At 40.9% G+C, this 144,179-nt stretch overlaps 2 protein-coding genes across 5 annotated transcripts; both read right to left on the bottom strand.

The window, feature by feature from the left end:
- Positions 1–15,610: 15,610 nt before the first annotated feature.
- On the bottom strand, positions 15,611–16,711 carry GPR88 (G protein-coupled receptor 88). Its single transcript, XM_077825262.1, has one exon. The coding sequence runs from the start codon at positions 16,709–16,711 to the stop codon at positions 15,611–15,613; it is 1,101 nt and encodes a 366-aa protein (XP_077681388.1).
- Positions 16,712–25,919: 9,208 nt separating this feature from the next.
- CDC14A (cell division cycle 14A) lies at positions 25,920–143,514 on the bottom strand. 4 transcript variants are annotated; one of them, XM_077824630.1, is made up of 16 exons: positions 143,175–143,511; positions 142,522–142,612; positions 125,878–125,953; positions 110,746–110,838; positions 95,856–95,935; positions 78,826–78,892; positions 75,937–75,999; positions 70,337–70,424; positions 63,530–63,760; positions 60,365–60,503; positions 50,389–50,548; positions 44,186–44,301; positions 41,837–41,884; positions 40,164–40,292; positions 39,132–39,462; positions 25,920–27,987 (listed from the first exon to the last, which is right to left on the bottom strand). In XM_077824630.1, exons 1-16 carry the CDS (start codon positions 143,278–143,280, stop codon positions 27,958–27,960), a joined length of 1,848 nt encoding a protein of 615 aa, XP_077680756.1. In that variant the 5' UTR covers positions 143,281–143,511; the 3' UTR covers positions 25,920–27,957. The 4 variants fall into 4 exon arrangements, with proteins under 4 accessions (XP_077680756.1, XP_077680758.1, XP_077680757.1 ...); XM_077824632.1 differs by lacking the exon at positions 39,132–39,462 and having other exon boundaries at positions 143,175–143,514; XM_077824631.1 differs by lacking the exon at positions 110,746–110,838 and having other exon boundaries at positions 143,175–143,506.
- Positions 143,515–144,179: the final 665 nt, after the last annotated feature.

The following is a 144,179-nucleotide window of genomic DNA, read 5'->3' as shown; positions in this document are numbered from 1 at the left end:
ACTGGTTCTAATGCAACCTTGGAACACCTGCTGGTTAACTTTTTGCCATTCTGAAAACTGATCACTTCTTCCTACTCTTTGATTTCTCTCTCTTAGCCAGTTTCTGGAATAATTTAGCTATACTTTACAGTTTTTAAAGCAAAAGAAGATAATGTATAGCTAAGCACCCATACTTTCCCTGTTCACCTTTGATAAGACTGTCCCTATTTTTGCTGAAATCTATGAAAGGCCACAGGCTTCTGAGCCCAGAGAACATTAGCACTGCTTAGGACTTACTCCCACGAAGTATGTGATCTCCTTGTAGCACAGTGCCATCTAGCTTCTCTCTTTATGGCTGTTCAGCAAAATTGAACAGTTGAATGTCATAAGAAATATTTCCCTGTGGTCAGTCTTAAATGGATTATGGTCACACAGCAGGTCTGACATATTTGCCCACACATGAAGGGCAAGATGGTTTCTTTACATCATGAATAAACTACAGAAAGGGCTTAAGGACAAGGAAACTCCACAGTGATCCCATTTTGGAGTTCCTCCTTCATCATTCTATTCAGGGCGGAGATATGGAGACAAAGGTTTATTCCCCTGAGGAACAGGCCACAGGAGCTGTCCCCCACAATGTGAAGAAACTGGAGATCCACACAGCTCCTCTAGAACATTCTCAGGGAGACCCTGTGCCTTTGCTATGGTGCTGGCCCCCAGTGTTACCCAACCCCCACTGCTCGACAACATGGCTACACTGGAGCAGGACTACCAGGTATTCTTAGCCCCAGAAGCTCCTCTTTAAAAGTGCTCCCTGTCCCAAAGGGCCTCAATGAAGAGATTGTGCAAATCTTCCTACAAGGCAAGAAAGAGCATGAGGACCAGCATGAGCTAAAGGGACGAGACCTCTCATTGCAGTGACCCACTGGGTTTTTGTGGGACCTCTCTCTGCCCCTGGTAGTCTGGATACCTGTAAGATGGAAGCTAAACCAACTGTCACCACGAGAATCTATAATATCCCCCTGGAATAAGCCTGCCAAGATGGGAACCCTTTTTGTGCAAAGAGTTGCTACGTGTTCAGCAAGAGTCTGCAATACATTCAAAACTGCTGGTGGTGAACAGAAACTGTCTTTGCCTCTCCTTAGTCTTTACAACATATCCAGGGCCTGCCTATTCTCACATGCACAACAGCAAATCCAGCCTTCTTGATGAAGCCTGCTCTCCATTTCAAAGAATGATAGTACAACAGTAGATTGAATTCGCCACAAGTCTGGGCCTGCCTGACCCCCCCCAGCAGCTCCCTTGGGCCAAGAATAAACAATATCCATTTTACCCTCCTGACCATGCTCTCTTCATTCCTTCGGGTGTTCTTTCCGCTGTGGAGGGAAATTTCCTGCTGTGTCTCATCACAGAACAAGATCCATTCCCCACACAGTATTACCACCCTGTGAATGTAATTAGCCTCTCTGTGCTACTGTCCAGCCTGACTTTGGGCCTCAGCTGCTGACAGACTTAAGTTGGAACTGCCCGATTTCCCTTGGTTTTCTACTAGCCACTTAATGTCTTAAAGTAGAAGTGCAAAACTTTTGTGCGGGCGAGGAAGTGTTTAAAATCCCAGGTCAACTAAGAAACTGTGAGCCAGATTCCACCGTGGAACTACTTGAAGAGTAAGGTACAATTCAGTGAGAATAAGGGTGGCAGGATGCTGCCTTACACGCACAGATTTTAAAATAATGAGCCAGCTTGCGCATTTAGCCACTGGCCTGCAGGTGGATGACTCAAGGTGCTTCCATTTCTGTGCCTTGCTAGAAGGCCAGAGTGAGGAGGTGGGCTGCAGCCAGCCTCCTCCCTGTCCCTATGAAGCTTGCAGAGGGAATTGTCCCTATGCTGGGAATGCAGGGTGTGGGATAGATCGCTGAAAATTGCTTGCATTGTCCACACCGCTAAGCACTTGCCCTATCACTAAGGATCACCTGGCCCTCTGATTAAACAAAGATTTTTAATAGAAATATGTGCTGACTGCTCATCTAAGGCCTGTGTGAAATGAAGTCTCAGTGCCGATCCTAGTGGACAGGTGTCTATGTCACCGAACCATGATCACAACGGGAATTAATTGGCACTTAAATTGCTTTCTACGCTTATGTTTGAAATCAACTGTTGATGGTCAAAATATTATTAGCAACCATATTAGAATAATAAATAGCAACATTTTGAAGCATGGTAGAAACTGTTTGCAAAAATCTGTTAATACAGAGTAATGGTCAAATCAGGTGATAAGAGCAGGAAATAGAACTATGTCCCAGCATGGCTGCTATCACATTGGGACACCAAAATCTGAATGTGCTATTCTAATCTTATGGTAGTAATCTGAACTGTGTTGAAGTTTAAGGTCTCATAGTAAAATTAACTTCCTCACATTGCATATAGGCTACTAAATACAATAGCTGAATATATGCACTAACAAATAATCTAATTTATTATATGTGCACTAAGAGAGAAAATTGTTATTCTGAAAACCATAACTTTACTTTCACTACCTTTCTGTATTTAAACATATGCCCTCAATGTTGCATTCACAAAAGTTTTTGCATTTAATTTGCTTATAGTTTTTGTTTGTTTGCTGGTTGGTTGGTTGATTTGTGAGAAAACAATGAGAAAGATTGTTCTTCCGGGCTGGATGAATAAGGCTGCAACATATATATAATAAAGCAACAGATGATAGCAACAGTACCAGAAAAAAAAGACACATTTTAATGTCTTCATCTTGCTGTCCTTGAAGTCCATGGGAGTTCTGCTATTGCCCTCCACAGGAATAGGCTCGTGCCCTGAATTTATATCTTTTGAAAGATTCTGTGGCAAATGTCCTTCTTATAAATTGCTCTGTCAGGAGTCCATGGTCTAATACAAGCATAACTTACAGAACTTTTGTCTGAAATCTATTTCCTGGCACCTGTTCTGGATCATGGGAACAAAGGTCACTATCCTCTGCCACATCAGGAATCTCAATATCTACTAAAAGAACAAGGAGTACTTGTGGTACCTTAGAGACTAACACATTTATTTGGGCACAAGCTTTCATGGGCTAAACCCACTTCATCAGGTGCATGCAGTGGAAAATACAGTAGGAAGATATATATATACAGAGAACATGAAAAAATGGGGGTTGCCATACCAACTCTAACAAGAGTAATCAAATTAAGGTGAGCTATTATCAGCAGGAGAAAAAAAACTTTTGTAGTTATAATCAGGATGGCCCATTTCAAACAGTTGACAAGAAGGTGTGAGTAACAGTAGGGGAAAAATTAGCATGGGGAAATAGTTTTTAGTTTGTGTAATGACTCATCCACTCCCAGTCTTTATTCAAGCCTAATTTAATGGTGTCCAGTTTGCAAATTAATTCCAGTTCTGCAGTTTCTCGTTGGAGCCTGTTTCTGAAGTTTTTTTGTTGAAGAATTGCAACTTTTAGGTCTGAAATTGAGTGTCCAGGGAGGTTGAAGTGTTCTCCGACTGGTTTTTGAATGTTATAATTCTTGACATCTGATTTGTGTCCATTTATTCTTTTGCATAGAGACTGTTCGGTTTGGCCAATGTACATGACAGAGAGGCATTGCTGGCACATGATGGCATATATCACATTGGTAGATGTGCAGGTGAACGAGCCCCTGATGGTGTGGCTGATGTGATTAGGTCCTGTGATGTGATTAGGTCCTGTGATAGTGTCCCTTGAATAGATATGTGGACAGAGTTGGCAACGGGCTTTGTTGCAAGGATAGGTTCCTGGGTTAGTGTTTTCGTTGTGTGGTGTGTGGTTGCTGGAGAGTATCTGCTTCAAGTTGGGGGGCTGTCTGTAAGTGAGGACTGGCCTGTCTCCCAAGATCTGTGAAAGTGAGGGATCGTCCTTCAGAATAGGTTGTAGATCCTTGATGATGCGCTGGAGAGGTTTTAGTTGAGGGCTGAAAGTGACGGCTAGTGGCGTTCTGTTACTTTTTTTGTTGGGCCTGTCCTGTAGTAGGTGACTTCTGGGTATTCTTCTGGCTCTGTCAATCTGTTTCTTCACATCATCAGGTGGGTATTTTAGTTTTAAGAATGGTTGATAGAGATCTTGTAGGTGTTTGTCTGAGGGATTGGAACAAATGCGGTTGTATCTTAGAGCTTGGCTGTAAACAATGGATCGTATGATGTGGTCTGGATGAAAGCTGGAGGCATGTAGGTAAGTATAGCGGTCAGTAGGTTTCCAGTATAGGGTGGTGTTTATGTGACCATCATTTTTTAGCACTGTAGCGTCCAGGAAGTAGATTTCTTGTGTGGACTGGTCCAGGCTGAGGTTGATGGTGGGATGGAAATTGTTGAAATCATGGTGGAATTCCTCAAGGGCTTCTTTTCCATGGGTCCAGATGATGAAGATGTCATCAGTGTAGCGCAAGTAGAGTAGGGGCATTAGGGGACGAGAGCTAAGGAAGCGTTGTTCTAAGTCAGCCATAAAAATGTTGGCATAACGTGGGGCCATGCGGGTACCCATAGCAGTGCTGCTGACTTGAAGGTATATATTGTCCCCAAATGTGAAATAGTTGTGGGTGAGGACAAAGTCTCAAAGTATTCTATCTGCTCCCCAAGATCCATGGAAATTCTGGACACCCCATTATCTCAGGCATTGGCATTCTGACAGCAGGATTGTCTGGCTATGTAGACTCTCCCCTCAGGCCCTGCGCTACCAGCACTCCTAGCTATCTTTGAGACACCACTGACTTCCTAAGGAAATTACAATCCATTGGTGATCTTCCAGAAAACACCACCCTGGCCACTATGGATGTGGAAGCTGTCATAAATATAAAGGGAAGGGTAAACCCCTTTAAAATCCCTCCTGGCCAGAGGAAAAATCCTCTCACCTGTAAAGGGTTAAGAAGCTAAAGGTAACCTCGCTGGCACCTGACCAAAATGACCAATGAGGAGACAAGATACTTTCAAAAGCTGGGAGGAGGGAGAGAAACAAAGGGTCTGTGTCTGTTGGTATGCTGCTTTTGCCGGGGATAGACCAGGAATGGAGTCTTAGAACTTTTAGTAAGTAATCTAGCTAGGTATGCGTTAGATTATGATTTCTTTAAATGGCTGAGAAAAGAATTGTGCTGAATAGAATGACTATTTCTGTCTGTGTGTCTTTTTTTGTAACTTAAGGTTTTGCCTAGAGGGATTCTCTATGTTTTGAATCTAATTACCCTGTAAGGTATCTACCATCCTGATTTTACAGGGGTGATTCCTTTACGTCTATTTACTTCTATTTCTATTAAAAGTCTTCTTGTAAGAAAACTGAATACTTTTTCATTGTTCTCAGATCCAAGGGTTTGGGTCTGTGGTCACCTATGCAAATTGGTGAGGATTTTTACCAAACCTTTCCCAGGAAGTGGGGTGCAAGGGTTGGGAGGATTTTGGGGGGAAAGACGTGTCCAAACTACATTTCCCAGTAAACCCAGGTAGAGTTTGGTGGTGGCAGTGATTATTCCAAGGACAAAGGATAAAATTAATTTGTACCTTGGGGAAGTTTTAACCTAAGCTGGTAAAAGTAAGCTTAGGAGGTTTTCATGCAGGTCCCCACATCTGTACCCTAGAGTTCAGAGTGGGGGAGGAACCTTGACAGAAGCCCTCTACAATAACATTCCACACAAAAATGGACTACAAGCCGTCAGGAACAGTATCCCCGATAATGTATCAAGGGATACTGTATCACTATCCCCGATAATGTCATGGCAAACCTGGTGGCTGAACTTTGTGACTTTGTCCTCACTCACAGACTAACATGGCTACCACTCTGAAACCTGTCAATATCTGCGGTTACATCTGGGCAATTGTGCACAAAAGAGAAGGGCTTCATCCAGCTAATCTAGCACCAGAGCACATTATCTTGAGCATGCTCAGAAGTGAATTTTTTCAATTATTTTTTTTAATTCTTCAATTCCAAAATGCAGCAGAGGGCTGGAAGTCCTCAAAAAGGACTATTCACATATGCAGTCTGGAGAGTCTGTGTTCATTTCAGTTGTTCAGGGAGGAAAAGTAGTCTCAAAAGGCTGATATTTTTTCATTTTCTTTGTGCTTCCAGTAACTCAGAAACAGCTGAGACATATTTTTCATCAAACTTTCCAAAAATTATTCACCTCTTGCTGAGACAAAGTATAGAAAGTTTAGTGCATTTTGTTGTATGTTATGAGTACATGACAAAAGATGGTTACAATGAAAGTTCTGACATTACTATAAATATTCTTCTTTTGTATGGCCTGGGTAGATAGCAACAATTACTTTACTGTAACTCTGATGGTTGCTACCGGGCAGCAGGTATAAGGTAAGAAAATTAGAGTGTACAATAGCATATATGATGACACAAGAAACAAAAGATAATCATTTGTGCCTCTCTAGTCAGCTCACATGTATCCTGCAGTGTCGTGTTTTAGTGTCACTCTCCTGTTTCTATTAATAACACATCAGTTGTAATGTACTGCAAAGAGCCAAAAAAAGATCTTCTGCTGGAGAATCCTGCAGGGAAAGCTTTCATTTCCTCACCATATACTGTACTTATTTTACTGTTCAGACCATGTTCGTATTATATCAGCTTTGTTATCCTCAATGTATCGCAGGATCTATTACATTACCTGGCCTTAAAAATCAGTGCAAAACATCTGGGTGCTACAGATTGCTATCGACAGCCCTTTAGTCTTCTGCAAGAGTCAACGCAATGAAATAAGGCCCCATTAAGCAGTACTGAGCCTGTACCATTACATGTCAGTATTACTGCCTACTCCCTGTCAGATTTTACCAATCTCTGCTGTCTGGAGGAGTGCAATAACACAGACTGGAAAATACCAATTTACAGCTAGGGGAGGTGTCAGAGCAGAGGAAAGAGGGGGCTGTTTTGCTCCTGAGAGGAGTTAGCAGATGTACATTGCACTGCCTGGTATCATACACAGCACAGCCAAGTTCATAAACAGAAGCTGTTTACTAGCCATGGGAATATATAATAATTTTCTCCAGCTACTACTGGTTGATTATGAGAGTCCCTCCCACAGTATAAGGGGAGAAGCTTGTTCAAAGCATGGAGTCACCTCAAACATGCCCACTAAAGAATTAAAATATACAAACCTTGGGAGAGTCCCAGTGGAGCCTGACCAGTATTTCAGCTCCCGCAAGACCTTCCTCTTCGTACCACCCTTTTACTAGTTATGTATTATTCATATAGCACAAAACTGAAGGAGGCACTTTGCAGAAGCCAAGACACCTACATAAAAGGGCTTCTAATCTGACCAGATAAAGAGATCTGAGATGCAACAGAAATCAAAGTGGTTAACTGTGATGTCAACTCTTCTCTGAATGGAGAGTAAAGTTTATAGGATCATGGAAGAGGTGTTTTAAGGAAAGATGTGAAGGAAAGGGTAGAGACGTGCTGGGCAAGGAGAGGAAGGGGAGTTCCAGTAATAGGGAGCATCAGAGAAGACGGCACAGAGACAAGAGTGGGGAAGGAAGCAAAGGGGACACTTAGCTGTGTGACTGAGGTGGAGCACAAGAGGAGCATGGTGTGCACTGTCATCCTGCGGCTTAATGAATTCTGGCTGCCACCTGCCTTTAATAATATATTAATGAGAAGTAATGTTGGTAAATTTACAATTTTTTCCACTCTAAGAGTGGCATTCAGCCTCCACCTCATAATTACCTTCAGAAAAGATCAAGATTTTTATGGTTCTTGCCTCAGCCACGTTTGTATTTGTACCTCTGTAATACCGCAGACGTGCTCTCTAATGAGTGGGTCCTATGGCAGGGAGGTACCCTAGGTTTTTCAGAAGCCATGTGTGAGCAGACACCTTTCCAAAGCTACTCCACAAACATGGATCTGGGGTTTGGCTTCACTGACAAAATAGCAATAAAATAATAAAGATCAGACCTTTCTTCCAGCTTCGGCTGCTCTTAGAGTTCTTCCCTCAGGACCACTCAGCCAACACTCCAGATTCTCCCTCCCCTACAGAACCACTACCACCTTCTCTATATCCAGATGGGGTAATAAGTCACCTCCCGCACTGAGTCACCAGAACCCACTTAACCATTTCCTAAGATAATCAACACCTTCTAACAATGGGAAGAGTTTGAGGCAAACACTGCTTAATAGTTACACTGACTAATCATTAAACAAAGGGGTCTCAATACCTCCATTTGATAGGATTCAAAGGTTGTACTTTCCTGCTGTATCTGTTCACCCCTGTAATCTATGGATGGTGCTCCTTTGTACCATTAACATGCCTGTTTTGGTAACACATATCTAAACCTTTCACACTGACAGTAACACCATTCATGGTTCTTATCCTGTAGTATTTCGGCTGTAAGAGCTGTTCATATTTCTCATCCCATGCGAGGAGAATGGAATACTTTCTTTGTAGTGAAAAATAAGCTTGGATTTCTTCAGCTGCCCCTCTGAAAAGAACAGGAAAGACCTCAAGGCTGAGGATAATGGCTCATAAAGCTGCCAGACCAAAGAACTTTAAGGAATCCCAGGAACTCTGGTTTTATTTTTTGGCACTCTTTCAGCTGTACTTGAGTATCCAAGGGGTTTCTGTCATGAGGTGGTTAAAATAAGCCCAAGAAAAGAGTTTTGTTCTATCAGGTTCTCTGGCTTTGCCTGAGCTCCCCAGGTACAGATCATGCCCATCTCACAGCACGGGCCCTCTCCCTCAGCAACACAGTTCTAAAGGCTAATTGCCATATTTTTAGCAGTTTTTTCAAGGAGCTACAGGTTGTAAACATAGCGTGTTGCATGGGGTATGCAGTTATCTGCTCTGGAGGGGAAATTCTCTGTGCTGAAACTCAAGGGGCAAAGCCAGGAATCACTATTGGGTCAGTCTTGAGGCCCTTTTAATTTTTATTAAAAAGTGTGTGTCTAGTTCCATACCTTCTCATCCCATGCATGGCCTGAACACCTATCTGGGCATCTCCATCAGTAGTGCAATGCCTGGATAAGAGTCCTTCCCTGGGGCATGATGGAGCTGCCCTGCAGCCAAAATAGCAGCCTCCATGGCTCTGCTGTATTCCTTTGTCGGGAGCAGGTGAAAAAACGAATCTATGTACTATCATATCCTCCCACCCCACCCCTACATTGCTCCACTCCTCTGCCTACCACACCACTGTGCACTGACATTCAGGGAAGCCCACTGAGATGAACTGTGGACTAGACAAGGGGTACATAACCCCTCTTCCCCCACATTCCTGCCTACCCTTGCATAGCAGAACTGTACTTCCATTGCTAGGGGCTGTCCACATCCACAAAGCAGGACTTTAAAAACAGATTTTAAGGCTAGAAGGAAGCATTAGATCAACCAGTCTAACCTCTTGTATAACACAGGCTGTAAAATTTCACCTAGTTACCCCTATACTGAGCCTGGTGACTTATGTTCAACTAAAGAATGTCTTCCAGAAATGCCTCTAGTCCTGAGGTGAACACATCAAAAGATCACGAATCCCCCCTTTCCCTTGGTGGTCTGTTCCAATGGTTAATCACTCTGAAAAAATTGTGTATTATTTTTCATTTGAATTGGTCTGGCTTCAGCTTACAGCCATTGGTTTTTGTTATGCCTTCCTCCGTTAGTTTAAGGAGCCTTTTAGTACCCTGTATTTTCTCCCTGTGAAGGCACTGATACACAGTAATCAAGTCACCTCTCAGTTTTCTCTTTGGTGAGCTAAACAGATTGTGCTCTTTAAGTTTCCCACTGTAAGGAATTTTCTTCAGCTCTTGAATAATTTCTGTGGCTCTTTTCTGCACCTTTTCTATTTATCAACATCAAATGTGGACCACAGAACTGATGCGGTATTCTAGTACTGGTCTCATCAATGCTGCACACAGAGGTAAATTCACCTCTCTCACCCTGTTTATACATCCATGGATCAAGGATTTGTGCCTTAGTTTCTTATTTATCATGTGCATGTCAGTCTTCCACCATCCACTCAGTACAAACAGCCTCATCCAAGTCCCCTGAGCATACACAACAAATGCTTTTTTCTAAGCGTAGAAACTTGCAGTAAAGACTTTAACGATCTGGAAGAGAAATAAAGAGGTGGCGTGGGAGAGAGTGGTAAAATAACCAGAATGCATGGGAAAGAATGGAGTGAAAGAGCAAAAATAGAACAGTTTTTTACACATTAGAGAACAGTGAAGAGAAAAGCCTTTGGTTTCTGTCACTTGGAGACAGGACTTTTGACTTTAACCAAAGCTGCAATAATCTATTTGCACATTTTAGGATGAAAGGGATGTGGAAATTATATGTTGTCATTTTTATTTGCAATTTTTCCTTAACAAGATGCTGCACTTGAACTGCTTTATTTGAAATTAATCTGTATGGGAATGTTTTAAAAATAGCACCAGTTTGGCAGCTTGGGAGCAAAGATCACGTTGTTCTAGCAGCTACCTGAGTCAAGAGGTTAACTGGGGTCTCTTGCTAGCTCCTTATGAATGTTGATTTGTGGCACTTAGTCTCCAGGGGCTTGGGGATGGCTGGTCACATGTACATCCCCTTCAAGCTGATTCACAGAGCAGCCCTGGCTCTAGCCTCTGGCATCACACTCTCCCTTCACAATTATAGCCATCTCCAAAGAGCAGGGGCCCTTAGGGAGAGGGTGGATTCCTCAATGGCCAAACCAAAAATGGTGCTTCTGAATCAGTAGTAGGATTCTTTAGGCCATGCTCAAAACCAGCTTTTGGGTCATGATGTGTCACAGCAATGGAGAACATTGCCTGTTTATCTGCTGGGATTCCCACTGCATTGAATTACACATCTTGGAGGACTGGCTGGCTCAGGCATTTGGAATAGTAATCAGCTCTGAAAAGCCTTTCACGTGTAGGTTAGTATTTGAATGGGACAGAGGCAGGTCAGTAGTGAACAAAAGTCTAATGGCTGATCGGTGGAATCAATCAAGTTGTATACAGCATAGCAGAGATGCCAAGGAGTGAATGGGAGTCTGATCTACTTTCTCATCCCAGAGGTGATGACGCGAGTGCTAGAGCACACCAGTATACTAGCAGGGCTGGCCTTTGGTGTTTCTGCTGCCGAGAATGGAAAACATTTTCAGTGCTCCTCCCACCCTTGGCCAGCTAAGCAAAAATTCCAACACAGCTTAATGGCAGAGCGAGGTGATGCCCCTAGAAGTTGGCAACCAAAGAACTCACCTGCTCACTTGCCCCTAAGGCTGGCCCGGTACACTAAGTCAGTGTTGGGAGGCGCATAATGTCACTGGCCATGGGTTATTTATACTGTAGGAAGACAAAGCGCTTAGCTCTGGGTCAAGGAATACATGATCTTTCTGAGCAGTAATTTCACAAAGGGAAGAGAGATCTGAAATTAAGACAAATTATGTTATGGTAATTTCTTTGCACAGAACAAAATTGTCATCTAATGTTATTTTCTGGTCACCTGAATGTCTAAAGACGCATCCTCAAAGATTAGCAATCAAATGTAATTGCCTCAGAAGTTTCCAAAGGCTTTCCAACTGTTCTGTGGAATTTAATACATAGCACCTATATCTGAAAAAAATCCCAAGTGCAGCTCTTAGGAGATAGGAGTTCTGTACATGACAATTGTCATTTAAAATGTAAATTAAATAAGCTTGGGTTTCAAATATTGCCCTATGAAAACAAACAAGCATTTTAGATTTAATCAGCAGCATTATTCCAGAAGGGACTAAAGCCAGCTGCCTCCAATTTTTCTTGTGGTGGATGTTTGAGCCCAAACATGGTGCTGCTTTAAACACAAGACAGCTTTCTTCCCTTGTGAATACAGTACTTGGATTTGGTTGGCTGATTTGTTTATTCATTTAACATTTGCTCTTCTATTTGTGGGCCCAGTCCTGCAAGGTGCCGAGTGTCTTCAACTTCCATGGATTCAGTGGGAATTTAAGCTGCTCAGCTCTTGTGGGTTTGGGCTCTAGGATTGTTTTACTGTGGTGGGAATGAATCTAGCAGTGGTTAGACAGAGTGCTCAGCCCTGGGTGGCAGAGTACTTGGCAGTGCTCAAGAGGGACCACTGGAGAGAGATTCCTCCCAGCCCTCGCTAGCAAGAAGGATGGTGACACATTTGGCAGAGAGGGTGCAGCAGAGACACAGTGGATCTCCCGCTCCCCCAGAGAGGGTGCTGAAAAGATGGGAATAGTGGTGGTGAAGCACAGACATTCTATACTCATGTTACCTTGCTCTCCTCTTAGTCCCACTGAGTCTGTCAGGTGAGTACTCTGGCCTCTATAACAATGTTAATAGTCTCAGACAGATCTGTGGTTAGCATTTCATGTACAACAATCTGTGGTCTCCCATTTCACATGATTTTCACTCTTCCTTTTCACATAGAAGCCAAGTGACATATTTTGGGTGGGAGGAGAAGACCCAAGGATCTCCCTCCCTGTTCCCTCTTAGTCCTCCCCGGAAGGCTCAGTAGGCCCCATATCTACCAGTTTAGCCTTTCAGCTGAGCACAGGATACACGCCATGGGTCTTGCTGTAGCAGAGGGGCCATTCAAGCGTACTTCAAAGCAAACCATCTGAGCTGAGGGAAGCAAAGTTCACAGAGCTTTGTAAACTGCAAACTTTTCAGTTGCTGTAGCCACAGCAGATGAAGAGGAGGCTGTCTTATCATCCCTTCCCCAAGGTCTTACCATCTTGCTGCTCTTCCTCTCGCATAGCTGCATGACTCATGAGTTTTCACTCCTGGTCCCCACCACATTAAAATCGATGTAGTTGTACCTTTGTTAAGATCACACACACATACATAAGCTCCGTACTGTATTCTTAGCCTGCAAGATTTAGGCAATCAATGGAGACAACTTGCTAAACCAAACGGTACGTGGAGTTGTGGGAAGAAGTGCATTGTATTGCTCTGCAGCAACTCTGGCAGTCTGAATGAGCAGCACCGATGGACTTGGGAAGGGGCTACCATCAGCACTCATTGCAAGACAGCACCTGCGATGATAATGTTCACATTATAACCTAGCATCTCCACAGGACGGCATTACGACAACAGTCCTTGTGGGAAAAGGGAGCTTTTTAATTGCTTTTTTGAAAGGAGGTAAAATAGAGGATTCTACGTCCACTGTCAGAAGAAGTGTAGAGGCTGCAGTAGCGGCTACCAGAAAGCTCCATTGCCACTCTGTATCCTGAGTGGGAGGATTTAGTGCCCCCGCCCCCTAAAATACTAGAGAATCCATCCACTGTGTCTGTGGTCTCCAGCTTGGCCCAAACTGTAAAATCCCTTTGTAACACTACTGTGGTTTTGTATCCAATTGACTAAACTAACACGCCCTAATTATCGCACCTGCTGAACTCTTGGTGGTAGAATGGGGCTCCAGTCATCACTGTGGCAAGCTGGATTCAGCTATCAACTCCGCCCTTCGTATCACCACTCATGTGACCTGGACAACTCCAGTTTCCAACCTCCCTATCCTGGCTGTCACTGCTTCTCCAGGGATTAGGTTTGAAGGCAGGGCCCTGGACACATTACTGCACACAGGTAACTAGCAAGTCAGCTTACTTCACAATTTCATCTCAAAGCCACATCAGAAAGGCCAATTAAAGTCAAGGTGCTCCTTTCCTGAGTCTTTTGGACAGTACATCAGACACAACCTTCCTGGGTCATGGGAGGTTTAACTTACATCTTTACCGTTGGGGTTTCTTGAGCTCCCTGACCCGCCCCTGTGGGCATGGCACCCCAGAACAAACAGTGTGCCATCTGCTTATGGACTGCCCTCTTCATCGTCTTGGTGGTGGACAGATGACCTTAACATCTCTGGATGCTGCTGCTGTGATAGAGCAGCTACATCACTTACCCAACGTTTAATTCATTATTTGTGCTGTCATGAGCTATATGCCAGAACTACTAACACAAGAAAATAAATAGTTGGACAGATTATAATACTACAAACAGAGAGAGAACCTGTAGGATATTTTGATCAAAGAGAATTTCCCAAGGCAGAGATAGGTGTCAAAATTTGTTTTATTTAAAGAGCTGTCCAAAAAAATCCAAAGCAAATTATGTTAAAAAACAGACTTTTTTCCATTAATATAAGAGTTTCAGCATGTAATTTATTCCTCTCCATCCCTGATACCTCCAATGGGAAGTACAAGGAGGATGTTTCTTGGAGAGCATAGGAGAGAAGTGGGAGCTAACGGAAGCAGTTCTTGGATTCCTTAGATTGTGGGAGATAGTAACTAACTTCTGCATAAACATCTCCAGTGCATTGGGAATGGTGGGATTTGGATTGAGTGAGCATTATGGAGTGAGCATTGTGGTCACTTTAAAGAGATATTGTCAGGGTTCTTTACATTTTATAAGAAACAAGCATTTGCAAAGCGGATCCTCACTAGAGGTCTTTGGTAGAGGTGTTCGGATGGGTGTTTATTTCACTGGAACGTCTTGGTTTTTTTAAGAAAGGAATTACATGCCGAAGCATATTTACCAATTATCCCAATTTGGCCAGGATTGTCCTTGTTTCTAAAGCTAGTCCTGCAGGCTCTAACTTTTGCACCAGACAGGCAATTTAAAAAAAAATTGCAGCAATTAGATAATGCTGTGCAGGGAAGGCAGGCTGCAGCCTGTGACTGAGGGCTTATCTGCCTCTGTGCACTAAAGGCACCAGCAGAAAAGGCTGAGGCGGGGGTGAGAAGTCCCAGGCTACAGAGCAGGTGTGACGAACACCAACTCCCCATCTCCTAGTCCCCTAGCTGTGCTGACCAGAGACTTTCAGTCTCCCTGTTGCTGCAGTAAAAAAGAGGGGGCAGGGAGTAAAACTTGGGGGAGAGGGCAAATTTGGTGGCACAGAAGGAGAAAAAAAACTAATTCACAGAAGAAGAGGGATTAAAAAAAAGAGTAGAGAAATAGGATTTCAATAGGAAGGGAGAGAGGAACCTCAAAGGGGTGGGCAGGGAGAGAAAGATGGAGAAGCCCCACAGACCTTCAGGGAGAGGGAATGGGCATAACATCCTCCTTTTAAGTTGCAAGCAGAGGAGTGAACCTGCTGCCCTTCTCCAAACACATTTCAGGGACACCCACCCAAGCGGCTGTGCCGAGGGTTTGTGGGATGGAGGGTTATGGGGGCTGCCCCAGGTTTGCATCACTATCCCAACTTCTGGGTGCCTGTCTAGAACCCTGAGGCCCTCATTTAAATCTGCCTATGATGCACCAGCCTATGGTGAGGGGGTTTGAGCAGCCCCAGACCCTGTAGAAGAGTCTCCCTGGAAATATTTTTACAAGACTACATCTGCAACCCGAACACAGAAACATCCTGCTAAAGTAAAAGACTCAGAGAGTGAAGTGAAACCGACCATAAACAAGTCTAAGTGGCATTGTCCAAGCTGAGAGAAATGCAAAAGAAACTAACAGCATGACATAGGGGCTTTAGAGGTATAAAATGCTTTCATCTCATGTAAATCCCTGGTGATGTCGATTACACAGGGAAGGAAATTGGTTTGATATACATTTTAACCTGGCTGTGTCTGTAAGGCAGCGTTCAACGTCTTTCCCATAGGGAGTGGAGGATTCTGCTGTGCAGTCCTGTGAGTCATCTACACTCACACTCATCCCAAATGTGTCAAATGCCACCCCTGGAAGTGAATGCAATCCCCAAGCAGATCACTGGAGCACTAGGTTCCCCAGGCTCTCAACTTTGGTACCCTGCCGCAACTGTTCCTGGCAAGGCAGTGACACTGTGGGGAAGGCAGCAGCTGCTGCTGCCACAGTTACAGCTGGGGTCTCTCCTCTGGGCAGCACTGAGCGCACAGAGCGCCTGAATTCCTCATTCTTCCAGGTATAGAGCAATGGGTTGAATGCAGACAGGGAGCAGAAGAGCAGCCAGCTGGTCACCTGCAATGCCCGGGGTACGGACTGCAGGAAGAAGCTTAGCAGGCTCACCCAGACCACAGGCTGGGTGCCCAGAAGGAAGACACAGCACAGGAGCAGCACGGAGACGCTGCTGAGGCGCCGCTGAACCCGGCGGGCAGGCAGTGGGGCAGCAGGGAAGGGCAGCTGATGCAGGAGGTGGAAGTTGAGGACGCTGACCCGTTTGACGCTGACCCGCACCCGTCTCACGATGCCCAGGTAGCAATGGAGCAGCAGCATGGTCTGGCTGAGCACGGCCAGTGCTACCAGCAGGGCAGTGTAGTGTGAACTGTTGCTGGCACTGCTGATCTCCCGCTGAGATGACTGCTGTGACAGCCATTGTGTCCAGAGCCCAGGCAGCAGTAGCACCAAGAGCAGGGCAAGTGCCCAGGAAAGTCCGATCATCCACCCTGTGCGCCTCTGCTGGTAAAGTGCCAGGTAAGTGCTGGGTGCCTTGGTGATCAGCACATACCGGTTGAGGGCCACCAGCAGGTGGGAGAGCAGGGAGACAGTGAGGCCAAGGCCAAGGAGCCCATCCCGCAGCAGCCTGTATCCTGCTGAATGAGCAGAGGAGGAGCTAGGGGGCAACAGCCCCAGCACCGCTTCCTGCGGCATCCAGAGGGCACAGACACTCAGGTCAGCTACACAGCCGTTCACGATGAAGGCATTGCTGGTGGTCTGTAGCTTCTTGAAGGAGAAGACCAGGTAAATGACCGTCACATTGGATAAGGTCCCCACAAGGGCTAACAGTGAATAGATGAGAGACAAGGAGATTCTGGTCCCCGCGGATTCTTCACACAGTAGCAGCAGAGAGGAGCTTGGACTCCAGACAGAAGAGGACGAAAGGTTGGGCATCTTGTTGAATGCAGCTCAGCTTCAACTCCTCTGGGCAAATCCCATCCTTATCTGGTCAGGAGGCTGTGAAGCCGAGACACAGACCATGTAGCAGAGAGAAGCCAGAGCATTCAGCTAGGAGGATTCACAGCAGGTAGCAGGCAGCAGGCATGTTTCAGAGCATGCAAAATCCAAAGCAGGCAGCTAGCAAGGATGGTTCAGAGCAGGCAGCTAGCAACATCCAGAGCAGGCAGCTAGCAATGGGTGATCCAGGGCAGGTCCAGGGCAGCAGCTAGCAGGGGTGGCTCAGAGCATGCATCAAGCAAGGATGGTTCAGGGCAGGCAGTAGCAAGGATGCTCCAGCTGTGAAAATACCAAGAGAAGCAGCACTCTGCAATCAACAGCAAGAAGAGCAGCAGCAGCTGCTACGAAGCCTTGCAGCTTTTTTCTGCACTACAGTATGTACACCGTACATCACTCCTGGAAATTCAGCCCTTTCGCTCTTCATGAATTATTCAGCAGATTTCCTACTTGCAAAAACAGGAGAAACCCCCCCTCCAGCTTGCTCTGAAAATCCTGCGCTTACACCAACTGATTTCCCCCCTGCTTCAGCAGCTCCATGGTTCTAATACCACCTTATATTTACACAGCACCTTTCATCCTCAGTGAGCTTTACAGACGTGGATAGACTTCATTTGCCTGCCTCTGAAACACAGTCCATCTGGGGTAGAAACTCCCGCGCTAACTATTCACTTTAACGGATTTCTTCTGATTCACATTGTTAGGAAGGTTTCTGTGCATCTATAAACATTTTTTTAAAGCATAATTTTAGAGCAGGTTTCTAGTAGCAACTTGCTCTTTAAATGAATCCCCCCCACCTCATTTATTAGATAGGATGCCTTGTCAAAAGAAAAAACTTTTCATTTTAGGGAGTTAAGCCCCAAATGCATATAATTTTGGTCGGGGGAAGGAAATGTGACTGTGGAATACACGGAAATCTATTACACAGCCTCTGCTCTGGTTCTATCACGACTCTTCACTGTGAACAGTTTAGTGTTATAAACATGGATCCTGACCATGCAGCCCTTACTCCCACGAATAATCCTACTGAAAGCACATGACGAGGTTTCCAGAAGCAGGAACCTGATATAAACAAGTGCAAGTTCCATACTCGACATCACAAACTGGTGTTAATGCCACACAAACCCTTTCTATGGTCTATCTGAGGGTTATCGGGAGAGGCATGGGGATGAAAAAGGGATAGCCAGAGATTCAGTCTTTTCACCACAGTGGCACAAAGGGAATGAAGACTGGCTGTATCTCCGCAGCTGAGGTTATCCCGGGCATTGGGGATCCATATGCATGTAGAGACAACACAGCTGCTTTGTAATATGTCTTAAAGGGTGCAGAGTGTTGTGGGGAGCACCCTCCAGATTTGTGGTACCCAGCAACATCAGCGTGCCTGTGTTTCTGGAGTGCAGTACATTCGCTCATCAGCCAGTACGCGATATCCAAAAAGCCGTGACCTGTGAATCTAACCTATACCTTTACTTTCCTGTGAAAGCGAGTCAAAAGTAACTGGTATCATTCATGACCAAAATAGCCAATGCCTCATCGGGAAAGCCCATTCCTCTCCATCAAGCACACAATAGTCTAACTTCAATAAGACTACTCATGTTCTTAAAGTTAAGAACATACTTAAGTGCTTTGCTGGATCAGGACCTAAATGTAGTAGTAGTTTGCACTTGCTAGCTACTAGCCAGCTACCACCCAGTATCAAAACCCCTGTTCCCAAGCAACCTCTTAGAGAAGCTAGCCAAAGGCTACTATAAGCTGATCTAACTGAAGCTAATATCCTAGACATGGCACAATCTGGCTTCATGCCAAGATACGGGTCTTAAACCTCTTTAGTGACACTGATGAATGATCTGCTATAAATGGATGGAGAGCAGACATTCATCATCATATTCCTGGACCTTTCTGCAACGTTCAGCACTGTCAACCATGTGATACTGCTGTCCCACCTGAGAGAGGTGCCATGAGTCTAAGGAAATGTGCTAAAATGATTTGAATTCTCCCTGGAGAGAGGCACCCAATGAGTAATGACCAGAAACAGCACTTCCATTACTAGACATATACAAAACACTCTCTTACTTGTGGAGCTCCACAAGGATCAACTCCTTTGCCGTACCTATTCAATATCTGCATGCAACCACCATGTGAACTGGTCAGATGATATACTGCCAGCAACATGCAAATGACATTCAGCTCTACTTATCCTTTTGGGGTGATGGTGAACAATCAGCTTCACTTCAGCTTCCATTGTGATGCTAATAGCCAAAAGAACTAATGCAATCCTGGGGTGCATAAACTGGACAATCATGATTAGGAATAGAGAGGTTTTTTTACCTCTATATTTGGGACTGGTGTGACTGCTACTGGAATACTGTGTCCAGTTAAGGTGCCCAGAATTCAGGAAGGATGTTGATAAATTGAAGAGGGTTCAGAAAAGAGCCATGAAAATAATTAAAGGATTAGAAAACAGGCCTTATAGTGATAGACTCAAGGAGCTCAATCTATTTAGCTTAGGAAAGAGAAGATTAAGGGCTGACTTGATTACAGTCTATAAGTATTGAAATGAGGAACAAATATTTAACAATGGGGTCTTCAGTCTGGCAGGGAAAGGTGATCCAGTTGAAACTTCTCAAATTTATACTGGAAATAAGGTGTACATTTTTAATGGAGCGAGTAACTAACTATTGGAACATTTTACCAAGGGTCACAGTGAATTCTCCATCTCTGGCAATTTTTAAATCAAGGTTGGATGTTTTTCTAAAAGATCTGCTCTAGGAATTATTTTGCGGAAGTACTGTGGCCTGCGTTTTATAGGAAGTCAGATTAGATGATCACTTAGGTTCTTTCTGGCCTTGGAATCCGTGGATCCATCCGTATGACCAGACCACTGCCACCAAGATGGCCCTGTGCTTGGATGAGATCAACTCATGGACAAAGAAGAGCTGGTTGAAGCTCAACTGGAGCAAGTGGGCAGCAGAAAGCATTGTGATGAATTTGCAGCCACAGTACAATCTCCTTTGGTTGACCAGCAATTGGTCAATTCAGCCCCTAGTTTAGGAGTGCTCCTAGATTCCTCACAGATGCTAAGCTCTGACATCGCAACATCCACAATTAATACTTTCTACCATCTCCAGATGGCTAGGAGACTCCATCTTATTCTGGCAGATCGTGACCTGATCTCAGTTATTCACGCCTTCACCACCTCCTGTCTGGACAACAGCACTGAGACATATCTGGGCATGAAGCCTTCTGCCTTTAGGAAACTCTACCTGGTACAAAACATTGCAGCACATCTCACCAACACTGGATACTATGAACACATCAAATATTTTCTCCTCTGCTCCCTGAGCTGGCTTCCCATAGAATATCAAGTCAAGTTCAAGGCCACATTTCTTATTTTCAAAGTGCTCAACAGCCTAGGCCCAGGATATTTAAAAGAATCCCTAAAGCTCCAGGGCAAAGGCTGTAGGCAACATTTCATCTGTGCAGAAGACAGATCTTTATTAGAGGCTGGCCCAACACAATGGAACAAACTCCCATAGGAACCAAAGACCATTACAAACATCATCATCTTCCAGCCCAAGAGCAAAGAGCATTTTTCGGACTTGCCTTCTCCAATATAAACGCATTACAGCCCATACTTACTGTGATACAGTATGGCCAGAAGGCAGCATTAGAATGATATAGGAGAGATATGTAAGTCCCAGGATGAGGAGAAGCCTTATTCCCTGTAGAGGGAAGAAAGGTTTTTTATAGATTAATTAAAAGCCCCTGAAGCCAATTAGAGCACCTGAAGCCAGTCACCTGATAAAAACCCCCTGTTTCAATCAGCCAGGGGAAGGAGTTGGAGCAGAGTGCAGTTTGGAGGAGTTGAAGTAGAGGAGAGTTTGGAGAAGAGCCATGGCTGGCTAGAAGACCAAGACCCTAGGTAAAGAGACACCCAGCTTGTTCAGAGAGAGGGCAGGATGCCCCACAAGCTGAAGAGCAGGAGAGGGAAGTAGCCCAGGGGAAGGAAGCACTGGTTCAAGTGGTTTGCCACTATCCCTAGGGCCCCTGGGCTGGGACCTGGAGTAGAGGGCAGGCCCGGGTCCCTCCCTCTCCACTACCCTTCTCTGGGTTACTAGTGGGACAGTAGATACCCTAGTTTAGGGGCAGGAAACTGCACTCTGAAAAGAAGAGGAAGCGTGGGACCCATCATAATCGTGCCAACAATTTGCCACATTACACAACCCCCCTCCCACCAAAAAGCCCTATGAGAATAAAACATTTCACTGCACACACAATTCTCCCCCTGGTGAGAGGATAAGAGAACAAAGCACAAGTGGCAGATATTGGTCATGTTACTTAATGCTCTACTTGATGGTGTTCAGCTACTATGGTGCTCATTATAAAACCTTTTTGTAGAGTATAGAGCAGGAGCCTTCACAGAGAGCACCCTGGCAGCATCCTTCCCTAGAGCCAGGGATCTCCAGCTCTAGCGCCTCCACTAATCACAGCGATGGTATTATGGAAAAGAAAGGTGATCCTGGACTAAAGTAACCATTTAGGACTTCAAAAGTCAAAACTACCATCTTGAATTTCACACTGAAGCCCATAGATGGCTGCCACATCCTTGAGGGGCAGCTCCATCTTAGATTACTCTAATGTGACCAGTCTCAAGGTGACAAAGTATGGAGCAGCACAGCAAGGTCCACATCTGAAAAGCTGTCGCATGTGCTGCATGGAGTAAAGCTTGAAACACACACTTTTCATTATTGATGCCATCTAAATCACAAGCCCAATTTACAAATAATGGCTGCTCACCACCAGGTGGAGGGGCTGATACAACCTCCAGCCAGTTCTGGTTGCTTTCCCCAGTCTACTGTCGAAATCTTATTTTATGTCAATGTAAAATTAAAGAACACGTGTATTTTAAACACCAACAGTGCATAACTTAACTTCTCTATCATGTTAATACTATAGAATGTACATTTTCTTAACATTATAGTGTATTTCCAAATACTATGTCACATTGCTCAGTGGTGGGTGATTGTCTCTTATATTAGCAAGACCCAACTGTCATACATGTGGAGGGATGGGAAGCTTGGAGAACACAAACAGTTCAATTCACAGAAATATGTTGCAATGATTGCAACGCTCACAAAAGTCTGGATATTGATGTGTATGTATATACATGTACACGTTGGTTTATTGCACTGAGGAATAGCAGATCTTCTCTGACAGAGACACTCTCTTTTGTGGTTGATAATATGACAATTAAGTGTGTTCCAGGTCTGAGCTCAGCTTGCAAGTGCGAACTACTATGACATTTAGGCCCTGATCCAACAAAGCACTTGAGTATGTCCTTAACTTTAAGAACATGAGTAGTTCTACTGAAGTTATTGGGACTGCCCACTTGATTAAAATTTACTCCATCAGCACCTTACTCACTGCTTCTCTCTTATCTTTCCTTTCCACCCCACCTCTGATACAATCAAGGTGAAACCTTGTTTAAGCTTCCCACGATTTAGAGGTCATAAGTTATAATAATAAATTTTGCACATGAGGTTCATCCCCAGTCGTCATAGACAAGAGAGGATCTTAGCTCCAGTACTTTGTGATTGAAGGATATTTTGTAAATTGTAACAGGAAACATGTCCCCAGTGTGTGTACTTTAATATCCATATTTTAGAAAGTCCAAAGATATTGAGTTTCATAGCAAGCTATCAATTAAAGTGTTCCTGCCATTTGGACAACCAACATGTACTTGTACCTCTAACAGGACAGTGATGGAGTAATTGGCTGAGCTTGTGAGACCATACATTCAATTGGATGGCATTTCTCCATCCGTCTGTAATACAATAACTTTTGAACTCCGCAACTGCTCAATTCCAAAACTTCAGGGAATGTTCTAGACATCAATTGCCAGAACCCTATTGTGTTTGAGGAAACACAGAAAATCAAAAGGGGTAAAATGAGGAATGCATTCTTAGATACCAAGGCCAGAGGGAACCATTGTGATCATCTAGTCTGAACTTCTGTATAACACAGGCCATAGAACTTTACCTGAAAAAGTTCCTAGAGCAGATCTTTTACAAAACCACCCATTCTTTAAAAATTGCCAACAATGGAGAATCCACCACAACCCTTGGTAAATTGCTCCAGTGGTTAATTACTCTCATGGTTAAAAATTTACACCTTATTTCCAGTCTGAATTTGTCTAGCTTCAACATTGAATCATGTGATACCTTTCTATGCTACACTGAAGACTCCATTATCAAATACTTGTTCCCCATATAGACTGTAATCAATCACCCCTTAATCCTTCTGTATATTAAGCTAAATAGATTGAGTTCCTTAAGTCCATCACCATATGGTTTTGAGGTTCTGGTGGACACAGGCTACTATTGGGAAAAATACTGTTAGGAACGGAGGACACTACTCTGTATGCATGTATCATAAATATAAAGGGAAGGGTAAACCCCTTTGAAATCCCTCCTGGCCAGGGGAAAAATCCTCTCACCTGTAAAGGGTTAAGAAGCTAAAGGTAACTTCGCTGGCACCTGACCAAAATGACCAATGAGGAGACAAGATACTTTCAAAAGCTGGGAGGAGGGAGAGAAACAAAGGGTCTATGTGTCTGTCTATATTCTGTCTTGGCCGGGGATAGACCAGGAATGGAGTCTTAGAACTTTTAGTAAGTAATCTAGCTAGGTACGTGTTAGATTATGATTTCTTTAAATGGCTGAGAAAGGAACTGTGCTGAATAGAATAACTATTTCTGTCTATCTTTTTTGTAACTTAAGGTTTTGCCTAGAGGGGTTCTCTATGTTTTGAATCTAATTACCCTGTAAGGTATCTACCATCCTGATTTTACAGGGGGGATTTCTTTATTTCTATTTACTTCTATTTTTATTAAAAGTCTTCTTGTAAGAAAACTGAATGCTTTTTCATTGTCCTCAGATCCAAGGGTTTGGGTCTGTGGTCACCTATGCAAATTGGTGAGGTTTTTTATCCAACATTTCCCAGGAAAGGGGGGGTGCAAGTGTTGGGAGTATTGTTCATTGTTCTTAAGATCCAAGGGTCTGGGTCTGTAGTCACCTAGGCAAATTGGTGAGGCTTTTTACCAAACCTTGTCCAGGAACTGGGGTGCAAGGTTTTGGGAAGTATTTTGGGGGGAAAGACGCACCCAAACAGCTCTTCCCCAGTAACCAGTATTAGTTTGGTGGTGGTAGCGGCCAATCCAAGGACAAAGGGTGGAATATTTTGTACCTTGGGGAAGTTTTGACCTAAGCTGGTAAAGATAAGCTTAGGAGGTTTTTCATGCAGGTCCCCACATCTGTACCCTAGAGTTCAGAGTGGGGGAGGAACCTTGACAGCATGAAGGAACAGGACTAGTACCTTTAATAATTGTCCTTGTATGGAGGTCATTTGTTTAACCATATGACAAATTTCATTATAATACTGTTCTTTTTATAATCACTGTATTCTTACATTATTGACTGAACACAGCCTCAGGCACTCAAAGTGAAGAGGCAGAAGAGTTCCCAGAAGTCACCTACTACAGGACAGGCCTAACAAAGAAAATAACAGAACGCCACTAGCCGTCACCTTCAGCCCCCAACTAAAACCCCTCCAACGCATTATTAAGGATCTACAACCTATCCTGAAGGATGACCCAACACTCTCACAAATCTTGGGAGACAGGCCAGTCCTTGCCTACAGACAGGCCCCCAACCTGAAGCAAATACTCACCAACAACCACATACCACACAACAGAACCACTAACCCAGGAACCTATCCTTGCAACAAAGCCCGTTGCCAACTGTGCCCACATATATATTCGGGGGACACCATCAAAGGGCCTAACAACATCAGCCACACTATCAGAGGCTCGTTCACCTGCACATCCACCAATGTGATATATGCCATCATGTGCCAGCAATGCCCCTCTGCCATGTACATTGGTCAAACTGGACAATCTCTACGTAAAAGAATAAATGGACACAAATCAGCTGTCAAGAATTATAACATTCATAAACCAGTCGGAGAACACTTCAATCTCTCTGGTCACGCAATCACAGACATGAAGGTCGCTATCTTACAACAAAAAAACTTCAAATCCAGACTCCAGCGAGAAACTGCTGAATTGGAATTCATTTGCAAATTGGATACTATTAATTTAGGCTTAAATAGAGACTGGGAGTGGCTAAGTCATTATGCAAGGTAGCCTATTTCCCCTTGTTTTTTTCTACCCCCCTCCCCCGACGTTCTGGTTAAACTTGGATTTATGCTGGAAATGGCCCACCTTGATTATCATGCACATTGTAAGGAGAGTGGTCAGTTTGGATGAGCTATTGCCAGCAGGAGAGTGAGTTTGTGTGTGTGGAAAAGGGGCGGGGGGTGAGAAAACCTGGATTTGTGCTGGAAATGGCCCACCTTGATTATCATGCACATTGTAGGGAGAGTGGTCACTTTGGATGAGCTATTACCAGCAGGAGAGTGAGTTTGTGTGTGTGGAAAAGGGGCGGGGGGTGAGAAAACCTGGATTTGTGCTGGAAATGGCCCACCTTGATTATCATGCACATTGTAGGGAGAGTGGTCACTTTGGATGAGCTATTACCAGCAGGAGAGTGAGTTTGTGTGTATGGAAAAAGGGGGGGGGGTGAGAAAACCTGGATTTGTGCTGGAAATGGCCCAACTTAATTATCATACACATTGTAAGGAGAGTGATCACTTTAGATAAGCTATTACCAGCAGGAGAGTGGGGTGGGAGGAGGTATTGTTTCATGGTCTCTGTGTATATAATGTCTTCTGCAGTTTCCACAGTATGCATCCGATGAAGTGAGCTGTAGCTCACGAAAGCTTATGCTCAAATAAATTGAGTAGTCTCTAAGGTGCCACAAGTACTCCTTTTCTTTTTGTGAACTCTCTGGCTGTCACTTTTTCGAAAGAGAATGGCTTTCTGTACCCAGATCTTTTTGTGAAATTCAAATTCTCTCTTAAAAACGCATCATCTACAACAGTAGAATTATAGTCTTTTGAAAAAGCAGTTTAATATTATGTAGTTAAGAGTCAACTCTATTCTTGTACAATGACTGACAAAAGCCAGAGTAAAATCTGAGTAAGAGAGATGAAAGAACAAAGGAGGCAGCTGACTTATATAAGCATTGCTCTTTTTTATTGTTGATTAGAAGTGTCTACACTTCAAAATAGAACAAAATATGTATTTTGAGGCAAACTATTCATAACAAAATACAAACAATTTTATAGGAGGTAGAATTACCTTACAATTAACCTAACAATCATTCATATACAGTATATCATTATGTGTATATATATATGCACGCACAAACATATGCTACTTGGTGTGTGTATATGTTACATATACACAAGGCTATTGCATGTAAATTTTATTCAGTGATTTAAATAGCTGCATTCAACATGGTTTATGTAACTATACGGATTTTCATTATGACTGCTTCCCGTCAAAATGTGATCTAAACATGATTTTTTTCATAATAAAACATTAAATTATCGTAACTTCATTTGCTGCCCCTCTTCCCTCTCCCAGCACCTACTTGTATGTTTACTCAGGTTAGTCCACTCAATGTACTTTAGCAATGAGGACTCAACGTTTAGCCTAATATTTCCTCCTCATCTTTCTGTAACTAGTGAAAAGATTTGAGGCCGACAATTCTAGGTTTTATTGCTGCATTCCGAATTATACTGATCATTCATTGCAGAATCAAATTAGTGCATTTTTTTCAAAAGCACTTTTTTTTTGTACATATATGTATGTGATGATATCACCAAGACACTTTCTCCTATAAATATAGGAGAAATAGTTCTGTTATTGTCAAGTACTACAAACCTCATCTGCTAACACTGTTTGAAATGCTTTCAGTAAGTTTTATTCCTAATTAACTCTAAGTAGATCTACAAGTCCAAGGTTGTCTGTACCACTGGTGAAATTAGCTTGTGGTGTAACAATAATTAATAGCCTGATTGGATGTCTGGTTAGCTAACAATAGAGTACAGTCGAGAAAATGTCTATAAAAGATATTAATTCACTTGCAAACTGTAATGCAAATAATTTTTTCCTTCCATGTCCAAATCTGTGGCAACATTTTTTGCCATCCAACTTGCACACCTGGCCACCGTTATAAGCAGGTGTGCAACTCCACCCAATTCAGTGGAATTACGCTGCTTATGTCCGTTCTGAATTTGGCCTTTCTTTTCATGCACAGTTTAAATGCACAGCAGAAGGTTAATTCTGATTTATGTTAGACTTTAAAACTGCTACAACACAAATGTAACTATAGGGTAGATCAAATGGTACACACATTTAGCAATGCTGAAAGTAAAAAGCTAAGAGTAAAACATCCCTTTAAAATAAATTATCAGAAGGAAAATGTTAGTAATATAGCAGAATTAGCAGCTATATTATTTTTTTTTTCAAAAGGAGGACATATGATGATACGAATGTTGGGTTTTCCCTAATCCACAAGTAGTTATTTTAAGTTCCTTTTAGGATGACCATATGGAACATTAGCAGCTGACAGCTGAAAGGAAAACTTGATGATATACCAAGCTCTATCAGATGATACAACTAACTAGTTTTCCAACTAAGTTACTTAAAGCAGATTAGTTGCTAAAAACAAACTGAGCTTGAAGCGGTAACAATGGACCCATAAATAAAACCAAAAATGGTTTTGTTCATAAAATGTTTTCATACACTGTAGATAAACCTTAAAATATATTTAAAAATATATATTTTTGGTAGCAAAGAAGTGAAGGAATCTAAATCAAAATATATTCTAATTTTTACATAATTATATATATTTATAGTTTACCAAAATACTCTTTTTCTTAATACATACATACTGTAACACTGTATACACAAATGTAATTATAAATGTATTATTGAAATCCATTAGAAATACCCTCAAGTCAGAGTCAACTTTAAAATTTTCCAGCTGTATACAAAATTGTTGCAATTTTCATGAATTTAACTTCAGTGCATTTGCAGTAGTCATTAATCAGAAATCTCTGGCTGTTTAAAGTCTCTGCTGGGCGTCTTAGTTTAATGTTTTAATGTATCTAGGGATGAAGAGTTCTCCTCTCAGTGAGCAGTTTCTTTCCCTCAACATTGCTCCTCCATGAAGAAATGGGATTAAGAGTTGAACAGCTTTCATCGAAGCAGCAAGGCTTTAGTATTGAACATATTCAGACTGAAGGGACTGTGCAGAGGAGAAACAGAAACTGGTGTTAACATTCAGTTTAAGAGAAGTCACTTTAAACACACACAACTTGTACCTTCAAATCAAGAAACTGTATTTCTAGGAGAAAAAAATAGAATAAGCCATAAAGGAAAACAGGACTATTCCAAGGTCTCCTGTACATAGGCCAAAAAATGAATGTATTTTGGACTATAATATAGCAAATGCACCAAAAATGGGCAAGAGCTGTATAAAACAGATGCATCTTTTCTGTATGGAGATTTATATTTACTAGCTTTCCCTCGTCAGTTTATGCTGAAGTTTTAGGTAACAGCATTACTTTTAAATGTTTTTAGGTATCAAGATGTATTGTTTGTGAGTAACTGGGATAAAAAATTCTTTAAAGATATAACTGGCATTGTCCTTTTATATAATTCATTACATTTTAATTCATTTACTTCTAATTCAGAGAATTTAGACTTTTTTTTTGTTTTTAATGAAAACCTTATGAAATTCAAATCCAAAATACAGACAATACCCTTAAAACTGATCTCAGTAGAAAAAAATGTGATTATAGTTATAGTAATTTAATTGTTTTCATTCTCTCTCAAACAATGAGAATGAAAATGCTACTAAAATATACAATGCACTTTACAGATTTTGATTCAGATGACACAGGAAACATGTAAGGTATGGGTAATTACTGTGAAAGGAAGCAAGAAAGCAAAACATAATTAAATACAGTGGAACATTCTAGAGATACTTAGCAAAATGAAAAAAACAAAAGAGAGAAAGGACTGTGAATAGTTTTTGCAAGCAGTTAACATGGAGTAGCAGACAGAAAATTAGTACAGCTAAGAGGAAGGCATGATAACCTTTACTGGTTCATTTATCTGCATCTGGTTATCCACAATATTTTACAACTATTCAGTCTTGCAATTGGTAGTGTATCAGTTAAAAACTAATATGACTTTATATTAAAAAGGATTGTAAAATTCAGATTGACATGGTCTAACTGTATTTCTGTCTGTATTTCTTCCAATACAGATGTGATCTGTGTCAGTTGTGTTAGAGTAGTAGCTTTGTAATGAATGAAGATAGGTAAATGTTTACCAATTCTAATAAAATTGTATTGATGAATAAAAATTACTTTTACTTTGAAAGTTCATCACAGTTGCCTTAAAATATATTTGAAAAACAATTATAAACTATATCAAAATATACTTAAAAAGAGTAGCAATGCAATAGGATTACAGAGGACTGTTGGGAAAAGACCCCAGCTTTCCCTAGTGTGAACTCCAAGGAAGCTAGGAATCTGAGATTTATCCAAAGGCTGATTCAAGATGATTTTTTAAAAAATGATTAAAACACCATTAATTCACCCAGAAGCTAGATTACCATCCACAATAGAGCTAAGTGAAAAAGTAGTTTAAAAATCCCCCAAAAAATTAAGTTTAAAAAAAAAAATTTTCAGAAAGCCTATATATCTGTTCAAACACACATGCTTTTATGGAGTTCAATAATCAGAGATATAACTCCAAGGTATTTGGCACACCGTCAAAGTAGAGCTGACTAACAACTTCCATCACAAACTTGAAAGCTTAAAAATTAACTCTATATAATTGGGCGTTTCAGAATAATGGATGATTCTTTAGCTTTTGATAGGTGCACAATGACCAGACAGCAATTAGGAATGGGTCATTAGTTGACTCAAAGAACTAAGAACAGCACATCATTACTTAATAGTAAATTGTAACTCATGATTCTGGAATCACAATTTAAGTAACATTTTAATTCTGGGATTCAAGCTGCAATTCTTGATATCAGAAGATCTGTGCTTTATCACAACATGGAACATCAGGATGTGAAAGATAAAAATCCATAGCAACATATCAAAAAGAAGAACAAATAAGTATATAGCACATGTACAGAGAGATTAAAACACTGATCACTTGTTTTGGTTTGTCTTTTAAATGCTTGTCACAGATGGGTAGGAGTTTCTGTCTAGTGATGTACACTGCTGTTTTCAGCATCTCCACCTCCTCGTCATCTCGACTTAATAGCAATAAAAGATCCTCCTCCCACTGTTCTAAATCATTTTCTAAGTACAGTGAAGAACTAAACTGAATTTTAAAAATGATAATTTCCTCACATACATCATCATTTGGCCATGGTAAGAAGCTCTTCATTTCTTTGCAGATTAAATCTTGTGGCTATTATGCCCAATACATTTCCTATTAAAAGCTTGTTAAGCTACAATGGTAGCTATAATTACAACTAAATTGCTGAAAAGTGCAATGGCCTTGTTTAGTTTTATTTACTTGAAATTTTTATTTTTTTATTTGTACAAAAATAAAGCATTCTTTTTTCTCCGTGATTGCAATCACAGTTGTAGCAAATGGTTTTTTTTAAACCTTCTTTTCCGGGGGGGGGGGGGGGGCCTGAAAAATTGTTTACCTAATGTTTTGGATCCCATAATATAATCCTTGTTTTACTTCCTGTGGATTGTATTTATCTTTTTTCACTACTTCAGTTAACATTTTAGATCTGTGTACATGTGCACTTTAAGTATGACCTACCATATTGAATTCGAATACTAATGTTTTTTTTAAACTCCCTGAATCCACACTGGAGTTATCTGGCTTTGACAAAACTCAGACATGGTCTATTTTGAAGACAAGCAGAATTTAAAATGTGAAAATAAAGAATTAGTCATAAAAGTGTTTTTACTAATGAACATGATGAGGCAATAAAAGTAAACTGAGTAATAAAAATAAGTAAACTAAGTTAAAAGGGATAATTTTAAAAAGGATATCCATAAGATCTCACGGGAGCTTTCTTTTGGCATCCTGGTGTGGTCTGATACAATAGCCAACTTGATATTTTATGCCTAATCATCAGACTAGAGCTTGTCTACATATTGCCTATAGTGGCCTTCATGCACACTAGCAGGGGTGTAAATTCTAATGCACACCAGTGTGTTCTCCACTAACTGTGGATCCATGTGGATTCTGCTCGTGAGCTCTAAAAGTTCCCTAGTATGCATTAACAGAGTCCTGTTTCAAATGCTGCTAAATTAATGCACACTAGAGAACTTTTAGTGTGCACCAGCAGGGTCCACATGGGCAAGTTAATGCACGACATGCTGGTGCACATTAAAATTTACACCCCACTGGTGCATACTAAGGCACTGTGTGGACAAGCTGCTAATTACTCACAAAGGGCCTGATCCAGCAAAGCACCTAAAAGAATAACATTAAAGATGTAAATAGTCATACTGACTTTAATGGAATTACTGATGTGCTTCAAGTCAAGCTAGGGTTGTTGGAACAATCTGTATACTGGGGGTGCCGAGAGGCACTGAACCAAACATAGTTTTCTTGGTATTTTAAAGACAATTTGAAAAACATGGAAACAATATCCATATCCAGTATGTTGTAAATTTACAAGTAAAAGGATAATTATTTTAACTACTAGTGTGGCAAACTCACTCTGCAATTTGAAAATCAAAGATCTCATGGGAACTTTCTCATGGCATCCTGGTGTGGTTAATGTATCATATAGCAACATATGACAAATGGAAAAAAAGGAAATGGATAACCTCTCATTTATATAGATTGCTATGAAATGTAAAAAATTGATAAGGGATTCTGAAGACACCAGGGAAAAATCAATAGCTGTAAAGCTAAGAACAATAAGATGGAGGAGTGTGTTTCTTTTTTTAAGATATGAGGGGGAAAAATCCAAGCAAGGTATTATAACTAGTAAGTACCTTTAGTAGATGGAGGTAGTAAAACTTATTAAAGATGCAGAAAAAGGCAGAAGCGTTCAATATATATTTCTGTTCTGTATTTGGAAAGAAGCAAAATGGTGTACTGGTATCACAAGAGGATGATGAAGTACTTTCTAGTCCATCAGTAACCAAGGAGGATTTTAAATCACATCTAACAGGAATAAACATTTTAAAAATTAGCAGGCACGTAAGTACCTCCACAGGTCAAAAATACTGGGTACTAAAAGACACTTTAATTTAGTGGAGAAAAGCATAACAAAACACAGTGGCTGGAAGCTGTAGGCAGGCAGATTTCTAATTTGAATTTGGCACAGATTTTTAATAGTGAGGGTGATTAACCAGTGAAACAAACTACCAAAGGAAGCGGTGGATTCTCCATCTCTCAATATCTTCAAATCAAAATTGGATGCCTTTCTGGAACACATTCCTCAGTGAAACACAAGTTATTGAGCTCAATACAGGGGTTACAGGGATATGCAGGAGGTCAAATCAGACGATCATCTAATGCAGTATTTTTCAAAGTTTGGGTTGCCACCCAGTATTGGGTCTTGGCATGTAAGGCACTGGGTCGCCTTGCTCAGCACCCAGGGACCCTAGCAGCTTTGGTGAGCACTGCTGACCGGGACGTTAAAAGTCCCGGTCAGCAGTGCTGCCCAGCTAAGGCAGGTTAGTCCCTACCTGTTCAGACACCGCGCTGCGCCCCGGAAGTGGCCAGCGGTGGGTCTGGCTTCTAGGCGGGGGGCCATGGGGCTCCACGCGCTGCCCCTGCCTGAGCACTGGTTCTACCCTCCCATTGGCTGCTTTCCGGACAATGGGAGCTGGTGGGGTGCTACCTGCAGGCAAGAGCCGTGCAGAGCTGCTTGTGCGCCTCCACCTACGAGCTGGACCTGCTACTGGCAGCTTCCGGGGCGCAGCGTGGACAGAGGTGCCAGGATGGGAGGGAAGCCTGCCTCTGCACCCTGGCTGCACTGCTAACCGGGAGCTGCCGGAGGTAAGTCCGTGCCGCAACCCCCTACCCCAGCCCTGAGCCCCGCCCCCAAACCCGAAAACCCTTCCTGCACTCCAAACCCCTCATCCCTGGCCCCACCCCAGAGCCTGCACCCCCAGCCCAGAGCCCTGACCCCCTCCTGCACCCCAACCCTCTGCCCCACCCCCAAACCCCTCATCCCCGAGCCTGCAACCCCAGCCCTGACCCCCTCCTGCACTCCAACCCTTTGCCCCAGCCCTGAGCCCCTCCCACACCCCAAACCCCTCATCCCCAGCTCCACTGGGTCATGGGCATCAATTTTCTTCAACTGGGTCCCCAGAAAAGAAGTTTGAAAACCACTGATCTAATGATCCCTTCTGGCCTCTTTCTGTAACTGTGATTCAGATAACAATCCATCTGACGATGCATAAGCCAGAAGAGAATTCAGCTCTCTCCCTTGTGTTTGTGACAGTTATGCAGGGCTGACAGGAGTACAAATAGAAAAAACGTATTTTAGTCAGAAAAGTATGCCAATGTGACTTTGAATACAGGCAGCAAACATATCTGTTGTGACATTTTCACAATCACTTTTTTGACTATAACCATACTTAAAGCTATTAGGCCATTGCACTAAAATCAGACAAATTACTGCTATTTCACAGGTTAAAAAAAATCATAAGCAACTGATGTTTTGTTACAATGCAAAAGCTCTACGCATGTTTCTACCTATATTAGTTTAAGTATTTTCCTTCATTGCTTCAGATTTACAGGAACTATGAAAAAACTCCATTTACGGCCAACTAGACATTATTGAGAAGATTATAGCTTTTGCACTTAAAAAAGTACACATCATATTTGGCTGTGTACAATCTCTGTTCCTAACCAGTGAATGACAGAACATGAACTATTGGAAGATTACATCATTCTTGGTGAGAGGACATTACTGAGTCATATAGGTGTCTGATGGGGAGAGAAAAGATTGTTCTGTTTTAAAACACTCAATTACATATCCTAGACAACACGACCCCTTTTTCTCAAAGGCTCTCTGTCTTACCAAGCATCTTCCTAGACTACCTAAATAAATTCTATTTAGACCAGTGCTCAGTCATCTGGTTCTCATGATCACATGCAAATTAAAGTAAACATTTCTCCTCTCTCCCCTCTGATCTCTCATTACCTGCATGTGGAAAAACAGCATCTCCTCCTTTACCTAAGCCAGTGGTCCCCAAACTTTTTACCTCACACCCCCTCTCACCCCTGTCCGCCCCCTCCCATGGAGCTGGGAGCAGGGCCATGGCTCTGGGGGGAACATGGGCAAGGGTAAGGGGGCCGAGGTTAGGGCCATAGGTGGGGGTGGGAACGGACCCTTGGCTGGGGGCCGCGGCCTGCAGCTATGGAGTGGATCTGGGCGGCGCTCTCTCCCTGCCCTCTGTGGGGGCTGGGCCCCAGCTGCGCCCTGCGAACATTACTCCATGCCCTGCTAAGTAGGCATGCCTCACAGATTGAAGACCTCTGATTTAAGCCAAGGCAACTCTGCTCCATTATGGCAGTTCATCTTTCTCTTTTGGGTTCTCACACTCTCAGAAAATGAAAATCAGCTGACTGGCTGAGAGCACCTGCTACCATTTTTGGGTTAGTTATTCAATTACCTCTCCTTTCTCAGCTATTTATAGTCACCTGTGCCGAAATTTTTCTTCTGAGGTAAAAGTCTTCCTCTATTAAAGTCATTTTTGAACCCCAGTAATAAGACTAAAAGCTAGACATTAACAACAGGAATATGACACTAATCAAAATAGGTGAAGAAATTAAGTTATGGCTGGGGCTCCTTTCTTATTTGTGTCTAGGTAATGCATAAAATTCCAGAATAGTACTATGTATGATGTTACATAGCTGTATGTAAGATATGATGTGCTGCAAAACAGTTGGGTTAAATATGGAACAGCAGTTTAGCTTTTAATTTCCAATGGTCCTCTAATGCAGGTTTTTATTTTGTTTGTTAAAATGTTCACTCATGGACCAAACCATACTTGCACTTTTTGTGGAAGATAAGTTGCTGTGTAAGGCTGTAGGGACACAGTGTAATGCTAAAAGGGATGTTAACTGTTGCTTTTAGAATGTCACATTTTGCACTGAACTTTCTAAGTTTTGTAGTTTTGAGGATTCCTGGTTGGACTTCTTTACATGCATGTGTTATTCCTCTACTAGTTTATAGCACCACTTGGTTTTATGATTCTTGATGTTTTATCCATGATACTGTGAATAACCTCACAAGAAAATGAAAACAGAGTGACAAAGAAGTTGTTGAATATATGATTACTTATAAAACATCTCATGCCCACAGGCCTCTGTGGGTGTATGAACCCACGTGTTTGTTTATATAGAGTACACAAAAATTATAAAGAAAAATACACAGTAAAGTGGCCAAATAATAAGACCAATAATCCACCTTCAATACAAAAATACCACCATCTTATAATATATAAATGGAAAGGAAACAAAGCCACACTGATTCTTACTTGGAAGGATACAAGAGAAGTGCAAAACAAACAAACATCCAAGGCAGAGCATTTCAGGATTAGTGGACTCATGACAGGGCCTTCAAAGCCCTGCATCCTTCCTTCTCAACTACTTCAACCCTAACTGCAGGCTGTCCCTTAAGTATAGTACTATATTTGAAGTTTAAATATTAAGACCTTGATGATTACCATTCATTGGGTAACAGATCATAGAACTTCCACCTTGATTGAATTGGCCTCGCTAGCACTGACCCCCCACTTGGTAACGCAACTCCCATCTTTTCATGTTTTGTAATATATATACCACTTACTGTATTTTTCACTCCATGCATCTGATGAAGTGGGTTTTAGCCCACGAAAGCTTAAGCCCAAATAAATTTGTTAGTCTCTAAGATGCCACAAGGACTCCTTGTTATTTTTGCAGATCATAGAACAGTGCATCATCAACTTTCATGGTCAAGTTCCTTAAACGGTCATGCTGCCATGCTCTACAGACACTGCAATCAATGAGTAGTTTTCAAAGGAAACCTCCAACTAAGTGCATTACAGTAACTCAGCCTACAGGTCAAAGAGACTTGGATCACTGTGGTGTATCTATGGTCAGAAGACAGGCTGCCATTGCAGAATAGTTTGATAATGAAAAAAGCCACTTTTGACCACTACTAAAAATTGATCTTCCATGTTCAAATCCAGATAAAAGGACACCAGAATTCAAAGCAGATCAACCTGCCTATAGCATTCTTTCTAAATGGATAAGGCTATCACTAAATAAATGAAATCCTCTTGACATTTTCACCATTCCACCAGGAATACTTCAAACAGCTATTTTATATCAACTCCGCAATCTTGAGCCAAACGGAAAAGAGATAGAACTGCAGAGATGGGGACAAAAGTGACCCAGTGGGACTTCATATAGAAAAGATCCTTGTGGATGTTGAGTAATGACCAAATGAAACCTAACAGAATCACTCCTTTCAATTTTTTCAAATGGAAGCATGTATCTACCACAGTTGCTTGTACATTTTATTTACAACAATAACAATTGATGAATAAAAAAAATTAATGGACTGTAGCCCGTAACTAAGCTGCTAAAAATAAGAAAAATGGTCCCATCCAAATGTACTTCAGGGAAAAGCCAGAGTTACAGTCTTTTACACTGTACCTTGGGCTCTGTCAGATTGAAGAGTATTGCAAGCTCTCCACTGAAAATGTCAGCATTTCAGCTCCAAGATTTTCAAATCTAGCAGATGTTGATACTAGTGTGTGAGCTGATCGCAACAATTACAGCTGTGCATGGAAAGAGAGACATGCTAGGACCAAAATCACACAAGACTAAGATCAATATCAACACCTTGAAATACAGCTGGAAACAAACAGGAAGCCATTGGGGTCTTTGGCACACTGGCGAAATTGTTCAAAGCCAATCTGACTAAAATAAATCACTGCATTCTGCATCATCTGTAGCTTCCAAATGCCCTTCAGAGTTAAACCCACGTATAGCATGATGAATTTCTAAGATCATGAAGGAGTGTTATTGAGGCCAGGTCCACGAAGGGAAAACTGTCACAAACATTAAGGAACACTTCTAACCATCAAGATTATAAAGAAGAGGAAAAACATTCATATCATCCAAATGATGAGACTACTTAACGGTGAGAAGTTTACAGGAAACTGAGTCTTTAACACTTTAACTATTCTGATGATGAATATTGCTATTTTTAATAATATTTTAATTTGCTTCCAACGTACCTGCCTGAAATGCTCAAATGCAGTCAGTCAGTCAGTGGAGCCTTCTGTCGTATAAGCCCTGATTCTCTCTACCTGCACTCCTATCCTCTTCCCTGCACTTTCCTGTCTGTGAATTCAGCTGTATAACATATAGATATCTGGGAACATTCATCAAGGAGGATTAAAAAAAAAAAAGAACCAAGAACATTCATGGCTCTCCATGAAGTTCAAGATCCTTATTTTGCTGCATGGCTTATTCCATTGTTTTAAAATGTCCATGCCTGCAAGAATGAATCCGAGCAAGTGGTGCTGTGTTACTAGATTATCCTGTCCTAAAAGCTGTACTCTAGACAATTATCCTGGCTAGTCATTAGACACCCTACATTTATATTTAATCTGAGAACAAGATCTAGGTACAGCTTTCTTTAAGAGGATCCTGTGTAAGGAAGTTACATTCATGGATGCCATGGAATTCAAAATGTCCCTAGTAGAGCTGTCAATTAATTGCAGTTAACTCAAGCGATTAACTCAAAACAAATTAACTCTATTAAAAAATTAATCGCGATTAATCCCAGTTTTAATTGCACTGTTAAACAATAATAGAATACCAATTGAAATTTATTATAAATATTTTTGGATGTTTTTCTACATTTTCAAATATATTGATTTCAATTACAACACAGAATACAAGTGTACAGTGCTCACTTTATTATTTTTTATATTACAAATATTTGCACTGTAAAAAAGATAAAACAATTTCTTTAGTTTTCAATTCACCTCATACAAGTACTGTAGTGAAATCTCTATCATGGAAGTGCAATTTACAAATGTAGATTTTTTTTTTTGCTATATAACTGCACTTTAAAACAAAACAATGTAAAACTTTAGAGCCTACAAATCCACTCAGTCCTACTGCTTGTTCAGACTATACATTTTATTGAAGACTGATATACTTTAGCATTTAAAGTAATTCTTGATTTATTTTTAATGCATTCTACTTAGAAACAGCAATTTTTTTTTCCAAGGAGAAAGAACTGCAGAATATGATTGTAGTCATCACTGTTGTGTCTTGACCAAGTGGTTAAAATGGAAGTAATAATAGGAAACATTTTTGATATAAAAAGATGTGAACATCAAGTTTTAGAGAGACCAGGCCGTGATTCAGTAAGCCATCCCTACACATGCATGAAAGCACTTATGTGTTTAAGACACAGGCGTAAGATATTAAAATTGTACTTCTTTAATACTTAATATGACTTCACATACTGAATGATTTATTCTGGAAGTTTTCATAGGGTCTTAAAGGGACACTTTTCAACTTAAAAAAAATCACACTTCTGATTTCTCTCTTTTTTTGGTTTAAAACCTCCTATTTTTGCAAATTCCACAAATATTATAACTGAAAGATAAGAAATAATTTCTCTATTTTTTCCCTGTTTCTTTACTCTGTACATTTAACAATGTATAGTGAGTTCATTACTATATCAGTGTACCTCTGTGTGGGTTTTTTACACAGCAACAAGGGAGAAAAAGCGTTTACCTTTCCTCCCACTCTCACCCCCTCCCCCTCAAAAGGAAAACAGTGTTATAAAACCATGAAAAATAGAAGGTGGACTCTTGGGGCTGGCATACTGCCTTGAACTATCTAACTCAGTGTTTGAAAATGATGAGATTTCAACAGTGCCCATTTTAAAGAACTAAGTTGATTCATTTTACGCATATTTATTTTCAATTTAGGGTGGTATATACACAAAGCAGTTCCTCTAATTTTACTGTATAAAGACACCTATGATATCTAATGATCCAGGAAGATCCTATACTACATATAACTTTTAGTTTGAGAATTTCAATATAACACAAATGATTTGAAATGGAAAATCTAAATGAAAAAAACTCCAAGTCAGAAGCTGTAATCATGAAAGGTATTTTTATAAATTGTCTACTTTCATAACACCTTTCTCTGAGCCAAATTCTGGAGAAGCAAAAAGGAAGCAGTTGAAAGAACAATAGAAACAGACAAAGGTGCTATACGCATTCAGGAAATTTTAAAAGAGAAGGGATTAGATTGTTAAGAGTTTTCTTGTGACAGTTTTGGCTGAAGAAGCAAGGTAGATAAGCTTCTGTCATGTCCCTGAGAGAGCTTTTGTGGCTGTGAACTTACAGGAATTGAACGACTCAGGTATCGTGCTGGAGAAGCAGTTAACCCCATAAAGGAGGGCTGGTAGCTGCTGTTGTCGTCATCTGTCCCGGTGCTGTGAGAACTGGCAGGATTGTTGAGGTTGGTGCCATTATTGCTGCTTCTGTTGTACAGGTTGTTGTTCAGCTCATGGTAATTTCTGGTAGGCAGCTGCAAGCTGCCATTCAAATGACTGGAGATATGGTTTACAGAAAAACCTGTCCTAGAGGATGATGACATCATTTTGCTCTCTGTATCATCTGAAGCAGCATACAGGTTCCCTAGAGAATTGGCTAGCCTGGAGTTTACGGAAACGCTGAGTGGAAAACATGTGGGAAAAATACATGCAATGTATATACATGTGAAGATTTCACACACAAAACATTTAAAGACATTAGGGGAAAATGACAAGGACCATTCTGACACATATAAACAGTGGTAGCACACAGCTTCATTTTCTCTCTGAAATAATGAAAATCCAAGTTCTGTACAAATTGCACATCAAAAGTAGTAATATAAGACAAGATAATGCAAGACAAGATAAAGTAGCCAAAAAGCTATTTCATAAATATCCTGAGAGTAAAAAATAGGATGCCTTTAGTTCACTAAAGCACTTATTTGGGCTAACATAACATCTCATTTCATCTTAATGAATGAATATTCATTATGTCCAGACGTTATGTCAAAATTCATCAACCATCGTGAGTTTAATTTAACGTCCTACATTATTCAGAATAGCAGAAATATCTAAGCTGTTACCTAATGGTAACAAATGAAAAGTTCATAATAAGGGCATATGATCTTCCACTTAGCATTTTCTTGAGATGAACAGAATTTTATAGATATTAAAGTTTTGGGAGTGTTCCCACTAAATTTATATGCCATCTCAGACATAAGTGACAAACGTATAAAGCAAGCACAATGGCCTCTTTCATAATTTGTCACGTGACTTTAGAGAAAGTAACCTAACCCTCCCTTAAGCCACCCAAAAAGCCACAGAAGGACAAGAAAAAGTACCTTTTTAAATTAGATCCTAAGGATGTAGGGCTTCTGCTTATTCTCTTTGCAGAGGGTGAAACAGCTGCGGCCACCTTGGAGGACTTTGACGGAGACATGGACACTTGTGTACTACTTGAACTATTCAATCTGAAAAAGTACAAAGCTTTAATGGGGAGCGAGATTATATTACTCAAACGTGAACTTCAGAAATAATAAATTGTTTTAAACATCTGAGCCAAGATTTTCAGAAGTGGGTGCCAAAAGTTAGGTTTCTAAATCCATATTTAGGCACTAAGTAGGTGGCCAGATTTTTCAAAAGTGTAAGCACTCAGCAGCTCCCATTCACATCAGTTTTGAAAAATCCCAATTAAAAAAAATAAAATAAAAATCTTGGCTCTGATTTGCTCCTATTTATGCATTTTTGCTAATAAACCCTGGGTATGTTTAAAGAACCAGAATAAAGATAACTTTAGATATTAAAAGATCACATCAGTTTGTTATTCACAGCCACTGAGTTTTCCCTCAATGTATCAAGTCACTTACTTGGTTAAAGGCTCCGTGAGCATGCTAAAATTTTTAAGTTGCAACTGCCAATTTTAGATAGAACGTCTGCTGCTGATAAAGCTCATTTTTGTTCCTAAATTCTGCTCTTCATTCTTGTGTTTTAGGGGTTGGTCCTGTGAGATGCTGAGCATCCTCTCTTCTAAATGATGTCAAAAAGTACTCCGCACCTATTCTTTTCTAGGATTGGGCATTTAATAACTAAATAATATATGACTTAATAACAACAGAAATATGGTGCAGTAGGTTTCTCAGAAATATTTTTGGGCAAGTCCTAAAATCTAGTGACACTGTGATATCCTCTCACTCCCATAGCTGGCAGCTCAGTATGTTCAGCTCCTGGGGAGAGAAAGTGCTTTGTGTTCTTAAAAGGTTCCAACTGAAATAACATTGTAATAATGGTCTCGGGTGGGAGTTCCCCTAAGTCTGTGCCAAGGAGTCTCTGAGATAGACAAAAGTAAACAAGGGGAAATGGAGATCAGTGCTCTTAAAAATCATGTCTCTTAAAATCACATTGGGGACAACTGTAGCCAATATATTCTTTTGTTTACTAAATACTTTCCCCTAAATAGTACTCTTTATCTACCTTAGATACCAGGTGACAGGCACAATGGAAATAACCAACTGCTGGAAATAATGATTCAAATTTATCTTTTTATATGTAGTACCATTTCTAATATGGTTCTTAATATTAACACCACTTTTCATGCTAAATTGTATTATCTTTAATGTGGCACAAGGTTTGCAGAAATGTTTAATTCTGACCCAAGTCACAAGTGAAGTAGTGTCCTTCTAGTCTCTAAAGGACATTTTTCAGCTTCATAAAGTTACTATACATTTTACAGAACTGGCAGACTTTAATTAGGAAAGGCCCAGTTATAAGATTAAAAAAGTTTTATTCCACCATTACTAGAAGACTAGCTGTTCTAATTAACCAATTGTTGTCTGTCCCTTGAATGGCTGCTTAAAATAGATTTTAATATCATTAGCAGAAGTCAAACAAATTGCTATTAATCAAATTGATAAGACAAAGCACTAAAAGGTTAAGAGCAGAATAGCAGATATTTTTAAAAAATGAAATGTAAATGCACTAAACATTTTCTCACAAGTTTAACTAAGTAAATAGATACCTGAAAGGTTGTGATATTGATCTGGTGTGCAATTTCATATCTTCCAGCCTAAAGTAATTAAAGCAGCTTGTCACACAAAAAATTATGAAAGTATCGTTTCAATCTTTTAGTAAATATAAGAACAAAGACCCTGACTTGGGCAATGTTTTATTTATGTGCCGCATACATAAAGTAGAAAATGCTTCATATAAATTGTGAGATGCATCATACAAATATATAATTTTTTAAATTGTACTCCTGTAACATTGTTTTTCAACTACAACCATCACACCTACAATCAGCTGCCATCTCCTGTCATACAGTAGCAGCTTCATACGTGCATATGAAAATCCTGTTATAAAAAGCCAACTATCTAGGTATTTATGTGGTCCTCCTCCTCATAGTATATGAACTGAAGGATAGAAATAAAACTTCTATTCCTTCTTCACCTTTAAAGGTAGCTTGAAAATAGGTTAGAAGACTAAGTCTCTGGTCAGCTTACTGTGGAAAAGTTACCTGAAAAATGAAGTTTGCATTTACTTCTGAATGTGGGGAGTACTATTCATGATGTCTTCAGCTTTAAAAGCCTTCTATTTGAATGGCACAATATATTTAAATACAGGACTTCAGCATCACATTTTTTGCATAGACAATGTTTTACAATTATATCTAAAAAATAAATTTTTGAGCAGAAGGGGGAAAATATAAAAGGAAATCAGAAGTATGAAAAAGGAACCCAAATATTAAATATTCTTTTCATGTGCAGTTACTAAGCAATAGCAAAGCATTTTGACTTGAACTGCTGTAATTAAGATTACATATGAAATGGCATTTCGTTTAACTGTTATCCTTAAAAACTTTCATATAGTTATTGCTTTACAAGATGGAACTTGAAACTCATGAGAAATACAGATAAATAATTTAAAATTGGAACCAAATATATTGTTAATTATTTTCATAGGAATGTAAACTTTTATATGGTGAATAAGTATACATTTATAACATGACAACAATTGATATTTTAGATTTTGAGTTGCATTTTTCAAATTTTTATTTGGTGCCTGATGATACAAGGTTATTTTAGTAAATAGCAGCAAAGAAAAAAAATTCAGACATGGAAAGGAATAGAACAATATATATGTCCATATTATATTCAGTTCTGTCTTAGAATACTTCTAGCATAACTAATTAAGGCTCAGACATAATAAAAATCTCTTTACCGCTGCAGTGGCAGAGAGAATAATTCTCTCCTTTGGAATGCAAGTTTTATTTTAAATTAAATATCCTTGTTTGATAATACTACCCTCTCTAAAGTTTCTCCAGTTCTGCATCTCTCTTAGCTTTTAGGACTCCCACCATTTTTATCTGCTTTAACTGTCCACATATCAGGAAGCAACTCTACACACTTGCTGAGGGACAATATGTGGCACTTAGTATGGTGCTTCCCACAACTCCTTAGGCGTCGCTGTTGAGAAATACAAAACATCTTTCCAAGGGTGAAAGGGTACTACTTCCCAGTTCGTAACAGGAGACAGGAAACTGAAATCCATTTTCTATGTGTCTGCAAAGGGAACTTCCATTAGACTACTCCCCTTTAGCTAAAATGAGTTCCCCCTTCTTGAAATGTGGGCACTGGCCTTTTACTTGGCTAATTACAATGCTGTATGCACATATTAAATTGCATCAGTAAGTTGTTACAGTTATGAAAGCTTTTACACCACAAAGCAGTATCTGGCTACCACAAATGCAGTCCAGACAAACGGCAACAATATCAATGGCTAACATTAACCAATCTTGAAGGCTGGTTTTGTTTGATATTAGCACATGCTGCCTCTTCAGATTTTGAAGGGTGGTGTGAACAAACTTGACGAAGATCTAAGTCTGAAGAACCTTTGAAGAAGAGAGCTTAAGATTGTGCAAACTATTTCTGGTGGAAAGCAGTGAACTTTAAACTAACAACAAACCTGTATAAATTTAATGTTTATAGCAGGTAGAAAGTGATGTGGTAGTAGGTGGACTAAGCACAGGACTAGGAGCTAGAAATTTGAGTTCTAATTATTAGTATTTGTTTGTTGTTTTGTGTATTACCATAGCACCTAGGGTCCCCTAATACCAGCTCTAAGACTAACCACTTCTGTAGTCTTAGGCGAGTCATTTAACCTCTCAGTTCCTGATTCCCCATTTCAGCGCCTACCTAACTCATTGAAAAGTTGGCAGTATTAATGTTTGTAAAGAGATCTAAAAATGAAAAGATCTACATACCATAATTTGTAAGTGTCAGAATTATAAAACAAACACACGAGCATATGCTTGCCATAAAGAATTAGTACACACTGAATTTAATAATACAAAAAGTGGGAAGAGGATTACCTAAGAGCTCCAGTTGTAGCAGATCGCGGCTGTCTCTGACTTTTTAAGGCACGAAGTTTGTCGCCCTGTGTCATGCCGTTCTTAGATTCCAACTCTGCATTGTCTTCAAAGTCATTCTAAAACAAAGGAAGATGCACTCTAATAAAAATACAAAATCCTTAGAACAATGATCTAATTTCAGTGCCTCAAAGATTACTTCTGCTTTGCAGAGACCACAATTTAAGGGTCAGATAGTGCAATTATAAACCAACTAGGGAAATACTACCTAGACTGAGCTACTGTAAGGTGGGTGCATAACTGGTTGGAAAATCATTCTTAGAGAGTAATTATCAGTGGTTCAGAGTCAAGCTGCAAGGGCCCATCGAGTGGGGTGCTGCAGTTATCAGTTCTGGATCCAAGTTCTCTTCAATATCTTCATAAATGATTTAGATAATGGCACGGAGAGTACATTTATAAAGTTTGTAGATGATACCAAGATGGGAAGGGTTGCAAGTGCTTTGGAGGATAGGATTAAAATTAAAAATTATCTGGACAAACTGGAGAAACGGTGTGAAATAAACAGGATGAAATTCAATAAGGACAAATGCAAAGTACTCCACTTAGTAAGGAACAATCAGTTGCACACAATACAAATGGGAAACAACTGCCTAGGAAGGAGTACTGCAAAAAGGGATCTGGGGGTCCGAGTGGATCACAAGTTAAATATGAGTCAACAGTGTAACATCATTACAAAAAAAGCAATCACTCTGGGATGTATTAGCATGAGTGTTATAAGCAAGACAAGAAGTAATTCTTCCGCTCTACTCCGTGCTGGTTAGACCTCAACTGGAGTATTGTGTCCAGTTCTGGGTGACACGTTTCAAGAAAGATGTGGATAAACTGGAGAAAATCCAGAGAAGAGCAATACAAATGATTAAAGGTCTAGAAAACATGACCTATAAGGGAAGATTGAAAAAATTGGGTTTGTTTAGTCTGGAGAAGAGAAGACTGGAAGGGGACATGGTAACAGTTTTCAAGTACATAAAAGGTTATTACAAGGAGGAGAGAGAAAAATTGTTCTCCTTGGGATAGGACAAGAAGCAATGGGCTTAAATTGCAGCAAAGGTGGTTTACGTTGGACATTAGGAAAAACTTCCTGTCAGAGTGGTTAAGCACTGGAATAAATTCACTTAATATAGGCACACCGCTACTGACTTCAATGGGGCAGTATGTAAGCATGCAGCCACATGGATGCATTTATAGGATCTAGTCTTAATTATGTACCGAGTCGGAGACAAGTGACATAAAACACTGGAAATAAAATAGGAAATATTTTGTAACCGATATTTCAGTTGTTATGGAACCCAGGAATCCTAATTCAGACCTCTACTGTCAGGCTAACAAAAGCTTCTTCTTATTCTTACTTATTCTCCTTATTCTTACACTTTGACTTAGATCAAGAGCAGAGCCTTCAGATTAACACCAAGTAAAAGAAATGGATAAATTCTTGTGCTGTGGATTGTGAGGCAAGCGTCTGAAAAGATTAATTTCTCTAGCAAGGAAGTGAGGAAAAAGAAACTTTCAAGATCTTTAGGGCAGTGGTTCCCAAACTTGTTCTGCCGCTTGTGCAGGGAAAGCCCCTGGCGGGCCGGGCTGGTTAGTTTACCTGCCACGTCCACAGGTTTGGCTGATCCCACGGTTCGCTGCTCCAGGCCAATGGGAGCTGCTGGAAGCAGCAGCCAGTACGTCCCTCGGCCCGCACCGCTTCCAGCAGCTCCCATTGGCCTGGAGCAGTGAACTGCGGCCACTGGGAGTCGCAACGGCCGAACCTACGGACACAGCAGGTAAACAAACCAGCCCAGCCCGCCAGGGGCTTTCCCTGCACAAGCGGAGGAACAAGTTTGGGAACGACTGCTTTCGAACAATGCAGTTTTGGAAGAATTCTGCTCTGCTATTGAAAACCAATATCAAGGAAAACACAAGAATAAAAAAGGGAATAGTATTCTAATTTAGGAATGTATCCCCACTGTTTATCAGCAGGATTAAAAAAGCCTTTTGAACTCCGAGCACTTTAAAACATTCATCGCCTCAGAAAAATTCAACTAAGACACGTGTTTCTCAAAAGTCTGCTACAGGTCATTAAGACAAAATGAATATTCAAGTGAATGCCAAAACATGTTATACTACAAAATAGAGCACATTTCTGAAATATCTTAGTATTGGGTCATTTACCAATAAAAAAAGTGTTAAGAAAGCACTTAACAGCTTTAAATGTACAATAGTGAACTTCATAGCATTATATATATATAAAGAATCAAAGGACTTCAGTGGGAGCAGGATCAGATCCATACTGAGGAATCTAAGAAGCTACAGATTATCTTCCACTGAACTTTGAATTTAATAAAAAAAAGTAGTACAAGTTAGGGTATTTCAGACGCAAGATCCTCTATACAGCTTGGGTTATGTATTTCCCACAAAATAAAAAGTATGATACCAAAAAACTTTTGGTAAATAGCATAATAGGAAAAGCAAGAGAAGTAAAGATTCAAGTGCCTTAACCTACAATTTTAATCGGAAAAAAATATAGAAATTACACACTATAATAATTGGGAGACATTAAACTAAACAAGAGAAGAAAAAGTGTGGATGGTTCCAAGTTCCCAGAGAGTTTGCTCTTTTCTAAAGTTGTGGCAGATATAATCAATAATTATTATTTTCATAAGAACTTGGTAACAAACAGCATGTGAACAGCTTCACCACAGATTAATGCCACCTCTCACTGTTCTCCGATACAAGCTCTGAATACAGCTGTCATGAAGAATACCAGACCTACCATGGGATCTTGCATTTAAATTGGACTGACTACATTACGCTGAATGGCTACTTAGACACAGTTTATATTTTTAACTGTCCTTAGCCAGATAAGATTAAAATTGCTTCAAAAGCCATGCATTTAACATTGCAAGAATTCTTAGAAATATTTATGGGTGGAGAAAATCTAAATTACCCGATTTTAAACTTCAGTAATTTAACTCCTTAAAAATACAGTAAAAAAGCAACTTAATTATGTACTGTCATAACCAAGTTTTTATAGAAAGCCTAAACCAATTTACATTACAGAAAGAACAAACAGCATCCTAAAAATACATTCTCTTTATTGTTTAAAAATAACTTTTACAACTCAAAAATATTCAAATAGATTTTTTTTCAAATTTAATACAGAAGTTAAAACAATTCCTTCCACCCAAAACACCACCTACATAACTTGATTAATCAAAATTAAAAATCTCAAAAAAAAAAAAAGGTTGAAAATGGAACACTGTAAAACAGAAATCTGGCTAAGCAAAGCACGAATCGATACTCCTTTTATAATTATTTCAATAAAGAAATATTTTCAGAAAGGAAATACTGAAGAACGTTAACTATTCCGTGAATAACGCAGGTGATAGGGTTAATGCTTTGGTGTCTAAGATCCCAATCCACCTGATTTCTAACCGAGTCTGGGCTCTAAGCCTGTCCCACAAGCTCCAGCTGCCATAGATGACTGGGGTCATTCATTGGTTACTACCTGCAAGGACTGGGAAGAAAAAACGGAGGTATTTGTTTCTGCCCACTTGCTGGCTGGTAGGCATTTTTGCTTGGTTTTAACACCACCCCCTCCCATCTTATATGACATGGTATACCTCTTATGATGCTGAGGGCTATGCTGATCATCAAATATTATTTGAGGTCTGGAAGGGATGTTTCCCACATAGCAAAAATTGGCAAATGGCTATGGAGACCATTTCATCTTCCATCCAACACCCCAGAGTCTGGTTTACATTACACTTGTTGCAATTCCGGTGGATTCTAGTATGGTGACGGGGTTAAAAAAAGGACCCGATGCAAGGTCCCAGTAACCCAATAGGCTACTTGGGTACAGGCCTCAAGCATCACATTGCACAAGGTGGTATGCCTCCATGTCTCATGCAGACTGGGGCTCCCCATCTCTCATCTTTCCGACCTCCAGTATGTATGAGGGAAATGGGCTGGGATTCTGGCTTCATGCCAGGGTCTCTGGGCAGGCCTGAAGGTATAAAGGGGGCACTGCCATAATCTCCATCTTCAGGTTTGTAAAACCCAGAGTCACTGGTGCCCAGTTCAATTTCACCCTGGAACAGCTCAGTTGGGTATTTTGAGGAGTGCTTTCTCATTGATTAATAAAGCTGTGGCCTCTGCATGTAACCATACTCTGGCACGTGTCTCATTGCTTTCATGTCTGCATCAATTAAGCTGAGCTAGTAAAGAAACTGGCAAAGATTTTTTCTGAAAAAACTTGTGAACAATATCTGTTAAAAGTGAATGTCTACAACAACTGCGAACAAAATCTGAGACAATCCTAAGCCATTTCCATTTCTAGGTTTGTATTCTTTAACCAGATGAAGTCACAACCATCAGAAACAAAGTGCTGGAGGTCAACAAAGACGAAAAATTGTGATGGGGACAGTATTTTAACAATTTTTTCATTTTAATGATATGATTATTTCTTAGCATATGAACTCTGTAACAAGACTCCAATACACAAATAGTCAGAGAGTTTAAAATATACACTTGCCAAGATGGTTGATCAAAGGCCTTTGTGAACAAGTAGGTCCTGAAACGACTCCCAAAAGGACAGCAAGCACTGGCCCTTGGGAACTAATAGAGGGAATTAATTCCTCCAGCAAAAAAAGCCCTCAATTAAGAATGGTCTGACAACTACATGCTCAGTTCCAGTTAGCAGACTACAACATCAACCCAGTTGATCCTAAAAGCCGCAGCAGAAAACAAGAAATGCACTCTCCCAGAAAACTAGACAGTTAAGATCTTCACAGATCCTAAGCAATGAACTATATGACAACTGGACACAAATAGTTGCCAGAATAGAATACAGAATATACCACTGTTGTATACTCAGAGTGACCCATTCTCAAAAGACAAAAAGGAGTTCAGGAGAGCTGACAGTTTCTGAAAGAGACAATATTAAAGGTGTAACAGCAAACTATCCCGATACAAAGGAAAGACAGGAAGGTCAGGAGCAATGTAATGACCTGAAAAATTAAGAAGGAATCCTACAAAAAGTGGAAATGGATAAATTGCTAAGGAGTACAAAAGAATTGCACAAGCACGTAGGGACAAAATCAGAAAGCCTGAGGCAAAAAATGCTTTAAACCTAGTAAGGGACATAAAAGGCAAGGAAAAGAGGCTCTATAAATACACTAGGAGCAAGAGAAATATGAGGGAAAGTGTAGGTCTTCTGCTTAGCTGGAAGGAGAGCTAATAACTGATGACATCCAGAAGACTGAGATGTTTAATGCCTATTTTGCTATACTAAGGACAGCTGACCAAAGAGGAAATGTCTCCGCACCTCTGTGTACTTTTTGTGATTCTCATCACAGAGGAGATTCACTTACACTCCTTGCTAAGTACTTGAAAATTAGCCAGTGTAGATGAGAACTGCAGCTACCCAAGAGATTGGGGGAAGGCAATGAAGTGCTACCTTGCAGCAAAAAGCACTATTGGGACAGCCTAGGTGATAGGATAAATCCAGAATTATACTGAAACTGGAACTGGTTTCAGTAGAACTGACTGGAAAACCAGGATGACTGAATCAATGGAGTTGCCAAAGAGTCACACAAGGCATGCCATCTTCCATTTCAGTGGGTAGTGGCCAGGATTTGGTTTTTTGTTTAGCTGCTTTTCTTTCCTCAAAATACTAAATATCAGGTGGCTGCCATATTCTTTCAGCCAACATAATTTACCAATAATAGCTATTCTCATCCTGTCCGATCAAGATGCTAATCTTGAATTTACATTTTGAAATAGATAACAGATAAGCTTTAAGTTTCACTTTTGTGTTGTTTATCATAAATATTCATGTTGCCCAAACATTTTTTTCTTAGAATTTACATTCATTTTGAATTCTATTTTTTCCATCTCTGATTGCTGTTTTATCATTTTGGTTGTTTTCTGCTCTTCTTTTTCATTATTATTAGTATACACCGAGACATTCTTCATTCTTTTTATTTTTCCTGTCTTCATTTAATATGTATAAATTTAAAAAGATCTATTTTCTTCTTGTATTCACATGTGATTTTTATAACAGGCACTATATTATGGAAAGAAGCACTAAAATTGGGTACAGTTCATTATTAAAAGTTATGAGCTCTCCCCGCTGGTGTATGGTTCTTCCAGTGAATGCTTACCTCCCGACATGGATCCAAGTTTTGTACTTTACTAAAACTCCCACTGACTGAAAGGTCATCCAAGCTAGAAAGAATTTTATTCACAGTTCCATCATCAGCTGATCGTTGTTTTTGTTTGGATCGGCAGAAGTCTCCTTGGATCCACAATACCGCTTGCTTCCTGTTTAATATTAAACCAAAACCAATTAGTATCAACCACAAATTTTTATGCAGACAAAACTGGAGAGAGAAACATGCCAAACCATCAACTGAGAATATTTTGTCTTTTATATCGCCTCATAAATACATTGTATAATAAATGTATACATCTCTTCTTCAGTGGTAAATTTAAAAAAAAGTCGTAGATCAGATATGAATCCCTGTATGGTTTTGTGCATCAGATATATATTTTCCAGCTGTCCCTTGCTCTAAAATACTTTAGGATTTTGTTTAAAAGAAGCTTATATGAATCAGAAAAACAAACATACTGCAGAACTCAGTCATTTTGGAACAACGTGTTAAAGCCCCCCACACAATGCATGACAACGGGGTGTTGTATGTTGTATTACTGGCATGAGTTTGGGAGGTGTGGATTAATCATAAGTAGCAAAGCCACGGCTGAGTTATGCAGGAGATTGGGGGAAGTATAGAAGTACGGTAAAGAGAACCAAGACAAGAATATCAGCTGCAGGAATGGAAGGAATGGGCAGATGATTTTTAGGTGCATGGGAGAGGGGGGGAAAAAAAAAAAAAGAGTAGTATTTATCCACTGTGCCACCCATTTATGGGATGGGTGAGCTTGCAAACTGGAGATAGATTAAACTGGAAGTTCTTTAGGACAAAAACTGTTTTTGCTGTGTGTATGCACAAATGCTGTCACAGACACTACTGTGTTTCATATTAGTAGTAATAATGAAGAGTAGAGAGGAATGAAAGAATTTTTAGTAACACGTTTCTGTTAGGAACATCTCTCCTCATTCATAACAAATGGGTAATGCCTCTTGCCTGTGGAATTTGCAGGTAGTCCAACAAGGTGCAAAGACTAAGCCCGATGGTTCAACTCAGGCTACCAGAAGAGTTTTTCCAAAGCTATAGAAACACTCCAGCATCTGAATATTAGCATTAAGACAACAAGTTGAAATTATATTAACAGGCAATTACATTTTTAAGTCTCCCTTTAGAGAAAATATTCACTTTGTTACAAATTGTGTTTTAGTCATTTACCAGACTTCCAAGGTGGTTGAATGAAGATGGAATCTATTATCAAAGAAAATGATCAGGTAAGAAATTTCTCATACTGCTGTATAGGTTCTTTCCTCATTCAGAAGAAATGGGAAGTAGTGAACAATGATTCACAGAAGTATGAAGGGCAGGTGGGGAGTAGATAAGCAGAGTGTTATTCATTATAGTAGAATAAGCAAAAATTAAACTGTGCCTCCCAATATAAAGCAAAAGCTCTGTAATTTAAGGAACTATTTGGGAACACAGTAGCAACTTCCTACCAAAGGATGCCTTCTGCAGAGGAATGGAAACTTTTGACTTTCTTCCTCAGGTAAGACACTTCTTCCCATAAGAATGCTTGAGAGGTATCTTTACAACTCCAGGAATGCCTATTTGTGCCAAAGAAGTGCTGAGGACTGGAACAAAGTCATAGGAGAACTACTTCCCAGGAATTGTGGTAAGAGGAACCTATGTTGGGCAGAAAGGTTTCTGGAGCTATAAGAATAATCTTTTCTTTATGACAAAAAGAGTGTGGGTTCTTGTGATGGCAACTAGAAAAACCACCCACAGGCTTGTCTAATCTGTTCTTGTTTAATCTCAACATCAGTTGGAGAGGGTAATATACCTGAATAAAGAATGCAGGTAGGGTTGTTACCTACTTTTCTCTGGTGAGACCTACTATCTTGGGGAAACTCCAGTGTCTCTGCTGTGGTAAACTTTGTGATTATTAAATCTGTGTAACAAACATCTACAGGCTGGTTCCAGTTGTTCTGGGCAGTGTAAAAATATAACAGAGACCATCCCTGCCCCAAAGAAATGGTTTGTTCTCATACCAGAAACTGAATTGGACAAGACCAATGCCTATTCCTAATTGAGTTCTGTCTTGAGCCCAAAATGTATCAATGAGGTTAATGGAGAACTCCTGAACTACACTTTTCCTTCAACACCAGGCTGTTAACTGTGAGTGGTCCAGGTCTGGACAAAGAAGACATCCTTGCTTTAAGAGGTCTGGTCTTTTGTTGCTTTTTTGGCTATCTAGCAAGTCGTGATCTAGGAGGATGAAACTTCATCTCTATGTTTAAAGACAGCAGATTCTTCTCTGCCTTGGGCATTATTTCCATTACCTCAGAAAAGGTCTGACCTCTGGTTATTCATCGATTTCGGAACGGGTTCAGGCTTCAGGGTGCAAGCTAATCTCTAACCTACAGGAGGGTAGACAAAACTTCCCCTTTAGGAAATTTATCCCATAAAACCCACTACAGGGTTTGATGCACCTTCTTCTGAAGCTGCTGCTACTCTGGCTACTGTGAAACAGAACACTGGACTCAATGGACCACAGTGGTCAATCTTGTATGGGTATTCTTATATTTTTTGCTCAGACATGCAATTGATAGAGCTGAAGTAAAAGGATGCGGTAGCCTGAGATTTTGGAAATTTGTACAGCAGAGAGTCAGAGCTAGAGAGAGCTGGATGCTTTTTTCTAAGTGAGGGATCATAACCCCAGGACCATCTAATCTTCCACGTACACTCCTCACTTTGTGTGGCTTGCTTCCACAATGAGCACGCAAAGATGCAGAGTGAAAACTGGGTTGGCTTTCAGCATATTGTCTGTATTTACCTGCCTAAAAGGGGACATTCAGATATGTACCATGAATGATGCTTATTTTTGTACTGCATACAACAAGTGGGTCCATGCTCTCAGAAAGACTTTTTGGAGGAACATTCTGTGAAGTCCTGCTCAGGGAATGATATCAATGCATAGTGCCAACAATCCTAGCTGCTAGAGATAACTGGTAAGGATGACCACTGTCAGGAAGTGACTGATGCAATGAAGTTGTAGATTTTTGCAAATCTTTACAATGGTGGTAAAATTATTCCTTGTAGCTATTGATTTTGGAGCCACCGTTCTTGCCATACATGACTTCAAAACTCAGAAAAAAAAAATACCAAAAAAGAATAGTCTGCATGCTGTTACAAAAGATCTGACCAAAATGTGAACTTGAAAACTTTCACACTGAAAGCAAGGATCTTACCCTGAAACAAACAAACCACTTCCTTGCCACCAAAGAGATGTTCCTTACTAAGTATAGGGAATATTTTTGGTCTGAATGCCTACAATTTAGGTTTTGAAATTTCTATGCAGTCTTCCTCACCCTTACGGTTATGGGATTTTTTGGATGGAAATCCTCTTTCTGAGGGTGTGACATCTTTTCATGGGTGAGGCTACTGCTCTGTCAATGTTAGGCTCCTAAAACTTACGCAATTTCTATTTTTTTGTAATATAACATTTTGGCTAAAACCAAATGTTAAACTAAAAGCCCCCATTTGGACATTACGATGTCCTCAAAAGATGGTACATGTGGAAAACCCTCTACAGAATTATGATTGAAGGGGAAAATAGATATTTTATTATAATTAATATTGATGAACTCCTTGCGAGCTAGTGGTTTCCTGTCCTGTGATAGTAATGCAGGGGTTTTTTTTGGGACAAATAGCTTGATTGTGAGAATAATCTGTTAGAAAGACCAAGGAGCCTGAAAGGACACCTGTTTGCTTCCCCAGGGTGGCCAGCGGATATCTGAGTACTTCAGAAGAAACCTAGTACCAGTCAAGGCTTTACTCAGAAAATCAGGAGCCAGTTTGAACATGGGAAGGGATTTCTCTCTTACGTCCCTGTAATTCTAGGATGATGTAGCTGCATATGGAATGTACTTCTGCTGTAAGTACAGACTACCTAAAGTGCTCCTTCTATTCTAATGTGGAGCCAGCTCATGAAAATGGGGAGGGACAGAGAGAGACATCTTGCTACTCTTCAGATTCTGATTCCCTTTCCCTGTCAAAGTGAGGGTCTGCAGGCAGTAAACAAGAAACAGGCAAAATTTTTATTACACTGTCTGAAATCTGAGACCCTTTCCTTGAGAGAGCCAGGGTTCATGGGCTAAAAGCTAGAAAGGCACAATATCTATTATGTTGCAGCCTGAGGTAGGGCTTCACAGGAGTAACAGGCTTCTCTGCATGTCTACATATACTGCAGGGTGAAGATGGGACCAATACCAAGCACAGTGAAGGAACTTTACAGAGAACTGAAAAGTCCCAGCAAACACTACATCTGGGTGTAAAGGCAAAGAAGAATGGGTTTAAACCCTGATATTTATTCCACTTGCTCATTAACAAAATGAAATGCCGCCTTACAAAGACTACGCTTGCTTTTCTATTTTTGGATCTGAAGCCTCTGGGGTTTGAAAGATTTATTCCTGGAGCAGGCTGGGAGGGTTCTCCTCTCCTTGGAAACCCTCATACTCCTCAATGAGCCTTCCCACAGCAGAGCTGTGGTTTGGGGGTGGTAGAAGGAGGGAGAGAGGAGAGGACATGCCAATCTGATTCAAAGCACCATGCCCAGCTCATCCTGTGAGGCTCCTGAAAAATCACCTTATAAATATAGCATCTTAGACTTGGCTCAATGAGTGCAGGATTTCTTTGCTACTGTGATGGGGGCAGAGGGAGCTTGCTAAGAGGTGCCGCTGCACTGAAGGAACCAGAGGGGTAGAGCATCAATGCTCCAGTGATCCTTCAGCTCAGCAGAGAGAGTGGGAGGAGCTAGAAGCTGAAATGACGTTGCTACTGCATGAAAATGAATAAAAAATAAAGTTATGAAACAAAACTGAACTGCCAACTTGTTATGCTGCCAGAGATAGAATTTTGGTGGCCTGAGTTGAACAGTGGGGCTTAGTTGCTGGAACTTCCAGCAACAACACTGAATTGCTTCTAAACTGTGCAGGTCAGAGGGATTACCTGTTAGTGATGAATGAGGACAGAAGCTGTGCAGCAGAAATTTACTTTATCTTTTTCTTTACAAGATCTGGAAATCTATTATAAAGTGTGGTTGTAAGTGGAAGGACTGTTCTGCTAGCTAGGAAGGAAAATCATGCTTCAAACAGTTCAGCATCTGTTATCTTCCCAGGTCTTTATAAATAATAAAATGCAAAACAAAAACAAAAAAGCAACCCGTCTCACCACCCATCAGGGTCTTGTCTTAGCCCTTGTTTCTAGGGCTTCAAAGTCCTTACAGCCCTTCTTCATAGCCTTCCCCAGCCAGCTCCTGCTCCCTGCAGGTGTCCCCTGCCCCAAGCCTTCTGCCTGGCAGTTGCAGAGAGCCCCTTTCCAGTTCCTTTCCAGCCCCAGGTCTCTGCTTACAGGGCCCAAGGATGGTAACAAGCTTATTGGGATGCAAGCATGTGGCTTGTTACAGTGATAGCCTGTACTCTCTTAACATACTCTCAAAGTATGTTACATGTAAAGCAGAGGTTGGAATACACTGTTTTTAGTGCTGTCCATTAACTCTAAATTTTGAAAGCAAACTTACATAGCCTAATAAAAGTGGCAGTACAGATCATTTGAAAGTTCACTCCTCTCACCAGTACAGTACACTGTGGCACAAAGTATGGTAAACAGTTTTCACAAAATTACTATCAAGTTGATTTTCTTGACACTTTGCTGCTCAGAAAAGCAGTAGGAAACTGAAGCAATGCATTTCCTCCTACCTACTCCATTTTCCTCAGTGAAACTAAACAGCTTTTTATTTTACACATGAAAACCATTGCCTAAATCCCAAAGATGAGTGACCATCACAAAAGCACATGCAGAAGTGAACTGGAAACCTTTCATTCGTCATAAAACATATATTCCTTTGTATAAGCTTAAGAGATGAATATAGTGTAGCAATAAAGTCAGTGATAAAGACAGGCCTATATCAATATAATTTCAAATAATATGCTTTTACATGATTGTTGCAGAAGAGAAAGAAAGTCTGGCTGACTGGTTTAGGATGATGAATTTGTACCTTCTGATAGATACACTGAATACACGCTTTATTACCACACATAGCAAATATTTGCATGTTTGCCAGCATGTGTGAACTAATTACCTGAGGTGCTCTCTCTCTTTTGGCTCCAAATATTCATAAAAGTGGGAGCATAAACACATAAATCTCACTATGAATAAATCTTTTAGCTCCAAATTTAGTTTTTTACATTTTTTAAAAAGAACAATAATCTATTTTTCGAATCTTCTCTATTAGCCTTCTTTTCCCATCAGAAGTATAAGATAATATCGCTTCTGTTAGAGGGGAAAAAAGTGTGACACTATAGCAATAAACCAAAAAGAGATTGGATTATGTGCATGCATTGCCTCAGAGAAAAGCTCCCACTGGGAGGTCAGATAATCAGTAAATATAGCAGGATTAGATAGTTGAAAAAGTGTTCCTACACAGAGTGAGGAAAGTCAATATCCAGTATACTTAAGAACGATCTGAGATTACACAGCTGCTGATGTCAGCCAAGTTAACTCGGAAGAACATGATGGGAATTTTTAAAACGAAAACAGCCAATATAGGAGATGGAGCGGTAGAGGAATCCTGCCATTGCTTCAACAACAAGTAAAAACTGAAATCATGTTGCTCATGAAGTTTAAGATCATTTATAAGAGGGCTTTGTGTATTTTATATATAATTATACATATAATTGTGCTTCTAGCTCTCATGTTTGGGAAGATAACTTTTCAGATGAGAACAATGTGCAAATCAATGCAGAATTGTTTTCTCGGGCTGCTTACAGCCCAAAGCAGCAACTCTAAGACAAGCATGAGTTGCTCCATTTATCTATATGTGTTGTTCACTCTGAATACTAATGATATTTTAAATAGCAAATCTGTTACCTATTTTACTGCTTCACATTTTAACACAAGCACAACCCCAAACCACCTTCCATGTTTTCTCAGGTGCTAAAAGCCTTAACTGTCCCCAGGTAATAAAACCTTGAGCTCTGTTCTAACAACTTCTAAAATTAAGTTTTGTGTTGCCAATACAAAAATCTACAGCACAAAAACCTGAAAAATGTAGAGAAAGGTTAAAAAATGTATAACTCCATTTTAAAATTTCCCTGCATTTTACAGTAAAATCTGCAATTTCCCACATTGGAGTGCTGCAGAACAAGAGTTATGTCACAGCATGTAAGTCCAATTGAGTGAATACTAACGCTCTGAGTAATAGGCTAATTTGAGACTGTTGTATTTACATTTGTTGAAATAAATGTTACTTTAGCACAATCTGTGACACACATGCAAAGCCCCCTTCCTATTCCAGGGAGAGGGCCCCTCCCCAGAGGGAGCTGCTGAATACAGGCTAGGCTGTTGCTCCCTTTGGGGTGGAGGGAGTAAGGGGAGAACCTTCGGCCCTAACTAAATCAGGGCATGAGTGAGATGTACAGAGTGGAGGAGGGCAGAGCGAGTGGCTGGTGCTGGGAACCCAGCAGGCTAGGAGGTAGTGAATCCAGAGCTTTCACTAATCTTTCCAGACAACCCTCTGTCTTACTGCCAAGAGAAAGCTAACAGTCGGGGGCATCAGACTAGACTGGCACCTCCACAGGACTCATTGACTACGTGTGTTTTTTTTAAACAGAAAAGGTTTTATAAATCAGACACTAAATATATAGATTTGTGACCCAAATCTAGCCATTGGTACCAAACTTAAGGTAAAGATAATAAAGTAACATATTTCTTTTTCTCGGGCCAAAATCTCAATCTGCCACAGCTCTAGGCTTTATTTGAACCTGAATACATCAAAGATGCTTTCGGCATTGCTAAGCAACACTACAGTCAAGCATTTATTTTAAATAAAGATGACCACCACTTTGGCCATCACTGTTCTACTGTCCTTTAGAAGCTTCTGAAACAAGACGTGTATGTGCTTTAAGTTTTCATATTTTCATTTTATAATCAATCTTGATGAAGTTAATTATTTCTCAAACACCACATTTACACTACTCCAGAACAATGTATTTCTCAAACAATACTATTATTCTACAACAATAGATATTAAAGGTATGAATCCTCAATTCAAATTTTGGCACAGGTTTCTCTTGTGCGACCTTGGACTAGTCATTTTTTAATCTCTATGCATAGGCACTGACTCCGGGGTGCTCTGGGGCTGGAGCGTCCACAGAAAATAATAAATCTCCTCCTCCCCCTCCAGTGTCTCCCGCCAATCAGTTCCTCTCCCTCACACCCCAGCACCTCCTGCCTACCCCCATCAGCTGTTTGGCGGTGGCGTGTGCGGGAGGGGGTTGGCCTGGCCGATGCATACCCCAGACGCCGGGGAGCGGAAGGGGCGGAGGTCCAGGTGCAGATGGGGCGGGACCAGCCAGTCCCTTCCGGCCGCTGGGATGCTGCTCTGCAGCATGGTGGGCTGACGTTGGTGGCTGTCTGAGAGAACCTGCTCAGCCTGGCTGGAAAGACTGCTTCTGCTCCCTGCTCGGGCATCAGGAACTGGGGGTGAACGAGCCAGAGTCCCCCACCCCCTGGCATGTTTCCAGCTCGCTCAGCCATGGTCCCCAGCAGCTGAGCCCAGGCAGGGAGTGGAAGCCACCTCCCCAGCCAGGCTCTCCCAGACAGCTGCTAGGCTGCAGAGCAGCGACTGGGAGGGGCCGGCATTAGAAGCAGCTCCCTCCCACTCCCCGCCTGAGCTCCCTCCCACCAGGAATGTGCTGGGGGGGGGGGCAGGTGCAGAGGGAGGACAGAGCACCCCCTCCCACCATGCAGGTAACATGGGTTGGGGAGAGCACGGTGGCCCCAGGCTGGGTGCAGGGGAGGCCGGAGGGGGAGAAGAGAAATGACATGTTCCTGGTCATGGGACCCCCATTTAGATCGTGCCTCCCGCCCCCCGGTATGGGGAGGCACCAGTTATTTATGGCCACCCTCAGGAGAGGGGGTGGAACGGGGGTGAAAAGAGGCAGGGCAGGGCCTTGAGGGAAAGGGCAGGGCCTGCGATGGAGCAAGACTGTTGTGTATTTCTTAGTTTTTCTTAAGGACACTACATCCTCTGTTAGGTTTTTCCCATAATGATGCATATTTACAGTGGTCATCTTAAAATGTATTTTGTGTTGGATAGGAAGTTAAGCTTGGGGCAGGAGGGGAGGTAATGGGCAGAAGAGTCTATGCTCACCAAACCTCACTCCCCTTCAGAACCTGGAAAGGAACCGAAGATTCCCGAGTTGTATGTACCATGCCTCTGCTGTCAACAAATATCTGTGAAATCCAATGGCAAAGTGTCCTATTCCCACCTCCAATGCTAGCTTACATAGAGGGTGACAACCTACTACTGTTATCAGTTACTTCATTAGTTCAAGTGGCAGAGGGCTGTGAGGTCTATCTAAAGATTCCAGTCCTGCTGATGACCCACGTAGGGGTCAATATAAATGCCACATTACGGCATTTGTTTTTTCAGTTTGCTTTTTTAAAAAGCCGAAGATATTACACTCACAGTCATTAAAAACATTCAGAGTCCAAAGTCAAGCACTCAAAAAATCAGGAAATGCCAGAATTATGGATGCTTGTGCATATGCATTAAGATACCATCTTTAAATATATTATCACATACTTTTCCCCCCACATTCATCCTCCTTGGATAATCACAGGCTTAGCCTCCAACACTGACACCCCTTTCAACTCCCAGACCCCTTCCCCCATGCCCCCAAAATAATCAAACCCAAAATCCAGGAGAGTTTTAACTCCAATAAAGGAAGAGTGCCAGAGATTCCATAGAGATGTCACAATTGCTACTGATTTTATGTGGAAGATAGTCAAACGCTAAGGTGATGATGGGCGGCAACACAAAACACTATGACATTAGATAGATAAGATTTGGTAGATACTACAAATTGGTAAAAATAGAGATGGTTAGAAGCAGTAGACTACCTACAGTAATAAAAGATGCTATACTCACTCTTCCAAAAAGTGCTGCTGGGGTCCTATAATAGAGCCTGGCCGACATATTCTAATCCAAGCAATGACTTCAGCATGCGTGAACCTATAGTGTTTCATTATGTAACAGGCTAGCAATGTTCCTGTTCTCCCAAGACCAGCTACAAGAGACAAAAGAATCAAAATAAATATTCATATACAAATACACACGTACAACACTTAAGTATTTTGAAATCAAAGTGTTCCCCCCATACCACATCTCTATATTGCAATTTCATCCATGCCTCTGATGTTGGATTTATGATTTTTGCTTAATTTCTTATTCAATTTGCTACGTTTTAGAAATAAAGCTGGCCAGATACCTAAACAAGTATCAAATTGCTGGAAGTTTGTTTTAGTAGAAGTGTTTAAGAAAACATGGAAGAAAGGTGGATTTCATTGTAATTTGCATCATTTCACCACTAAAAACCCTTTAGATTGAAAATTTATTTCAATAAAGTATTTTTAAAGGAAGTTTTTAATTTTTATAACGGATTATAAAATACAAAAATGTATCTAATATCCTATAATAAATGTTAAAAAAGCAAAATGTGTTTCCTGATAAAGTAGAAAGAAAATTTTAAGACTGACCACTTTACAAGCTAGGGCTCAAATCCTGCAGACACTTAAGCATGGGTGTGAAAAGATATCCACATTTAAATGTTGGCAGGATTGGGATCCAAATTAACTTTCTGGAATCACTATATCGTGTTATTAAATGAACACTCATTCAATTTTTTTAATTTTTTTTTTTGCAGGTTGGCAAAACTAAAAAAATAAATACTAGTTAGTGTTTCGATAATTGTTTTAATCTAAACCGATAAAGCAATGATCAAGTTGTTCTGCATAAGGGAAATTAAGAAACAGAAGCTAAGGGACATGTCTAAGTTAACAGCAAGTTAGCAACAGAATAGGGATTTGCCCAATTCCAGTGCTGTGCTCTATCCACTAGACCACACTGTCTCCCCAATAAAATATTTAGAGTTTACAGTATGGTTAATTACCTGCAATGTCCATTAGCTGCTTAACTATGGTTTCTGCACTAACAGTAACTGTTGAGATGAAAACCTTTTTACATTTCTGTCTAATATTTTTTTTTCCATTTAATATAGAACCACCACCACTCTACATTTAATCAAGGAATACTAATCTTGCTGTCTGACTTCTCAGAATGCTAAAATAATTTAAGAAATGGGATGAATGGGGTCACAAGAACAAATAATGAGCCGATTCTATTTAGTACCGCACTAGCTCTGTAGAATGATTTGAAGTGAAAGACAATAGTGTTACATTAAAGACAGACATGCAGTTTGTGTTGGGAAGGCAGTTTATACATAGATTTCTCAAACTGTAACAACTCACATATTTGTCTGAAAAAGAAAACACTCTCTGATCTACAAAAATATTTTTTATTACATCACATTTGTTACTGAAGGTTTCAGCAGAAAAGCTATGTGAAAAAACTAAGGCTGTGGAAACACCTGCAATAGCAAACTTTCAGATTAAATTATTTTAATAACAGCTCCAGTAACAAGTGATTTCTAACCTGGAAGCTGTAAAAACATCCTTGGAAAAACAAGAGAGCAATACAACTACTATGCAGTATATTAAGTACGAATGAACATTGAATTTGTATCTTATAAATTTAGTAGAGCTCAAGGAAGGAACAAAGGCCAAGTAGCTTATCTTCAGACAGTATGTTATTGAACTAAATGACAACTAGTTCAACAATATAAACGTACGACACTGAATTCAGAGCATTTAGAGTCATATACTTGTAACACAACTGTTAAGCATATCATGTCCCTCTAGTAATTAATCCACATAAATTATAACAATCTACTATTATCATCAATAATTTAAGTTACGACTTTAGTTCAAGCCATACAGCTCTGTGTTATCGTTGTCAAAATGTCTGCTGACAACTTCTAAGCTATGCTCAAATAAATTGGTTAGTCTCTAAGGTGCCACAAGTACTCCTTTTCTTTTTGCGAATACAGACTAACACGGCTGTTACTCTGAAACCTGGTAGGGGATTGTTACACACCTGAACTTAGTTTTTTCTAAACATTTTGTAGGAAAATTTAGTGCTCATAGAAATGACCACTCTGGGTCGCTTTGGATGAGCTATTACCAGCAGGAGAGTGAGTTTGTGTGTGTATGGGGGTGAGGGGGGGTGAGAAAACCTGTATTTGTGCTGGAAATGGCCCAGCTTGCTTATCATACACATTTTAAAGAGAGTGGTCACTTTGGATGGGCTATTACCAGCAGGAGAGTGAGTTTGTGTGTGTATGGGGGTGGGGGAGGGGGAGGGTGAGAAAACCTGTATTTGTGCTGGAAATGGCCCAACTTGATTATCATACACATTTTAAAGAGAGTGGTCACTTTGGATGGGCTATTACCAGCAGGAGAGTGAGTTTGTGTGTGTATGGGGGTGGGGGGTGGGTGAGAAAACCTGTATTTGTGCTGGAAATGGCCCAACTTGATTTTCATACACATTGTGAGGAGAGTGGTCACTTTGGATAAGCTATTACCAGCAGGAGAGTGAGTTTGTGTGTGTGTGTGGGGGGGGGGAGGGGGGGGGGGCGCGGCAGAGGGAGAGAAAACCTGGATTTGTGCTGGAAATGGCCCAACTTGATGATCACTTTAGATAAGCTATTACCAGCAGGAGAGTGGGGTGGGAGGAGGTATTGTTTCATGGTCTCTGTGTATATAATGTCTTCTGCAGTTTCCACAGTATGCATCTGATGAAGTGAGCTGTAGCTCACGAAAGCTCATGCTCAAATAAATTGGTTAGTCTCTAAGGTGCCACAAGTACTCCTTTTCTTTTTGAAGAAGACTGTGTGCCTCTTAACATCTACTAGCCCACTTTCTATAAACGCTAAAGAGAGATCTTCAGCAAAATAAACAAAACAAAAACAAACAGCAGCATCATTATATGGAATAAAAAAAGAAACCCTGAATAGCAAATAATGTAATGTATAGTTCTCATGCTGGAGTAGAAGAATTTACTGTGAACTCTTTGTAGAATGAAAATAACCTGCACAGGATCAAAACTCTTAAGCAAAATTATTTTCAGAACTGGCAAATGCTTTTTCTTATTTTGAACTAAAAACTCCTGAGTACACTGTGTTAGGTTTTTACATACCTTTACAGTGTACAGCTATAGCACCTTCAGCATTCTCGCAGATGTTCAAGAACCGTCGCACTATATGGTCACTTGGTGTGCTTCCATCTATGAAGAACAGGTCATAATGCTCAAAGCCAGCATCTGTAAACCGTTTTGCTTCATAGATTTTTTTGTTTAGTCTTATGATTGATGTGACATTATGCTTCCTGAAATAAGGAAAGTAGGCTTCAGGTGCATGAAGAGGATAACCTAAAAGAAACAAAAAAAGATTAGACATTAGTAAATCACTGAAACCTACCTGAAACACACACAAATCCAAACCTCCATTAAAAAAACAAAACAAATGAACACATTTTTGAATGAAAAACTTTTTACTAATGCTGTAAACAATCACATTTGACATTTTAATAAAAGGTAAATATATCTATGAGAAAAAATATGCTAAGATGTGTTAAAGATTAACAAAAAGCTTTAGCCTGAGGTTTATAAAGCTATTATTCTTACAAATAAAAGTATCAGAAGACATTAAAGCATAATGTCTCTTAGGTACTTTACAATGTCCTGTGTGTTATAAGTTAAGTTTACAATTAATACATTAGACACCCACTCACACTCTAAAGCTATTCTTATAATGAAGGACTGTCTGCTTTAAAGTGGGGCATGTATATGAATGTAGGATTCCATAATGGTGCAGATGTGTATTTGTTATGGAGCCACAGGCCAAGAGCCTTAGAACAAGTGGACACCTTCTGCAACTAAGAAGCTACAGTACAATATGTAAAGAATATGCTGGCAATGCTACTACTATTCTAGTGCATTAGGTTTATCACAAGAAGCATTAATTTTAAATTGGTATTCTGTTTCTTTTTTATTTTTAACCTTTATTTCTGTGGGTAGTAGACCTAGCCAAACTGAACTTCCCATTGTTTATTGTTGGTTAAGAGAGGGTAACTCATGTGGAGAAAATAGCAGCTTTTGTTAAGAAAAGGCCAGATCTTTTTTTCTTGATTTGGGTTATTAACCTGAATTTCTTCCTAGCAATAAGTTTGGCTGTGCCAAGTGGAGATAGGATTAGTCAGAATTTCTCCTATGAAAAATTTTATTCATGACTATATGGGCATATAGAGGAATGGAGAAAATAAACTTATACAAACATTTAAAACTAAATACTCCTAGCAACTAAGTGAAATCCTGGTCCCATTGGAGTCAAAGCCAAAACTCCCATTGACTTCAGAAGGGACAAGATTTCACCATTTATGTAATAAGTCTCCACTGCCTTACGGCTAATTTTATAGCAGTAACTTACCTTAATATTAATGTTAGGATTGTTAAGAAACAGTTAATTAAGTTTAAATTCTGCAAATAAAAACGTATATGTTACAGGAAGCTTTTTCTTTGAACCTGAAAGCTGGAGTCTCCATTCTGAAGTGAGTTTTGCACAAGAAGTTGAAGAGGACCCCAAGAAAAAAAAAATGGATCAGAAGCCAGGATTAGACAGGGCCATGGTTATTGCTCCAAGAGAAAGGTGATCCCCTACACAAACTAGAAGCTTGTCTTTTCACGTTGTCTTCAGAGAGCCTCCTTCAAGCCTGAGAAGGCCCTGTCTGAGAACCTTTTGAGTTCATAGGTCAGAAGTGGTATTGGCTCAGCTTGAGAAGAAATTTTTCAGGTTTCCTCCAGAGGAAGGTGGGCCTGGGCCAGCAAAATTTCACTGTCTTGAGAAGACAACACCTCTGGGGCAAACCCTCTGGCGCTAGAAAATAAGAGTTCACCAGGCCATTCATGCAGATACTGTGAATGCTATAGCAATATGTAAAGCAACAGAAGATGATTAAAACCACTTTTATGGGAATGTTCGATTTTCCACAGCCCATAAAATCTTCTGCCGGACCAACCTCATCAGTTGGGATTAGAATCTATTTTCATCAGATCAGGTCCTATTAAGATTAAGAAAGGATGAATCAATCTTTGGAACAGAAAAGAATCTGGTGCCCTTATCCAATTAGACTTGGTATGTCAGAGAGATCTTATTAATGGACCACCTGAATCAACAATCTTCTCAAGAGATTCTAGAATGAGGAAAACTGAACTGCTTTTCCCAAAGCTCATTTTGAGAGGGTCCTGGAGAGACTGGGCTATTGGTTGGCTATCTGAAAGGCAAATGTCTCAAATCAAGCATTCCTCCACATCTTCATTAGCGAATAAGCAACTCAGGTCATCTTCATTAAAATGTGCAGAGTGGGAGGAAAGTTTCCCTCCATCAGCTGAGGTCTGAGAAAAATGTTATGCCAAGGGGTATCTTTAAAAGAAGAGACAGGTTTGCTGTTTTATGTTTGCTTATTTTAGAAAAGTGTTAATTGCCCTAGGACTGCAAACCCAGAAAAGGAGAAGAAAAACAAAAAAAGAAAAGAGTCCTGTCCTTTGTGCTTAAGAGTGTGGCTTTGGCAGTCAGGTGGGAGATGAGCTGATCCTCCTCAAATTCAAACAAGCAATTTAAAGTTGAAGAAATTTAAAGGTGCCGACTATCTGCAGCTTGAGGATTGGAGGGGCTCTGATCAGTGAGGAGGGAAGCCATAGATGACACAGAGGATGAACAGTGTGGGGAGCAAAGCAGACAAAGGTCATTGATGGTAGGATACTCCATGGAACACAGTGGGCATCAAAACTTAGTCACTGTGGCTAAGGATGGATCTTACATAGCCATATTTTGGAGGGATCTCACACAGCCCACATTTATTCCCCTGCTGCCATTTATCCCATCCAGTGGAGTTAAACCAGTTGTAGCACTGGTGGGAAGGCTGTTGATAGGCTGAATGGAAGTACTGTGACTTGGTAGTGGGTTCTATTCACTATGAACCTTAGAATCTTCTGCTGATCTGGACAGGTCACTGTATGAAAGTAAGCCCCCTTTAAGTTGAGGGCAGCATACCAGTCCCCTTGTTCTAGGGAAGGAATAATAGAAGTTAGGGTAGCCATGTGGAACTTTATTTTCTTCAGGTATTTATTTAACTCTCTTAGATCTAAAATAAACCTGAAACCATCTTTTGCTTTGGGAATAAGGAAATAGCAAGAACAAAAACCCTTCTCCCTGAGAAACAGAGGAACTTCCTCTATGGCTACTGCTAGGAGAGATTGAACCTCCTGCTGAAGAATGGTCTTGTGAGAGTGTCCCTGAAGAGCATGGAGGAAGTGGTATAGAGGATTGGGAAAACATATGGGAAGGAACAGATGGGCCTGTATGAACTAGTATATTGCCCTTGACAAACTGTCAAAAATGTGTTTTTAGAATGGACAGCTGGATAAGAGGAATCTGCTGCCGCAAGGAGGAGTGAGGAGGTGATTGTTTCCAATAATTTCTGCCCCTGTTTCTCAGCAGGTCTTGCGGCGGAGGCAAAAAGCTTCCTCTTTGTCGCTGGTGTGTAGATTCCAAGCGACTTCAGAGCTGCCCTGGAACCTTTTAGACTACGTCACCTATTGTCCATCTTTTCTGAAAAGGATCTCTAAAAGGGCAGATCTTGAATGGTCTGTTATACTTCATGAGAAGACCAGAAGACTGCAGCCATATGCATATGCAGTTCGATTCACAGATATGGCAGACACCATGAATCGAACTGCTGAGTCCGCTGAATCCCAGTGATCCTGGCCATCAGCTTGCCCTCCCACCATCACTCCTGCCTGGAATCTTCCATCAGCCTGTCTTTAAACTTCATGATGTTTTCCCAGAGGGTAGTCATGACAACTCAGAGGGGTGACAACCTCAGGAGGGGTGCAACTGTAAGTTGCACCCCTCCTGTTGAATAAAATTTATGGCCAAACAAGTCTAGTCTCTTCAATGCCTTCCCCTTTGGTGTGAACACTTGATGCCCCTAATCCTTCCTGCTCGTTTGCCTACTGCCACCACCAAAGACCCTGGGGCTGGGTGAGAGTAGTGGTGTTCAAAACCCTTAAAAGGGACATCTCTGCCTGTTTCACTGTAGGAAAAAGGGAAGGAAAGGAAGAAGGGGTCTACCAATTGCTTCATTAATTGGGAGTGCAACTCAGGAGGCTGCCATCAAAGCTAATTTATCCACTAGTTTGTGGCATTTCTTGCGGACCTCTTCCCCTGAATGTCTAATACCAAAGCTACCCTTTTAAACAGTTCTTGGTGAACCCTGCAATCCTCCAGTGGTGGTGAATCACTCACCATCTCTATAACCTCATTTGGTGATAAGGAAGATGATGCACCAGGATGCTGATGCAACGTCTGGTCGGTCTTCTATGGTGGAAAAGCTGTCTGAGCAATTTCCAGATGCTTGGTACCACATGTCAAGAGAACATTCCCCGAGGTGCTGACTACCCCTCAGAAATCAACTCAGGTGGGTGAAGGGAGGTCCTAGTAGGGGGAGGGACACCTGATGGTGTCCAGAAAGGCCTATAACATGGTGGTGTCTGGGCCCATACTAGCATAAGCCACTGTCTCTGAGGTGTGCCACTGCTGGAATTGCTGCAAGACCCATGAACTCCAAAGCTCTGATGGAGGGTATGCATCCTGTTTTGCATGGGACACAAAAAGACCCCACTTCCGAGTCTGAAGAAAATGACTCGGAGTCCTTTGATAACAGTGAAGCAGAACCCATGTGGATAGGAGATAGATAAGCTGAGCTAGAGAATGGCAGTACTGGGGATATTAATGGTTGTTTGCCCCTGGATTGTACTGCCTCTTAGGTCATCAGCCTGGCACCCGACTTACAGGATTTAAACCACAGAGTGCGAGGCATGACTCTGGTACCAGCACTGAGATTCAAATCTGGCCCAAAAAGGACCTAAAACTGAAGCCTATCACCAGCACTAACTATACTCTATACCTAACTGACTGCTAAGAGAACAAATAGATTATATACAAAAAATGAGGGAAAAGCTTGTGACAGCAAGACCAGAAGTGCTCCAACAACCATCACTGTGGTAAGAAGAAACTGAAGGGCGGTTGGCTGCAACTCCATATTCTTATACCTGCATGCAATGTGTGCGATGGTGGAGAGCGCTTGTGCCATCCCAATGGATATTGATGAGGGATAAAGTTCCCCAACAACTGCACATGAGGTGTGTACATACCTACAGTAGAACAGACATGTGCAATCACTCGAAGAACTCACCCACTTTGCAATGAGAATGCAGGTTAAATCACTCAAGCAATTACAGTCCTTCATTGCCTTGCCACAATGCCCTCTGTATGCCCAGAAGACAGACAAGTTCTCCTACAACTCACTGGGAAAGAGTTAAAGAACAGCTCAGCTTACTCCAACACAAAGAATCATGAGATATGTGCCCAAAAGTCCTGGTTTTGGCTGCAGCACCAGCAAGGACACAGTAAATTGTGGATGGCTTTGCAACTCTAAAGTATTCAGACTTCATATGATGGTCCAACCTTTTCAGTACTGTGGGCTGCATTTGTAGCTGTGTAGCACCTCCGCAGGCAATGTACATTAACAAAATAGTGTCCTCCATGAGGCGTGACCTTGCACGCACCATATGTGTGAGGTCATGCTGTGCGGAAGTTGCCAATTTTGTAGAGAAAAATGGTGCAGGGCTGGACGCTTTTCGGGGCCAGACACAATCGTCCTGAGGGATGCATCCTGCCCACTGGCTGCCAGTTGGACCACCCCTCATCCCTTCACTCCAGTAGTTAGTTGAATACATGCTTTAAAGGAGCAACTTACAAATCACATCTGTTAAAGTGTTTTGCCTACTGCAGGTAATGCTTGTAACTGAAAAGTAAAAAAAAAAAAAAAGAAAAAGAAAAAGAAAAAAAAATGTTTTTTCTCAGTTCATGTACTCAATATATTTGACAGTTCTTTGCGGTTTCCGTTTCCCTGTATAGCTAGTCAGTTTCCATTTTAATTTGTATGCGTATTTATATTAAATACAGCAGCTGGAAAGAGACCATTAAAAATTAGAAAGTGTGACTTTAAAACCACAAAGACTGGCAGGGAATCTGTGGGGTAAGGTGTAGCAAAACAACTACCTGTAACCAATTTTTTTCTAGGTTTCAGATAACAGGTAACAGCAGCCGTGTTAGACTGTATTCGCAAAAAGAAAAGAAGGAGTACTTGTGGCACCTTAGAGACTAACACATTTACTTGAGCATAAGCTTTCGTGAGCTACAGCTCACTTCATCGGATGCAATTTTTGCAATTTTTTTTAAAAACTAACTTGATTTCTAGTTGACTCTTCCCCTTTAAGCAGCATGAATACAAATCCGTTCCCCTCTCAATCAGGTTTCACTTCCTTGCTCTCTCTAAATGTTATAAAACCTACTAGTTTCTCCATCATCTACAGAATTTTCAATAGACAACACCTGAATTTCCAACGTAATAACAAGCATTTTTAAACCCTTCAGGGCTTTTTTATACAATATAAAGAATCTGGACTTGCACCCTTTTTTCTTCATTTCCCCCCCTTTGTCGTTCACCTTTAATTCTGCATAGAAGTGAGTTCAGTTGTCAGTTTCAGGAAGAAAAGTAGGGAGCCACCTCAAATTTCGGAGTCACTTACTGAGTGAATTCCACAGATCTCTTCTGATTGTCACTGAATGAAATTCAGTCTTATGATGTGAAAACTCGATACAAAATTCTATCCAAACTGACCAAAAAACCCAAAAACCCATCAACCTACCAATCCACCAACTAGAATTAATGTAACTTTTTTTTTAAAAACATACCCTAACCCTTAACTACTGTCTTAACAAATATGCCAGGGATTGGAAATAAAGACTAATCATATTAAGGAATAGCAGGGTTATAAAAAATAATACAGTGTTTTGATGTATGATTGACAAGAAAAACATACCATTTTCAATTTTGGTTTTTGGATGAGGTCCACTAAATGCTAAAAATTTTCCTGGAACAATCCAGTTGAAGTCACCATTTTCTACCCGCTAGTGAACATTTTAGGAGAGAAGAAAGGGAAAAACGTTTTAAAATTCACACACAACTGTTAAAAATCTATTTCTGAATAATACTTTTTTAAAAAATAACTGTATCCTCTCTATAGAAATCATATGAGCAAAGCATTTCAGATGTAACTATTTGGCTCAGAAAATGGGAGAAACCAGCCATGTATGAAGCTACTTGCCAGAAATGTACACGATAGTAAAGGTAATCTTAGAAAAGCCTGCTTTGGAGAGATCTTCAAATAGGCAAACCTTTCTACACCTGACCTAAGACATTTCTGCTTAAAGGCTCAGGCTTTCCAATGCAGCTCTACTTATGAAATACAATAGATGCTGGCAAACACCAATTTTATTTTATGCATTATCAAAGGCTATGGAAATCTGCCACATCATTAACAATGGCAAAAAAGGAATTAATAGTAAACAAATTAAGACAAAATTAGCTCTCAAAATAATAATTTCCTTTTGAAAGTTGTAATCCATGTACTGGCATAGCTCTGGTGGGTTAGCAAACAAACCCAACTATAAATCAATAAGAGGGTATTCAAGTTTGAAAGAGGGTTTTCTTTAAAAGAAACTAAAAGAGTGCATGTTCCTCTAACATGAGAAACAAAAGTGTTTTGTTTATTTTTAAACTCAGGCTTCACAACTAATCTGTAAACCTGGAATTCTTCCCTTGCTCACTCAGCCGGCCACATCTGAAAGCATCTCTGAGATACATAACCCAAGGCTTCTCTAATCTCTAAGGTTTCTTAAAAAAATTACAGATGGGTTCATTCCCAGTTTGACAGTGTAGTTGCTCTACACATGACATTTTTTGCAATGACACACTGTTTTCATGTTGCATGAAGATTTTTGTATAATTTATGAGTAGATGATATATTCAGTAGACCAGCTCGCCACCCCACATAAAATCTTGCCAAGTAAAAAGTTCTGATTCTGTCCATCACTATAGGTAATTTGTAAACTATTTGCCTGGCTACCCCATTACAATTGACTCCATGGTCCTCCCACAAGTAAAACTCATGCTGAAGTAAATAGGAGCATAAGGACTGGTGGCCTGACTCCTTACTTGGCAAACAGCAGAAACAAACAAATTTATACCAATGGCTGTAACCTCAGTAGACTGAGCAGAGTTTTATATAAGAACATTTTTTTACTTGATCACTCGATGTTGTCAGCTGTATTCATGAATACTGAATTCTTTGTACTTAAAAAGGGACATCATCCACACCTCAATTTTTAACCTACCTGAAGAAATATACAGCTGACAGATAACTGGAGATAGCTGATAAGAACTTAAGATACCATTATAAATTCAGTATTTTCTGTCTAGTTCAATGAAAAGGGAACAATCTATAAGCCTGGACCTGTGTAGGACAATGAAGGAGAATTGGTTTCTACATCCATTATTCTTGCATATCTGTCCATTTAAAATTACTCTTAAAACAACTCCCACGTCTACACTACAAGTCATCACTTTTGTGATGGTGCCAAAAAAATACAGAAGTGTTTACATTTAGCTTCACATACTGGGAGCATCTGGACTGAATAAATACACACAGCAGGTTAGTTTGTGTGCATGCTCAGAGTTTAAACTGGAGAAGTGCAAGTATAAAGGTAAGTGGCATTTGGTTATGAGAAAGTTGGGGAGAACTGGATAAAGGAGAACACAGACACTTTTTAAATGGGCAAACCTGAAAGAATGCAAGAAGAGGAAATTGAAGAGGCTCCCAGATTCTCATTTCTTTAAGTAGGTCAAAATTAATCCAAGGCAGCAGTGTTCCTTTAAACAACATATTCCACATTCTCATTCTTCAAAAGTGAATAATCTCAAATGTAAACATTTAACAAATAATGGAACACTTTGTACACAGATCACTAGTTTATACTATTATGTACACACCCTACTAGAGAAACTTGAACAGGCACGTACATATTCCAAAGAATCTTCTTTTTTCAATCAACTATCTTTTGTTTTTAGAACAAGCATTTTACTATAGTATACAAAGAGTAAACAGAATAAAGATTACTTGTTCAACATAAAATATAGTAACTATAACAAAAAACGCTAAGCAATGCAACAAAGACTGCTGTTGTGGAGAACAAAATTGGTTTACCAGTCTATACACAATAGCACACTACTGAACTTAGAAAAACCTCTTTCAAAGATTTTTAAAATTGTGGGAACAGCTAGACGGTAGGAGATATGGGAGAACTCAATTTGGTGAATGCTGAATGTTCAATACTGAGTTCAAGGTTTGGCTGTCATTTCACTCCCTTCAAACTAAATTCTCAACTAACTTCTCAGTGGCCATTCTTCTTGCCCATTTCCTACTGCCTCTTGTACTTCAGAGGATCTTAACTCATATCCTAGAATCACAGGACTGGAAGGGACTTCGAGAGGTCATCTAGTCCAGTCCCCTAGCAGGACTAAGTATTATCTAGACCAGAGGTGGGCAAACTATGGCCCGCGGGACCGTCCTGCCTGGCCCCTGAGCTCCCGGCCAGGGAGGCTAGCCCTGGCCACTCCCCCACTGTCCCCCCTCCCCTGCAGCCACGCCGGCCCACCTCCCAGGCTTTCCAAGAAGCCTGTCCTGCCACTCTGAGTAGCACGGTAAGGGGGCGGGGAGAGGTGGTCAGGAGGCGGTTGGATGGAGCAGAGGTTCGGGGGGGGTGGTGGTCAGGAGACAGGGAGCGGGGGGGGGATTGGAAAGGGAGTGGGGTCTTGGGGGGGGGGTCACTTAGGGATGGGGGTCCCGGAAGGGGGTGGTCAGGGGACAAGGAGTGCGGGGGGTTTGGATGGGTTGGGGCTCCCGGGGGGCCTGTCAGGGGGCGGGGGTGTGGACAGGGGTCAGGGGCAGTCAGGAGACAGGGGGGGTTGGATAGGGGGTGGGGTCCTGGCGGGTGGTTAGTAGTGGGAGGTCCCAGGAGGGGGTGGTCAGGAGACAAGGAGCAGGGCGGGGGTTAAATGGGTCGGGGGTTCTGAGGGTGGCAGTCAGGGGGCAGGAAGTGGGAGGGGGCGGAGGCCAGGCTGTTTGCAGAGGCACAGCCTTCCCTACCCCACCCTCCATACTGTGCGCAACCCCGATGTGGCCCTCGGGCCAAAACATTTGCCCATCCCTGATCTAGACCATCCCTGACAGGTGTTTGTCTAACCTGCTGTTAAAAATCAAGGATAGAGATTCCACAACTTCCTTAGGCAATTTATTCCAGTGCTTAACCACCTTGACAGTTAGGAAGTTTTTCCTAATGTCCAACCTAAACCTCCCTTGCTACAATTTAAGCCCATTGCTTCTTGTCCTATCCTCAGAGGTTAAGAAGAACAATTCTCCTCCCTCCTTCTTGTAACAACCTTTTATGTACTTTAAAACTCTTATGTCCCCCCTCAGTCTTCTCTTTTCCAGACTAAACAAATCCAAGTTTTTCAATCTTCCCTCATAGGTCATGTTTCTAGATCTTTAATCATTTTTGTTGTTCTCCTCTGGTCTTTCTCCAGTTTATCCACATCTTTCCTGAAATGTGGTGCCCCAAACTGGACAAAACACTCAAGTTGAAGCCTAATCAGCGCAGAGTAGAGCAGAAGAATTACTTCTTGTGTCTTGCTTGCAACACTCCTGTTAATACATCCCAGAATGATGTTCGCTTTTTTGCAACAGTGTTACACTGTTGACTCACATTTAGCTTGTGATCCACTATGACCCCCAGATCCCTTTCCGCAGTACTCCTTCCTACGCAGTCATTTCCCATTTTGTACGTGTGCAACTGATTTCCGAAATGGAGTACTCTGCATTTGTCCTTATTGAATTTCATCCTGTTTACTTCAGACCATTTCTCCAGTTTGTCCAGATCATTTTGAATTATAATCTTATCCTCCAAAGCATTTGCAACCCCTCCCAGCTTATTATTGTCCGCAAACTTTATAAGTGTACTCTCTATGCCATTATCTAAATAACTGATGAAGATATTGAACAGAACCGGATCCAGAGCTGATCCCTGCGGGACCCCACTCATTATGCCCTTCCAGCATGACTGTGAACCACCGATAACTACTCTCTGGGAATTGTTTTCCACCCACCTTATAGTAGTTCTATCTAGGTTGCATTTCCCTAGTTTATGAGAAGGTCATGCGAGACAGTATCAAAAGCTTTACTAAAGTCAAGATATACCACGTCTACCACTTACCCTTAACCACAAGGCTTATTACTCTGTCAAAGAAAGCTATCAGGTTGGTTTGACATGATTTGTTCTTGACATATCCATGCTGAATGTTACTTATCACCTTATTATCTTCTAGATATTTTCAAATAGATTGCTTTATTATTTGCTGCATTATCTTTCCGGGTACAGAAGTTAAGCTAAGCTGACTGGTCTGTAATTCCCCAGGTTGTCCTTATTTCACTTTTTATAGATAATTTTCAAAGATAATTGCTAATGACTCAGATATCTCTTCAGTCAGCTCCTTGAGTATTATAGGATGCATTTCATCAGGCCCTGGTGACTTGAAGACATCTAACTTGTATTTGTAATTTTTAACTGTTCTTTCCCTATTTTAGCTTCTGATCCTACCTCATTTTCACTGGCATTCACTATGTTAGACATCCAACCACTACCAACCTTCTTGGTGAAAACCAAAACAAAAAAGTCATGAAGCACCTCTGCCATTTCCCCATTTTCTGATATTGTCGTCCCCCCCGCATTGAGTAACAGGCCTACCCTGTCTTTGGTCTTCCTCTTGCTTCTAATGTAGTTGTAAATTATGTCTCTAGCTAGTTTGACCTCATTTTGTGCCATGGCCTTTCTAATTTTCTCCCTACATACTTGTGTTATTTGTTATATTCATCCTTTGTAATTTGACATAGTTTCCATATTTTGTAGGACTCTTTTTTGAGTTTAGATCATTGAAGCTCTCCTGGTTAAGCCAGGGTGGTCTCCTGCCATACTTCCGATCTGTCTTATGCAGTGGGATAGTTTGCTCTTGCGTCATTAATAATGTCTCTGAAAAACTGCCAGCTGTCATCTTATCTCAAATAAATCGAACAGATTTTTAATGGAGTCACAAAGACCTGTTTAAGTTAAGCACGTTTACACATCTTTAGACTTATTTTATTTAAGCATGCTCAACTACACTTAAAAAGGGACACCAATGCCTCTGTGCTAGCTACATGAATGATTTTTGAAAATACAGAAGTTTTCTAGAAATACATACAGTGGTACATCAAAGCATTGGATACATTTTTTAATAAGCAATCTCCAGAAGATATTTTGGTATGTATTCAATTTAATATTGAATACACCACTGGTACATATACCACAGTTTTAACTTACGTTGGTCAGCATATCATGATAGACATACAAAAATAAAATCCAAGGTCCAACACTACAATGGATTGCTATTTATGCACATTCTAATTCATAGCATATGCCACTGCACATGCAAGTCTAACATACTTTGAGCAAAGCTAGAATTAAGAATTAAATATTAAGATATACAAACCTCATAGTGTTCATACTCATCCACATCAAATGTCTTAAAATCAAAGAATCCATGCTGAAAAGCCTAAAAAATAATAATAATAAAAAAATTTCTTACATAGGAGATTGATCATAATAATGTATTGTCAAGTCTTCGTATTTTGTAGCATATTTGAGAATCAACAAAATAAAACTGAGTTTAAAATTTTTAAAAATCCAAAAGTTTACACTAAGAACATTGAAGCTTGCACATTTGAGCAAATCAGAAAAAACTTGGAACTTTAAGTAACATTAAGGTACCACCTGCCATCTTAAGTCTACCCCCTTACACATATAATTATGGAACAGTTTTTTTTTTTTTTTTTTAACTTTTTACTAAGACAAAGTTACAATAAAATATTAACACACTACATCATACATTACTTATTCAGGATTAGGTTAATATTCAAAGAAGCTGACTATATATTCTGGTTTGCTGTTTGGGGAGTCCTCCTCCCTCGAGGTAGCCTTTAATTACATTAATGGCCACTACTTTTCCCAATAATAAAATTGACTATTTCTAACTACTTACTTATTACTTTATATAGTGTATTGTGTAAGCTGCACAATGAATGAGAACAGGTTTCCCTCACCCACCACTTTTTGGGAATAAATGACTTATGGAGTCTGTCTGACATACAGAGTAGAAAAATGTAGTACAAGGTTATAGAAAAATTTGTATTATATTGTATTTGAGAAATACTATACGAGTACATAATTAAAGATTATAATGTTTATGCAAATGGCATACAAAGGGTTATGGTAGCGTGTGCAACCTGTATTTTGGCATTCCCTAACTCTGATTGTTAAGTATGCAACTATAATGTTTTCCAAGTTTTTTTTTTTTGTTTTTTTTTTTTGTGGCATATATAGTTCCTGAAGCACTGTGGGATTCTTCCAACTTTGCACTAACTGTTTTTTCCCCCTGGTTGATAATACTTAAGCCTATAATGTCTTGTGAATGAAGAAGACATGGCATTGATTGTCTGTGGGGAATAAATGGTGTATAGTTCTGCAGCATGTTAGTATAAGTATTTATACCAATGAACCAGATATATCCATCATGTTCTGAAAAATATAGGTTATAGAAAGTGTACTTTGGGATTAAGAAATGTTTAAACTAGTTTATGCACTAGGTGAAAAATCCATTCTGGAATTCTACTATACAGAGTGTAATCTTTTAAAGGCAGAACAAAATAGTTTCTTCCAAATTAATAAAGCAGGTCAAGAATTTTGCTTTAGACTAAAAGAGGAGATTTCAGCTTGAAATACTTTTGGCTTTGCAGGTCAATTGGTTAGAAATTCAGTGCTGATCTCTATAATGGAACAAAGAAAAAACGTGATCTCTATATCCTTGCTGATAAACACACATTCATTTCACATGCACTACTATAATTTCCTACAACATCTGGTTTTAGTCATCTCCCAGAGCTCTCAGTAAGATTTCCCAGTGTTAGTGCCCTGTTAACTGGCTGGACTTCTCCAACCAATGTGAAGAGTTGAAAAAATATTCAGCTAAAGTTGCCTTTTGGTTTATTTTGAAGAAACAAATTTGCTTCCATACCCTTGCAGAACAATTAAGATTGCACATTTCTATTGGTGACCAATACAAAATCAAAGATAAATCCTGCTCTCCTCCCTGAAGCAAGTATGCCACTGAAGTCAGCAATGAGACAGAGGAGCAGAATTTGGTCCTATCTTGTGGTATAAGGTGACTAATTAAAGTCGCATAATATCTGTTGTGTATCTTAAAATCCTACCTATCAGAGTCGTGACTAGATGAGAATCTCAGTTTGCATTTAATAATAACAAAACTCTCTAACCCTCAGGGTTGTGAAGAAAAGCTTAAAACATGATCCAAGTGTACCTTACCAGTCCAAAAATCAGAAGGTAAATAACCCCCCCAAATATATATATATTATATTTATATTTGTAATAATCTAATTTTTAGGACAATCTCCTGATTTTAGGGGGCCTGACTCATGTTTTTTTAATTTTTGGTACTGGCAATCCTGTCATGTGTTTTCTAGAAAATACTTATTTCTTCAGTCCCATGCATCATCAATGTACACTGAATCCCTAATACAAATATTACAAAGAACACTTACCTATACATTTGACTTTTTTTAAAAACTAGTTTCCTTGATAAATTTGACACAAAAATTATAAAGTGAAAATCCAATTTGAAAACCATAAATTGAAAAAGAAAAATACTCAGGACTAGCCAAATTGCTGCATAAAGTGAATGGTACAACAAAAACTAAGCAAGTTATTAAAATTGCATTACCATTTTTCTTTTTCAAGAGTTTTGGAAAGGCTGGAAAGCAATATCAAATCATAAAAGTCACTATGCCAAGAATTTTATTTAGTACAGGTCATAAATAGAATACTGGATTAAACATTGTTAATTTTCTCACCATCGTTCACAAATACTGTGTTAAAGATAGTAATTTTGAAATGCCAGTTAGATTAAATAATTTAAATTAAATCTTAGTCTATTTTCTCAATAAGTAAGGAAACTGACCTAAATTATTCCTTTGTACCAATTTTTAATTTGAGCCAACAAATTGTTACAGAAACATTTCTACACAGATGAGGTTTGGTGTACATACAAGTTCCTACACATCAGCTGATCTTCAGAAGTCTGTAAAACTCAGGTGGTGGCCAACTAGAAAATTAGTAGTTTAATACTTTCTCCTACTCTCAGCATTTAAAGGAAGTCCCCACTCTTTCAAGTTTTGTGGCAGGGCATGACTCTTTCCCAGGAAATTAAAAAAAGACAAAACAAAAAAAACCCCACCCACCAGATTTCTAGGTAATTTTTTTTTTAAAAAGAATTATTGCATTTTACAGTAAGGAGAAGTGATATTACCTTTTTTATTCCCTGCAAGCAATCCAGGATTGTGAGATTGTATGTGCAGTTCCCAAATGAGGCATCCCTAAAAATTTAATACAAATCAACTTTAACATGTACCGGACAAAAGTCTGTCAAGAAAAGGCATAATCACAGCGGCATTATTACATTAATTTATTTCATAGTTATTCAATTCTCATGTGAAAGCTCAATCTAGTTGGCAGAAAATATCACTTACAAATATGAATATGCCAAATATCTTTTCCCCACACTCATTAACTCAATTTCTAGTAACTAATGTTTAAATTATCTTTAAAAAAATAAATCAAAATTATTTCATCTCAGCAGTAATACATTTTCAGGAAGCACACAGTACTGCTTTGTGATAGATTAATTCTCTTTGTTACACATGCAGCATTGCTTAGCAACCTCTTCAAAAAAAAGTCTTTACCACAGCATGTGCAAGAACAGTAGCAGTCTTGGCAAGAGACAACAACAAACAAGCAAAAATTAGAAGCAAGTCTTAATTTCTGTTTTTAATCAACCCAGATACCCTAAGGAAGAGGGATGAAGATGACCACCAATTGGCATTTTTTCTGAAAACTATTTCACTTAAATGTGTCACTACACATATGATTAACAATTATCCTAACACACAAAGTAACTGAAAATTACACTGACATCCTTAACAACTTTACCAGTATGGCAAAAATGTAGCTCCCCTTAGTGACATGAAATTATATTAAACATCAAGCCAGATATTTAAAAAAAATAACCCCCCAAAACCACAAATACAAAAAGAGTATCATTCAAAAGTTACACTGAACACACTCGTAAAAACTGCCAAGCAGAAGTGAAAACATGATTTTTTTAAACTGTTCAACAGTTTCATGGAACATACACTTCATAAATGGTTTACTATATTAATACTTTGAGACAACTTACTTTTCCATAATGAACTCATAAACAGGAAGAAATAAAAGGCTTTTCAAAATGATGCCGTAGTCTACCAAACATTTTTTTCCACAGACATACTGCCAAAACATTAATACAACATGTTCTAACTTGGGAATTTTCACACTATTCATCCTGTAGAACTGAGAGACCATTATAAAAGTGTAGACATATAGTACATGATTTTTGCATTATGAGCACATAAGTGCATACCTAATTTGCATATGCAATGGTCAATTTGATGATGTATTGATTTTTATCTTAATTGACAGTAATACATGAAGGCAGGAGTAAGGAGGGAATTTGGTCCACTGCTTATTTTACTAAATTAATGTTTCTGTCTAGCTGTTATCTGCAATTTTGTAATGCTGCTGGACTTCGAGCACTTGGGGCAACCAGCTGTCAGAAAAAAAAAAAAAATAGGAACTACAAATAACCTCACTACATTCAGAGCTAAACCCATCTCTTTCCCACAGTAGTATCCTCATTGTCCAGCCACAGTAAAGAAAGACAGGAGGCACTGCATGTGGTTTAACTCGGTGGCAACTTTATTCCCTTAAAATATCTATTGTACAGTGCAGGTCATCATCACTTCCTTAATCATTTCCACATAATCCTCAATCAAGTCCAGCTACTGCATTGCTGGGACCCTCATAAGGGGGCTAGAAAAAGAGGGGGGCTGGCTCCTCTTTGTACTAGACTTAGGACCCCCTGAACTCCACTTCCCCATCTCCCTTAGGGATGTTTTCCTTTAAATCCTTTTCCAATCTATTTTATCCAATTACCATGTGCCTTCCATAATGACACTACACTCTAAACCCCCTTCCCCTACCCCAAACCTGAAGTGGGGAAAGTGAAAAACTCACCCCTTGGCCAATCTGGCAGTGGGGGGAATTTTTTTCCTTCAGTCTCTGAGGAAAAAGGGGTGACTAGTATAATGCCCACGGTGGGTCACGAATGAACCCGTTTTTTTTTTTTCAGATTTCATGGGTGGGCGCTGTGGGTGCTGCCAGCCTGATCCAAGTAAAAGACAGCTTCTCTGAGATTGCCCAAAGTATAAATGACCCGACTTCCAGTCAGCTGGAAGGACAGTGGATCTTCCCCACCCCACAATGACCACCTGGGTCAGCCGTTTCCTGCTCCTTCTGGGTAAACTTTCTCCCTTCCTCCCCTACTGGTACCAGTTGCACAGGGTGCCCTTGAAGGGGTAACAACCCCTTTTCTTCCAACCTGCCAAACAAGGATCCCACTGCATACAGCTTTGGTAAGCACATTCTCCTAGGCTTATTCTCAAAAGGGACTATAAAGGAAGTAACCATTTGCCTCAGCCATACTTGCACCAGGTCAATATAATTGATCGATATAAAAATGTCTCAAAACAGAACATCCATAGTTAGGTAAGATGAAAAATTTAGAAGAGACACTCTGATACTTCAGGAGAGCATTAACTTCCTGACGTTAGATGATCTGCCCTATAGACAGGTTGTTCCCTAACTGTTCACTGAAGAGGTCTTTTGCACCCTTTTCTGACTCATAGAATCATAGGGCTGGAAGGAACCTTGAGAGGTCATCTAGTCCAGTCCCCTGCACTCATGGGAGGACTAAGCATTATCTGGACAGAGCAAGACAGGTACCCAGAAGTCACCTACTACAGGACAGGCCCAATAAGAAAAACAACAGAACATCACTGGCCATCACATACAGCCCCCAGCTAAAACCTCGCCAGTGCATCAACCACCATCTACAACCTATCCTGGAAAACAATCCCCCACTCTCACAGGCCTTGGGAGGCAGGCCAGTCCTCATTTACAGACAGCCCCCCAACCTGAAGCAAATACTCACCAGCATCTATACACCACATCACAGAAACACTAACCCAGGGTACAGATGTGGGGACCTGCATGAAAGACCCCCTAAGCTTATTCTTACCAGCTTAGGTTAAAAACTTCCTCAACGTACAAACTTTGCCTTGTCCTTGAACCATATGCTGCCACCACCAAGTGTTTTAAACAAAGAACAGGGAAAGAGCCCACTTGGAGATGTCTTCCCCCAAAATATCCCCCCACCCCCCGCCAAGCCCTACATCCCCTTTTCTGGAGAAGGCTTGATAAGAATCTTCACCAGTTTGTATAGGTGAACACAGACCCAAACCCTTGGATCTTAAGAACAATGAAAAATCAATCAGGTTCTTAAAAGAAGAATTTTAATTAAAGAAAAGGTAAAAGAATCACCTCTGTAAAATCAGGATGGTAAATACCTTACAGGGTAAACAGGTTCAGAACATAGAGAATCCCTTTAGGCAAAACCGTAAGTTACAAAAAGACACAAAAAAACCAGGAATACATTCCATCCAGCACAGCTTATTTTACCAGCCATTAAACAAAAGGAAATCTAACGCATTTCTAGCTAGATTATTTACTAACTTTACAGGAGTTGTAAGGCTGCATTCCTGATCTGTTCCCGGCAAAAGCATTACACAGACAGCCTAACCCTTTGTTCCCCCCCACCCCCAGATTTGAAAGTATCTGGTCGTCTCATTGGTCATTTTGGGTCAGGTGCCAGCTAGGTTACCTCAGCTTCTTAACCCTTTACAGGTGAAAGGGTTTTGCCTCTGGCCAGGAGGAATTTTATAGCACTGTATACAGAAAGGCGGTTACCCTTCCCTTTATATTTATGACAGCCCCTCTGCCATGTACATTGGCCAAAATGGACAGCCTCTATGTAAAAGGATAAATGGACACAAATGTGAAATCAGGAATGGTAACATACAAAAACCAGTAGGAGAACACTTCAATCTCCCTGGACATTCTACAACAGATTTAAAAGTAGCCATACTTCAACTAAAGAAACTTCAGAAACAGACTTCAAAGAGAAACTGCTGAGCTACAATTCATTTGCAAACTTAACACCATCAATTTGGGCTTGAATGGGGACTGGGAGTGGCTGGCTCACTACAAAAGCAATTTTCCCTCTCTTGGTATTCATAGAATCATAGAATATCAGGGTTGGAAGGGACCTCAGGAGGTCATCTAGTCCAACCCCCTGCTCAAAGCAGGACCAATTAAATCATCCCAGCCAGGGCTTTGTCAAGCCTGACCTTAAAAACTTCTAAGGAAGGAGATTCTACCACTATTGACACCTCCTCATTAATTATTGGGAGTGGACAACATCCACCCTGACTAAATTGGCTTTCAACATTGGTTCTCCACTTGTAAGGTAAATACCAATATATATTCATTCCTGTATCTGTAATTTTCACTCCCTGCATCTGAAGAAGTGGGTTTTTTACCTATGAAAGCTTATGCCCAAATAAATCTGTTAGTCTTTAAGGTGCCTACTGGACTCCTCGTTGCTTTTGTGGATACAGACTAACATGGCTACCCCTCTGATATTTGCATTTGTCCTTATTGAATTTCATCCTATTTACTTCAGACCATTTCTCCAGTTTGTCCACATCATTTTGAATTATAATACTATCCTCCAAAGCACTTGTTACCCCTCCCAGCTTGGTATCTATCGCCTGTACATTTTATAAGTGTACTCCTTATGGCATTATCTAAATCACTGATGAAGATATTGAACAGAACTGATCCGTGTGAGCCCCCACTCGTTATGCCCTTCTAGTATAGGGTGACCAGAGGGCAAGTGTGAAAAATCGGGACGGGGAGGGACGTCATAGGTGCCTATATATAAAAAAAAAGCCCACAAAATCGGGACTGTCCCTATAAAATCAGGACATCTGGTCACCCTATTCCAGCATGACTGTGAACCACTGGTAACTACTCTCTGGGAACAGTTTTCCAACCAGTTATGCACCCACCTTATAGTAGCGCCATCTAGGTTGCATTTCTCTAGTTTGTGTACTCGTCTCTGCTTGAGACAGAATAACTGACTAGAAAGACCTCTGGTCTGTCTTATCTGGTAAGGCAATTCCTTTGGTCCTAATTAAGCTGGACTGTCAGAAAATACAGAACAAAAACATTTAAAGCAAGCCTTGACTGCACATTGCAATACAGCTTCCCTTTTTAGCTGGCTACTATTTTCTATGTACACATTTTCATATGTTTTAAGAGAAGACTATGTAGTCTCACCAGAAGAAAATATATTTAGTTGCAATTATAATGGCATGTGTTGTATTTGGGGAAAAGTTTATTGAAGAGAAGTAAAAATGAGAGACTGCTTTGTGATGCATTACAAATGAGTTAAAACATAAAAAGTAACTTCATATTTATCACTAGATTATAAAAAGCATGTTTATTTGAAATAAGTTTTAGCACGGAAAAAACTGAATTTGAATAATTTCATTGTTACATTAAAATATTTAACTATAACAAATTCATTTAAAAACTTTAAACTTTTCTCAATAAAAATCAAAATATCCTCTTGATAAGCTTCAAAATACATAGAAAATAATGAACTTTATTACGGAAAAGGAGACGCAATTTTGATGGGGCTAAAATGCATAAAAAAGGAGTTCAGAGAAGATAAACACAGGTGTATTTTAGTATTAGGTCTGTTGAGAGACAGAATGAATAGGAACATACATATGGATATATCAAGAAAAAAAATCCCTGAACAGAACAACAGTAACAGAAAATGTATTATACATGGAGAAGGTAATTAAGTGGCAAAGCTAGGAGAAAAGGACATGAAGTGTTTCTGTAAAGTGTTTACAGAAATATGTAATGAGTGGTGGTGATTAGACTCATTTTGTATGAGTTATTATACTACAAATTGTGCACAAGACTTATTTTTTTACTTTTATTCCAAAACATTCCATTGCAAATAGCATATAATTCTGGCTATATTAGTATGTACGCAATAACCAACTATTCCTCCAGCTGATAAGCCCTCAGATACTGTGGCAGAGGCACTGAATTAAGAATCCATTTTGTATCAAGGAAGTGTCATGACAGCTGATTTAGCTAACTGCAGAAATCCAAATAATTTGCCTGTTACATTTTAATGCCTAGATGAACACAAAATTTTGCTTTATCTCATTACTTATGTCAGTTCACATAAAAGTCAACAGCTTTTGTATATTTGTAGATGAAATGCGTGTAGTAATGAAATGTGGCAACTGTGCAAGTTACTTTTCTTCATTTCATTTTACAAAACCTATTATCCTATCACCATAAGGTACAACATATTTTCAAACAATAGTTGCATGAGGGTAGATTTTCATTAACTACAACTAGAGCACCACACTCAATCTAAAGATTCAATTCCTAAAGTCATAGAAAGTGTTCACTGGAATAAAATGTTTAATTACTCACAGCATTTCTTTACCCTGACAATGAAATGGTAAGAGAACAGGAGAAAGCTAGGATCAAAGATCAAAAAGGAGAGAGCAAAACTAATAGCCATCATGCATCTCATACCTGTGACAGGGAAAGAACACCAAGCAATCCCATCAGAAAACAGGAATTGGAATGTTTCCTGTTTTTCATACACATGATAAGGGGAGATATAAATTATCTGCTTTCTTAACAACTCAGACAAGCAGAGGCAGATGTGAAAAGTATCAACTCTGGAGAGCTACCTGCTCTTTGGGTAGATTAAAAAAAACAAACAAAACAAAACAGGAAGCTACCACCCTATTAACTAAATAACCACACATCGTCAATTATTCCTATTAATTGCTATTAGAAGATGCATTTTAATATAAATAATGAGGAGTATAGCTTTGCACAGGGATAACTGCTGTGTCTGTTTCAATTTTTATAGAAATAAAAGAAACTGTCCATTTGGAACTTGGAAAACTTATTTTAAACCTATTTAAACATAATACAATTTATTTAGACAAATTGACAAATGAAAGGAATGGCCTGATGGTCTAAATCACAAGGATGAAACTAACCAGCTTCCCTGGAACATGAATTTCAGATCCCAACAGGGTCAGCCCATCCCTCTCCTTTTGAGACAACTTACGTAAGCTCAGTACCAAGCAACTCTGTGGGGATCTTCCAGATGTAATCTTAAAGACAGAGATCATGAATGCTCTCACGGACTTTAAAGATTCTGAGGCAGTTTTCATGAAAAATGAAACTGGACAGTGCAACTTGAATACTGTATTTCTATCTAAAAATGTTCTATTGTTACAAGTAACAAGATGACTAATGGAAAGATTACAGGAAAAGATATTTTCTCTATTGTTTCAGTTCGTTTACCTTGTATAATTTGACCTCATTTCTGTGTATCCGTATTGCTATACGGGTCAGAAACCTGGACCTTCTTACAGGCAAATTTGGAGTGACTTGAGGCATTCCATATGCACTGTCAGCACCAAATCCTGAGCATAAAGTCATTTGACTTTGTGTGAAGTTTCATAATCTCACAAAGATTGCAGTCACTCGTATTCAAAAGCAGCACTGTATACTCTTTGGTCATATTGCCTAGAAGAACAAAAACACCTCTGCACACAGTGCTCTGAAGTGCTCCATTGTTACATGAAGTGCATGCCCTGTGACCCTAGCTGGCATCGCCTAGGGGACCACACCACAGATTTATGGATGCACATGACTGAGCCAGATCTGGGAACTTTACTGCATGACACCTGGTGCAGTGCCCTCAAGTCTGGTCACTCTGGCTGGTGCAGTGGTCCTTAGTAGACTGTGCATGTTTGTTGATTTCTGTGTAGTCCGTTTTACTGTTTTGTTGATGTCCCATTTCACTTCCTGTCTCATGCACTAACATAATACAATTGCTGGTACATAATGATTGGGGGGAGCTAACTTGTATGCTTTTCCCCTGGTTCTGCAAGAAGGCATTCACCAGTAACAATAGCAGAAGAGATGAAAACTAAACAGAGAGGAAGGCATATGTATAGAAAGCATATAGAGAAAGAGCAGGCAGGCAAGTGGACAAATGAGAAGGATAAGAGTATATCTCAAGTAGGTGCAGTAGAATTACTCCTGGGCCCATTCCAAATGTCAGCAAGAAAGTAGAAAAACGTGTGTTTAAATAGCATGCCCTGAAACGTCTTTAAAAAAAATTCTTTAAAAATATTTTAAAGATGTTTGGTCACAATTTAATTATTCAAAAATAAGTCAATTTAAAAAAAATGCAAGCTTTCAAGCATCTGTTATTTCTCTTGGGTTTTTTTAGGCCCTGATCTTGCAAACACTTGGTTTCATGCTTATCATAAAACTAAACACACACAAACGTTTTCAGACTTAAGGCCTTATTTTTATTCTGGTGGACCCAGTAAAGATTGGGACTAGTTGTTAGTACAATGTACAGCTGGTGCTACCAGCCCTGCTTATTATTAAGGTTGCTTGACATGTCCCATTATAAGACCCTGTTTTCAGTTGCTTATAACTTTGCCAAACTTTAACTGTTTGGTGAGAAACTTTCCTTGCTAGGAGTCTGCATTAGACTAATTTTTTTTTTTAAACTTAAGTCAAAGTGGGTCAGCCATTTTTTGAGAACAAGGCTGTTGTTTTTCAGTATTAAAAATATATATATATGTTGGGAGCGTCTTCTTTGGAAATCTCTACCTCTCCCTGTGGTTTGGAACAAAGACTTGAGATTTGGAAAAGGTGACCTTTGTATCAGGGATGTGCCTTTTGCTGTGCCATTGAGAATCTGTCCAAATTTGGTCAAGTTATAAGCCTTTGAAAAATTGCTGTTCACACATGCTCAGTAGACTTATTTCACTTTTAGCAGCTAAAATGTTAGAAGATTCTGCCCTAAGTAAGCATGCTCAAGCCTCTCACTACTTCTAGTGCTGAGCAGACTGCACATGCACTATTCTCAGAGTAACTGAGCATGTTGTACCTCAGACCTACAGGGCTAAGCTGGTCTTTCCATTTAATGGCTGTTCCAGGGCAAAGTGAGGTGGAACACTGGAACTGAGAACTGGGAGCTGCTCTCTCGGGTGCTGTGTCCTTCCCCCATCCTTGCTGGCACCCAGGCCACTGGCCATGAAAACTGACAATACTGGTTTTATTGACTGACTAAAAAAAAAAAAAAAAAGATAGTGGGGGAAAATGAGATTTTGTTCTAATAATTAGACTGAGTGGAATTTAAGTTGTACATGTGGCTTCCTTTTTGTTGCCCTGACACTTGATTACAGAGAATTGTAGGGGTCTGCTATAATATTATGGGTCTTTTCACTTTGCATGACTCTTGTCTTCCTTGGTATAGTAGATCATACTTAGTTTCGAGACCGGTTTTACTGGCACTTTGTTGCTGTGAAAGGGATACATAGTGGTGCTGTGGCTTGGTTAATAGTAAATCTCAGAGACTGTTATTCTAAATCTCTTAGGCTTGCCAGAACTTGCTGGCTTGTTGTACAAAGGGAAAAAGTGATCAATCATTTTGAAAGAGATAAGAATTTCAAATACTAGGAAACTTCAGTCCATGAAGGTTTTTGAGTTTATGAAGCTAATTTTAGTGGTAGAGCACATATTTTCCCTAAAAGAGCCTGAAAAATTCCTGTTTTCTGCACAACAGAAAAAATTCCACGTTTTGTAAAATGTATTCCTTTGAGAGGTCAGGTTGATTGGGCCTTTCATTCCTAGGCATCCCAAAGAACTTCACATATAATACACAGAGCATCACTGAAATGCAGTCAGACCTGGGGTGCAGGGTAGACCCCAATAGTGCTAGGTAGTGGAAACAAGAGAAGAAATTCAGGAATCTGGGGAGAAAACAGTTCTTTAAACTATATACTCTTAAAAAGTAAGCCTTCTGCCTACCACAATGATGCCCCAATCATTCAAGTTTATGCATATGCTTAGCTGTAAACAAGTGAGCATGCATAACCATTTGCAGGCGTAGAGCCTCAGTGTTTGAAATGTACAGCAGCTGTTTGAATTCCTGTTCTTCTTGTATTTCCTATAGTCCAATTCATTAAATTCTGTGTTAGGAATGAAGAGATATTGTTGTAACTGGATATTAGATCAATAAAATAATGAAATGGTAACAGACAGATATTTACTACTTAATTCTATGAATTTATACTATATTCTGTATTTCTGTTGCTTGTCAAGTAATTTATTGCTGGTAGCCGGAGAGAACTCTTCCAATCTCAAGTGGCCAACTCGCTGCATTATTGTGTATACTGACTTTTTTTTTTTTTAAAAAAAAAGTCATTACTAATTGCTATTTGATGCAGATCTGTAGTAACAGGTTTTGAAATATGAAAAATAATATATATGTGACAAACTATTAATGGAATCTGCATGGGACTTGCAAACCTAGTAATATGAACATCAGACCTCACAGATATTTATTCAGTAGGCTTTGCTCTCGTAGCACATTCAACTGAATACAAGTCATCTTTCCTTAAAAAAAACCCCATGGACTTTTCAAAAGCAGTTAGGTAGGAAACAATATGAAAGAGTTTAGTTTTGCTTTTTGCATTTCAATTTTCCTCAGTGTTTAAGAAAAATCAAAAGCTTTTCAGATGCAATTACTGTAATACGAACATATTTGGCTTTTTTCTTGAATACAAACACATGCACATTTCCATTTAAATAATTTTGCAAAAATGATTTCCATGCTGTTGCAAAGAAAATCTTAAACGTCAAAGTTACAGTAGGAAAAAGGATGTCTGAATGACACAATGGTGTTCCTTTGGGGCAGGGGGACAGTAAGAGTCTAGGCACCTTCAGAAATTAGAGGATTTGGATATGATGAAAATGAGTCAGCCAAGAATAAAACATGTATCTCAAATGCAGCAGTAACGACTATAAGCCTCTCTGAGCTACTGCTTTGTCTGCAAGTTTGCAACTATAGAAGTGTTTTTATATATCTGGTAAAGGGTACAGTGATACTTTTCCACAATATTTTGCTGAAGCAGTCTTTAAATGAAATGACTGCTGAAGTTCTAAGCTGAATAAGGCCTTTTCAGGTCATTGAGCTAAATGAAACTAAATCAGTTTCTGAGTAAACATATTTAGTGTCCCCTAAAGGAATCTGTCTATCCTGCAACCTCCAAACTATTTAAAAAGGAATATAGTCTTCTATACACAAAAGACATTTAAAAGGTCATATTGTCAGCTTCCCCTAACTAAAGAAACTATCTGCAGACACGAATCAACAGTGATTCCTTAGATCATTACACTGAGAAATTCTGAATATGAAGTCAGTCACTTATACCAGTAAGCAGTACAGTATTTGCTGGGTTTTTTTTTTCCGGTTCCGATGCTGCCTGATTGATTACTTCAGGTTCCACCTGGTGTCTGAGTTGGCTGGTAAGTCCATAACTCTGATGTTCATATCTTTGAAGTTCTACTGTATCTCTTTCTGCACATACCAAAGGCAGTTCAGTTTGATCCATGAGACTAAATGTGAATGGGAAAAACATGAGCCAAAAATAATTAAAAAAAATTAAAAAATCAAAAAAAAAATCAAAGACTGACAAGTTGGTGGCAACCTTTCTGAGACGGACTTCTTTCCCAGCCCACCCCACCTGAGAGAAGTGTTCTCGCTATCTGTAGGATGGCCTCTTCAGGATCTATCTTTTTATGTATATATATTGCCCATCCCATTATATATATATATGCAATATATATTCAGACCCCGTCTCTCCCACTCTATTGATAGTCTGATCTTAGTGTCCATTCCCTGCCTTCTCCCACTCCCCAGGCTCTCAATCCATCCCCATCTCCAGCTGCCAGTCCATTTGCCATGACCCCAACTCGCAGTTTGAATTTCCCTCCCCTCCCTCTTAGCCTCTAATTAGCCCCTTTCCTCTCCCTCCACAACCCTTAGGCAGGTCTCTCGTCTCTTCTGCATCTGACCCAGCACTGCCAGTCCACACAGCTCAAGGCAGCAACTGAAGTGAAAATCCTGCTCCGCAAGGTGGAATCTTCAGGGAAATAAGCTGTGAAGTTCTAGCAAGTCTCTAGAGAGAATGTGCCTGCAATTTTTCAAAGGCTTATAACTTTGCCAAATATGGGTGGCTTTTCACAGTAACAACAGAAAGCACTTGTGGCACCTTAGAGACTAACAAATTTAGTCTCTAAGGTGCCACAAGTACTCCTTTTCTTTTTGCGAATACAGAACAACATGGCTGCTACTCTGAAAACAGAAAGCACGTCCCTGATATAAAGCTCTAATACCTCCATGCTCTGTAGCAAGGAGTTGAGCTTCTAAAAGAAAAGATCACCAGAACTTTTTAACATGGGCAAAGCAATGTGCTTTCCCCAAAGCCCTTTTATTGGAAACACCTCAATCATGTTGGAAGCTGACACTCAGCATGGAAAATGTTAGCCCACATGGTTAAACTTCAAAGTTATAAGTAACTGAAAACAGGGTCTTATGTTTACCCCACACTTCACACTTTATAATAGGAAGTGCTACCAGCCCTGCCTATAGCACACATTAGGCACCCCACATTTGAAATAATGTGTACAGCAATTATATCTGACCTACTAAGGAGGTCATCATATAGATACCCAGAGGCATCTTGAATGGTGTGAACTAGAGAAGCTGTTTGTCCCTTAAGGGAAACTATAAAGTTACTACAGTTTCCATTCTCGATCATATCTCTTGTCCACTTGGACATCTGGGACGTAGTAAGCATAGGGTATAAGAAAGAATGAATTAAAAAGATGATTCCACAGCCCTAAATGTAGTAATACTTGTATTTTAGGATCACTGCTTGGAGAAACTTCATGCCAAAGATATTTCAGCAGAGGAATGCAATTCAAGTCTGTAGTGCTTTATCATATTGTCAGTTGATGACCAGGTGGCAGATGCACAGATTTTCTCTGGGGGTAACTGACAGTCTGCCTGCGCAGAAGGTCACTAATGTATTGAGTTACCTCTGATCCCTTCTGAAATCAGTTTATGTATAACTGGATATACTTCAATGATAGCTGATTAATTTGATTTACCTAGGTATGCTAGCTGTGGATGCTTTCAGGACCAGCGGGAAGGAATGAATATAGAGAGATGTTTTCTTGAATTGTTTGTTTCTACAACAGTATTTTTTACTGACTCTCTCAAAGCTGCCATGTGCCATGCATTTTCCTTTGGTGCTGAAGTTTTGGAGAAGAAAGAATGATTTCTTGTGAGTTTACTCTTGGTTACAAATGACTTTGTGATCAAAGACCTACTTTGTCCTCATGGATAGTATTCTAAGGCTTCAGAGTAACAGCCGTGTTAGTCTGTATTCGCAAAAAGAAAAGGAGTACTTGTGGCACCTTAGAGACTAACCAATTTATTTGAGCATGAGCTTTCACGAAAGCTCATGTTCAAATAAATTGGTTAGTCTCTAAGGTGCCACAAGTACTCCTTTTCCTTTTATTCTAAGGCTTGTGTCTTCTAAAAGCAGAGATTTTTGAGAATTAAATGCCATTAGTTCAAATGGATGGGTTACAAGAGCTCGTAGCATTGTGGACAGACCTCAACAGGAAAATATGCCTTTTGGTTTGGATAGGATGAGCTACCCCAAGGAATATTGATCAACTAGAGACTGAAGTTTGGAAGAGATGTAGAAGAGCAGGAGGTTTTATGAAAATAACTATGCCACACATTAGCTCCCAGACCCAATTGTCTGAAGTTGATTGGAACCAGATACATTTTAGAAGTGGGATAACCTTCTCCCCAACAGCCATTTCTGGACATAGACAGACACTACTGAACTCATTCTGATTATCTGGACTGGAAAAAAGTGTTGGTCCCATTCCTGGATGTGGACTTCCCCTTAGTATTCTGAGTCAAGGTCTTACCCATTGGATAAGAGTAGTATTTTTTTCTGTAGTTAGGAATGAAATGAACTTCTATCTTTAGAACAGGGTCTTATCGTTTCTCATATTTTCCTGAGTGAGCACTTTCATTTGTATCTCAGCCACTACCTTATTAGATTTCTCATGGAGCAGAATTCTGTGAACCTGAAATCACAGAAGATTAGCTTTGGATAATTATCTGCTGTCCAGGGTTTAAGAAAGAGTTAGCTTCTGATCCACTAAATTGCTACCATGGTTCTTACTGCCAGCCTCACAGAATCCATCTGTTACAAACATTACTAAAAATCCCTAGCTTCTGTAAGTTAAATTCATCATGGGTCTTGAGGATCATCAGTTTTTAGGATGTTTCTGTCTGCAGAGTTTTTGGTCTGAATGGATGGGTCACAAGGGTTTGTTTTTGAAGAGGTTACCATATCTCTGCCACTACTGCATAAACTTGGGGACTATGATGACAGTCTAGATTCCAGGATGCTCTAGAATTTCAGTACCTCACAATTAAACCTCTTTCCTTTGTCAGGGGTTTTCCACTACTCCCTAATGGACTTCTTCAAAAGGAGGAATGCAAGAGAATTGCAACTTATTTCGTAGTTTTGCGAAGGAGATATTATCCTTAGATTTAGCTTGCTCATTCTCTCTCTCAGGTTGGATATCAGTGGTTTCCACCACCTTCCTCCATATGGATTCAAACCAAATCCATATACCACACACACACAACCAGAGAATTTTTTTTTAAAATAAGAAATTTGATATTTAATTTAAAAATCAGACTTCTAAAATAGTTTACTTTTTAAAAATAAACAAATTTATAATAAAATTTGAAATCAGAACAACTTATGTTAAGGCATAAACTATTGAAATAATTTTCTGCTGCTCAAGTTTAAAAGAAAATTCAACCACTGAATTGATGGAAATCACTGGCTAAGACTTGACTTCAGACGCTGCTGAAGTGCTGAACCATCTTTTCACAGAATCAGCCTCTCCTGCAGGTGAAAAGCAAATATTTTCTTTGTTTCTGTTTAATCAACTAGTTCATTCATTTGCTGAGAAGCGAAATGGGAACTGAAAAAGCAGAAAAGCTTGTTTTCCTCTACTAAACTATGAATAAAAACAAGGTGTGAGAAGATAAGGTTTACTAGTTCTAAAAACTTGAAGGACAAGGTAACCAGAAACAATCAGGTCAATTTCACTAACTACAGATATTTCCTTTGTTTAATGAATCAGTTAGCTTTAAATCCAAAACTTGCATATTTAGTTTTATTTAACTAATAAAAAACATTTTAACATTGTTTGTGCATTTTAACTGAATTCCCATTTACATCCAAATGCAGCTTAAACAAATCACATGTAAAAAAATCTTGTACATAAATATGTCATTTCAGACCAATGTAAAAATTAAGTATCTGAATAAATGTAAGTTAAGGTATATAATTGCTTAAATAAATGAATATCAATATAGAGTATCTTCCTGGTTAGCAAAAAGAAATACCAAGTTTAGTGTAAAGGCTATATTCAGTAGTTGTAAGTCAAGATATTTTAACAGTTATACCAGTCAATGAAAATGAACCTTTCTTTAGGAAAGTGACTAAAAAGTCAAGGTTTCCTGCTTGCTTACTTAAATCACAACACAAATCAGTCATTTAAAGTCACTTTGATTAAAAAGCAAAATCAATCCACTCTCATACAAACATGCCAGGGGGAAGAAATGTTCCTGCTTCACCATTGCAGGGTTTTCAAAATCCTGAAGCAGATAGTGCCCCTTCCTTGATGGTGGTATTAGAACTTATGGAAAGAGGACAATCTGGTGCAATTCTTGGCTTTTTTTCACCCTTCGTTTTTAGTATTTATTTTGTCTTATGTGGAGTGGGAGAGGTCATCATTTCAGTAGGACCCTCCCCTTTTCTTGTTGGGTGCTCCATTTTGCTCCAGCATCTCTTCATCATCCAATCCCTAAGAGAGCATAGGATCTTTCTCTCAGTAAAGAGACTCAAAGAATACTTGATTCCTTGCCAAGTGACTCAATTACCCACTTAAGAATCTGGGATGATCCTTGAGCTTTTCCTTTTCCAGGTGGAATGGAATGGGGATTCAGAAATAATTTTTAAATACTTCTCTCTCATTGATATCCTTGATAGATGAAGGAGGTCTGGTTTTCTTAGTCGTAAGAACCAAGAAGGATTGAACCACTCTCAAGTTGTTTCTAAGAAAGGTTTGACTCATGTGGGGCGGGTAGGCTGCAGCCTTAACAAATCCATGCTCTGAATCCCTAGCAAAATAAGAGTCCATGGACTGGGAGTGATCGTGACAGAGCTCCCTTCTATGTCTCCTGAACTTTGGCTTGCTCTGTGTCTTCTCCATGATGGAGGAAAGGAAAGGAAAAGGAGAGAATGAGCTCAGTGGGTCACACCATTTAAGAAACAAAGCTCCCCAAATTTCTGTCTCCTAAAGGAGAAGAAAGAGGATTTTTATTTGTCACTCCCTCAAAATAAACCATAAAGGCAGAAGAGCTGAATGCTGCCTTTTTTGTACTAAGAATGTATTTTTGTAGAGAATGTATTGCAAGGACAGGAATGTGACCACACCGTAAAGCCCTAGAAACGGTATCTGCATCAAGAGACGAGAGGCACAACCCAACTCACAGACGAGGAGGGAAAGACCAGGAGCCAGAAAAATGCACTAGTTGAAATACAGTTACTAAGACTAACTAGTTCAACTGCTTTTTCAAAAACTCACGCTACTGTCCACACATTTTACACTTTCGATCCTGTGGATATTATGACCAAGCACTGGCATTTCAATTTAAAAGGTGTGTTTCTTTATTAAGGACACCCAGTGCCTTTTTATTATTTTATGAACAGTGGCAGCTTAGCAGGATTTTTATGCCAGCAGCTCAGCAAACTTTGTATATTTTTGGTAGATGTCTAAACACAAGGTGTGAACAAAACAGCTCTCTACTCATAAAGCTTTGATCACTTGTATAAAATTAACTTAATTCATAAGTCTACCTATACAGGCCCCACTGAAAGAAACTGATTGAGATGGCTTCTGTTACTTGTAAAATTCAGTGTATGACATGGAAAATTACCAGCAAGTTATTACTTTTCTAATGAATTAATTTTGAACTACAGTGTTGTCAGCCTTAATTAGTGGGTGATCAGCAGTGATTTTCTCAGATGGAAATGTGTCTTAAACACTGCTCTCAATCCACATGGATTTATTATTCTATCCGGGAGCAAATGTTTTCTCCAAAAGTCAAAGAAGAATTTCTTGGGAAGTAATCATTTTATAACCATAAAATTTTTACATCACACATTCACGATTTTGAAAATGCTTCAGAAAAATCAAGTCCTAAAGTAAAAATTTCAGCAAGTAATATTTAATTTGCAAACGTACCTAAATGGAAGATATGGTGGATTAGATCCAGATAAAAGTGCTCTGTATGCGTCTTCTGGTGTTTTCTTTAAGTAAATTACCTGGAAAAAATGCAACCAGTCATTAGAAAACAGCCACTGGACTAAACCGCAAAGTAGTCATGAAAAAAATAAATCAAATTGTACGATGTATTTCTTCTGACATAATATAGTCATCTGTATTTGTCATCTTAATTTGCACGTAATTTATTCCTTCCCTCATTATTATGTAGACCTAATAGGGTGTATCTACACAGAAATTATCTTCAACAGAAGTTACAAGTAAACAGAAATATTGTTTATAGATTATTGCAATCTAGAGGCACACAAAGGAAGACAATACAAAACAAACTAAAAATCAATGAGTAAACTATTCCTATGATTTAACCTCCGATTAGGACAATATCCATGAACAGATCTCCATTCAGTGATTGGCCCATTTCTTTCCAATGCCTTCACCAGCATAGGTTATTGAACAGGATGCTCCCAACTCCACCAGTGCCTCACAGAAGCTCTCTCAGATACTGTGACATTCTTCAAAAATGCAGTAGATGTTGCTTGTGATCTGGTGAATGCACTTGCACCCTGTGAGGGCTGAGAACCCGCAGACTCATAACAGGTACAGATACAAACCAATAAAGACTGTCTAAATGGATTAGCAGAAAAAGGAACCCTGTCAGATCTATCCACGAAGGACATTAATCTTCTAGGAGATCTCCTAAACTGCTTATTGCTATCCAGGTAGACAGCTAAGGCCTTTCTAACACCCAGCAAAGGGAAATAGGATTCCCGCTGGAACTATGAGTTTTTGGAAAAAATACTGATAGATGGATAGATGATTAGGAGGCAGCTACAGGCGGATCTGCAAACTCTGCAGCTTCTGCTGTGGGAGCCTCAGCTGAGACTGACTGGCCCTGAGGAACCTGCTCTGACTCAATGTCCGTAGTGAGGGGGCGGACAGGAGACTGTTGCCGATAGTCTGTCGGATGCCCCCAAGGCTGACCTATACCTTTGCAATGGGTGGTGAAATTCCCAGTGGTTCCAGAGTTGCTAGGGGGCTGGCCACTGGCCCTGGGGCCATGATGTCCCTGATGGCCCGCAGGCAGGGTCTCCTCCTTGCTGTCGGAGCCCGAGGAGGGGGGAGACTTGTCTGGTGGGACGAGGACGGTGACGAGGCCGCCTCTCTACCCTAATCCCATTGGCTCTGGCTGTGGGCCTCCATTGAGGAGCTGTACAGGGCGATGGCTCTCAGTGCCACAATCCCGGTGACGTTCTGCAGATCAGAGACAGTACCCCGGTGATCTACGCCTTATGAGCGGTGCCGTTCGGTAGAGCGGAAGCGGAAACAGGAGCGAGAAGACCAACGCAATGGAGACCGTCGATGCACCTTCCGTGAACCATACCGGCAATGGGGCTCAAGGGACTAGAGTCTTGACCCTCTAGAGCCATGCCGTGAGCTGGGAGAGAGACTTGGGTGCTCCCGGCACCCAGGCTGTGGGGACTGGTGCCATGCTGCTGCGGGTCTGTGCTAGACCACTGGCAATTGACACCTAGAGCTCAAGGAACGCTGCCTGGAGTCTGGGGACTGACGCCGGGAACTCTGCAGGCAAGCCGACCCACGTCCGGGGACTGGTGATGCTGTTCAGGTGAGCGCTGACAGGGTACTCCCTACGGCGAGGAGCGGTGCCACACTGATGGGGACTGTTGAAAGGGTCCCAAGGCAGATTTACCCCTTGAAGAGGGCACCACCATGGCCGGCGTGGGCAACATTGGCAGGGAGCATGGCAATGCAAGGTGCCAAGTGTCTCTGCCACTCCCCAGGGTGGCATGCCGGTGGGCCTTGGAGGGGAAGAGCTACCCCGCGTGGGTCTTTGCTCTTTTCTAGCTCTCTCCTTCCCTTTACTGGGCGTAGGAGAATGTCCCCTCCTGGCCTCTCTTTCTTGCTTTTCAGCCAGTACTGAGGCTGTGGTGCTAGGAGCAGAGTTCAATCTGGTGGTCTCTGAGGCCGGTGCGAAGGCCTACTCCATAAAGAGCGCTCGGAGACGAATGTCCTGCTCCTATTTGGTCCGCAGTCTGAAGCTCTTGCGGATGTGACACTTGTCACTAATGTGGGTTTCCCCTAAACACTTCAGGCAGCTTCTATGGGGATCACAGACTGACATAGGTTTCTTGCAACAGTCACAAAGTTTGAAGCCTGTGGACCGGGGCATGTCTCGTCCCTAGGCTAAATCCTGTTCAGGACTAACAAACTATCACTAACTCTACACTAAGGGGACTATAAAACTATCAAAGTTTTTAACGACTGTACAAAAAAGTTCACAACCAGGCACAGTTGAGAGGAGTGAGCCTGCTGAGGCCAGGAGGCGTTCCAGCACTGTCACTGCCGGTAAGAAGGAACTGAGGGAGGGGGAAGCCAGCAGTGCCCCTTATACCAGTGCATATGCATGCCACTCCAGAGGGCACCAGAGCCAGTCCCCTACAGATACTACTATGGGAAAAACTTCCGGCAACGGTGCATATGGCAAGCATACACATCTGCAATGGAATGGACATGAGCAAGCACTCGAAAAAAAAAACCAACAAAAAAAACAGTACTTCTGAGAGATGTGGGATTCCCCCAGAAAATGGACACACTTGGAGTGTCTGTCACTCACCAGTATAGCCTCCTGGCAAGAGAGGCAGCACTGAAATCTGGTGAAACAGGAATATCCTGCCAGAAGAGAACAAAGCTCCCAAGGGAAAAGAGGGGGCAGACAGTTCTCTCACCTAAAACTAACTATATAAACTCTACCAACAACCCTAAGCCAACTACTATGACAGAAAAAGAGGAAAGTCAAGTATGCTCTAGGCAGATACACCTGTATTCTGTCTTGGGGCAAGACAGCAGAGAAGGAACTGAAGGTGGTTCGCCCACACATCCCTATAAAGCAGAGGTGGGCAAACTACGGCCCGTGGGCCAGATTCGGCCTGTGAACTGTTTTAAGCTGGCCCATGAGCATCTGCTAGGGACTGGGGTCTTGTGGTTGCCCCGCTCCGGCGCTCCAGCCTGGGTGCAGGGTTGGGGGCTGCACCATGTGGCTCCCAGAAGCCGCGACATGGCCCTGCCCTGGCTCCTATGGCCCCCTCCAACACTCCAATGGGAGCTGCAGGGACGGTGCCTGTGGATGGGGCAGTGTGCAGAGCCACCTGGCCGCCTCCAACTAGGAGCCAGAGAAAGGACATGCTGCTGCTTCCGGGAGCCGCTTGAAGCATCACTCGGAGCCTGCTCCCCTGAGCTTCTCTCCACGCCCCAACCCCTTGCCCCAGCGCTGATCCCCCTCCTGCCCTCCAAACCCCTTGATCCTAGGCCAGAGCACCCTCCTGCACCCCAAACCCTTCATCCCTAGCCCCACTCCAGAGCCTGCACACCTTCCTGCACCCCAAACCCCTGCCCCAGCCTGGAGCCTGCTCCCACACCCTGAACTCCTCATTTCTGGCCCCACCCCAGAGCTCTCACCCCATCCTGCACTCCAACCCCAATTTTGTGAGCATTCATGGCCTGCCATACAATTTTTATTCCCAGATGTGGCCCTCGGGCCAAAAAGTTTGCCCACCCTTGCTATATAGCCTTGGTGTCTGCCATGGGGAGGTGTGGGGTGCATGTGTGGGCCGAACAGGCACTGATAGCAAGAAATCTCTGATCCAAGACATGAGAGAAACATGGGCATCTGAAGTAGAGCACCCATAGGGACACTATTTGAAGAAAACCAACTTTTAGGAGTTTTACAGGTTCCGCCCCCCCCCGACCAGAATAGAACTGCATGTTGCTGCTGCTTCAGAAAGGTTTGAAGATAACAGACTGAGGGAATGCGATGTTTAAGATTGCAAAACAGTTTGGCTTTGACCTCAGTTTTCACTCTCCCAGGTTCCTGAATTATTATTTGTTTGATGGATAAAGCTTTCCATGCCTGGGACCTTGCACAGGAACATGCCAGATAATGACATGCTGGCCACAAACCAACTGTGAAGGAAAGTCACAGCTGCATGTCCTAAAAGGTTTTCAGAGGAGAAAAGGAAATCTGTAAGGTAGACTTGCAAAACTCTTTTCCCAAGGTTTGTATGACAGAATCTATTATATCCTCTTTCCTCTGACTCCCAATATCTACTTTATAAGTAGCTTCTGAACACATCTTTGCAGAGGCTGGTATGTTTTCCTGAGAATTTTGCAAAGCAGCCTTAGGGCAATTTGGCTTGAAGCAGGAAAATCCAGACCTACAGTTATGAGAAGAGCGAGGGACTGCTTGTTGGTCCCCACTGAGGAAGTAAACAGCATGTCAGGTTGCTGATCTGACTTCTAAGATTAAGAGCAAGTAATCTCTCAAGGCTACAGAGTAGGATTAAGAAATTGTTTATATTTTCAAGTTAGGGATGAGACCATTATAGTTCAACATTGTAAGGAGAGTGATCACTTTAGATAAGCTATTACCAGCAGGAGAGTGGGGTGGGGGGAAGGTATTTTTTCATGCTTTGTGTGTATAAAAAGATCTTCTACACTTTCCACAGTATGCATCCGATGAAGTGAGCTGTGGCTCATGAAAGCTTATGCTCAAATAAATTGTTTAGTCTCTAAGGTGCCACAAGTACTCCTTTTCTTTTTGCGAATACAGACTAACACGGCTGTTGCTCTGAAACCTAGATTAGCGTAGTTTCCATTAGAGTGAGTGAGTGTGAGTGTGTCCCAACAGATATGCTATGCTTGTGTGCTGGAGAAGAATAAGAGCAACTAGTAAAGAGATCCATTTCTGAAAAAGAAGAGGTACTAAAATGTCAAAAAACTAGAGCACTTATGCTGCAAGGGAAAGCTAATGCTGTACTTTCCCATAGTTGACTGTGTGCCAATCATCACAGTTAACACAAAAAAATACCAATCACAGAATGCTGGTATTAATAGAAAAAAATAATATTTTTGGATTCAAGGGAAGTTATACAAGCCAATCTTTTTAAAGTAGTATCACATTATATAGAGTGGGTCAAAACTACTCACTTTATTAACCATTACACCAAAAATTTACCCATCAGCACTTAGTTGCAAGTCAGAATAATTCAGAGTAGGAAAAATGTGCATGTGTTTCCATAAACACACTTACAAGTTTAATACACAGCTATAAAAATTCACTCTGGGATGAACTAGGCAGGTCAAAGGATACTTTTATACTCCTTAAAATTAAACCTTTTTGTAACATGAATGTTACTCAACTAATCTATAATTAGAACCAATTTATTTGACTGTTTTAGAAGCTATATTCTGTTTTTTTAAACCAGAAGATTAACTAGTGTGCATATGAAAATATCCCATAATAAAAAGGGGCAGTTTTTTGGTTTACAGTCACACTGATAGAAAAGGAGTACTTGTGGCACCTTAGAGACTAACCAATTTATTTGAGCATAAGCTTTCGTGAGCTACAGCTCACTTCATCGGCTGCACTGATGTAATACACTGATGTAATAGACCAAGCTATTATCTGCACATCAGCGATCAAAGATTTACAGCATCAACCAACCAAAGAAATGTTAAACCACCAAATTATTTTTCGAAGAGAATAACCATATCCTGTGCACATGCAAGCCCCAGCAGCATATGGTGGCAATCAGAAAGTATTAGTTAGGACTGGTAAACAGGTTAGCTTGGGACAGGCGCTCATATGAGCGGAGACTGCCAATTGTACCACATTGCATGGAAATTTTCCAGGGGTTTTCCCACTAGTACATTTTAAAATACTTCACTTGCTGCAACACTTACATGTAGATTTGAATTCAGCGTTAAATACTGGAAGAACAATTTGTAGAAAGTCCTAGATCAGAGAATCACAGTCTGGATCAGGGGCCATCTGCATGCTTGCTCAGCAAGGAGCACATGCTGCCCTATATAGATCTTAAGCCAGAAGTGGGCAAACTACTGCCCGCAGGTCACATGCAGCCCGCGGGACCCTCCTGCTCAGCTCCTGAGCTCCTGGCCCGGGAGGCTCACCCCCGGCCCCGCCCCTGCTGTTCCCCCTTTCCTGCAGCCTCAGCGCACCACGCCGCCTGTGCAATGCTCTAGGCAGCCGGGCAGTGCAGTTGCAGAGCCGCAGCCTGACCCAGTGCTGTGGGTGGCGTGGCTGTAGTGTCGCCAACCACCGGTGCTCAAGGCAACACAGTAAGGGAGCAGGGGGGTTGGACAAAGGGCAGGGAAGTTGGGGGAGTGGTCAGGGGGCGGGGGTGTGGATCGGGGCGGTCAGAGGGCAGGGAACAGGGGTCCGGGGGGGGGAGGGGGCAGTCAGGAAGGGGGGGGGGTTGGATGGGGCGGCGGGGGGCAGTCAGGGGCAGGGGTTCCAGGGGTGGTCAGGGGACAGGGAGAAGGGGTGGTTGGATGGGGCAAGGGTTTCGGGTGGCAAGTCAGGAATGAGGGGGGGGTTAGATGGAGCAGCAGGGGGCAGTCAGGGGACAGGGAGCAGGGGTACGGTGGATGGGGTAGGAGCTCGGGTAAGAAGCACGGGGTTGGAGGAGGGTGTCGGATAGGAGGCAGGGGCCGGGCCACGCCTGGCTGTTTGGGGAGACACAGCCACCCCTAACTGGCCCTCCATACAATTTTGGAAACCCGATGTGGCCCTCAGGCCAAAAAGTTTGCCCGCCCCGTCTTAAGCTCTCTGCCAGGGGCTCTGCAGAGGCTCTTGATACCCTGCCTAGTCCAGATTCCTTTACTTGAGTTTCTGTGGTGGGAGTCCACTGTTTTACTCTTCATTTCTCTTATTCATCCTTCTGGTAATAGGGGATGCTTAAGATTTGCAAGGAGTACTTCATTCCAACAAGCATAGAGGCTGCTCTCTACATTTGGGCCTCAACCATGTTGCTCTGTACCAGTACTGAGTATTTCCTTTTAACACCATTATGGTAACAGAGGGAAAGCTACTCCATAGAGGCCAGCTAGAGCAGCAAACAATCTTGTAGCAGGTACCAGGGAGAAGGGCGGGGAAGGGGAAACAAAACACCTTAATCCTTCCAGAACCTGTCCCACTGCTGGGACTGCAGGAACTTGTGCGAAGGGGACCAAGATGGGGGAAGAGAATGCTGGGTAAGGTGCAATACAGAAGGGAGGGAATCTAGAACTCTCCCTCCCCCTCACAAAAAAATTTAAAACCCAGGGTATAGCAAGTTAAAATATTAGTTAAAAGGGAACTTTACAAAACTATTCTTAACCACTATATCTGGGGAAAAACAAACCTTTAAAAAATGCCTGAAATATAACAAAATATAACCTGGTAGGAATCTGCCATGTCCAAAGTTTCCAAGGCAGACTAAACCTCTGAAAATCTAGGTCCCACTAAAAACCATTGGGGAAAAAAATAAGATTTTCTCCATTAAAAAAAAAAGTTTTTATAGTTGGTTTAGCCAGTTAAACTATTAAGTTATCAGGTAACTAAACTTAGAACAGTTCACTCTTAAAATGATATTTACCTTTTACTTATTTTCAATGGTTTCTATGGAGACCTTAAGTTTTCCACAGGTCTAATCTGTTTTACAGGCTCAATATTGTACTAGGAATCATAATGTACATCCTCAAGATGGCACTGAATGGAAAGTTACTGATACAGTGACAGACAGAGCTAACATATTTTGAATACTTGTTTATTCCTCTTTAGAATATTTAGCTTTCCATGTTATGAAGCATTATTGAGGGGAAAAAAATATCTTTGCAGCCTTGTTTTCAAATTTGAGATTTCTGGCTCAGATCTGAATTTCCAACATTGTGGAGTTAGACCTGCTAACATTTTTGCAGTGCAATTTCTTTCCATTTTGTTGTTAGGTTAAGCAGTTTCATGCCCAGTAGTATTCATGACTCCTTCCTCTAAAAATCACTTTCAATAATATGGTTTATTAATTGACTTGTTTTGCAAATAAGTGTATTTATAAATAGATATTGACCAATGAAAGTTTTTATATTTTTAAAATTATTTTTACAACATCCAACTGTGGAGGAGTACTTAACAAAACAAATGGCTCTTGCTTGGGAGAGCTTATAATCTATGGTTTAGAAATATTACTTGTAAAGGTGTCAAACGTGGGAAGGGATGGCATGAGGATGAACGAGGGCAAGAACCCTTCCCATCTTTGTTTTTCTCAAAACACATTTACAGTGTGATTGACAGTGATTGACAGTTACACAACACTAACCCATTTAGAGAATATTAGGGTAACACTAGTGGCAATGAAATGAGAACTTATTCTTCCCTACTACTTTAATAAGTCTAGCAACAGGCACCTCCCTTCAACTTTGAGCTGTATCAAGGAGGATTCAAGGACCCCTACTACTACTTTCTGGTATATTCAAGTCTGGCTAAGTCACATGTAGACCCTAACTTTAGGATATACATTACTAGACCATCTGACTGGCTCTTATCTACACAATTTGAATAAGTCCCCATATAGAAAGCATTCGATTAACACACATTATGTAATTCTGTATTTAAAATAAAAGTTACACTTTCTAGTTTTAATTGGAGATAGAATTATTAAAGTGTAAAGAAAAAAGACCGGTTTGAACGGGACGACTGAAGCATTTTCCTCCAAAGGCTAGTTACAGCTTGAAAGGAGGTTACTTCTTGCATACTCAGTGGTGAGCTGGAACTGGTTGTTAAATTTAGAAGCCCTTTTAGAACCAGTTGTCCCACAAGGAACAACCGGTTCTAAAAGGGCTTCTAAATTTAAACAACCGGCCAAAAGCGGCGCCTTAGGTGCCAACTCCATGGGTGCTCTGGGGCTGGAGCACCCACAGGGAAAATTTGGTGGGTGCAGAGCCCCCACCGGAAGCTCCCCCCTTGCCCTCTGCTCCACCTCTGCCCTTCAGTTACGTTCCGCCCTGCTCTGCTTCTCCGTCCCCCGCAGCGGTTTCCCACGAATCAGCTGTTCGCACAGGAAGTCTGGGAGGGCTGAGAAGCAGGCAACGGCTTTGCACTCAGGCCCAGGGAGGCGGAGGCGAACTGGGGCAGGGGGCCATGAGGAGGGCCGCCCGTGCCGCAGTAGGTAAACCGGGGGGCAGGCGCAGGGGAACTGCTCCTCGCCCCAACTCACCTCCGCCTCCCTGGGCCTGAGCACGAAGCCGCTTGCTTCTAAGCCCTCCCAGGCTTCCTGCACGAATAGCTGATTCGTGGGAAGACGGGGCGGGGGGGTGGGGGAGGTGAGAAGCAGAGCAGGGCGGCGCGTTCAGGGGCAGAGGCGGAGCAGAGGTGAGCCGGGGCAAATTTTCCCTGTGGGTGCTCCAGCCCCAGAGCGGCTGCTCTCCTTGCTAGCTACGCTACCCCACCCCTAGGAGTTGGAGGGACCTGCCGGATGCTTCCCGGGAGCTGCCACAGGTAAGCACTGCTGGGACTCCCCACCTCGCCCCCTGGCAGGTCCCTCTGGCTCTTAGAGGCGGGGACCCACTACGGTGGCCCATGAGACCCTCCTGCCCGGTTCCAGGGGCAGTCAGGGGACAGGGGTGGATGGGGCAGGAGTCCCGGGGGCAGGCCATGACCACCTCATGGGGTGAGGAGGGAACTGGCTGTTAAGATTTTGGCAGCTCATCACTGTGCATACTGCTTTAGTAATGCATATAAAAGTTAAGGATGGATTGCCTCTATCCTGTGAAGAAATAAAATGAAAGATATTTAAAATGTGAGTTAAATGAATTTAAGCACAAACATTTAATTCTGCAACATTATGGCGGGGTCTTTTTGCCATGCCTGAGAGGCTACAAAGGAATATAAACAGACCTTGAAAGTGCAAGTACAGCAGAGTCTCTTTACAGACCGTGCACTGTAAAACTGCTGGTTCCCTAAAGTGGGAAGCCAGCTAAATTATCCAAATATGGAAGTTTTCTTCACATTATTATGTTAATTCTGAAGAGATGAATGAGCAGTTGCATCTTAAGAACAGAGAAGTCAATGCTAGTTACCAAGACTGAAATAATAATGGCGACTAGGATAACAGTGCAAAATGAAGGCGTAACACATGATTTAGAGACAATACAGAGATTATTTAGAAGAGGAGAGAGAGAAAAGGAACCACCTAAACCAATTTAACAATTACTCTGGTTCTAAACTGGAGTCTTCAGCCAGGACTGCTGTTGGGGTGTCTACACTGCAGGTGGGAGTGAGCCTCCAGCCTGGGTAGACAGACTTGCTCTAAATTGGCTCGAGCTAACATACTACAAATAGCAGCACAGACTCTGCACCTTGGGCTCGCAAGCCCACCCAACAGCTTGGCTGCCATGGAGGATTAGCCACTGGGCCGACGAGGCCCATGCCCAGGGGCCCCAGCCAATTGGGGGACTGTGGAAAAAATGGGTACCCTCAGTCTCTCAGGGAGCAGACGGAGCAGGACAGAGCGGCTTTCCACCCTGTGCTCCAGGTCCTGCCTCAGCAGCTGGACACTGCCTCCTGGGTCTTACTGCCTGTTTCCTCTACAACCATCAGTTGGGGGTGGGGGGCAGAGCAAGAGAGGGTGCAGATAAGAAGAAGGGGAGAAAAAGGGGTAGGGAATCGGGAAGAGAAGGGGATATGGGAATGGGCAGGGAAGCAGGAGCCCAGCAGGTGGTATTCCCTGGGCAGCAGCAGCCCCAACCGCAGCTGGTGCCGGCGTGGTCGCCAGCAGCAGATGGAGCTCCCCTGTTACGCCGTCCTGTGCCCGCCACAGCACCACTGTAAGCAGGTGGAAAAAGCCAGGGAACCAGGGGGACTGGCTTCAGCGTGCATGCATGCTTTTCTTCCTCCCAAATATAAACAGTCAAACTACACCTATTGCCTAGGGTGGCCAATTTTGGTTGGACATATTCCTGGCGGTTTCTTCACATGACAATCTTTAATTAAAGATTAATCTTTAATTCCTGGAGACTCCAGGCCAATCCTGGAGGGTTGGCAATCCTACTATGGCCCCAGGATTGGAGGAGATCTAACTCCTGCTGCAGCCTCAGGGCTGGGGGAGCTCTCGCTTCCCGCTTCGGCCTGGGGCCATAGCAAGGGGGTGGGATACAGAGCTTCTCTTGTATGGGGGCCGCAGTGGGAGGGGGGACAGAAAGGAGCCAGGTTGCAGAACTGCAGTGTGGGGGGAAGAATGGGGCAGACCATGTGTGGAACGTGGTAGGGGAAGGGACAGAACAGGGTGGGGCCATGGGCATGGCCACAGGCAGATGGGGCAGAGCTGCAGGTGGAGGGGGTGGGGAGGGCCCCTCCTCACTTGTTCTGGCCCTGGAACCCACAAAACCTTAATCTGCCTCTGCCTGGTTGTCTGGGCTTGGGTCACTAGCTTGGGCAGCTGCCTGAGCCACAATACCTACAATGCAATTTTTTTGAGCACTAGCATGAATTTGTCTACCCAGACAGGGAGGCATGCTCCCTGCTGGAGTGTAGACATACTCTGAAACTCTTTTCCTCCCCCAATACCACCACCACCAGATGCTCTGATCCAGGGTTCCCACCTTTAGGCAGTTTGGGGGTGGAGAAGATTAGAATTTGGTTTATGTTCCTGACATTTAAGGGAAGAGAATTGGGGCTAGAGTTAAAAGACCCTACATGAGTGAACACGGATTTTGTCCCTCTCCCTTTCCCCTCCAGGAAAGTCTCTCATGAGATCAGTAAGAAATTCAGATTAATATCCTCTTCATAACCTTGGGGGGGAGGTGTACCCCACTTTCCAGTCTCAATGGGTTTGCAAATGAGGAAGGTAGTACCCTTATGTATAAGAGGATACATTTGGAGATTAGTGGAGGGATAGACAGTCAGTCATGAGAAAGTGGTTTGTTCTGTTATGCAACTCAGAGCAAGACTCATGGGATTAGTGTGAAACTCTGGGTTTCTCTCACACTTGGGCCAGACTGAATTGTCAGATCTCAGTGGCAGATGTGCAACTGAGGTAGCATGAAGTGGTGTGTCCCCTTATTGCTAAGGGTCGGATTCAAAATTGTGGTGGAACTGCCGCCTTCATCTGGGGGATGATGTTGAGATGGACCCTATACCGACAATGACTTGCACTGAATGCACTTACATAACAACTCAGCTGCAGACACTGTTTCCATTCAGTGGCCACATTAGGTGGATGCAAATGACAGAACAATGCTACTGCACGAGGATTTCAAAGGTATGTGGTAGGATTTGAATCCTTAATCCAGGCCATAAGGGGGAGAAGATTACATCTTTCATGTGAGACCCAGCCTGGAATAAAGATAGGACTGATGTCAGCACCACAGCACTTCAGGACATTATGCAGGGATGCTGAAGTTCCTCACTGAGGTGGCCGATAAGCTAGAATACTAACATCCATATTGATGACAGTTCTTATGACACAGCTCAGTAGTTCATGGCTAGAGCGCCGTGAAGTTCTTTTTATAGTTTGTTTTATATTTCAGGAATTTCTTATTTCGTTTTATCCATTAAAACTGTTTTATTTCTTTATTACATTCTGAGGTATTTAATGTCAATCACCACATATAAATAACAGCATATAAATCCTAGTTTATCTACACAACATCATTTTATTAAACATTATTAGAGGTCTTGAGATACTCACCAACAACTGTCATAGTTAGCTACACCAAAATACCCCAGACAACTCCTTAGGGTCCCCCCTTGAAGTTTACCTAGTACTGCAGCCCCCTAAACAACCCCAACTTCTTCATACCCACTGATGGGCACCACAGATCTTCCTAATCTTTCTGCTTCCTTCTCCAGCACTGACTCCACCCCCGTCCTCATCTTTATATCACCACGGAGCCCTCCCTCAGGCATCCTCATCTCCCCTTATACGTCCCTCCTCTCCCACTGAACCTCATCCTACCAGCTCCCCAATGAGCCCCAGCAAACCCTCCCTTTCTTAATTATTTCCCCTCTCCAACTGAGCCCCAGCTCCCTCTAAGTCCCAGAAACCCCTTCCCTATTCCCTCTTAGATAATTCCCCCTCCCCCACTGGTCCCGCCCTGTGGAAGCGGGTAGGAGGGCATCATGATGACTAAGGGACAACTGGCCCAAATCTGACTGAGTGGCGCTGCAACCCTATGCTCCACGTCATAACACCCAGACCAGGGAGCCAGTAGCCACTCCTGGTACAGTTTTTAATTTCATGTAGTTTTTGTTAAGGTTTTATTTTATTTTGTGGTATTGTACAAATGCAAAAATACATGGGCCTCTATTCCTGGTCACCATGTGGTTAATGGCAGTCTTCATATGGCTGACCACTCCCCTAAACTGCTTCTATGCATTCAGAGTAATATCTCGACAGAACAGGAACAAAAGCCATACCTTCCATTTGAGTTTAGATCAAGAGTACTAGAACTGCTGGGGATGCTCCATGTTGTGACCTGTGCTTTGGACCCCATATCCTTCTCTGGTACTCACTCTGCCTTTGCTTAAGTTTGCCTATCAGTGAAGCTGATACAGCTTTAATTTATACCATCTATTTCAGAAAGCTACCTCCTATCTCTTTTGGAGAATAGTCTGTCCTCAGTTAAGTTGTTTCCCTCCTGGTAGAGATCATAGTTATAAGTTTGTTGCTTTCTTAGAATTCTGGATCCAGTCTTGAGCATGGAATCAAGGAGAAGTTACGTACCCTGCACAGTAACTGGAGTTCTTTGAGATGTTTCTTCCTATGGTGCTTCATTATGGGGGGCATAGGGCCCAGGCGTACCTGAAGCTGAGCGCCTATAGGGACATTACTTGAAGAACATCACATTCTTTCCAATCCACAAATATCTCCAGTGTTTCCAAAGAGTTTTTGATAAATTTTTCGTGACAACCCTTTCTCAGTGGCTTAACATTCAGATACACAAATCCACTTTGGGGTAAAGCTTGGCACTAAAAGACCACAGGATACTTGGTTTAATACTCTGTTTTAAAACCAAGCTTTTAAAATTAAAATTACTATTTGATTAAAAAGAGAATGACACAGTAAATTTTACAAGAGTTTGCAGTTATCCGCCACTACCACAACTACAAAGAAACCAAACCCACCCCTCATTCATAAGTCAGATCCTTTTGCTTGCTCACACAGTGTGATCATAATACTCAAAGTGTGACAATTTCCTAGGTCAAAGAATTATTTGCAGTTAAGGGAAACTAGATTGTAAAGGAAAAAGGTCCAAATTAAACAGCGCTGCAGTAATGGTGGATAAAGTTTAAATTTTCTATTCTTAAGACTTCTTTCAGAATTCTGGCATAATGCCATTTGATTACCTGTTCTGATTTCCTTTGAGATATATATTACCTGTCTGAGAAATGTATAAGCTTGATATCTACATTAGTTTTTCTGATGTGGGATACAGAACAGATTAATGTAGAAACTGCTACAGAAATAATTCACTTACAAAAGATAAGCAATTGGAGCTTACCATTAGAGCAAGAAATACCAATTGCTAGAAGAATCTATGACTTATCCTCTAAAAGAACTAAGATCTCTCCCCATATATCTCATGTACTGCATAAACGGAATATTAATTCCATCAGGGTCTGTACAGCTCAAGGATAATGGAAAAAAAAGTCAGTGTACTTAACTGTATTTGCATTATAAATTAAAATCTGTAATCATCTTTGTTATTCAGTTAGTTCAGCTATAGGACAAACACTTTTGGATACCCATTTTAATTACTGATTACATAAACAATTCATACTGAAATTAAACTTTAAAAGACCAGAATAGGCTACTACAGAAAAAGCAACTCCATCAAAGTTCTAAATTACACCTTGAAGAAACAGTACAAAGAGCTAGATTACAGAAGATTGAATGACAGTCTCATTGTTTCACTGAAGTCTATGTTTAGCCACAGTTTTACATGGCAGCAAAAGTGTCTGCTCAGGGAAGGACAGAGGTGTATATAAACAAGTGATACTTACTGCATATGACCCTATTAAAAATGCTGCATTTGCTCGTTTCCGTTGATCAAAGCTGGTATAGTGAACTATTTTCTTTCTTGATAGACTGAAAGACTGTATGAAGAGAAAGGAGAGGGATGTGTCAGCTACATTAATTACAGTAAGACACAGGATTTACAAAAAGCCAGAGCTTTAGAAAAAATCATTTTCAATTTGATAAAATAATTAAAAATATTATGAGGTGGGTGAGGTAATATCTTTCATTGGACCAACTTCTGCTGGTGAGAGGGTTCCGGAGTCCAGGCTCTAGCCTGAGCCTGAATGTCTACACCACAACTAAACAGCCCATTGGGCTCAGACTGAGTGAGTTGGCATGGGCCAGCCATGCGTTTTTAACTGCCGTGTAGACATACCCTTAGCATTAGGCCTAATCTTATTTGCTGCATTGATTTTACTAATCCTTCTAAAACCATCTGAAAAGAAACAGTTAAATAATTGCACAGATGAGGAGATACAAGTCATAGTGAATAAGTGTCTAAAAACAGCAATATTTAGTTCACAAGGATTCTCTTTATAATTAAATAAAGAAAGACCAATGATTACAATATCTCAGCAAGAATGGAAATCTCAGAAATCCATAACGGACTTAAAACCGGAACAGTGTTACTTAAAGCACATGTGAACCACAGTGATGTGGTGATATTTAGTTCACTCAGTGAATAAGTGTTGAATCACTGAATTTATAATACTGATATTTTGTCATTCCATGTCATAAATAAAACCAATAGTAAAAGGTTCTATAGTCATATAAATAGGAAGAAAACAAAGAAAGAAGAAGTGGGACCGCTAAAAACTGAGGATGGAGTGGAGGTCAAGGATAATCTAGGCATGGCCCAATATCTAAACAAATACTATGCCTCAGTCTTTAATAAGACTAAAGAGGATCTTAGGGATAATGGTAGCATGATAAATGGGAATGAGGATATGGAGGTAGACATCACCATATCTGAGGTAGAAGCGAAACTCAAACAGCTTAATGGGACTAAATCGGGGGGCCCAGATAATCTTCATCCAAGAATATTAAAAGAATTGGCACAAGAAATTGCAAGCCCATTAGCAAGAATTTTTAATGAATCTGTAAACTCAGGGGTTGTACCGTATGATTGGAGGATTGCTAACATAGTTCCTATTTTTAAGAAAGGGAAAAAAAGTGATCCAAGTAATTATAGGCCTGTTAGTTTGACATCTGTAGTATGCAAGGTCTTGGAAAAAATTTTGAAGGAGAAGGTAGTTAAGGACATTGAAGTCAATGGTAATTGGGACAAAATACAACATGGTTTTACAAAAGGTAGATCGTGCCAAACCAACCTGATCTCCTTCTTTGAGAAAGTAACAGATTTTTTAGATAAAGGAAACGCAGTGGATCTAATTTACTTAGATTTTAGTAAGGCGTTTGATACGGTGCCACATGGGGAATTATTAGTTAAATTGGATAAGATGGGCATCAATAGGAATATTGAAAGGTGGATAGGGAATTGGTTAAAGGGGAGACTACAACGGGTCCTACTGAAAGGTGAACTGTCAAGTTGGAGGGAGGTTACCAGTGGAGTTCCTCAGGGATCGGTTTTGGGACCAATCTTATTTAATCTTTTTATTACTGACCTGGGCACAAAAAGTGGGAGTGTGCTAATAAAGTTTGCAGATGATACAAAGCTGGGAGGTATTGCTAATTTAGAGAAGGACAGGGATACCCTACAGGAGGATCTGGATGACCTTGTAAACTGGAGTAATAGGAATAGGATGAAATTTAATAGTGAGAAGTGTAAGGTCATGCATTTAGGGATTAATAACAAGAATTTTAGTTATAAGCTAGGGACGCATCAACTAGAAGTAACGGAGGAGGAAAAGGACCTTGGAGTATTGGTTGATCATAGGATGACTATGAGCTGCCAATGTGATATGGCTGTGAAAAAAGCTAATGTCGTCTTGGGATGCATCAGGAGAGGTATTTCCAGTAGGGATAAGGAGGTTTTAGTACCGTTATATAAGGCACTGGTGAGACCTCACCTGGAGTACTGTGTGCAGTTCTGGTCTCCCATGTTTAAGAAGGATGAATTCAAACTGGAACAGGTACAGAGAAGGGCTACTAGGATGATCCGAGGAATGGAAAACTTGTCTTATGAAAGGAGACTCAGGGAGCTTGGCTTGTTTAGCCTAACTAAAAGAAGGCTGAGGGGAGATATGATTGCTCTCTATAAATATATCAGAGGGATAAATACCAGAGAGGGAGAGGAATTATTTAAACTCAGTACCAATGTGGACACAAGAACAAATGGATATAAACTGGCCACTAGGAAATTTAGATTAGAAATTAGACGAAGGTTTCTAACCATCAGAGGAGTGAAGTTTTGGAATAGCCTTCCGAGGGAAGTAGTGGGGGCAAAAGATCTATCTTGCTTTAAGATTAAACTCGATAAGTTTATGGAGGAGATGGTATGATGGGATAACATGGTTTTGGTAATTAAATATTCATGGTAAATAGGCCCAATGGCCTGTGATGGGTTTTAGATGGGGTAGGGTCCAAGTTACCTGGGAAAGAATTTTCTGTAGTATCTGGCTGATGAATCTTGCCCATATGCTCAGGGTTTAGCTGATCGCCATATTTGGGGTCGGGAAGGAATTTTCCTCCAGGGCAGATTGGAAGAGGCCCTGGAGGTTTTTCGCCTTCCTCTGTAGCATGGGGCACGGGTCACTTGCTGGAGGATTCTCTGCTCCTTGAGGTCTTTAAACTACAATTTGAGGACTTCAATAGCACAGATATAGGTGTGAGGTTTTTTTGTAAGAGTGGTGGGTGAAATTCTGTGGCCTGCGTTGTGCAGGAGGTCAGACTAGATGATCATAATGGTCCCTTCTGACCTAAATATCTATGAATCTATGAATCTATGAATCTATAAATATAAAGGGAAGGGTAAACACCTTTAAAATCCTTCCTGGCCAGAGGAAAAACCCTTTCACCTACAAAGGGTTAAGAAGCTAGGATAACCTCGCTGGCACCTGACCAAAATGACCAATGAGGAGACAAGATACTTTCAAAAGCTGGAGGGAGGGAGAAACAAAGTCTCTCTCTGTCTGTGTGTGTGATGCATTTGCTGGGAACAGAAAGGAATGGAGTCTTAGAACTTAGTAAGTAATCTAGCTAGATATGCATTAGACTGTTTGTTTAAATGGCTGAGAAAATAAGCTGTGCTGAATGGAATGGATATTCCTGTTTGTGTCTTTCTGTAACTTAAGGTTTTGCCTAGAGGGAGTCTCTATGTTTTGAATCTAATTACCCTGTAAGGTATTTACCATCCTGATTTTACAGAGGTGATTCTTTTACTTTTTCTTCTATTAAAATTCTTCTTTTAAAAACCTGATTGCTTTTTCATTGTTCTTAAGATCCAAGGGTTTGGGTCTGTGTTCACCTATGCAAATTGGTAAGGATTTTTATCAAGCCTTCCCCAGGAAAGGGGTGTAGGGTTTGGGGAGGATTTTTGGGGGAAAGACGTTTCCAAGCGGGCTCTTTCCTGGTTATATCTCTGTTAGACGCTTGGTGGTGGCAGCAATAAAGTCCAAGGGAAAAAAGGAAAATAGTTTGTACCTTGGGAAAGTTTAACCTAAGCTGGTAAAAATAAGCTTAGGAGGTTTTCATGCAGGTCCCCACATTTGTACCCGGGAATTCAGAATGGGGAAGGAACCTTGACATTCCATAATTCCACTAAATTGTGTAAACTTCAGATCACAATGCACTTTCCAGACAGATAAGCATGGATTTTTACACTGCAAATGTGTTAAGCAGTGTTTGTGGAGACTTGATTTAGAGGGAGCAAGTTTCTTGACTGAAAACTTTTGAGGAGTACTGCATACTACTACAGATTTTTGCAGCATTGTCAATTAATTTAATTGGTGCTAGCCATACTGACTTTTCATACATAGTGAAAATAAAACTTAAGATACAGAAGTTTCTACAAGGGTTCATATGAAAGCTTCAAATACAAAAAAGCATTTCTCTAAAAGAACCAAAAATAGCCAGCAAATTTAAGAGAAACTTATTGTAATACATTCATCAGTTTTTTGTTTTTTTTTTTTTACTCCTGTCCTCCACACGAATAGCCCCTCCAGCAGTGGATCTGTTTGTATGTTATAATAAGCTGGTCTTATTCACCACTGCTTCCACAAGAGGATAAACAGTGTGATTTAAATTAATGTGACTGGAGTACATCTAAATGGGACTATAATCCCCCAGAGTGGGGGAGGGGCATCATCACAGATTACAACAGGTCATGCTTGGAGACAGACAAGCATGACCCGCTTTATATTTATTATATGTGCACACCCATCTTCTATGGCATTCAACGGATATTAAAATCTGACAAGTCACACCCAATAGCTCAAGAATATAGGAATAAGCTTTTTCTTTATCATACTGGCATCCAGCATTCTGTGATTTTGACCAAGTCTATTATGGTCTAAATCGGACAAAATTACAGTAATAGTGCCACACAAACAACAATTGTATTTTATCGTCTACATCTCTTATTTTAAATAATTCATAGCAACATAATTTACAGTTCTTTTGAAATACAATTCTTTCTATAGCCAAGAGCACTTTGGAATTTGCTTTATTTAAAAATCATTTAAAAAAATTGTTTAGTAGTCATGTAAAAACCTCCTCTACCTAAACAGCAATCTTTTTTTTTTTTTCTTTTAAACAGGGTGATAGTAGACTGCAGTAATATACTACTACTGATGGCATTATTGTTGTACCAAGTGGGGGGAGGGAGGAGGAAAGAGAGAAAACACCCTCATTCTCAGAAACATCCCTGACACTTAAGGTAAACTATTGGAATATAGAATTTTCATTGCTTCCATGCCATTTAAAAAAATGGAAGAGAGAGCTACACTTTCAATCTCTATGGACTCAGATTTCTATACTATACATTTAGATCAATTTTTGATAAGCTTAAAGCTTTAAATAAGATTGAAAACTGGCTTTGAATAACTGGCATGAAAAACTCATTTACAATACAGCAAATGCTGAGGGAGATTTACAAGATAAGCATTTGAATTGAAAAAAGAAAAAGGAGTACTTGTGGCACCTTAGAGACTAACCAATTTATTTGTGCATAAGCTTTCGTGAGCTACAGCTCACTTCATCAGATGCATCGGAAGCTTATGCGCAAATAAATTGGTTAGTCTCTAAGGTGCCACAAGTACTCCTTTTCTTTTTGCGAATACAGACTAACATGGCTGTTACTCTGAAACCTGTCATTTGAATTGAAGATTCCAGTAGATTCAGAAATGTGGAACACTACTACCATGCTATATCACTACTTTGCTATGTAAAAATCCCATTCATTTAGGAACAATGACAACAAGTACTGGCCAAAATGACATTGTTACAAGAGCACTACACCAGGGGTTCTCAAACTGGGGGTCGGGACTCCACAGGGGGTCGCAAGGTTATTACCTCAGGGGTCGCGAGCTGCTAGCCTCCACCCCAAACCCTGCTTTGCCTCCAGCATTTATAATGGTGTTAAATATATTTTAAAAAGTGTTTTCAATTTATTGGGGGTGGGGGGGGTCACACTAAGAGGCTTGCTATGTGAAAGGGGTCACCGGTACAAAAGTTTGAGAACCACTACACTACACTACGTATCTGCACTTAACATTTACACAATTGAAACTTCTATATTCAGCTCAATTCCAGTTTCACCGCAATTGCTGAAGTTATACAGACGAGAATTAAATGCAGTAGATTATATTTAACATATTAAGCCACTAGACTCCCAGTTCTGCAAGCTGATCCGTGTGGGCAGAAACTTAAAACGCACGTGGAGCCCTCTGAGATGTGTGGATTTTCACAGAGGTCCACTGCTTAGATCAGCTTACAGGGCCAGGCCTTTAGTTATGATAAAACACTTAGCAATAATTTATAGTATTTGCCAACAGAATACCTACAATTTTTTCTTTACATGTGTAAAACTTTTTTAAAAAAAAAAGTGTTCAGATTCCTTTCAGCTTGTTTTTTAAAAAGTCTATATAGTACCACATACCAGTTGTTTTTAAATATGTAAAGAAAGATTTAATATGTGTAATTCAAAAAGAATGCTCTTCCTCTGTTTTCCTAGGATACCACAGTTTGGATGTTACAGTAGTAAAACTCATGAATATCAAGATATATATTTAAAAAAAAAAAAAACAGTTAACTAGCCTTAGTCCACATTCTTCAAATGCTACGAAAGTGCTTCTTTATTCAAAATCATAATAATGAAAAGTTACCTATTTTAGTAATTAAACTAGAGCTTTTACTCTACACAAACCATCAGTTTCTCAATTAGTGAGGATGCAAAAGTCCACTTAACACAACATGACAATAGTGCTATACATTTCACGGTAAACTCTGGAATATGCTCAGACTATTTTGAAGTTAAAAAACATCTCTAACAGGAAGTCCTTTTGTAATATAAAAACATATGAAAAGCAACATGCTAGTTCTAGTTTTAAGTAAAGAAAATCTAACTCATTCATTTACACAACAGAATCCCAAAATCCAGATTCCCAAACAAGTTCATACTGTTCAATTATTTAGAGAGATCCAAGACAAAAGAAAATGCCAGAAGTTTTAGAAATTCTCATTTATGCTGTGACTAGATTAGCATTTCATTAGGACGGTCACTGGATGATGTTGTCACAGTATACTACTCAATCAATATGGCATAGCCCTTGCATTGTTCAGCATGAAGATATTGCTTTGCATTTAACAGAAAATTAGATTACTACAAGAAAGAACTGCAAGTTCAGATAAATCTCAGGGAAGTTTGCAAACTATCTACAAACAAATCACAGTTTAGAGTATGAAGCCCAAAAGCTCTGTGCCATGCTAAAAATAAAGTTTGCAAGTATTTTTTGTTATAGCAATTTTATTAAGTCAGATTTACTTAGCAGACTAACCATGCAGTGCTATACTACTGTTTGCTCTATTTGTTCTTCACTTGTTTGGAAAAAAAAAAAAAAAAGAGGGCGCCGTTGAGTTTCTCTGAACAATCAAGCTCCACAATATCGGAATGTTAAAGTGGGTTAAACATTTCACCAAAGCTCAATTTCAAAGAGCAAACAGGATATTATGATCAAGTATTCTTGTCTTGCTGTTCATTACTTAGAACAGCATCACATCATCTCCATAGCAATCAGTGATCAAAACACAAGGAATGAAACAAGGTCAACAGGCTCTCTTATCAAGCTTAACCTCTCAGTGCTTTACCTACAATTTTTTTCTTTTCTTTTTTTTTTTGAGAAAAGATATCCTTGAATAAGTTCTGACTATACAAAAAAGTTCATTTTTTAAAATCCACCACCAGACTATTACAATTGTTTGTGTTTTAAAAATGTTAATCTGCTTTTGACACTCGCCAAGCCACACCTTAAAAAAAAAACAAAACACCACCACAACTTTTCTCCCAACCATGTTTAAAGACTAAAAGTAGCCAATTGTTAAAAACAAACACCTTCCCCCGCACAAGTTGTGACGAAATGGGGATTTTCCCTTTTTATGTTATATGTGAGTCTTACTGTTGAGCCTATGAGTTTTACTGATCTGCATGAATGTGTGCTTCAGTTTCCCTGTGTGCTGCACCAATACCTCAGTGGTGGTAATAGGGGTTTGTTACTTTGGCTGAGACCTCTGGGGCAGGTAAGGCTGCTCCAGCTATCTGCATGGCCCTTCGTAACGTGAGACCCAGTGGGCATGCAACCAGGTGGCTCTTTGCCCAGGGACAAAGACAAGAAGGTGGAGCAGGAGCAATAGGGGTGTCAGTAGTCCGGTCACCGGAAGCTGGGCTGTCTGCTTGGGGGGACTGAAAGAGAGGGAGTCCAGGGCTTCCGGCCCAGGACTCCCCAAGATGGACTTGGTTAAAAGTCACTGATTTCTGTGCTAACAAGTTCTGTCCTACGCTGTGTTCCTGTCAGCTAATAAACTTTCTGTTTTACTGGCTGGCTGAGAGTCACATCTGATTGTGGAGTTGGGGTGCAGGGCCCTCTGGCTTCCCCAAGAGCCCTGCCCGGGTGGACTCGCTGCAGGAAGCGCATGGGGAGGAAGGAGAGGCTGAATGCTCCGAGGTCAGACCCAGGAAGGTCGAAGCTGTGTAAGCTTCTTGCCCTGGCGACAGTATGCTCAGAGAGGGGAGGCACACTACCCCAGAATCCTGACTAGCTTCCTATGGAGTAGTTCTAGAGCATTGGCCCAGTGACTCTGTGACACAAGTACACACACAAATACAGCTGAAGTACAACTTCTCAGAAGCCATTTAACTTATTTAAAGTTCAATGTTGGTTATAAACAGACATGCTCCCAAGTACTGCTCATTATATTAAATATACATGACTGTATAATCAAGGAATTAAAAAAACTCTAAGAATAAGGGAATATTTAAGTGGAGACCAGTATTTGATGGAATGTAGCTGTCACTTAATAACTTTTTAAGCATATTTAATTTGTATTTCAATTGGGGAACTGTGTGTGTGTGTTTTATGAAAGGAGGTTTATCAAATGTTGATTTTTTGCAGTAGTTTCCAACTGACATTTCCATAATCTATCTCCACTTTTAGGTTGGATATAAGGACTAAGGCTTTGTTTCTATTATACATGGAGCAGGACTCAACACCATCAGACACTTGACGAGAGATTCTCAGCCTGGAGACTCAGTGGGAACAAGCGTGTCTCAACATTTCTGCTCCCAAAGGCAGCTACCCTCATGGGAGGGAGGTGTTACAGGTCCCCACTCCCCAAAGATTTTGCCTATTTCATGGTAATTTGGAGAAGAGATAGAACATCACAGTGAGGCTTCAGACTACAGCTGTTTAAGGCTGCAAGTTTGTCATGGAGGTCACGGATTCCATGATTTTCCATGAACTTTGCAGTGGCCGGTGCGTTTGGCTCAGGGGCAGCTCAGACAGATTCTGTGCCAAGTGCACCAGCTGCTGCTGGGGCAGTCTTGGGCAACTGCGTGCCCCTTCCCCCGCATACTCCTCAGCAGCAGAAAAGCTTTGGGTGTGGGAAGGGGCAGGGGGTTGGGGCCCAGGATGGGGTGAGGCAGGCTCTGGGTGGCACTTACCTGGGTGGCTCCCCAGAAGCTGTGACGTCCCCCTCATCCAGCCAATGGGAGCTGCGGGGCCAGTGCCCTGGGCAAAGGCAGCGCACAGAGTTGCCTGGCCATGCCTCTGCCTAGCAGCTGAGCAAGGGGGACATCGCAGATTCCAGGAGATTGGGAATGGTGAGATCCCTAATGGAGTCTCTGGAGCTTTTCTATTTGAGGCAAAAATTTTGCTTGGAGTAGGATTTATTTAAACCCATATAAACCAATGCATTTTGTTGGATACACTTGTTCACTTTCAACCATCCATTACAGTCTTATCGGTTACATGCAGAATGCCTAAAGAAAAGTGCAATGGTTAAAAAAAAAAGTTGTCTGGGACTTTTTGCACAACAGAAGAATATTTGAGTAAGACAGACTACTAGCTCAAGTGGATAACACCTCTGGCATTTTCTCTAACAGAAACCTAAAACAATTTTAAGAAGCTGAAGGCTTTCCATTTCTCTTTGGTGCAATTTTGAGCAGAGGGTAAGCATGACATTTTCCACACTCCAGTTTGTCCAGTTAAATATTTGTATCCCACACTTCCTTCATAAGAAGAGATAACTGTAGCATACATAGCCTTTTTTAAACAAAGTATGTAAAAACAAAAGGCTCACAACAACAAATAGCCAATATATTAGCTATTTATTTGTTATTCACATAAGGAAGTCACTATTCCAAAAAGCTGTTACTAAGGACTAGTTCACACACTAATCTCAAAACCTACTCTCTAACAAGGAAATCTGGATTTTACTTTTAGACCGTGTCTTGACAGGTAAAAAGGGTGTGTTTTTCAATTGTTAGCTCAACTGAATTAAATAAAGAAAATCATTTATTCATATCTGAATATTGGTGCCACCACAGCAGACTTTTTCAGAAGCGCTCACATTCCATTGCCAGCTCTGAGCCCTTAGCAGCTAAACTCCCAGTGATCTGCCGCACGTACTTTCTATTAAATTCCTTGCTGATTGTCCCCTGCTACAATGACCCACCATCACTCCTTCCATGACGACTTTCTCAGGGTTACTTCCATCTCTATACCTGATGTGACCAAAGTATGTAGGCTTGTGCCTGTTGATTTCCGACAGCAGATTCTACTTCTGTCCAATAATATTTCTAACAAGTATGTGTCTTCTTTTCCATCCAGGAGATATGCAACAGTCTTTGCCAGCACCATATCTGAAAGGCTTCATTTTTCTTCTTCTCAGTAGCATTAATTTCCTATGATTCAAATCCATAAGACGCTATGGAAAAAATTATGCTTTCACTAGTCAAACCTTCATACATTAAGATGCCATGGTTTTTCCAAATGTCCATAAGAGAGGCCATGGCTGACCAAGCCATTCCTAATCTTCAGATTTCTTCAGAACCGCCTCCTTGGTTGGATATGTATGATCCTAGATGACTGGATTCTATCTACTGCCTCTCAAACCTGAGCACTAATCTTGATTCCTGTTTGTATCTTATTTTATTAATCGTGTAAATGTGCATGCACTTAGTTTTTACTCATTCAGGAAGGGTTCATATCCCTCACTGTTTTAACAGACTCCACAATTTAATTGTATTATATCAGTGGTTGTAGCAAAGAGTACTTTGTCAGTGTGTCTAAAGTAGGTTAAGAAGTGTCCATTAATGGAAATCCAAATTGCATCCACTTTGGCAAAACGTTCCAGGGCTTGTCTCACAATAAATTCTGTGTACATGTTGAAAAGGTTTGGGAAAAGTATATACAAAAAAGGCATGTATGTGTGTGTGGCACCCTGCCCAGTAAAAAAAACCCACTTGCTGTCACCTGCTGCTATTCACACTGTAATCTGTCAACGTTAGACTTGCAATGAGTTCAGTGAAATGCTTTGGAATCTCCGTGTCTGCAGTATCCTCCAAAGGTGATCATGTCAGATAGTACTGAATGTTTCAGAGTAGCCAATGAAATACACAATCAATGGGTGATTATATTCCCTCCCTGCATTTTTCAATGATGTGACAGATGTGTGTGGTCTGATAACTTTTGCCTTGACCCACTCTGAGCTTAACACAATTGAAAAACCCCATTAAGATGTAGGTTAACACATCTGAAGGCTAAAAATGCAGCCAGCTAACATGGCTTCAGATGTATTAGCCTGTGTCTTGATCATGCTTTCAGTGTGCTATGCTAACTCAGTTGAGTTAACATGATTTAAAACACACACACACTTTTTGCCAATTAAGAGGGAAGATTTAAAGGGAGCTCCACTAAATAATACTTATTTTATTTATGTAAATTCTCAGAGCCCAGGATTGCCTCCCCAATTCCTCTAAGATTTAAGGTATTTTGAGGACCATTATACTAGACTGCTTTCTCCTTCCTAGAATTACTGTCATGAATAGTTAGACAAGATGAGGGAAATAGATATAAACAAGTTTAAAATGGTGTTAATGTCTGAATTCCAAAAGAGGGAGAATTTAATACAGAGTACATTTAACATATAATAAAAAGTGGATTATTTTAAAACAAAAAAACCCCCCACGTACAAACATACCACAAGCAGACGACTTGGAGTCCACATACTGTAAACAAAAGGAACAGTTTAAAAAAAAAAAGTCACTAGTCAGTACCTACAGGAATTTCTAGCCATAGAAAAAGTAACTTCAAGTTCAGTTTTTTCCTAAGACAAATCATATAACCCTTATGTAAACTAACTACAGCATCTTTAAAGAACATTTTTCACCAACCAACCAAATGCCCAGACCTTAACAGTTCAAACATGTAACATTCCCCAGTAAGGTCCTCACTTTCAGTCTCTACTACTGCAAAATTTTCCCCTCTGACTTCCACACTACCCTCTTCAGCATGTATAAAATGCTGTAGTTAAAAATCTTCCTGGCCTATCATTTTAACCATGCTCCCCCCATATGAATCTCTCCACTGGCTTCCCCCTCTGCCACTATATCAAATTCAAGCTTCCTGTCTCAGTTGTCAATGCCTTACATAAATGCTCCATCCCTATTTATCTGTTATTGTCTTGCTTTGAATCAGCCCTCCACTTCTAGGATGACAGATCCAGCCACCTATTTATCAACTACTTAATTCCATACTGCCTTCTGTCATGAAACGTCCTTCCTGATTTTTAAATTAAAATACCCGCACCCACTCCACATTTAAGTCCATTCCTAAGACACACTTCTGTTGTGTTGCATATGGAAAAGACTCACTGACTTCTACCAACAAGAGAATTAATGCTTCAACTTTATTTTGCCAGTACCTGACCCAGGGCCATCTTGGGCACCCAGCTAATAATTGTGTCCCTTCCCTTTAATCGGTTTGTTTCTGACTGAGTACTCCACAAGACAAGGCCTGGGCCTTGTTTTTGTTTGGAAAATTCCTAGCACAACAGGTGCACTAACAAAAAATATTATGCAAATATTCGACATTTGATTAACAATATTGGCACAGGAAATCCAGATTATGCATTCCAACATTTAACTCCGACCCACAGGACATAATTCAAAACCCTGAAACTAATGATTGTTTCATACACATATTATAAATATGGTTTGTGGTAGGACTGGTTGGATTTTCCCAACAGGTTTTCAATCAGAAAATGCTGATTCATTCAAACCAAAATTGTTCCTGAAAACCCCAGGCTTCCAGAGTTTGTCGCTCCAGGGCAGCCCTGCCATGCAGACTGCCTTTGTATTGGGAACCCAAGGGTTTCCAGGGTCATGGCTCCACAGGAAGGAGCCCAGAAACCCTGAGCACCCTGGCTAGAGCTAGCGTTCTCAGGCTTCTTGCCGTGGTGCTGAGAGAAGTCCTGGGTTGGGCTTCCAGGGCCCGTAGCATGGGCTCTGAGGAAAAAAGTGGTATGCAATGGTGTAGTTACAGACTGTATCAAGATGTACATGCACAAGGAGGGGCCAAATTTAGATTGCATAGTTAGGCAACTGTAAATTTGGAATTTCTTAACTTCTGAGTGCTTGACTTCACAACTTTAATAATGTTCTTTCAACTTTTGTTTGTACCAATGTATTACAAAAACATAATGGTCATTTTTACAAGAGGTTATTTTGCAAAGAGGTTATGAATAACATATATTTACAAAAGTTTCTTGCAGAAGTTCCCTTTAGGGCTTTTAAGTTTGTTTCAATCAAGTACTTGTTTGCAACTTTATGCCAGGCATTTAAATTTTGCTAATAAGTCAAGTTCCTATAAATTAGCTCTCCTATGGAGGGAATGAACTGTCACAGAACCTAAGGATTATACAAGAGTAGATCCCTTTCTGAACACCATGAAGTGTGGGATGTTGTATTACCTGCACAACATTTAAGGTCACTCGGAGGATGACCCAGCACACGCTGTTTGTTTTAAGAACACTTTTAATGCAGATTTGACAAAACTCAAAGAAGGTACTAATGCGAGTAAGATCACTGTGAGAATTCAGAGTGCCAGAATTATTTTTGTAGTATTATCTTGTTCTAGAAGGAAAATTTTAGTAGTAAAATGTTCAGCTAATGATACAAAGTAATCTAACTCCACACATTTACTTAGGTGGTAGTAATGTATTTCGTTTTGCAGTAATATGTTCTATAATTCCATTAGCTTTAAATAACTTTTTAACTATATTACATAGTCAGTGAAGAATTTGAAGTGAACAGTACAAATTTATTAAAAACTTTATAAAAATTAATTTGAGAATATTTCTGTACTTTGAAAAATGTTTTCTTGAAGTTAAAATTAGAACTGGTCAAAACTTGGAAAGTTCCAGTAGATGGGAAATCTTCCCATTTCAAAGACTGCTGTGAACTTAAATTGTGTAAAATTTTAGTTTTGGAAGCACTGACACATAGCATTTCCAAAACAAAACATGGGCCCTAGGATCCAGCAGCTGCTGACTGAAATGGACATATTCTTGTCAGTTTCACATTGTCCATCTCTGAAAAACAGCAGTGAAAATTGACAGCAAGGTCTGTACCAGAGCCTGTTTTTGTCAGAAGATTCCTAACAAAGTTTAATTAAGATATTTACTTTTCTTATAAGGCAACCGAATTTGTTAGGATTTACACCAGGTGCAGAAAGCAACCTTTGTTTTCCTTGGGCATCTGGGGACAGGGCTAGACTGAAGGCTACATGACTGTATTATTATTGTTCTTAGAGGAGGTCAATACAGTCACATTTTATATGCATTTTTGAAAGTCATTTGCTGCGTTTTAATTCTGAATTGTGTATTTTATGTACTGCCTAGGATTCGGAACAGGCATTTTACAATTTAAATAAAAGTCGTCATGGCGTCCAAAGAAAACAGATAGGTCCATAGGTCTTATGTGAGGTAAGTCAAAGTCAAGGACCAAATTTAGAAAGCCCTAATGGAGGGGCAGAGAAGAGAACAGGTACACAGATGCGTGGCTAAGAACAGCAACTGGGCCACCACATCAGAAAAAGGTGTTTTTGTATATGAATTTAACTGAATGTATCTGTATTACTGTTACATCAATAAAGATATCTGGTTTTAAAGAAACTATCTAAAGAAGTCCTAACTCTTCCATTGCAAAAAATATTCATTTTAACATGCATTTTCATCCTTTGTCACACACTCTTACCATGCTATCATGATCCTTCAGTCTTCTAATACTGTTCATGCTAACATACCTATAGATTACCGGCAGGTATGCTGGCAATGAACTCAAAGACATCAACACAACTCAAAAGGATTCTGGCTTTTATTCCTTTGTTTACTATTACATTAGCTTCCTTTGGCTTATATTTTATCTTGAAGAGAAAGGTGTACATGCCCTTTGTGGTTCAATTGCTGAACAAAAAGGCTCAATTTTTAGTTCCTCATTGGGAGTACACATATGGCAAGACAGCACAACTTCTGTGTCCAAAGCTCAAGGTTAACCATGTAAATGACACTTGCACAACAATGCTGTGCACTGCAATTTGTTAAAAACAACAGAGTTTGAATACTTGGTACAGAAATCTAAATAGAAAGGATTAAAATTTTACCTTTAACTTCTTATTTAGTTTGCAGCAGTATCTGTATAACATCGCCAAGTTTAAAGGTCCAAAATCTGCATAGAAACTGTGGAGTGGGGAAAGATGAAAAAAATACATTTAGAGAAGAACTAAACTATTTCAATGAACATCTGCTTCCAGCTCCTGCAAGCAAGTTAGTAATTTTTCTGTGCTCCATTTCAGATGCAATACAATCATGGCAGAAAAGTTTTCAGTGCTGTTGTAGCCATGTCGGTCCCAGGGAATTAGAGAACAAGGTGTGTGAAGCAATATTGGGCCAACTTCTGTTGGTGAGAAGTTTTCAAGTTTACACAGAGCAAAAGAAGAGCTCTGTGTAAGCTTTAAAGCTTGTCTTTCACCAACAGAAGTTGCTCCCATAAAAAATATTACCTCACCCATTTTGTCTCTTCAGTACATATTGTGTAATTAAAAACACATTTTATCCATTATTGGGGGCCTCTATATTTCAGTTGCCTAATACTTTCTATTATAAAATATTCTCAAAACTTTGTTTTGAGAAGTCCCAAGACCTCCATTGTTTGCAGCACACAAGCTCTCAGAGAAACCCTCTTTGTCTCATAAAATTATGTTCAGTTTTTACTGAGACATGCACTGTTGAAAACAGCCACTTCCCTTCCCTCACCTTCATTCCTCAGGAAATTATGGCAGCTTGTCAAAACAACAGAATACGAACAAACATTATAAGACTGGGCTCATGCTGCCACCTAAGGAGCAACTGCTGCTGACACCACATCGGGAACTGCCAAAATAGCTGTGCAGGGTCACAGAAGAGCCAGGAAAGACACTTCCTGACTACCCTCCCAGACGCAAAACATGACACAAAAGGCCCTCCCTCACTCTGGCTGCACACCACAGGAAACAGGAGCTCTCCCCACTCCTGAGCTGGGAAGAAAGAAGACATATCCAGGCCAGATGAGCCTCTCTTCCACCACCTCCCAGACCCAGCACATGGCCCGAGCAACCCATTCCGACCTCCCTCAGGGAAAACATCCTTCCCACTATCAGCTAATGTAGTTAGTCCTGTCTTCAAGTGGCACTCACTGTTCTGCAGTGCTGAAGATTAAGGATGTAAACACCACTCATGGTGGGAGGTTGTAGCAGTTAAGTGTAATTTCTCTTTTAGCTTAAAACAAATGAAAACAACCACACACCCTAGAAAATTATATTCATGAAAACCCTATGCTATGTTACAGGAACATTATTTAAGTTGCAAAGTCACGTACTTGAAAGTTAGGAAGTGTCAAATTTACAGTTGCCTGGGCAACCTTAATTTTGGCCCCCTTGCTTATCTATGTGCTGATGGAAGCTCTATGAAAAAAAATAGTAGGTGATAATGTAATTAAAGACTGCATCAGGCACATGCAAAGGGTGCGGTGTTAAGGTTTCGCTGCCAATCCCAAACATGGCATTTCCTAAAACTTGAGTGCGTCATTTTGCTTGCAAAATAATGTTCTTATAACACCTTTCTTTAATGTACCATAATTACACACAAAAAACTAGGTTAAAAAGGACCTTAAGGCTGTAAAGTCAAGCACTCAAAATTTAGAAAGTGTCAAAATTAAAGCATTTTCATGCCTCCCTGTGTGTGTATGTATAATGATACAGTCTAAATACATGAATTAGATTGAGTTAGAAAGCATAGTCTTCCATAGTCTTTTAAATTGACCTGTTAACTCAGGGGTGGGCACACTTTTTGGCCAGAAGGCCACATCAGGGTTGCAAAACTGCGTGGAGGGACGGGTAGGGAAGGCTGCGCCTCCCCAAACAGCCTGGTCTCCGCCCCCTCCCACTTCCTGTCCCCCGTCAGAACCCCCGACCCATCCAACCCCCTCAGCTCCTTGTCATCTGACCGCCCCTTCCTGGGATCCCCGCCCCTAACCGCCCCCCCCCCCACCCCCCGGAACTCTACTCCCTATCCAACCCCACCCACTTCGCCGTCCCCTGATTGCCCCAACCCCCTATCCACACCCCTGCCCGGCTCCCCGGGACTCCCACATCTATCCAACTCCCTCCCGCTCCCTGTCCCAACCACCCCCCCAAACCTCTGCCCCCCCCCGGGATCTCCTGCCCCTTATCCAGCTCCCAGTCCCCTTACCATGCCACTCAGAGCGGCACGTCTGGCAGCTGAGCCAGCCGTGCAGCCCAGAGCACTGCCCACGCAGCTGCATGGCTGTGGGGGAGGGGCCAGGGGCTAGCCTCCCAAGCTGGGAGCTCAAGGGCCGGACAGGACAGTCCCACGGGCCATGTAGTTTGCCCACCTCTGTGTTAACTTATGTGCAAACTACAAACTGCCTTGTTTTCACTAGGATTTTACTATGAGTTAACTTTCTACAGTTAACAACCATACCTTTTCCTATTGAAGGAAAGGTAAAAAAGAATGAAAGTTTTGCTCCTTTTAAAACAAAACCCTCCACACACCTTCAAGAATTTAGGAGACTGAAAACGAGATTACAATGGAAGCCACTATGAAACTTTTAAAGAGGTCACTGCTCCTAGTCTATTATTGGGTCTGCTCTACCACCCAGCTCAGCTACTGCTCTCTCTATCCAGGACAGCCTCCACCTCTTCTCTAGAAGGGGGAGAAACGTGTCATTCTATCAATTAATCATTTCAACATATTCCTCTACTGACAACATTCTGAGAGAGAGAGGGAGAACAGAAAGAAGAGATAGGTTTAAAGTTGACTTTCCCACAGGGAGGTAGGGGGAAGGAAAAGAAGAAGGGAGAAGAGTCTAATACAGTGACACTAAGTTGTTATATATGTTGCCCTCCTTTTTAAAAACTGGGGGGTATAAAAGGGTGACTGGTCATCTTTTTTGCAAAGGTTCTTTTGAGACTTTTTGTTGCTTCATTTGACATTTTTGCTTCTTTTGTTTAAAAAGTTCCCCCTTACTAACATATGGAAATTTCCTTATTCCTAACCAGAAAAGGGATGGGAGAGGTGTCTCAGGGACAGGGAAAGAAACTCTCCCCAACCCCGTCCTCCCTCCCGCCAAAAACTCAACAACCCAGGGTGACGTTACACCCCATAATGCTTTATATAAATATGCTTATAAGTGTAAATACGACTTAACTGGAATAGGTCTTATACTAGATATGCCAATGAACATATCTTTGCAAAGGTTACGTTCTACTGAATGTATTCACCCTATTTGTATGCATGTATCATTTTTATATCTGAAGTTATGAGCATTGGCTCTATGCTTGTATTTAAAGGGTTTGCTGTAGGAAGCACCTAAGGCAGATTTGATCAACATAGTGTGAAGGGTTTCAGGGGTTATTCAAGTAAATGGAAGTACTTGGCTAACAATGGACCTTGATAGACACCAATCCACATCTGAGCTTTCCTGGGAACATTCGGGCTAACGCGTGGGCAATGGCTCTGCCTGTAGAGAACTGAGCCATGCATGGACATGTGACTTGCACAGGTGACTCCAAAACTCCATCTTGTAGCTGTGATTCTATACCGGGGGAGAGAGGGGTTTCCAGCCACAAGACAGACTATATAAGCCCCTGGAAATCCCTCCATTTTGTCTTCAGCTGGCTCAAGACATAGCCTCTCCACCCCAAAAGAGATGCCTGAAAGAAACTGGAACAAAGGACAGTAACTACAGGGATGAGAGTGATTGCTGGACCCAGACTAGGAGGAAGTCTAGTCTGTAAAAGAAGCGTATTGGAACATCTCTGAGGGTAAGATTTATCTGCATTTAGTTTCTTACTGTATTAGGCTTAGATTTGCATGTTTTATTTTATTTTGCTTGGTAATTCACGTTGTTCTGTTTGTTATTACTTGGAACCACTTAAATCCTACTTTTTATATTTAATAAAATCACATTTTACTTATTAACCCAGAGTAATTAATTAATTCCTGGGGAAGCAAACAGCTGTGCATCTCTCTCTATCAGTGTTATAGATGGTGAACAATTTATGAGTTTACCCTGTATAAGCTTTATACAGAGTAAAATGGATTAATTTGGGGTTTGGATCTCATTGGGAACTGGGTATCTGGGTGTTGGGAGACAGGAGCACTTCTTAAGCTGTTTTCAGTTAAGCCTGCAGCTTTTGGGAGACGTGGTTCAGACCTGAGTCTGTTTGTAGCAGGCTAGTGTGTCTGGCACAACCAGGCAAGGTTCTGAAGTCTCAAGATGCCAGGGAAAACGGGCTCAGAAGCAGCCCCAGCACATCAGGTGGCAGTTCCCAAAAGGGGGTTTCTGTGACTCAACCCATCACTCCCAGGATATTCTTTAGTGAAGTTTATGACAAATAAGTGCTTAGGGACTTCATGCTTTAGGACAATGACTCCCAAACTGTGATCTACATACTATTTGCTGGTGGCCCCTAGAAAACTGACCAATCAGCATTAGCTCTCCTCATTTCCAGCCACTTCTACAGGTGTCATTTTCTCATTACAAACTGGACCTAGGTGACCTAAAAACATCTGGAAGCAAAGGAGTTTCCTACCTGCCTCTGATGCTTAAAAGCAAGAAAGAAAACAGAAGTTACTCACTACAAGAGCCAACCACTTACCAAGAGAGATGGGGGCAGGGTGTGTGTGTGTTGTGGGGAGGGGTGAACCAGGCATTAGAAAAACATACGTAGAGAGAAAAGAGGAACAGGATGCAAGGGGAAGAACAAAAAAAGTGGCCAGTGTCATCAACATACTTATATTAGAGCAGTTAATACATTAAGTAATTGCCTATTACTTTTTCATAGTTGTGTTATGAAAACAGGGATTTTCGATCACACAGAAATTTTTAATCTTCAGTAACAAAGAAAAAAGTTGACTGAATGTCAGAAAATGTCTATTTGGAAATGTCATCATGGTTCCTCATGAAAGAAGTAGCATAGGTGCCTAATATGTCCATTCTCTTTGAAAGACTAACCTCCCATGATGTACCATAGCCTACATCTCTCATGATGCAGCACCTCCTCTCATCAAGAAGGCAGATTATGTCCACATTACCACTTATGTTGGCAAAACTTGTCAGTCACTCAGGGGTGTGAATATTGTACACCTCCCCCGGAGTGACATAGTTACACTGACATAGATAATAGTGTGCACAGCACTATGTCGACAGGCGAGCTCTCTCCTGCTTGCACAGAACAGCTACACGAGAGATCTTACAGCTGCACTGTTGTAGGTTCTCTAGTGTAGACATAGCCACAGTCCAGCTGGGAAGCCTGGCCGACTGAGGAGATCAGCGACTTGAGGCAACTGAGCTAGAATGCCCAAGCAGCAGTGGTGGCATATCCAAATATGGATATTTTGAGTTTGGGGCATTCAGTTCTTCTAAGAAAAATTTTGTTTGGTCAAAAGCCCAATTTTCCAACTGAAAAAGAAAAAAAATCAGTTGAAAGTATATGACCACGCTTGCTTTGCTATGTAAGTATTCCTTACTTTCTACAGTGCAGGAGACTAAGAGAAGGGTCATATTATTAATAAAATTTGGAGAACCCCTGACCTAGGGGAAATGGTAATGAGATTAAGAGCCTAAATCACTGGTTTGAATCTGTCTTAGGTTGGCAGTGACAAAATATTATCTGGTAGCCTTTGTGAAATGAACTAATGGTCTCCAAATCAAGAGACCATCAACAACAACTTCACCCCTATTTATGGCACCTTATGGAAGCTGCCTCAGCAGGCAGGCCAAAAGGTTAAAGCTTAGAGAATTTGTTCTTTGACTTCTTGACATGGTCCTCCCAAGTCAGAACTGAGGCACATTTTAAAATCAATGGGAGCAGGGGTGTTTTCACATGCTGTAGTTATGTGGTATTTTAACAGAAGACTTGAGTCTTTAGTGCTATGAATCTGACACTCCTGAACTCTAAAATAATTTTCTACAAATTTAAAAATAGAAAAATCAAATTATAATGTATTGAACAAGCACTTTCTAAAATCAGTGGATACTTTGGGATGTCACTTTTATTCCTTGGAAGTCCTCAGTTCAGCCTGGATACAGACACAGAAAGACACCCATAAACTTTGTTTAACAATCTGGTACCTAACAATCCTGCTCTGAGAGAAGAACGGACTAGTTATTTATGTGAATATTAGTATGTAAAATTGTTGTGCCCTGCCATTCAGCTTCTCAAGTTCTCATGAATCCAATGACAATAATTGTAGCTCATCTGAAGGAAGGAGGGCACAATTTTATTCTTGTTTGGCAGACAAGTCTAAGCATCTTCTCTACATGATATGCTGATGGCAGTGCAGTGGATGCGGAATTATTATTACCATGTCAGACTTGTGGTGACTGAATCCAAGCATGTTTCACACAAGCCCAGACACCTGTGACCAAGATTTCAAGATGTCCAAAAACAAAGAGTATGTCCCAGGACAAATCCTAACACTGCTGTGATGTTCAAGAGGAGCTGAAGCTATTGGATCTCCTGAATTCTTGATTCAATGTTGTGCCATAGCTCATTACTAGTCCAGAGCAATTCAGCTCTTCATTGTTCTCCATGATTGAAGTGCATATCCTCTGAGGTAACTACTACCTTTCATGAAAGGCAATGTTACTGTTAATTAGTGGGAATACCCAAGTTAAGCCACCAAGCAGCAAATCCTTTGTGTCAGCAATTCTGATGTCCAGATATGTAAACAAGCAAAAATCACAGAGATTAGTCAGAAAGTAAAAATGCTTTAGAGAATTAGCAGGGTTTTTATTCTCCTTTCCACTGAAAGCTTCCTCCTGTCCACCTATCAGAGTGGTTCAAAGCCAAGGTGTCCTGGTCTCAGTTCACCATTTCTTCCACCTCCAATTTGCTAAAAAAACATGACTCTTCCTTCCATATAAGAATCTGGCCACAGTGACCCCTGTGCTCTCTGTCTCCATGCTGAATTACTGTAGGTCACTATACTTAGGAGCGAATGGGAAAGCAACTCAGGGACTCCAGCCTACATAAATAGAACAGGCTACAAACAAGCCCATCACTCTGTGCTTCACTCCCTCAGCAAGTTTCCACTCCTCTTCAGGACTTCAGTCCTGATCTTCAAAACCATCAATGAATCATGACCCAGCTGCATCAATGACTGAACTTCCATTAATGAACTATCAATAGAGAAGCAGTCCTGAGAAAAGGTGCCTCAGAACCCAGGACAAAGCTTATGAGCAGGATATAAAGTTCTCAGTCAAGAAGGTTTAGTTATAGAACAAGGGTTTTGTTTTTGTTTTTAGAGTAACAGCCGTGTTAGTCTGTATTCGCAAAAAGAAAAGGAGTACTTGTGGCACCTTAGAGACTAATAATGCATCCGATGAAGTGAGCTGTAGCTCACGAAAGCTCATGGTCAAATAAATTGGTTAGTCTCTAAGGTGCCACAAGTACTCCTTTTGTTTTTGTTTTTTAAATCAGAGTACGATCATTTTCAGAGCATGCTGGAAGCCCCTTCTCTTTGGGGAAAAAACCACCTTGAGGAATTCGAAGTTCCTCAGTAAGTTTGTCTAAGCAGGGAGGCAGTATGGTGTACAGCGGTGAAAGCTGGAGCCTGGGAATCAGAAGGCAAGTTCTATTTTTGATTGGTACTAACTTGCAGTGCAGTTTTTGGTGATTTGTTTATCCTTTAGTGAGAGAAACAGATATGCACAGATGCCCCTTTGAGATATTGAGGAGAGGCACAGTACAAGTGCAGAAAACTGTTAATTAGGTCAAAGTTCAGCACAAATGTTTTGAGGGGAGGGGTTTTTTTTTGTTTTGTTTCCCACCACTTCCCAAGAAGGATTGGGGGGGGGGGAAAGTGTACTGACACTAATCTTTCTCCTCCACCCCAGTAGAAATCTGGCTAGGAGCTAAAAATTAGAAGTATGATTTAGAACAGCTACCTAGAACTTCCACATACAATCTGAGGTTCCCCTTTATGGGCTAATTCTGCACGGTCAATGTTTGGCAGTTCATTTTTATAAGTGAGAGGGGAGGGGGGAATGGTAAACTTCAATTTTAAAAAGTGGTGTATGATTACTGCATGTGTTGGTTGGACCAGTATTTGAAGAAACTGTAGTTTTGCCACAAAGTATTCTCATACACATGATTTATGGTCTCTTGCTTGTACTCCATGTTAGCCTTCTAAAATGGCTTTTCTTGTATTCTATTGCCTGACAAGATTGGTCAACTGATGTTCAATTTAACATCATCACATGCTGTTGAAATGAACAAAGAACTCACTGTTTTGTGTGTGAAGTGGTAGCTCGTGTGTGGTGTGACAAGGGTAGTCTAAATGTTCGTTATTGGTCCTACAGCCACTGAATCAGGGAGCATTCAGGGCTTTCTGCACAGCTACAATTACTGGGTTACTACAGTTAAGTAAAGAGACTTAACTTTGTGAAGTACGTGAAAATTTATCATTGCTCTGTCAGGAAAAAGAAACTGCTTCTTTGAACGTATGAAGGCAGTGAAGAAGACATTTCATACCAATACAGCTCTAGACAGAACCAATTAACTTTATTACACAGTAAGCATTCGAGATACTGACTTTACTACTTCCTAACCTCAAAAACAAGGGATATATATTCTCTGAATTAAGCTTGCTTGGTCCACAGCAATATATCACAGTTTGAGTAAGTTAACCTAGATCCTCTTGCTGATATGAAGTATATGCCGTACAAAATGTTCCACTGTCACATATAATTACTTCTGCGGCTCTTCACAGAGTGTCTCTGGCGGCATAGTATCTGATGTCTTGATAATAGAATTACTAACCAGAATAAATGGTTGATTAAAGGCTCTATAATTTAGGAAGACAGTGAAGGATCCTTAGGCTTCAATACTGCAGTACTGGAATAAAATTTTTTGATAAAAAGTACCCAAAATTGAAACATGTCCAGCAAGCTCTCTAGTTTGTTGATATAACAAGTGAAAGCCTACTGTATGTTAATCAGTCAAGTGTAGGATGCCCAACCCAGATCTGTTTGCTGAAAAACAAAGAACAAGAACCACTATTCTTCTTGAAAAAAAGAAAAGGAGTACTTGTGGCACCTTAGAGACTAACCAATTTATTTGAGCATAAGCTTTCGTGAGCTACAGCTCACTTCATCGGATGCATGCTGAAGTGATGATGAAGTGAGCTGTAGCTCACGAAAGCTTATGCTCAAATAAATTGGTTAGTCTCTAAGGTGCCACAAGTACTCCTTTTCTTTTTGCGATTACAGACTAACACGGCTGCTACTCTGAAACCTATTCTTCTTGAAGAAAACTATTTACCAGGGCCTGACTCATTAACTATTAGGTCTATCCAAGACAGGCCATGTCTGTGTGCCAAATGATCATCTGCGAGCTGGGTCACTTCTCATCAGCTCTACATCCCTGAAGGCATCAAAAATGGCATACCTTTTACCGATGAAAGCATGTACCTCTTGAAGAGAGACCCCAGTCATCTTAAGACCAGAAAGTTTCACTTATAACCTTCACTAGATCAGAACCTATTTTACCTAATGTAGTCACAGCCTGATAACTGCATTCAGCTTTTTCCCTTTAATTTGATGATATACAAGGTTGGCAAGAGAAAGGAAGTGGTTTTAATACAAGCTCTCAATTATCATGCCATGGTGTAAAAACAACATATTTAACCAGAACAGTCATCATTACAGTAGTGAAATTCAAGATAGCTACCATTTGAGATGGGATTAAATAGCTTTTAAAAGTATTTCATTTGATAAAATATTGAGACATTTGATTTGAAAGTTTGAGCAAGAGTCCTGAATGCACAATTCTGACTCAGTTTCATTCCCAACTTTAATTTTCATCATAATTCAGTCATGCTTTGTATATACTATGGACTATACAAAATAATTACAGTATATAAGAGTTGTTATCTTTAATGATAGACATGACCAGTACTCAAGACCAAACACCTCAAAAGCCACAACGATGGGGCCTCAAAATTCCTATCTATAAATGGAATGTTTAACAGCAAATCATTTTTACAGACTCTTCAAGGGTACTTTTTGAAGAACGAAGAGCTGTGGTAGGGGGACAGACCTTAAATACTGGCAGTGATCAGAGGATGTAATCCTGATAACTATTAGGCTGACAATCTTCTGCCTGAGTGTCTGGAGTAACTAGTTAGGAAATATACACACTGCCTCAATGAATGCACAGTGATGGGCTTCAGAGAAAGAGTTCAGAGTTTCTACAACCCTGCTGAACACACCTTATGAGTTTTGGGTTCTTATAGTGTTATCACCATAAAAAGCAGTCTGTAATTTCTTCTGTATACATTCGTAATTTCATCAGTTGCATGATTACTCACATATCTCACAGTAGTTTGGAACATTCTTTTTATACCAATAAAGTCCCATAAACAGTTTGGGTACTGGATCAATACCTCAAAGATCCTCTTCCCGTTTGCAATAACAGCTTGAGCGCCTCAGTTGATTTCAAATGCTAACAATTTTAAATAAAAAGGGCCTGTGTAGCAAGGCGTTCTGAATGATGCACACAATTTTTACTCCTGGTGGAATTTTGCACTACTGCGCACGTGCAGAATTCACATGCAGTGCAGAATTCCCCTCCTCCACAGAAAAAACTGTGCAGTTGCTCCTTTCACCCACCAGGGGCTGCTGTGGTACCAGAACAGAGAGCAGCCGCTCCCAGGCAGGAGCTGCACCAGCTGTGGATAGAGAAGAGAAAGAATCTGACTTCCTCACAGTGCTCTGCCCATGGGTCCAGGCCAGGAGGCACAGGATATGGGGGAAAACAGACAGCAGGGGGCACATGGGGCTCCTGGGGAGGGGGGGGTGTCACAGACTGGGGTTCAGAGGGGCTAGCATGGGAGGACAGCTTGGGGCAGGAGCTGAATAGGAGTGGGGGCAGGGATACATGGGAAAAGGGACACATGTGCCTGACTGAACGAGAGGGATTTGGGTCAGCCAGAGTCTGCATGGTGGAGGATTCCTAACAATCCTGCCCCACCCAAAAAAACCCAACCCGTTCCATACTTCTCCCACCCACACAATCCTTCACCTTCACACCCAGGCTCCTTCCCAGCAATTACTTCCCTCTCCCTCAGCTCCTCCATTACTCCTGACTCCCCCAGGCCTTTGCACTGCCTCTGAGGGGTGCAGGAAATATATTTCTGTATTGTCGTTTAAATGAATTAGTACTTGGAGTTCTATATTAATATACCTAGCAATGAATCTATTGGTCAAAAAAGCATTTCCTGGATCTTTTTTGTTGTCTGTGTTGTTACAGACATAGTTGCTGACAGGTATTTTAAAATAAATTACCAACATAATTTAAACTGGTGTGATTACATTGTTATTTGACCCAAAAAATGCAGTTACAAAATTATTTTAAATTACAGTAAGACCTAGAGGTCCCAACTGAGATTGGCGTGTCATTGTGCTAGGCACTGTACAAACATGTAGTAAGACAGTTATTGCCACAGACAGCTTACAATCTAAACAGACAGAAGCAGCATTATTAGAAGGCAGATGGTCTAGCTGATATGACACCCAACCGGCAATCAGGAGACTTATATTCTATTCCCAGTTTTGCTACAACCTGCTACCTTCAGAGAAATACATGAATAAAACATGTGGAGTGTACTGTTGCTAGGCCACCGTACGCTTCCCTGCAGACGACCCAAGTTTCATAGGGGAAAACGTACTTTTGAAGCCATCCATATCCGGTATACAGTATAAACTTTGTGTGGGGGTAACAAATGTCAAGGCAAAATCTGGCATTAGCCAATTGAAGGGAGGTATATATTGCTGCACAAGGTTACTTAAAATCTGTATGCTGGCTGCTAATTGCCACCTAGTTTATAAATATCTACAGTTAACCCCTTCCCCTGGAAAAAAAGTTGTTGGTTTTTGTTTTTTTAATTGTCATGCTGTGCACAAAGAAACTAAAATAACTATTTTTTCATTAATCTATGAAACAACATTTCTGGGCTCTTCCTAGTGACTCAAAGATCAATTAACAAGCGTACTGCTAAAGCTATGTTAAAACGGTCAATGGATGTTGGTGGACAAGGAAATACACATCACTATTCCTGTAAAGTCATTTAAAACATTATAAAGTTCTGCTATTTGGCCAAATAGATTACAGAGGTATTCTCAAAAATCAAACACTGAACAGGACTTATTCTATAATTAGCCCATCATAGGAGTTATTCAGGCTGAGTTAGCAGAAGGCTATCATTATAGGACCAAATCTGATGGAGAGTTTGAGTATTGCTTTAGAATTTTAGTTCGGGGGGAACGGAGGAGAGACACTCAAAGCACTGCATACAAAATGTCTTTAGACACATGCCCTAAAATATAAGGGCAATTTTACAACCTTTCCGCAAAAGGTAGGCTGATTACCAGGACATTTCAGGCATGTAACCACTGATATGAATGAAGGGATGCACTATTTGGACTTTAAAGTTTTTCCAATTGGTTTTTTCACCCCCTCTTGAATTTCTGTATATGTTTTCTGGATACAGTATACTGGAAGCAAGGTGTCCCTCCAGTGAGGAAGTAAAATACAGATAAATCTTCCTGACCATAACAATAATGAGTGAAGTTTTGATTTCAATTATTTTTAAGTAGCAAGTTCAAAATCTGTATATACTGGAGCTTTACAGTTTTTTTCCTTTAGAAGAGTGTTTAGAATTTAAAATGTCCAATCAAAGTCATCTTGCATATAAAGGAAGTCAATTTATATTTTTAAATGGTGGATCAAATTCTGCTGGCCATTAAACCTATACAAAATCACAGTAGTTAACATCTTGTCACCAGCCCAGACATTTAGATATGAAGCACCTAACCTGGGGAATCTCAATTGTGGGGTGCAAACTGGGAAGAGAGGCAGGTGGTCTGAGGTAGCTAAGCTAAGAAATAAAAAGTGCCATAAGGGAAATAAACACAGAACTTTGAATTACATCCAAAAATTAAACTGGAAGCTAATGAAGATCACGAAACACAGGTATTGTGCTAGCTCAAGAAATGCTACCAAGGTCTAGTCTATGCTTGAAAAGGTTTGTTGGTATAACTATAGAAGAAATCTAGCAGTCTTAAGGCCTCATACCAGCAAAAGAATGCTTTTTCCAGTATAGTTTACAAGGGTTCAGTATGTGAAATACACTATACCAGCAAAAACACTTTTATGCCAATATAACTTCATCAACCTTTAGGTCTTTTGCTGGGGGGGAAAAAAGTCACACTTAACCAAGATTGCTATATGAGCGAAAGTTTCTAACATAGACCTCGCCTAAATAATCTGGACATGCATTGTGCACGAGGTGAAATTTCCAAGTGGTTTGCTGGTTTCCTCAAGCAGACCATATTGCAGTGATTGAATATGGATAAAGACAACCGTAGCAAGGTCCATATCCACAAGATGTCACAGGTTTTTTCACAAAATAAGTACAGCCTAAAGTGCTTTAGCTGCTACTTTAGTAAAGTAGTGTTACCCTTAGATACTCAGCTAATTTTAGTAAAGTATCTCCAAATTGCAAACCCTTCTAACAAGAGGGCAAATCTCTTCAGAAGGGACACCGACCTCACTATTGCTGCCAGATGTTCCCCCACCCTAAAAACATTATCTACATCTTGCCAGGTTTTCTCAGCCACTTTGCCCTCATCCAGATACATACTGTCCCATCCAAATGCAATAAAAAGAAAACAGAGCTTGATGTTATCTGTGTATAATTAATACTGAAGCCCAAAACAGTATTTGCCTGGTCATAAACTGCACACACATCACAATTATCTTGTGATCAGCAATATCAAAGATACCTGACAGAAATTAGAATTAGCATGACCACTTGATCCAGATCAATAACCATAAGGAGAATGTATAATGAGACCCATACAATTTCTGCATCATATCTAGGCTTAAACCAAGATTGAAGAAAAATCTGGAGACTGAGTACTGCAAGCACTGAACAAGCAGTTAATTCAAGCCCCAGAGAGCACAATAATTAGCAAGATTTTGTCAAGAGCAGACTTCTTGAATCACAGCCTAACAGTTTTTTGTTTAAGATAAGATGGCACCAGTAACAGACCCAGAACCCTGCTGCATAATTTAGTCAGCCATAGGCACGAATCTTAGGCCTGGGTCTACACTATAATCATACATTGGTATAATTATGTTGCTCAGGGGTGTGAAAAATCCACCGAGTGATGCCGTTATACTGACCTAACTCCCGTGTAAACCATCCTATGTCAATGGGAGGGCTTCTCCTGTCAACATAGTTACTGCCTCTCACAGAGGTGGATTAACTACACTGATGGGAAAAGCTCTCCCCTTGGTGTAGCAGCATCTTCACTGAAGTACTACAGTGGTGCAGCTGCACCAATGCAGCTGTGTTGCTCTAGCGTTTTAAGTGTAGACATGCACTAAGTCTCACAGTATGAAGTTCTTCAAGAATCCTCAGAGCCTCAACAAGGTTAAACCTGCCTGAATATGAAATTTTTCATCATGTTTGTCCCTCCTGACACACAATCACACCCACAAAAGCAACTAATCTGCAAACAGGTAAAAAAGCAGCAAGAATTATTTTTACCCGAGCAGAAAATACAGATTCATCAGATTGTCAGGAACCCAAAACAGTTTCAGGGAGGGTGATATACCAAATGCAAACAAAAATACTCCATCAGAGCCATAACAGATAAACAAAAAGAAAAGGAGTACTTGTGGCACCTTAGAGACTAACCAATTTATTTGAGCATGAGCTTTCGTGAGCTACAGTTCACTTCACTTCCGATGAAGTGAGCTGTAGCTCACGAAAGCTCATGCTCAAATAAATTGGTTAGTCTCTAAGGTGCCACAAGTACTCCTTTTCTTTTTGCGAATACAGACTAACACGGCTGTTACTCTGAAACAGATAGACAACTCTCTCTCACTTCCCCCAACAGAGCAATTTATACATCTTTATACGGCTGCACTGTATTAAGTGAACCTTTGCATGTAAAAAGGATAAAACCAAATTCTTTAGGGTCAGACAGTTAAATATTGCTAAATATATTTATGTACTGAATGCCCCAAATAACCAGATTACGAGTGAATGGGCACATGAAGTTTAAACTTATTCTCCTCAAGTTTCAGGTCCCTATTCTTCATGCCTCTCCCATTGGCCCCAGTATCAGGATGCCACATTTGTGTATACTGCCACAACTCTGGATGCCCATTCTATAATAACTAAGCTACAAACAGAGCATACCCATTCAAGATATAATCTGGTTCTCTTGAGTTTTTAATAGTATTTTGTATCCTACAGTCTGAGGCATAGCCTCACTTTGTTGCATGAAGTATAATTCTCTTTACTTTGAGTTCATATCATACAAATAAAATAGGTAACATGATAACAGAGCCACCTTGTTTTAATAATGTTATTGAGATGGGCCACAGCCAACTTAAGAAAACACACACATCTAAAAGTGCTTTTACTTCCAACATTTATGAATAGTTTTCTTTAATCTCTATTTTTCAGCTTATTTTGTGCTGCGGACACCACTTTGTGTACAGTCAATTTCACTGCTGACCCTGAATTGTCAGTTTCCCTTGCAGGTGTTGGTCTTTCATCCCACAGGAAAGAAAAACAAACATCCTTATTTATTAAACCTACAAAACTATCAGTAAAAGATACCCCTTATTTTTTTCCAAATCTGACTAGATTTCAAGCTTTGTGTGTCCATTTAAGAGCCCACCTAAAACTTCACTATCTTTAAATTATAAAAGAAAAAAGAAAAAAAATCCAAAGTATAATCACTTTGTACTTTTCTGCATATAGAAAATACAAGAAGTTAATTATTAACAAAACAGAAAAGCCACTGTTATTTCACCTGACTTTCCCCTACACAGACTTCTGTGTAAGACTTTATCCAATAAGATTTAATTACTCTTGAGAGCCTCACTTTATAAATAAATCCTGAGCAGCATGTCCATCCCACCCACCCCTGAGTCAACTACAAGTTAAGTAATTGCACTGCAGTCTTTCAGAGTAACAGCCGTGTTAGTCTGTATTCGCAAAAAGAAAAGGAGTACTCGTGGCACCTTAGAGACTAACCAATTTATCTGAGCATGAGCTTTCGTGAGCCACAGCTCACTTCATCAGATGCATACCGTGGAAACTGCAGCAGACTTTATATACACACAGAGATCATAAAACAATACCTCCTCCCACCCCACTGTCCTGCTGGTAATAGCTTATCTAAAGTGATCATCAAGTTGGGCCATTTCCAGCACAAATCCTGGTTTTCTCACCCTCCACCCCCCCACACACAAACTCACTCTCCTGCTGGTAATAGCCCATCCAAAGTGACAACTCTCTACACAATGTGCATGATAATCAAGGTGGGCCATTTCCTGCACAAATCCAGGTTCTCTCACCCCCTCACCCCCCTCCAAAAACACACACACACAAACTCACTATCCTGCTGGTAATAGCTCATCCAAAGTGACCACTCTCCCTACAATGTGCATGGTAATCAAGGTGGGCCATGTCCAGCACAAATCCACAGCACTGCAGTCTTGTTATTCTTTAAGGGGAGGAAGCGATGTCGTTCACCATAAATGTTTGGTTCTTTACTACACTCCATTCATTACAGAGGACTGAAATGCATCAATTAACAAGAGAGTTAAGCAGTTAACACGAGCCTTGCAGGACAATGGAAACTAAAAGACACTTACTTTTCATAGACCAGCTCCTCATCAGTACAGAAATAGTGGGTATTTACCGTGCTTTTGGGTTTATTCCGTAAAGTAGCAAAATATAATCGATCTGAAACAAAGTTGAAGGCAACTGACGAAGGATATACAGATGTCGCGGTTCGCTTTCTCTACCTCCCCCAACCCGCCCCTACTATTCCCCCCGGCCAGCAGGGGCAGCTCCAGGCTAGGGGGTAACAGAGCAATCTCCACCCGCCCTCTAATCCTCGGCCTCCGAGCGGGCGGGGCATCGCTACATTTCTCCTGCGTAGAAGGGAGAAGAGAAAGTCGGGCTGCCTGCGCTTAGGCGCACGCTGCTGTCCCCCCAGGAGAGGGCTGGGCGGGACGGGCTCGCTACAGGGACAGCCATGGGAGCGGCTTTTACCCAGCGCAGAGCCCGTGGCAACAGGTGCCGGCTGGTTCCTCACCCGAACGGAGACGGGAGGAACCGGCTTAAACACGACCAGCCCCAGCCCAGGGGAGCTGGGTCCGTGAACAGCGACAGGACGGCGAGGACCACAGAACTACAGGGATAAGAAGGAGAAGGCAGGAGCCACAATCCCCCGGGGCCAAGGCAGCCAGGCAGAGTCCCGGGGCCAGGGCAGCCGGACGCCTTGTGTCCCTCAGGCTCTCACCTTTCAGGAACTCGGAAGCTCCCACCAGCAACTCAGAGGCGGACGGAGCCGGCTCCATCTTAAAGAGAGCGCGGAGCGGCGAGGCGCGGGGCAGCTCTGAACTCATGGGACCCTGGGGCGGCTCCGGCGGGACCTGCGCGGGCTCAGCAGACAGGGAGCCCCCGGGACATATCGAGAGGAGCCGCCTGCCTGCGGCCGCGCTGCCCAGAGTATCGTCGTCCCCACAGCCCGCATGGGAGTGAGAACGGGGATGGGGGAAACTGCCAGCTCCAGCACAGAGCGGGCGGGCGCCGAAGGGGACTTCGGATCTTCCCCGCCCTCCGGCAAGGCAACACCCCCGCCGCTTAAAGGGGCAGTGCCTGGTTACCAGGCGCCGACCAGCGCGCTAGCAACCCCGTTACCAAGGCTTTGTTACACCGGACTTAGCGCCGTGGGGAGGGAGCAGAGACCAGTGTCCCTCCCCGCCTCCGCTCCTCCCTCAGAGCCCGCCCCCCCTGCACCCAGGGCTGCTCCGCCCGCTGCCTTGCAGCCTGCAAGGGGATCCTCTTCTCCGCCCCTTCGGAGACTCCTTACACCCGCCTCCCCCTCCCCGCCCCTTCGGAGACTCCTTACACACACACCCCGTCCTCCTCCCCCAGCCAGCAGCGCCCCTTCGGAGGCTCCTTACACCCGCCCCGCCCCTTCGGAGGCTCCTTACACCCACACCCCGCCCTCCCCCCCAGCCAGCACCTCCCCCTCCCCGCCCCTTCGGAGACTCCTTACGCCCAGCCAGCTGCGCTCCGTCCTCCTCAGGCCCCCGGCAGCCCCCCTTGCAGGGTGATGCCGGAGAGCCCCCACGCTCTGACCTAGCATCATAGAGAGCAGACGGCCTGGGAAGCTGCCGGGGCTCTAGCGCTGCGGGGTGGAAGTGCCTTGGTTTCACACGGTGAGAACCTTGCCTCTGAGCGCGTTCCTCTACTGAGTCGAGCGGGCGGGCGGGCGGGCGGGGCCTGGGTTTCCTTAGCG

This window comes from Eretmochelys imbricata, chromosome 8, assembly GCF_965152235.1.
Source record: "Eretmochelys imbricata isolate rEreImb1 chromosome 8, rEreImb1.hap1, whole genome shotgun sequence".
In the NCBI taxonomy this organism is placed as follows: Eukaryota; Metazoa; Chordata; order Testudines; family Cheloniidae; genus Eretmochelys; species Eretmochelys imbricata.
Note: the sequence above shows the minus strand (reverse complement) of the source record. Positions and strands in the feature narration are given on the sequence as shown.

Coding starts and splice junctions, on each gene's coding strand:
- GPR88 (XM_077825262.1), bottom strand. CDS start 16,711: ATGCCCAACCTTTCGTCCTCTTCTGTCTGGAGTCCAAGCTCCTCTCTG.
- CDC14A (XM_077824629.1), bottom strand. CDS start 143,280: ATGAGTTCAGAGCTGCCCCGCGCCTCGCCGCTCCGCGCTCTCTTTAAG. Junction 110,839..125,877: donor AACTAAATAAGAAGTTAAAG/GTAAAATTTTAA, acceptor CTCTTCATACAG/TCTTTCAGTCTATCAAGAAA. Junction 70,425..75,936: donor ATGAGTATGAACACTATGAG/GTTTGTATATCT, acceptor AATGTTCACTAG/CGGGTAGAAAATGGTGACTT.